The sequence below is a fragment of the Anopheles nili genome, chromosome 2 (assembly GCF_943737925.1).
Source record: "Anopheles nili chromosome 2, idAnoNiliSN_F5_01, whole genome shotgun sequence".
NCBI classification, from domain to species: Eukaryota; Metazoa; Arthropoda; class Insecta; order Diptera; family Culicidae; genus Anopheles; species Anopheles nili.
The window spans coordinates 27,248,685-27,352,717 of NC_071291.1; the positions used below are offsets into that span (position 1 = coordinate 27,248,685).

At 50.1% G+C, this 104,033-nt stretch overlaps 2 protein-coding genes across 4 annotated transcripts; one reads left to right on the forward strand and one right to left on the reverse strand.

Moving 5' to 3' along the window:
- The first annotated feature begins 12,436 nt into the window (after positions 1-12,436).
- LOC128720615 (uncharacterized) lies at positions 12,437-14,960 on the forward strand. The gene is made up of 4 exons (XM_053814297.1): positions 12,437-12,578; positions 12,658-13,497; positions 13,588-14,433; positions 14,620-14,960. Exons 1-4 carry the CDS (start codon positions 12,437-12,439, stop codon positions 14,958-14,960), a joined length of 2,169 nt encoding a protein of 722 aa, XP_053670272.1.
- Positions 14,961-16,386: 1,426 nt separating this feature from the next.
- On the reverse strand, positions 16,387-101,033 carry LOC128721813 (glutamate-gated chloride channel). 3 transcript variants are annotated; one of them, XM_053815607.1, is made up of 13 exons: positions 100,989-101,033; positions 98,568-99,590; positions 66,319-66,407; positions 65,942-66,054; positions 49,346-49,413; positions 29,244-29,313; positions 25,320-25,556; positions 25,025-25,159; positions 24,569-24,886; positions 22,748-22,869; positions 22,121-22,245; positions 21,124-21,156; positions 16,387-19,759 (listed from the first exon to the last, which is right to left on the reverse strand). In XM_053815607.1, the coding sequence occupies exons 3-13, from the start codon at positions 66,378-66,380 to the stop codon at positions 19,639-19,641; spliced, it is 1,404 nt and encodes a 467-aa protein (XP_053671582.1). In that variant the 5' UTR covers positions 66,381-66,407; positions 98,568-99,590; positions 100,989-101,033; the 3' UTR covers positions 16,387-19,638. The 3 variants fall into 3 exon arrangements, with proteins under 3 accessions (XP_053671582.1, XP_053671581.1, XP_053671580.1); XM_053815606.1 differs by lacking the exons at positions 21,124-21,156; positions 49,346-49,413 and adding an exon at positions 59,969-60,036 and having other exon boundaries at positions 22,748-22,854; XM_053815605.1 differs by lacking the exons at positions 21,124-21,156; positions 49,346-49,413 and adding an exon at positions 59,969-60,036.
- Between the last annotated feature and the right edge of the window lie 3,000 nt (positions 101,034-104,033).

A 104,033-nucleotide genomic window follows, 5' to 3' on the forward strand; every position in this document is an offset into this window, starting at 1 on the left:
AAGCAAAAAGAGGTTGCTTAGCGTGTGCGTGCGTGTGTGTGTGTAGTTTTGGTGTGTGCGCATTTTTTGCGTGTGTGTTGCGATCTCCGTTCCACTGGGTTTGCCCCTAGTGCAGTGGTGTATTATTATTTAGGCGTGAAATCAACTTAAACGGCGCGATCGCGAATCATCTCGACAAAAGCGAAAGAGTAACGCATCGTCACACCTTCAGTGCTACCAAATCAGTGCCAACAAAGCCTCGAAGGAACCGACGGAGCGGGCATTCGGAGGGTTCTTCTTTTTTTTTTTTAATCTCCCCCTCGTTCGTTTCGGTACCCGTTGTTTTGCAGGACCCCAAACCGCACCGGTTTCCGTTGGTGACTTGTGCAATAAATTTCATTGCGTACAACAAATAAAAAAAAAAAAAGAAGTGTCCACGCGGGTTCGCGTTCCGGTTTCGAGTTGTCGCGTTCGCGTGCATGGCGTGGAGGTACTACGAGGGCACCAAGAGCCTTACGTAAGGGCGCCGGTTTGGGGTCCGTACTGCAGCTCGTTAAGCTCGTTCGTACATCCGTGTACGCGCGTTTGCTGCTTCCGGCAGGCGCTTCCCGGCAGTGACCTGGGAGTGGAAGCGAAAAACGGTGCACGAGTGAGCGGATCTTGAGCCCGGGAAAGCGGGGAAAAGTAAATAAAAAAAAGAGAAGCAAAAGCAGCAAAAAAAAAAAAAAACAAACAAACCACCAAACAGGTCGTTCCGGGGAGGCTTGAAGGCCAGCGAAGGAACGCTTTCCCGACGCACGAACCGCACGAACAAGCACATCCTGTCCAGGGTCCAGGGAGGAGCATACCGGGACGGAATGGGGCCAAGGCGGACGTACGAGCCCGCCGCAGCAGGTAGGTTGGAAAGGTGGGGAAAGGCACACGAGTTGGAGATTTAAATGCGTACGGTTTTCGAATTTTTGCAAGCGTGAAACTCGAATTCCGGGCGCGTTCTCGGTTTAAGGGTTGGCCGGTTTTATCGTCCATTGCCAAGGGGTGTGATTGGTTGGTTCCGGGGTTTTGTGGCAGCGTAGCGAAAAATCGACGAGCCTTTATCGCTGGACGGAAACGGCGGACTGGCAAAGGGCAATAATAAAAATGAGATATGCCTCGGTGCTTTTATCCCGTTATGTGACATTGCGCGCTGAATTATGTTTTTTGGGGTCTCAATTTTTCCGGGGATGGGTAGAATCGAAACCGTTCGAAGCATGCTTACGACCCATAAATGGGCTTATGAGGCGGAATGCAAAATAACGCGAATCGCAGCCAATAAGTGCCGAGAATAATCATTAATTATTGCGAGCTGATGATCCTGCAGGGTTCAAGGGCTGAATCGAAGCGCTAGAGGTCGTTTAAAGGTGATCGCTTTTTAAGCACACGATCGTTGGCCATTAATACCATCGATCACTTGCAGATTGGCGTTTGCATGTGTGTGGGCATTAAACATCACCTAATTTACTTCCCCAATCGGGCCAACCGGTTCACCCGAATGGACCCACAACTAAAACCAAACCCCGGATATCGTGCCGTGTGGCGTCGTAATGTGATCTTGCGAGATCCGGTCTGAAGCTGGCGGTTCGCGGAAATCCGTTTGGGGATTGCAAAAATTCGATACCACAGCTGCAGGAAGGTGCAACCATCACACCGGAAAAGGGAGCTGATTCGTGGGGAACGAGAGTAAAAGTGGCTTTGGCAGCAGGGTGAGTTGCAATTCGCCATTGCAGCCGCTCGATTCGCACGCTTATTTTTTCGCATTTGCGGGATCAGCTTCCTTCAAAAGGTCTCGTAATTGTGCATTGTTTTTGATCCGAAGCCAGCCGGGGGTGGGATAAATGTTTTCCTGCAGCTGGAGGAAAATGGCGCACGCGTGCAAGAAAGCACGAAACTCGCAGCGATGCCTCACAAGATGGCACATTTATGAGACAAAGCGTCGATCGATGGTACGGAGGCCCAGCCAGATTGGTGTGATTAATCCCGATGCTGGGTGTTAAATGCGCCAGGTTGGATTTATATGAAAGGCCTGCAATTGTTGCAGACGGTTGTGCGAAATTATGCTATCTGATTTGCAAGGCTTGTCACGCTTAAAAATGGTTTACTTTCCAAACAATCTTGAGATGAAGTGAGCGATTTGACAACCGGGCAAATTTTTGCATCGTTCCGAAAATTCAGCCTACTGTGAGAAACTTAATGCATGATTTTAGATGAGAAAGGTACCACTATACTACGATATATTGTGATTCAAAAACATAGTAGGCTTTACTCTACTGTTTTAGGGACCTTTGAATGCTTCTAACAATTTTTTTAAGCAAATAAAGGTGCGAAGCATTCGCCCATCTTTGACTATGGTCCACAAATGTGTCATAACACCGAGCGAGCATCCAAATCCGTACCGTTGTTACGAACATTTACCACCACCACCCTCCCAAAGTATTTCGAAGGTGTCTCCGAAATGGATCCATCGTGAAAGTGACAGCTTTTCGGGGGGATCGCACTAATGAAGCCACGCAAATGAAGCACCCATTTTACTTTTCGCTAAAACGGCTCGCAGTTCCTCTCTTTGCGGGGTATTTTCTTGCATTAAAACCTCTCACTGTGACACACATGTCGGATGCCGTACGTCTTCGAGTTGCAAAATAGCGCTTGGGATGAATAATTAAACCCCACGCTGATCGGTTTGGGTGCTTGGCGTTGGTTTGCGACATAAAACACGCGCTTAATATTCAAGGGTTAACTCGCGCACCCGCGGGTCGTAATAATTGTCTCTTTCTTTCTCTCTCTCTCCATTGTCACTTTTCTTTGCGGGTTGCGGCTTTCGCTCAACACCACGTCGGTCGGTTACAACATCCTCCCGCCAGCCGAGCGGTATCTGAATGCCATGTAATCACACCCAAAAAAAACCCCTTTCTGCGAGCGCTCGCATTTCGCGATCGAACGGTGTCCGGGAGGATCGTGTATGTCCTGCACCGGACCCGGACGTGAATCACCCCGTTGGTGGTGAAAAAAGGGAAAAGAAGTTGCCAATGGTGGCGTGTCAGCGTGCTGCAGTTGCGAGTGGATGGTTGCGTAACGCCACGAACCAGGCGACGCAACGTTTGGACGTTCCGTTGGCTGACGAAATCGACGTACGCTGGAAGTGGGTCATCCGCCAACCATCTGGTCCGAGGACGGGCTCTCGCTCACCTTCAGGGCTTTTCCCCGTGTCCGGGTGTGAGTGTGTGTGTGTGTGTGGGGGTGCATTTCTTAAACGCGATGGGGCGTGAAATGGGTCCGACACACGAGTCAGAAGGACGGGGTTGATGTTGGAAATTCCCGTCAAGAAGGACGAAGGTGATCAGCGAAGATTTGATGGCGCTCGTCAAGGCTTCGGGCAGTTGGGATGATGAATTTCGCCCGCCCATATTCGTAAACCATCTTCAGTGGGGTCTGTTGTTTCCGTTACCGAATGCGTTGGGAAAGCGCGCATAAAAAGCATTTAACTGGCACGGTTTGGTGAATATTCATGAGCTTTCGCATCGTTGGTAAAGAAAACACGGTTAATTGGTTCGCTACCGCCAGAAGGACTCACAAAATACGGATCCTTTCCTAGCAGGATGGCTTCTGTGACTTATAATTCGTGAATGTTTTAACAAACCCCCTGTTTGGCAGGGATTAATAAATCATATTGGTAAAGCGATTTCTGGAAGCACACGGATGTAGGCAAATGTTTGTAGGTTGCTGTTTAAATTAATTAACAACGCTCAACGTTTGTCCGCAATCCCTGCTGACAGATTGTGAAGGTTTACGAAAACGACCACGAACCGGCTTTTTACGCCGTCTGGCCACTGCAATCTTCAGTGAAACTGGGAAATGTCAGTGAGAAATGAGAAGCCTACTTGGATGGGATGGTCTTGCTGGGCAGCCACTCAATGCACTCGTCCCAATTTCGGACCACGGTAGGTCAACGTACGGCCACAGCAAGAATCCCCAGCCAAGGGCCAAGGGTTCGGTGTGTTCCGGAAAAGCGTGAGGGCACGATTCCGGTACCAGTTCTATATGACCTGGTTTCGAAACCTGGTGTCTGTTGTGCCGCTCAACCGTTGCCGTAAGCCGTCATCAGAATGCGGGTCGTAACATTGTCATAATTTCTCGATCGGTGCCAGCGAAGTCCGCTGAGAATGAGGCGATCTCTACTGCTGGTGTAAGCCGTTTTGGGGACGTTTTACTGCGAGCTGCCACCCGGTTCCAGCTGGAGTGCGACATGCCGGAAAGGGGAGAATTTTTCATATCCCGCTCAGCCAAAAACACAATTTTGGGAACATAATTTTTGGGAAAACTCGGAAACACCAGCCGCGGCGAGTCGCAGCTGGGTTCGCGTGGGAACCACATCACCTGCGAGGTAAAGTGTTATATTTTATTTGAACCGCATTAGCATCTCATGTTAGGCAGATTTTGGCGCGCCTGTGGTGGCCATAAAAGAAAACTGTTCATTGTGACCCGCTTGCACCGCGAAACGTGTTGATAATAAATCTATCATGCCGCAATCTTGCGCAGAACGAGAAAGAACCGGAATAATCAACACGACAAGGTGTTTTACAGCGGCGTACCTCGGTGTGATGGCACGGTGTGAGGAATAACTTGGCACTAACGCCGGATGGATGGTTTTTGACAGCTGTCAAGTAGGGGTTGGGGTTTTTATGTGACAACACTTTTTTTTTTAAATCCCCCTGGATTTGAATTGAAATTCCACGAGATCTTCCCGTTAGTTGCACCCCCTAACAAAAAGTCCGTCCCGTTGCAGGAATGTATAAATCCCCTTGATATCGTAAAGCCCTTAAATGGTTGCTCCGGAACGCATTCAAATGGGGGTCTATTTTCCGTCACATTCCTTCGAAATCGTCCACTCAAACGGCTAAGTAAGGGCTTTCAATTACACGCCTTGATTGAGCGTGGCGCAGATTAGGGCCCGGTGGGATCTGCCAGGGCAAAAGCATCTGGTTTTGATGGGGTAGGATTTTGCGAACCCTCAGCAGCAGCAACAGCAGCAACAACCAGGATCTGGTACGGTCAATCGGAACCAGCCCTTATTGGTGCCTAATAAAGCGATAAACTTTAACCGTCGGAAAATGAAACTGCTCTTCACTGATGGGGAGAGCCGACGGTTGGGCGTGAGAGGAAGTAAGAATGGAAGGCAACAAAAATGACAAAAGAAAAAAGGGAGAAAAGAAAACACACATCGTAGGAAGCCGTGTAAAGTCTACCCATCGCTGGGCATCAAGCCACCTTCGGGAGGGTTTTGTGTGCTCATGAAATATTCATCAGGTTCCCAGCAGGTTCGCAGTACGGCCGTTTTTTAATGCCGGTGTTGGTAAGGGCGCCGGCTAGCAGTGTCCCGGCGCCTCATCACATCCCCACGGTGGCCACGGTGGCCACGGTTTGACCTCATTCTTCACGATCGCATAACCGGACGATACCGGACGTCCCGTTTCCATGGCGCCGGTGAAAAGAAATCGCTTCCTCGCGCTATCGTCAGTTGTTCATGGGTTGATGGGACACTCGCACACCCACACACACACCCTGGTGGTCGACGTGTGAAAACCTGGCGACAGCTTCCGCGCCAACGAACGAGCGCGTGTTGCTCATGTAACATCATTAACCGGCAGCAGGGCCACCGATGTCGCTAATGTGGTAGGTGAAAGGCACGGTTAGGTGGGTTTGGTGGCGCGTGTGAAAGATTGACTCTTTTGCAGCAGCAGTAGCAACAGGTACAATAACTCATCGTGCTTTTTGTGGCGCTCACAAATGAGACTAAACATGTTTCCCTGCTCAAAAGTGTGTACACAACGTGGTTAACAACACGCAACATCTGTTAGTCTCTGCATTTGATCCTTAGGTTGTCGCTTATGTTCTTGCTTTAATTGTGTCCAACTCTCACCGACCGTGTTCCGAGTTATTGATATTTATTTGAGAACGGCCTGGCCGTTTTTGGAAACCGTGTTCCGAGAACGTGCGTCACATTCCCAAGGACGTCCAGCTGCGATAGTGCATCATCTGTTTCGGGCGCATCCGAGCGACCGAATTAATTTTCGCAACAAACACAGCAACCGGTTTTTCGTTGGTGTGTTAATTTCTCTACCCCCCCAAAATGGCTTTCTTTGCCCGTTACCAAGGGCAACCGCCCCTCGTTTTAGTGCCGCGATTGGGATCACTTTTCTCTCGCGTAATTTATTCAAACCACTTCTGTTGGTGGTGCGGTTTGTGGCACATGGGAGCGGATAAATGGCCGCCAGCTGGGAGCTGATAAATTAAATTAAAAAATAGAAAAAGGTAAAAAAAACACACACACGCACACACAAACCCCACAACAACAACAACTACAAATAAACCTCCGGCGATGAAATCCCAAACGGTGGCTGCCCGGTTCGTGGTGCGTCGCCCATTTTAATTAATGATTTTCCGATGTCGCCCTGAGCTCTCGATTTCGAATTCACGCCGGACCATTTTCACTATCGACCGGCTGATAGAGCCATCTCCATATCCGGTCTTTGGGGCCGGTTTCCCGAATGGGGCAGTTCGTTTGAAACCAGTTCGCTGGAAAAGCGAGAACGAGGGAACCCGTGGGGGGTCGTTGGAGGTGAGGGATGGTATGGAACAAAAATAGTCCCCCGCCCATCTCCTGCAGGGGGGTAGATATTCCACCAATTGATCGATTAGATAAATACGCGCGTGTGTTTGTGTGCCGCGACCGATGGTGAGATTTTTTTAATGCCCCTTTTTTTGTAGCCCCCGTTGGAGCACATCGAGGAGTCATTTTTTTCTGTGAGCATTAGGGCGCTTTTTTTTTCGCTTTCCGTTCTCCGCCTCCATCAGTAGGGCTCGAGGGCTCGATCGATCGATTAAGCAGCCACCGGGCGGGCCAGGATTGGGTGGCGATCCTCAAATGGCTGTGCGCCCGTGCTGAGGGATGTTAAATAACGAAGAACGGAAGAGCGAACGAGAGGGGAGAGAGAGAGAGAGAGAGAGAGAGAGAAAAACAAACCCCAAGAAACACGAAAGCGAGAGTGGGGGCTGGTGAAGGAAAATGAGGCTCCCCGGTGGAGGTTTTCACTTTCGTTTCGCCTATCGTAACCTTAACGCAAAGGCGCACCAGGGCCAGGGCCAGACCGTTAGTGTGTGTGTGTGTGTGTGTGTGTGTGAGGGTGCGCTTTTATGGCCATTTTCACGAGGGGCCACACTGCCCCCCCCGAGCCGGAAGCGTCTGCACTTCGCTTCCGCCATCGCGCCTTCGCAGGTGCATAATTGTGGCGAAATGGTGTAATAAATATTGACAGCCCCCGACGAGGGGTGGGCTTAAAAGTGACCGTGATTGACGGCTGCTGGAAAGGCGGTTGGAAAGGTGGCCGGCTGACGAGAAGGGTACCGTTTGGCGCCACATCCGACGATCGTTGAGTGGCGCCAGCAGCAAGTGGAGTCTTTCTTGCTTTAGCTTGCTCCCTTTCGCAGCCCCGCAGGGAATCGCCTTTCGCTCGCTTTTGTCTCGCTCTTTCACACGCACTGCGCATTGGCGATGTGAGGCTGGATATGGTGCGATCGGTGGGCAGGCGCGTGCGAACGATTTTCCGCCCACCGGCCCATCGATCGGTTCGTGATTAAGGAGTCATCTTGACGAGTGGCAGGTCTTGTCTTTTTTTTTGCTCCCTGGCAACGGTGGAAAGTGCGTGCGCGATCGGAAAGGCGGAAGTGATCGGGCCGGTGGAAAGGAAAAGCTTATCGCGCCTGCGTCCATGTTTTTGCGGTGTGCTTTAAAGCACTAATGGGGGGGGTCTTTTGCCATTTGGTTGACGGTTTTAAGATGAAACGTTAGCAATGAAAATGTAATGAATACTTTGATCGATGGCGGCTCAAGCTGGTTGCCGGAAAATGTCATTTTCATGCCGCAAGATTCCATTAGAGAAAAAAAAATACTTAAAAGCATGCTAAAAGAAGCCGTTTAGAGACCTGGTTGAACGTTTGTCATTCGAAAGCTTTTAAAGAGAGTCCCCGCAAACCGCCAAAGAAGCGTGTTGTAGAGCATTTCCATGCATTGGCAGTAAAGCTGCTTCATTTAATCACGCTTTACCGCAGATTAAAGGCCACCTCAAGGCTTTCCCAGGGCGCTTTTCAGCTTCCTCACACAAAGCTACCATCCCTGCCTTCCAGGCACGACACGCCAGTTAAACTAATTGAAAACTGATCCCCACACACCGGCCAAACAGCCCTTCCCAGCGAGCTAAAGCGGGTTTCGTTACAACATAATTCCGTACCGAATCCTCGCACACTAATCGATCGCATCTGCCACCGGCCATCGACGGAACCCTGCGCAGGGCGTTGACGAAGCGAACCCGGAGGTTGATGATCCGCTGTTGGCCATGCCCTCTCCCTCCCCCTCCACCCCCCCCCCCCACACACGTCCTTCCTCTTCGTCTCCTTGCCACGTGTGTGTGCGCGCACAATCAACCTCACCGAGTGTGCCGATTACGAAGGCCGGTGTTCCGGCACGTTGCTCTCGATGGTGCGCTTTTCTTTCCACTTTTCCACCCAGCTGCACCCTGCGCGGTTCTTCCCCTTGCCCAAATGAAATGAAAGGAGAGAGAGAGAGAGAGAAGGAAAAAAAAACGTCATGCTACATAATTCCGTACCGTATCATTATCAGTGCCGTTTCGTATCTCGGTGGTTGAGTTGTGCAATCGTACGGCCACGGATTGTTCCATGTGGTATCATTATAGCGAGGTGGGTGGGTGGGTGGGTGGCGTATGGGTTGCTGCCGAATTGAAAGGGAAATGAAATGTGGCTTCTGCGGAGCGCCACGTGTAATGGGATGGCGGTGGAGCTGATTACGGTCGCCGTGGACTAATGGCCGAAAGGAGAGAAAAAAAAAAGGCAACAAAGTCCTCCGCCCTGGCGCTGGTGAGGTGTTTTGGGGGGCGTTTGGCGAAATGCACCCCCTGCCCCCGTCCCACCAAAAAACCACCCTCATTGTTCCATTCAACGAAACAGTAAAAGGCCTCGCCTAGGGTGATGAGGGTAAGAGAGAGAGAGGCTGGTCATGGGGGAAGGGCATCGCAAGAAAATGATAAACGGCGAAACAATGCGCATGTTTTGTTTGTTTTCCTTGGCCGGAGTGGCCGGATGTAAGTGGCGAGCGGGGGGAAGCAGGTGAGCGAGCGAGCGAGAGGCACGGGTAAAAGCTGCCTTAAAAGCAAATGTAAATATGCAAATGCAAGCTAGCGAAATGGAACGAGACGGAGACCCCGGGGTTCGAGCCAGTGTGCGAGAGAGAAAGAGAGAGAACGCCACGGAACAATAACAATTGCAAAATTGGTCCCGCGCCCGCGAAGAAACCACGGAAAGCGATATTACCGAGGGACCTGAGGGCCTGGGTTGAGCACGGCGGGGTGAGAGGGAGTAAGCGATGTAAATATTGCACAAAGCCGAACGAAAGTGAAGCTGGGAAAATGACTCACGCAGTCGCGTTTGTCGCGAAGTCAAACGTGCGCACGAACCACGTGTCGCGTGTCACGCAAGCGTTGATCGCGTGTTTGCGCAAGCGCAACCCATTTTATTGTGTCGGTGTGATTTGTTTGCGTTTGCTTTCGGAAGTGTGATTCGAGACAGGGAGATATAGAGAGATAGAGATAGATCGAGCAGGTTGAGTTAAACGTCCTGTCATGTCCTCTTTCGAATATCCTCGTTTCGAGGAATACATGTTAAGAATATTGACAGACAGGTCTTCGCCAGCACCGACTTCAAAGATGATCGCCATGACCTATTTAATGCTTTTTTGCATCCAAAGCGCTGCTTTCTTCGGACTGAAACCTGTCCCAAATGTGAAAGATGCCAGTCATTCCTAAATCACGGACGGAATGACGACTCGGGTCGGTTCCATTCTGGGTGCCTTTCCTGGATATATATAGCGCGAGAGGATGTAAATGGCTAGCCTTTAGTGTTGTCCGAAAATAGAATGAACGTTGGGGCACGTGTGGGCATAAGCTGGCATTTCTTCCCGTTTAAGGGGCATGCATTCTTTCAACCCTGTGTTTAATTTGAGCCATAAAGCTTTCAGGAACAGCCGAGCGCGTGCTATTTTCCATTGCCTTGGGCCCTAAATAAGCTTTACTTTTGATTTCTTCTTCCGCGGTGTGCGTCACGAATGATGATTTAGTTGAACGGTTCAAATTCTACGGCATGGAACTAATATTACGCCCAAGTGTGTTAAAATTCGAAAATAAATTGCAAAATAAAAGGATCTCATATTACCTTGTGGGCTGAGCGACAATAACGAGGAAAAAGCATACATCAGAATGTACAAAAAAAAGCGCTAAACTTATTGCCATCTCCACGAAAACCATATAAAGCTGCTAATTCCATAGCTGCTTCTGATCATAAAGAGGTCACTGACCTAATGCGGAACGGGGTGCCACATCAATCACTCTCGATTTTTCCTCGCATTTCCCTAACCATTCTGACACTTCCTAGGCTGGCTTTTTTTTCTCTCTCTCTCTCTTTTAACAATTCTAATCGCTTGGATGCTGCATCGTGCTAACCTGACACACTCGGAACCGGTTTGTGGCTGATGACCTAACGGAAGTTTTGAATCGGATGCGAGCGCACGAGAGTTTTCGGGAGCTCAGCGTCAGCTTCTGCTGATGCACTGAAGCCCGTGGAATGCGTGCTTCAGGTTGAAACAAATTCGATTCCCTTTTCTCTCCATCGAGCCGTAATTCATTACCGTTGCTAATGATAACTCCGGCGCGATGGCAGGTTTTTCTGTCGCGATGTTTTTTTTTTCTCCTAATTTTCCGCATCCACCCGAATCGATTACGTTGGGCTGACGGGCGTAATCTTTGCCCCCCCCCCCCCCCTAAAGGGGGTAAAGTAAGAGAATCTCTCTCTCTCTCTTTCTGCTCCATGGAGGTGCGTTTGATCGTTAGACTGACGGTACCACGACCTCGGTTGCATTGGCTTGAACTTCGAAACACTGAATCGAAACCCCCAGCGGGCCACGGATCGGGGATAAATGGCGGTCTGGTGTGGGCCACAATTCGGTTGCATCCGCCGTGGTTTGGTGAAAAACATGCCGTGGAAGAAACAATACAAATGAATCCCTATCTGGCGGACTGCGGACGCAAAAGCCGCTCCCAACGAGACCGCGAAGCGAAACGAAATCCGTAACGCAGCCACGGAACCGAATTCGAGCACAAAATGAATCATAATTCACTTTCACTCCGCTTCGGGTCGGCGTGTGGGGGGGTTTCGGGCGCGTCATTTGACGTTTGTTTGCTGTGGTTTTTTTGCCCCCTCTCCTCCCACCTTCCGACCAGCTGTCATACACCACCACCACCACCCACTCAATGAGCCCCCATTCGAATGCAAACCGTCGATGTCAGGTTCAAGTTGACTGGGTACTGAGTTTAGTTGTCTTTTGGAGCGCCTTCGAAAGGACGCACTCGTCAGGAACGCGAGCTCGGATCCTTGATCATGCGCAACAGAATCTCCCTTCTGCGTCCTTGGAGCACATAATGTCCTGGGCCACCTTTAAGAGAAGCTTCTCTGATGGTTTTTCTCGGCCCCTGCGGAACATTCCGCACAGTTCGTTTGCGCTTTCCCAGCTCGTTCGGTGTTGCTGCTTTCTCCGGGTCGCAACAACCCGTACCTAGTACGCGGGGATTAGGGCGGAATATAATAATAGCCTTTTACACGTTGATCCGCCTGAGCAACGCGTCATGTTTGCGTTGGCTTCCGCGGGACCACGCGGCACCAATAAAACAGCGCCCTTTTGCGTGCCCTTCCGGCAGTGGGTTTTTTTTGCGCGTGCGATGTTGCAATTTTTCAGCGATATCGCTCGGAACGACTCCGACCTGCCTGTTCACGGGCGTGTTGGCACATTGCACGCATGGTGAGCGAAAGCGCTACGAGGTTCGAGTTTTTCACGCTCACGCATTAAGCACATTTCCGCGTTTCTTTCGCGTGTAGGATACGCGCACGGTGACATGCTGGCGTGAGTGATGTAATGCGTACCGGGTGATGTACGTACGAGAGCACGGCCTACTTGACAGGCACGTTTTAGTTGAAGTTGTCTGTTTTGAAGGTCCACCATTGGGCACGCATTGAGCTTTGTTTCTGAATGTCAATCGAACGTAATGGAAATGTAGATATGGATTACACGTAACTAGCCGGATGCCGAAGTCGACCTTCCGATTGCTATTGAGGGTTGTTATTACGTGCACGGTAGACAGGGAATTACGCAAGAAAGGACATCAGTTTCCTGCCCACAAAGCCTGACATCACCCCTCTGGGTATCAAGGAATGTAATCTCTAGAGAATCAATTTTTGTCGGGGAAGAATGTGTGGCCGAAATTCGTGGACCGGGATTACCCAGGGCAATCGGCATCTTTACCAACGAATGTTCATCCTTTCTGTTTATTTTCCACCCATTACAGTGTTGCTAGTGGTGGCGTTGCTCCTATCGTATGCCCTCGTGTCGAGGGCGGATTCTTCGGGAAGCGAACGTAGATCACCCGCCTTGATCGATTCCGGCGTGCGAGGTACGTGAGCTTTTTTTCTGTCCTTTAGGTGTGCGTGCCGTTGCCATTGTCTTACCATTTCTATCGTTCACCCTGGCAGCTGGGTCACGGTTACCGGTTGTTCCGACGGTGGCACCCAAGGTGACCAAGCTACGTCCGGTTGGGAAGCAGCGCCCGGCCGAGGAAGAGGACGACGACGATGACGACGATGATGATGATGATGATGATGAGGATTACTTTGACTTCGGGCTGGACGACGATGATGACGATGATGATGAGGACGAAGACGACGAGGAGGAAGCAGAGGAGGAGCTGGAGCAAGAACCACCTACACCCGTAAAACCGACGATTGAGACGAGCACGGTGCGAGCTCGATTGCTCTCGGATGCAGCCTTCAACAAGCTGTCTGAGACGCTGGGTGCGCTTAATACGGTCGGACGGTACATCGTGAACATCACCAAGGGTCAGGAGGCGAGTGCCATCACTCAGGTTGACCCCGGGACGAAGGAAACCGTCCCGGAAGCGCTGCTGACGCTCACAAAAACGATGCTTGGTCAGAACATTACCAAATCGATTGAACCACTGATCAAGCGCGTTGGTGCAGGTGATCAGAACACCTCCATTTCCGTAGCTCCACCGGTGGGTGGTGTGTCCTTGAGTTCCACTCCAGGACCAGCCCTTGTGACGTCGCCATCGATCTTGATTGGGGACGTCGAATCGCAGGTCGTAGCTCAACGGAAGGAAGACAACGAGCTCACGCTTGCGGGGGTCTCGAACGGGTCGGCTGATGGGCCGGGCGCGGGTGGAGCCGTGTCTGAGCAGAAGAAGAAGAAGAAAAAGAAGAAGAAGAACAAGGTGAAGCGAAAGGATCCGGCCCACCAGGAGACACGTCTAACGACGACGACGACAACAACCCGACGACCGGAACCAGCCCCTAGCAGTAAGTAATGACACCCACGTGGGAAGAAGCGTTGACTTCAGCGTGTCATTGGTTTTTTTTTTGCTCTTTTTTCTTCTTGATCCTTGACAGATAAAATCGTCGAGTCGACGAAGGACGTCGAGAATCGTTGCCGCACACCGGACGGACGACCTGGTAGATGTGAGGATCTCAGTACCTGCCCAGGACTTCTGCTGGACCTGAGCCATCTGCGTGAGTCACTGTGCTTCAAAAGCCTGTTCGTGCCCGGAGTATGTTGTCCTATTAGCACGTCCACGAGCAGCAGTACGGTGTTAACGACTACACGGCCACGACCACCACCAACACTACAGTCGGTTTCGAGTCTGGTCCTGAGTCCGGTCGTGAAACCCACCACCACGACCACAACAACGACAGTCGCTCCAAGCAAACGACCTCTAGTTCCGGTTTACACGGTGGGCCCGGCCGAATCGGAAGGTGTCCTGTCGGCGACCCTCAAGCCGATCGACAACATTGTCGATCCGGATGACTGCGGTCAGCAGGAGTACTCTTCAGGGCGGATTGTGGGTGGTATTGAGGCACCCACCGGTCAGTGGCCCTGGATGGCGGCCATCTTCCTGCACGGCACGAAACGCACCGAATTCTGGTGTGGTGGATCGCTGATCGGCACGCGGTACATCCTGACAGCGGCTCACTGCACGAGGGATTCCCGGCAACGTCCGTTCGCAGCTCGTCAGTTCACGGTTCGGTTGGGTGACATCGATCTGTCTACGGATGGGGAACCTTCGGCACCGGTCACGTACAAGGTGACGGAGGTGCGTGCCCATCCGCGGTTCTCGCGGGTTGGGTTTTACAACGACATAGCGCTGCTTGTGCTTGACAAGCCGGTCCGGAAGTCGAAGTACGTCATACCGGTGTGCCTGCCGGGGCCGAATTTGCCTTCGAAGGATCGGCTAGCAGGTGAGTGTGTGTGAGTGGATGTTATTCCTATCGCAGGGATCTGAGAGATCTTTGGAGGGATCTTGGAAGAGATGTTTGGAGAGATCTTCAATGAAATTTTCGCTTAAATAAGATCTTAGAAAAGATGATCAGAGCGAATAATAGAGGCGTTGGCTGACCAGTTGTTCTCTTTTGTTCTTCTCGTAGGTCGTCGGGCTACAGTCGTTGGCTGGGGCACGACTTATTACGGTGGAAAGGAGTCAACGAAGCAGCAACAGGCGACACTACCGGTTTGGCGTAACGAGGACTGCAACCGGGCGTACTTCCAGCCCATCACGGACAACTTCGTGTGCGCCGGGTTCTCTGAGGGTGGCGTCGATGCCTGCCAGGGTGATTCGGGCGGTCCGCTCATGATGCTGGTTGAAGCCCGCTGGACCCAGCTAGGGGTCGTGTCGTTCGGCAACAAGTGCGGAGAACCGGGATATCCTGGAGTTTACACCCGCATTAGCGAGTACATGGAGTGGATACGCGAGAACACGAAGAAATGAGACCTGGGTGACAAATAGCAATCGAAAGGAAGGGAACCGACCAGCAGCAGAGTAGAAAACGTCCAGAGTCGCAGTGTCCCGCAGCTACAGTGACCGTCAACTAAGTTGATAGCCCCGTAGTGATCGGACTGAGTGATGTTTCGGACTTTAAGTTTCTCGCCTCCGTCCCAGAGAAAAATGCCCGCAATGGGCTGCATTTTTGTTTTCTTCTTCGTTTTTTGTATATAATTTATTTCTGCTTATCCTTTTCCGACACTATCCAAATTGTCGCGTTCCGCGTTCGGTAATCAATTAGTGTTAGTTTTATCCTAATTTATGAACTAACTTATACGAGCCTATGCATCGCTTGCAGAGCGCCTTTCCTGATCGTGTCTAATTGATAACGATGATGGAACGAGCGGTAGCAATCATAAGGACGATGAATAGTAGCAATACAGTGATCAACAATTACGAAAAGGGAACCATCGTCCGATGGGTTTATCGGTCCGGAGTTGGTTTAAAACGAAAAGAAAAGGATTAAAGGAGCTAACACGAACGGAGTAGGGTGAAAATTGACCAACAGCAGAGGCAATTTTCCTCTCGCTCGCTCGATCTGCCGATCCGCAGTAGGCGTGGATGAAATATTTCAACGAAAAATAAAGTTCAAACGCAACGTTTGCAACGTAGATTTAAACGTAACTCGCTCATTTCTTTATGCTTTTTTTACATGTACTTTCCATGTTAAATGTTTTCTCGTTTTCTTTCGCTAGAAAACAACTCGCTCTCATCGTTCCTGCAGATTTCCCATCCGTATCTATCGCGTAGCCCTCATGGGGCGGTTTCTCTGTTCGAGTTTAGTGAAATGATCCGAACTACGAACCAACCAAACGAAAAACCTTCGATTTCATTTTCCCTAGCACTGCTGCCGTTGCATTTCCACGCAAAGAGTCGTGCGGTTTTAGGGGAGGACTACTCTTATCGATAGACATAATATCAGAGCCTCTGCGGGCGGATGTGGAGCGTCTCACAGGCGTGCAGGTGGCAGAATAATGGTTGTTTTTTTTTGGTTTTTTGTTTTGTTTGCTTTCTCTGTGGGTTTCTTTCGAGACTTTGCCTGGGAGCCGAGAGCTGCAATCGGCAGACTGTAACATGAAAAACGTTCAAAGATTCGACACTAGTATTTTACACAGTTACATTACGGTAGCTACACTTTCTCCTGGCGCTGATAATCCTTCCCTAAACTTCGGTAACGTGGATTACGGTGTAAGTGTGAGTGTTTTGTTTTCTCATTAGAATTTTCCGACATGATGTGTATGTGAGTGTGGCTCAGTGTGTGTTAGTGGGTGTCTATAATTAGTTGATTCTAGCGATGGACAACATCTTGCTTGATGGTATTTCAGTTATTCTGCATATCCTGCAGCACGCGTTGGGATAGGACGCAGATAGCTTGCGACCGCCAATGGCAAAACCATGGAAGATGCCAATTTATTTGCTACATTGAGTTTCGGCAACACTCCTCTGTTCACCGAACCATACGAATAACATGTCTGTTAAAATCTTTTTTATGCACAGCACCACAGTTACAGTTTTTACTTCAACTTATTCATCTCCAGTACGCTTAACATCAGCCTAACGTAGGAAAATCTACAGTTCTTGCTTATAGACAGATTGATTTACACATTTGCGCGTATTTATGTAGTGGTTTGCAACCGTTTCTCTTACGCCCGTTCGGTTTTCTCCGCTGATTGTTGTTTTTCATTCCAGTCACCGGTGCGTATTCGTATTCTGACTCAGAGATTCGTGCATTTCGTTTTGCTATCATAAGTTTGGTTTGAAATGAGAATTTAACGGCTAACCAAGCCTTCCGCATCGCGAGCGCTAGGAACAAATGTCTAAGCATTGTTTCTGGTTATCCTTCGGTAGAAAAGAAACATCGTAAACATTACGAAACAAACCCCTCAAACGTGGCGAATTATCATAGATCCTAGGTAAATTTCAAGCGTCGATTGCAACGAATAAAACGATCTCATGAAATGTTTCACCTACGAAATGGAAATATTTCCTCGCGGCGAGCACGGAACCTTACAACGGGTTCCGTTTGCCATGCTGGAAATATTTCAAAACCCGAATTCGAACGAACGCCTTTCGCAATTATGACACAAATCTAACGGACGTTGAAACTGGGTAGATACATCATTGATCTTCCAACCGATCCTCCAGGTCACCTTGGCATCGAAAAGAGACACTGGCCGGCGTACTTTGGGGCGCGGTAGTCTTTGTTTGTTTTTCTTGTTATTTTTTTGTTCACCCTAGAGTTTTGATCTAGAAAATACGTTAAAATTTCATATAAAAAACGTGCAACCACATAACGCAGCTCTTTCTCTCTCTTTCTTTTTCTTGTTATCTTCTCCTGTTCGATCGACTGGGATATTTAACTATGCTTTTTTTAACATTAGTTTGTTTTTTTTCTTTGTGTTGCTGTTGTTGTTTACTTGTGTACTTACTTTGAAAAACACTACAGAGAACAGTTTTCATTTTGATTCGGTAAAGTGTTGTTGTTTTTCTTTGCTTCTTCTAACGTTTTGCTTTACATACCGCTTTCAGTTTCTTCTACTGATGAGCTTATCATCATAGCTAGCCTTTCGGTTCGATTCTTTCCTCCCTATTTTTCGATTCGATTCATTTATGCTTTGTGGTTTATCTAATCTTTCTTTCTTACTTTTTTCTTTCTCTCTTTCATCTCTAACATGCATATCGCACACAGCACAATAAAGTAGTACTACCATTTATAACATCTAAAATAATCTTCGTTCGATTTCTTTGACATGTCTTTCGCTTATCGTATTAAAGTTTATGCGTTTTGTTGCTTCAATGTAAGAGCATGTTTGAGTGTGTTTGACTTATCCGTGTTGGTGACTGTGTGTATGTGTGAGAGAGATTTTGTAATTCGTAGAATTTGCCATTAATTTTCTGTCCTTATGTTACACGAGATGCAGCGTCGTCATTTATAATCTGTTAGCAGTATTGCTAGATGCGAAATGGTTTGCCACCGCATCTGCAATAGCTATGACCCTGTAATTTTTTTTAGAGTTTTTCATCTCTACGCTGCGGCTTTTTCTCCTGCCTGCCGCACCGTCAGCTCACAACGTTCTTTTACGCCTAGTTGGGTTATATTTAAGAAAATAGCGAACTATTTATGTCCTGCACGAGAATAGTTTGTGTTAATACGATTGATTTGCATGTGTGTGAATGCGTGTTCGTGGGTTGATGTGTGACATATGTGTGTTTTTGCTTTACGAGCTACTGCAGTATACGGTGTGTGCGTTTGTATTTGCTTCGAATGTTTGCTCATGACATAGCCTAGGGAAAGCTAGGTTTCCGAATTCTAATTTTGTGCACATACTCACGGTTGTTTAAATTTTCTTCTTTTGGTTGATTTTTGGTTTACTTTGTGCAAAATTTTAGCAATAACATAATAACAAAAAAATCACCGAAAAAGTACCCATCTCCGCACCGATTGCGAGTGGAGGTCCATCTGCTTTTGACTTAGGTTTTAAGCTTTATATATGTTCAAGGACCGAAAATTCAGCTAGAAAAGAGAGCAACGTCTCACAGTAGAACATAGCTCAACGAAATCCCCTCATTTGATTTTGAACCTTCTTTTTTCCCCGTCGCGTACCTGCGTGTTGCTGTTGGATCAACAGGATCTCTAATGGCGAATGAGAACGCGAGAGCATGCCACGTGCGGGCGAAGGAAGCCCCAACGAATCCTTGAGCCGAAGATGTCGTAGCTTAACATGCTATCGATGGGTGTGTGTATGTGTGTTTTGTAAATTTGTGTATGTGTGTCCCGGTCCGATATTCACAACCGCAAAATGTTTACAACTATGGCACTCGCTAGAGCTCTAGTGAGACAGGGACGTGGTGAGCTATGAGCGGTGTAAAAAAGGGGCTCGGCTACTTCCTTCACCCGCAAAGCGTCAACACAAACGGCAACGAGAGAATGCAGGCTCAAGCACGGCTCATTCCAGGCCTGGGCAACGGAACGCGGGAGCACTAGCTCAGCTAAAGGCACTGACGTCCCAGCTAGCGTAGAAACCTAGTCGGCCGGTAGGAAACGGAGGCGGCCATTGCTGATGAGCGGATCGTACATGACTTTGGCGAAACGAAAAAGCGCGAAAATTTCGCGTTGTCAGACGTGGGCCGTGGTTTAGTGTAGAAATTGTGAAAGTGGCAGAGATTGAAGTCCTTCTGAGGGTGATGACGCGACTCGTCCAGTACCGCCAGTAACTCTGGAACTAACCTACACATAGGCGTCTCCCGTTTGAGTCGCGTTCCTTCGGGTTGTTATTAAGTTGGTTATTTTTCTTGTGGTTCTTGCTGATGCAGGTTCTTGAGTATGTACGTGAGTACGAGTGTATTTGTATGCGTGTGTGGGTGTGTGTACTTAATCCTTTTTTTTGCCTCTTGACCCAACGCGAGCCAGAAGTTTGGCCTAGCGATCGCCACAACTGCTGGTTTGCCACGGATTTCTGGAATCGAGCACCTGCTGTCCGTGACCGTAGATAACACTGATTTTTCTGCGGCTTCTTCGCAACCGTGCAGCGCTCTATCGCTAAACGCCTATTACTGGTAATATTTATGTGTTTGCTGGCGTTTGTTGGCGGTGGCGTGCAGACGTCCGTTGTCCCGCTGGCGTTTAGTCCTCCTCCTCTTCGCGGAAGAGATAGGTGCTCCAGTAGACCAGGTTGAACAGGGCGAACACGAGCGGGAACGTTATCCGGGAGATGACGTCGATGCGCTTCGAGCGGGAGCATTGCCTGCGTTGTTGTGGACACCCCAGAATGCGTGAAAAAGGGCCAAAAAGATAGAGAGAGAGAGAGAGAAAACCAGGTATTAGAGACTCTGCTTCTGGAACCTGCAAGGATACCGCGAGCTACGTGACGCTGGCGATCGACCGAACTAAGTGCGGACTAAGATCGATCGTCGACGCCACAACGAACGTATGCAGACAAGACAAGAGGTTGAGTAGCTAGAGATATATGTCTGAGCTATTGAATGGATGGATGAAGTTAATTCGGTACATTCCAAACTAAAAACCAATAACAAATAAAACTAAGAGAGCGGTAAGATAAACAGAGCGATGGATTAGAGAAAGAGAAAGCGGTACGATCCTGCCGTGGTTCGCAATGACAGGCAACCAGGACCCGGCAAATGGCTAGGATTCTAAGGTCCGAAGTACGGAAGATCAAAATTAGAGCGCATTGAACGAAACGAAAATGAACGCGTGTGCTGGTGTGTTGGTGTCGGTGTGCGTGTCAGGGTTGTACGGTTACTCGGTGGTCCTTGATCTTGACGTCTGATATCCAGGACGTCCGCAGTTGAACCGAAACGTCAAACGGTTCGTACGGTGAGCAGCTTTGTTGAGCGTGAAGGCGTGTTGGTATGACAAGATGGCGCATAAAAGTCGCAGAAATGGACAAAATCAAGCCGCGATACCGTACAGCTCGAGTACGGGGAGATGTCGCGGTGAGACCGTGAAAGATGGGATGATTATTTACAGCCGTGACACGGAAGCTGGCTGATCGCGCGTATGATTCTAGCATGAGTGCACTTCGGGAGGGGACGATAAAAATAAACGCAATCTCTACAGTTGGCTAAGGTCTTTTTGTAATTCGCAATTCGAGCCCAACTTCACCAAGGGCCAACTATAGCTAGGAAAGCGATTGCAAGGTTCTAAAGTACTGCCTGCTTCTGGCAGCACTTGTACCGCTTGTACTGCGCAATCGGTGCAATGGATGCTCTATGGATGGTTCAGCTAGTGAGGCAAATGGCGGCCAGGAACGACTACTGACTGGGTTTCGATGGTTGGCTGGGTATTAGGTTCTTGGTAGGTTCTTTAGAGTGACGACTCCTGGCGTATCGGGAAATCGGCGAATGAATGATGCGGAGCAATACGGCCCCTACGGGAGGATGATGGTAGAACAACTCTAATCATAAGGAGCATTAACATAACACGTGCCATTCGCTAGCGATCGTAATAGAAGGAGAGAAAGAGAAGACAGAGGTCGAAACGAAAGCGTTTAACAATAGAAAAACAAAGTAACGCAAGAAAGCAAAAAAACGGGTTTGCAACTGTGGCGGAAGCATTCCAAAATAGTGGTTAGTAGAAAACGGTAATTACCCTCGTCCCAGACATGGCACGTTTTTGAAGGGGCTTTTGTGGTGAGCCGGGGGGAGGCGGTCGTGGAGAATGGGGTGTGGAAGGAGGAGAAGTGTATTCGATTAATTGTTAGTGAGTACGCGGTTTCCTTTATTGTTCGTTTTGTGCTTATTTTGACAGCAATTTGTAGCGATCAAAGTTTTCGTCAACCGGAAAAATAAGCATACGGAAAATAATACACATTTTGGTAGGATAGAGTGACTGCGAATCGATCGCTAACCGGTCTCGATGGCGACAACCTGCGAAGCTAGGACGCGTAAAGTTTAGTGTCTGACACTTGGTTTTGTGAGTTTCGATCCTCAGGTCTTCGAATTTGATCACCTCTTACGTCTAACTAGAGACATGGTTTGAGTTTCACTGATTAAAGCCATGGGGTTCGAAGGAAGTCCAATAGAACGCGACAGTTGCGGGATTTTGCTGATCGATTACATGGCAACAGTTTAAAAGGACGTTTTCATACGAAATCCGACATAGTCCTTATAGGTTGCAAGAAGCAGGACACGCTCTGGCTGTGGTGTACCCGGTGATCGGTGTTGTAGTCGGTGTGTTGTGTGCCGTAGTTTCGACCGAAACGAAACCGAAGCGGTGAATGTGGCTGGTGTTGTGGTAGTTGTTGTTTTATTTTTTTCTGACGCGTGTGAGGCTGTGGTAACCGAAAATGAGAGACACACAAAAACCAATCCGAGAAATGTCGAACGACGCGTGGCCTAAGAGGTACGCACGCCCGCAAACATAGACCGAAACGAAACGAAACGAAACAAGGTTTAAGCGCATACGCATATAAAGGAAAAACGGAAGTCAACGGAATATGCTGGGAAAACGGCACAACCGTGAAACGTCCCTGCGCCAGTGACCTCTGACACCTGCAGTACGGCGGTTGAACCCTTCCATCGAGGCTGGAAGGCAGCCCATATCCTCTTCGAGGTGGACGCAGGAACAAGGACCTAGTTTCGCTTACCTGGTCGGGAGCTTCGACATCCAGCTGCGGCAGCAGTTCGGCCGCTTCGGGGCCTGCATGTGCACCTCGCACTGACGAAGCTTTTCCAGCGCCAACGGATCTCCCGGATGGCGCACGAGCGGTTTCTGTAAAAAGTGGGGTTAGAAACCGTTACTTCGGAGAGTTGAGACAAAATGGCTGGCTGCCGATCGAAGGAGCGGATCTGCTCAAATGTTAGCTTTCTCCTTCTCGCTGGGTGGAAAAATTGCACCGGTGTCCAACTTTTGATCGATCTCACCACCGGGAAAAGGGTTGGAAAATTGAGTGAAATGTGGGAAATTTTAGATGGAGCAGAAAACGAGCCTCCTGTGGCTGACCCGAAGGGGGTGAAACTGATGGTGAGACGATCCTGTGCCGGTTGAACTGGTGCTAGCTACGACTACGAAACAAAAAAGGAAAATAAAAAAAGAGGGTGCCCACACTTTGACACCATCGCAAAAAAAAAAAGGATGCTGGCCCAGCGTGAACCCATGTTCCGTGACCTGCGGTGTGGATGCCTTCCACACATGGGCAGGCGCACAATGTTGGTTAGTCCCAGGCTTTTTGCGAGAAAAACACCCCGAAAAAATCCCCCAGCTCGATACGAACCATCGCGAAGGTGGCGTTACTGTCGGTGTCCAGCAGATCCGAGGCCGCGTCCAGACTGGCCTGCTCCATTTCACGGCGCTTTTTCTTCATATTCTCTCGGTGCATGTCTGCTGCCCTATCCGCTTGGTGAGCATGAATGGATTGATATAGAAGCGCAAAAGAATTTATGTGTTCCAAAATGGGGGGGATGAGGGAGCGAAACCATAAAAAAAACCATGATTGGTGCAGTTGAGTGTTGAGTATAGTGGGGTGGTTGTTGGTGATGGCGATGAATGGGGGCGTGATTTTTGGGGTAGCAATGACCATGGTGGGACGTAGGTTGGAGTGTGACACGGTGGTACGTAAAAAGTGAAAGAATACCGACAACACATCAATAAAACGATGCATGGAGGATGCAGATGGCAAACAAGTACCATAGTTTGTTCAAAACGATATCGGGCAAATATAAAGAGAGCGAGAGATAAAGTGCATATATTCGATCGGTATTAGCAGATGTGGGAATATTTATTGTTTAAATTTGTAGCAATTAAATATTAGTTAAATAGAAAACCATCACCGTACGGTGTATGGCGATTTGGAATGGATGGGTAGTTATTGCCATTTCATGACAAATAAGGAATCATGGCGGGAGGAGTACACATGGGAGGAAAGCACATGGCGAGCGCGAGTTTGAAATGGCCAGTGGTATTGTGTGTGTGTGGGTGAGCGTGAAAATGCAGGTGCGAATGGGAGAGATGGACAAGAACGAAGGTGGAGTTTGAAAAAAAAAACGAGAAAGAAAACGAAAACGAACACGAAAAAGGAAACAACGCAAGATGGCGAACGAAAATGGCAGTTTTGCAACCGAACACGTAATGAGAGCACGAAACGAAAATGCAATGAAAGCGTCGCGCGATCGGAATCACGCATGAAACGGGCGAAAATGTCGATGCAGCGGATCGCGTAACAGGTAACCGAACGTAACGTGTGTGACGTGAGCAGCAGGAGGAGAGGAAAAAAGAAACGAAAAAAGAAATGCGGGTGACATCATTATAACCGGTTCGAACTACGGCTGTTTCATATTTAGGTAACGAAATAGCAGAAGAAGAAGAAGAACAAGAAAAAGTAGTAGACGAAGAGAACAGAACAAAAGAAACAACAACGAGCCCAAGAGGCTAAGGACACAAATTCGATCCAACAGGGCGGTGCTGGAAAGGGACGGTTGGCAGGAAAGGTCATGGGGGGTGGGGAGGGGGGGGGGGGGAGATTTCTTTCACTTTACGAAAGGCATACGGACAGAGCGAAGTAAATTACGCAAGCAACAAACAACACACACACACACGTACAACAAAAACGTAAGCAAAAACGCTGATAAAACACACTGTACAGAAACAGTGATGGCGAACGATGGCGAATGGCTACCGGCGCAAGTGGCGAAGGTGTGGGTGGTGGTGAATGCGGGCTCCAACCCGTCCGGGCACGTGCCTGCAGTAAGCTGAGCGAACGAAGCAAGCACCGTTCTGGGCGATCTGACAGCTGCCTTGCAGGCTAGTCGACATCCACGAGCTGTCAGTTGCGCCAAGAACCGCTGAGCTGTCAAGTGCTCAGCGCGAGGTAAACACCGTGTGTGAGTCCGCGGCTCGCAAGGACCTAGAAATGGTGGGGTTGGGACGTGGGGACAGGCGGTTGGGCTCGCAAACATAAAAACAAAAAGAAAAACAAAAAAGACAACAAAAATAAAAACAGGAATCCGAAATCGGAAGAAAAAAGAAAAGAAAAACGAAACACATCGACGACGACACCGAAGTACAACGGGAACACGAACAATGAAAATTAGCAAACCTGAACGGGACGCGTAGTTGACGAGGGCGAACTCGAGCAGGGCACCGAACACAAACGTCAGACAGACGCCGGTCCACACGTCGATGGCTTTGGTGTAGGACACGGGCGGCAGTGACGCGTTGATGCCGGACGTTTGCGTGGCCATCGTGAGCAGGGTGGTGACGCCGAGCGAGACGCGCGCCGGTACCGCACCCTGATCGAGCCAGAAAGAGACCCAGGACACGATCACCAGCATGCAGCAGGGGATGTAGATCTGGATCAGATAGTACGAGAACTCGCGCTTGAACAGCAGATCCACCTTCAGGCAGCTGTATTCACCTGCAAATGCGCCATTTAGATAGAGAGAAACGAACGAGAGAGAGAGCGCGATCAGGATGCTGCGTGTGCTGCGAGACCGCGAAGGGGTTTTTTTCTTTTCCTTTCGTTCGCGAACTCGGGACAGTTGCGAAAATTTACCGGTGTTGGTCTTGCTGTTACAGTAATCGGTCAAGAACTTCTCCAGCGTGAACCGGGGCAGGTGCAGGTTCTTCACCACCTGCACGGGATCGCCCTCCTTCCACAGAAACACGAGATCGGCCGTCGTCCAACCATCTGCGGGAGTAGGAGTTTGGAAAAGCGACCGTCGGTTAGTCCGGGCTCTGGCACGTCCGGGAGGGGTTCGCAGTTTTGCGTGCGGAATCGAGCGGAGTCAAGCGCGGCGCACCACGCGGATGGGATGGTGGATTGTGAAATGTAGTGTACTTTTACTTACAACTTGCCATACGCAGCGAGCACACCTGACGATCCAGTGGGTACAGCTTGAGATTCATCGGGCAGGCCAACGTGAGTGAAATACGTATGCTATATAGTACCGATCCGTACGGGAAGATACGGATGTAGACGTTCGGCATAATGATGTTGTGGAAGTGACCTTCCTTCTCGTTCGAGAAGAACAAGTCAGGCATCCACACACGGTTTGCTTCGGTCAGTGTAAGGTACTTTAAGCGGCCTGCGTGAAGTGAAAGTGAAAGAAGAGTGGAACTTGATGAAGCGAGGTGGTGTTGCGGTTTCGTTTTTGCCATGCCCTTTTCCCCGGTGGGTTTTTCCCTTTCTCTCTCTTTCTCTCTCGTTTGTGTGGCGCCACCTAGCGGCCGTGTGTGTAATGGATGGGTAAAGTTTAAGGAGCGCATTTTTGTGTGTGTGTGTGTATCTGCTGTTTTCGTGGAATGGGGCGATTTTTTATTTAGCTCACAAGCCTCGTCCATTTCGTCCAGGCACAATTTCTAACCACTCCCAGCGGCTTCTTAGAAGCGTTCCTGCGCTCGTCGTTCGTCCTGTCGTGTCTACCCGTGCCTATCCTTTCTCCCTAGCGGCTCGATAAAACGAAGCATTCTCTTATCGGTGCCGAATCTTCGCTCCAGGGCGCACGCCTTCTAATGGCGATGGCAACTTTTCACATTTATCTTCCGATTAATTATCTGTCGCCCTGTAGTTCGTTCTCGGCACACGCACACACACTAACCAAAAAAAAAACGAAAAAAAGAAGGAGCTTTCAAAAAACGGCCCCAAATAAGCCGACGGGGGAAATCGAATGTCTGATTAAGGCGTGGCGAGGTGCAGCGGAAGCAATAAATCTTCCACTTTTTTCGCGATTTTCCTTCGATTCCATTCATTTACCGCTACGCTTCGCTACCGGAATGGGTCATTGGGGAGTAGTTTAAAGAAAAATTAAGCGCATTTGAAGCGCAAGCCCCGGGGTCGGAACCAAAAAAGACGAGCACCCGAGTGCTCACTCTCGAGACACCGGCAGGCATCGCGAAGCTCGGCAGGTTCTGTGTTCTTGGGATCGATTCCGGTCCTAAACGCAACGTCTGAGACACGCTAGCGCGAGCCTCCGTTGTTTGCGTAGGACAACGTTTGTTCGCGATCGTCTGGAACGGTTTTGGAGACCTTTGGATCCCCGCGTACCCGTCCTTGGGATTTGGCGTGAAAATTCCCCACCCGGTCGTTAAGATTACGAAGTATCAATTTTGATTCGCGTGGGGTTCTGGGTTTCTTCTATCTGTCTTCTTCTTTTCATCACTCTGCTGCTATCTTGTCCTGAGAACTCGACTCGACTCATAAACATAAACAAGCCAGCGAAGGAGGCTGTGACGGTCGAACCACCGTGTGTGTGTGTGTGCATTTCATCTTTTCGTCTATTTTAATATCTCATTCTCACTCTCTCGCTCTCTTGATCTTTCTCTCTCTCTCGCTCTGTCTGTCTCTCTGCGCTATCTCTCGACAACGAATCCCACCCGTAGCATTGCTTCCTCCCGTGTGCTGGGTATTTGGAGATGAGGCAAGGAGGCCTTTATGGTGATGATGGTGGTGTTGCTGGCATTGGCGCGTCCCTTCTCCCTCTTCCTTTCGCAACCTCGAGGGGTGTGGGTGGTGGGTAAGTTATGATTGATGTGTAAACTTTACAGCCCTTGTTAGACATACACTGACCGAAGACCGAACGAGGCGTAGAGTGATCGAGACCAGAGTCGATGATAGATCCGTGTTTCATGGCCCCCGTCGACCAGCCCATACGTAGCTCTGTGTGCGTGTGTGTGCTTGTCGTGCGCGCGCGCGTGTGTGCATGCGTCGTCCTTGGCGTCCGGGTGCGAAGGGCCGCTCAGAGGGCATCTCCATCTTTTTGGTGAAGCTTTCCACCGACGTTCGGTTGGTACGTCACCGGTGACGTACCACGGTGACCACGGTGGGTGGAGGACAGTAGGTGGTGGTGTGGGTGGTGGCTGTAATGGTTATTTTTTTAAAGCCTCTCCCAGGGCCCAGGGACGACAGATCTACGACTCAAGCGCGTGGGAATGAAAAACTTCGCGCGCGTCCTAACGAGCCCCGGTGGAGCTCAAATTGATTTCCTCTCGGCGTGTTTGGCAGCTAGCTTGCAGAAGTTGGACAGAGCTTGTGGGGGGGGGGGGGGGTACCACTCCATCTACTCCCTACTCCCTCCCAAACATCCGTCTTCATCCTCCACCCGAAAAGGACGCGCCGAAATCAGACCACGGGAACATGTGTTTACAGTTTGCGCCCGTGCCCGGGGACTCATTTTTATCAACATTATTGCGTTTTTGGGGATGCGTCCTTCGGGGGTTGCTCGCGCTCTCGTCCTCCAGGCTCCTCCTGTCTGACATGGGAGACGGCTAAGGGCTCAACGAGCTCGAAGCGAGCTACATATGTTTCCGCGGTGGGTTGGGCTCCGATGTGCGTGCGGGGGAAGTCTGTCAACGTATTTCTTTCTTTCCTTTTTCTGCTTTTCGCATCCCCAACAAGCCCACGCCGAACGGAAACGAACCCCCGAGAGGTCGGGGGTGGTTATTTTTTTCTAGACAAGCGGAACTAACGCAGGAAGGAAGGAAGGGAATCAATATTTCGCAAGAGTTCGCGATTTTTCTTCACTGATTGCACCCTCCCATAGGCTTCTGGCCACCCACCCCGGGGGTGGGGATGGTTTGAGAATGGTGCTAAGACGTTTCGCGTCACTTCGCGCCCTGCGGGGGAGGGATGGCGTGGGGGGTTGGATCGCTAAAAGATGGCTCCCTCGCAAGGCCCCGACCGGAAACCCCTTGATTGGCACGTTCTTAGGGGACGGTGGCCCTTCTAGCGGAGGCCGTATTCTTCCATCGGCAGCCGGATCGGGTCCGTAATCGAATTTCGCCAAGTCCTGGGGCGGGAGGTTCCCCAGAATCGTGGCGTTTCGGTGCGAGTCTTCGGTCGAGTTTGTTCCGGTTAATCGATGATGCTGGGCGGTGGGTGGGCGTCATGACGTCGCTTCCGCCGTGATGAGTGACGGAAAGGGGAGCGAGGAGGGAGGGGGGGGGGGGCGATGGGGCAAGAAGAAGCGGTAAAGAACGACCTGATTGGATCGCCCTTCTCCCTCCCTCCCCCTATCTCACGCGCGCCTCTCCACCGGCTCGCGATGGATGGATGTGGTTTGTGGAGATGGCGCTACGCCTAAAGGTAGGCAACCGGGAAGACACTCGCGCGATGGAATCAAGCGCTGGGTGGAAAATATTACGTCGAGCTCACCCCAAACCCACCGAGACGGGACAACCCGAGTGTAACATATCGAATTTACGAGCGGGCGAGAGGGCGATGAAAATGATTTTCGTCCGCTTTTCGGCGTCCTTTGGCGCCCGAGGGCTGGCTGCCCGCTGCGATGGAGGCGCCCAGATGGAGACGCCCGGTTGCCGACGGGCGGCCTACGCCTAATTTCGGTGCGCCAGCCCCGGCCGGCGTGGGGAGGAGAAGGTGATTGAAATGCTTATGACGTTTAGCGAAAATTTAATCCACCTCTCGATCCGGCGCGCTCGCCTCCGGCAAGCACAGCTTCGTCGCAGAAAAGATGCTCTCGTTCAGCTTCAGGGGGTGTTTGGCGGCAGCGGACAATGGAGGAACGAAACCGGGGGAGAACAGCGACAGGCCACACAGGCTGCCATAGTGAAGGAAAAGCGGAAAAACACGGCACGATAGCAAACTGCTACCAAAATCACAGATCCGCTGCGGTACCTGCCTGGAGAGAATACGAGTGAAGAATCTTCGGGCTGTGTGTGTGCGTATGTGTGCGGGTGTGTGGGTGAGTGTTTAAAGATTAATTCGGTCCTTCGAGATAATGTGTTTTTACGTTCCCCGCTTGCAGGCCCACACTTACCTCCGATGTCATCGAACTTTAATCGTTCGTCCAGCCACTGTTCTCGGAACGTGAGCTGCACACTGTACTCCTACGGGTTCGTCATTTCGGTTTTTGATTGTTGCGATGGTTCAGTTTTCCCGTGCACGTGTACAACGGTGTGTGCGTGTGTGTGTGTGTGTGTGTTGTGGTGTTCATTTTGCACGTTATTGGTTGGACCCCACGAAAGGTTGAGGGCCGATCGGTGTTCGGTGGCGATCGGGGTAGCAGCAGGTCACATGTGGAAAGCGTGGAAAAACGGGGAAAAACGTTAGTGACATCTTGCGCGCCATCGCCAAAACGACCATGAATGTATATTGGTATCTTTCTACATATATATTTTTTTGCATTTTTTTTTTTGTATCTTGTTTTGTTTGCTTCGGGGCGGGGAGGTTGGTTGTTGGTTGGGTTGTTAATCGGTATGATTATAGTTTTGCAAAAACAAAACGAGACGCCATAACGTCACTGGGAGGCAGAGCAACGGGTTCTGGGCGAGCAGGCGAGGTGGGTTTGGGAAGGGGTTTCTTCTGAAAGGAGGTGGCTTTCGATTTGGGTCAATCATCTTCGTGCTACGAGGGATCTTTTTGCCAGGCGTTAGAGCATCGGATCAGGAGCAAAGTCGGGTGGCGTGAGTGTGAAAAACAGGGCGTGGTTGGTTGGTTGATGCAGGTTTTGGGAGGGGAGCTAGAGGGCTAGAGGTGGCGGGATGGGGCGGTATTCTGTCCCGAACGATCTATTCTACCTCGCGCGAATGGAGTTTTCTAATCACATTTGGGGGGGGGGGGCCTTTTTGGGTTTTGGTTTTTCCTTTTTGACTGACGAGTGGACCGAATTGTTGCAATTATTTTTTCCATTCCTTTTCTTCTCTCTGGGTGGCACTTGGGGGGGAGTAAGGGGGTGGGTAGGCATGTGCTACGTGTTGCGCCTAACACACACTCTCTCACATGCACGCACGCACACACACACGCTGACATTCGCACACACGCACACACAGATGTAATCTATACGTATCTAAACGCACATGCAAACCGGAAACGACGCAAACCCGGAAAGGGCAGGGCTGGGATTGGATGTGTGGGCGACTAGCTGTTCTTCAATTTCGACACATATCCTCACCGACGACAGGACAGGTGAGCGGGATAGCGGTGTGCGAACGGAGGGAAAGGGGGGTGGGGGCAGGCAGCAGGACGAGACGGATTCTGGGGCGGAATGGTTTAATTGAGCAATATTTGTGTTTATGGAACGAACTTTCCCTAGTTGGGCGTTCCTGGCGAGACTGGAGGTTACCCTCTCCCATGACGCACATCCGGTGACGGAGGGCGGAGGGGTGAGGGGTGGGGGTCTTCCTTTCCTTTTTTTTTTTCCTCAGTCCCGTACCAAACCGGGGCGCTCTCCGGAAGCGCTTTTGGAGACGAAGGACCAAATATGGCAGAAGCCATTGTTTGCATGGGTAGGTGGAAAGGCGTAATAAAAACAAGATCACATACATCGGGGGAAGACGGTGGGAGGAGAAGGAGGAACTGGCGGGCGTTACTATTTACATATAAAGGTACGTTGACGATTTGGCTCGAGCGTTGGGAACGCTCGTTTCAGGAATGTCAATATTGAGCTCGGGCTCCAGGAAGCTAGGATAAACCCAAAACAGTGCATCCAAAATACGGATCCGTTCGACAAGTCGAGACGGTGGTGAAGGAAGGAGCAGCCAAGGGGGGTGGGGGGGTTGAGGATGGGTGAGTGGGTGGTGTTTTGGTTTTGGGAATAGTTTCCATCGTTGGTCACAGTGAGCCACCACCCTTGGGATGAGTCGTGATGGCTTGTGAGTCGGAATTCGTTATTATTAGCAGGAAGAGAAAGAGACCGAGAGAGTGTAGAAATCGACAAAAAATACGACTTGAAAGGATGAAAAGTAACATAATATAAGTCCACTGTGCGTATGAGACAGAGAGAGAGAGAGAGAGAGATAGAAAAGTAAGAAGGAGAGAGAGACACGAGAAAAAAAAACGAAATGAGATAGAACGAGCACGAGAACGAGAAGAAGAGAGCTCGATAGAGAGAGAGAGAGAGAGCGAAGAAGTTGAGAAGAGGTGGTAATTACCAAAGTGTAAGTTCCCGAAAGAAGTTAAAAAGATTATAAGGTGAACCTAAAACAAAAGCAAGAGAGACAGAGAAAGAGAGAGAGAGAGAGAGAGCGAAAGATAGGAACTGAAAAATAGATTTGAAAAAGAAAGGACTATGATACGAAAGTATCCGAGGAATGGCCAAACAATGTACCTTAGGTCGAACTTCTTACGGTACGGGCACGGGCAGAATGTACGGAATGTTAATCGAATCGACCGAACAGCCGAACGAAAGGAGCGAAAAACCGAAAGAGGAAGAAGAAGAATAAGAAGCAACGCTTTCCCGTGTTGCGGGGTGGGAAACCGCGAAAATTGCTCAAGGGGGTGGGCCTTGAACGGGATCAGGCAACAGGACCGGGAGCTCAGGTGGGCAAGTCCGCGGGAATCGGATTTCCGATAAGAGGACACAGGGTACAGGGAACGATTGAGCGGGGGGGGGGGGAGGACAAAGGCAGAGCAGGCGGACGGTACATTAATTGTAGGTGTTGTAGGTGGGCGGACAAAAGCGGTTAAAAGTATGTAAATTAAAGCCGTAAACCTGGTGAACGAATGGGAATGCTGGTGGTGGAGAAGGATCGAGAGGGGTAGAGGGAAATTGAGGAGGAAAGAAGGCGGGGGGGGGGGGGGAGGGGGATTACACCGGAGTATCATGAAACGGAAATGCACAGTCCTGCGCGGTCAAATACGGACGGCAGCCAGGGAAGGACGAAGGCCACGCGGCGTGAAACGGTTTCTGCCAGAGAAAGTTCTCTGTTTGTGTGTGTGTGTGTGCGCGCGCGCGTATGTGTGCGCTTTGCCGTATATTTCGTTCGGCATCCCGGGGTCGCATCTGCAAAGATGCCTCGCAGGAGATGCCTCGTGTAGAGCGAGCTGGCAGGATCTACCTGCACGTAGGGCCTTGTCCGCCCCTTGGTTCTGCACATCGGAAGTAGGTTGAGGAACCGAAGGGTGCGAGGGAAGGTGCATGCACACAGCATTAAAAGGGGTTGCCGATTCCGGTCTCGAGGAGTGGAGGCGAAACCCGGGGGGGAAGCTAGGGAACGAGTGGACGCGACAGAAAAACGGCACTGGTCGCGAATTGGCAGTTCGCTCGCAGGTTTTACTTTTTTCTGGCTCTCTGGTGTGCTTGTTGTTCGCTTGCTTGTTTGTTCGTGTGTCCGTGGGGGGTGGAGTAGGATCAAATGTGTGTATGTGTGTGTGTGTGCTGAGTGGCATTATTTTGCTTCGGCAAAAGGGTCCGGGAGCTGGTTCCACTCATTTCATCTAACATTCCGAACATGGCCTGTGCAGGCAAGGGAAACGCCCGAGAAGGGGTGGAATAGGAGTGAAGGTAAAGTGGGGCAGTTAGGAGTTCCTTGGGGGGGTCAAAAAAGGGAGGTCCGTGCAAGAGCCAGCACGTATACAAACTGACAAACAAAACGAGGCGGAAAGGAGAGAGAAAAAAAAATGGTCGGTCGGGGTGGGAGATTTGGAAATGAAATTCAACATGCAAGGCCACCCCGCCCCCTTTTGCCAACATGCAATGGCCAGGGGAAGGGGGAGGGGGTGGGCGCAAGGATAGAGAGATGGGGAGAGAGGGGGGATGAGAGGAGGTCGAGCCCCATGCCCATGCCGGCGTGGCGTGTCAGAAGCCCATGCAGCATGCAGCATGCAACTGGCTGACTGTCTCCAGGACAGCCAGGGATGCAGAACGAGTCAGACAAAAAAAGGGGGGAGAGGGTGGGGTTGTGTGTGTGAGAGAAAGAGACAGAGAGAGCTTGAACATGAAGAAAAGTAGGGTGGGTAGGGATGCACCATGCGGATGCTTTTATCGAACACATGCACAACAAAGTAAGACCGAGGCAAAGGTGAGTCTACGTCCTACGATCTACTTTCGTTTCCGTTCTTGCATGCAGGGCAGGCAGCGGCAGGCAGGCAGGCAGGCAGGCAGGCGGACTGCGTCCTTCGAGCGGCACTCGTTGGGCATGCACGGGTGTGGAAGGAGCGACAGATGCACTACAATGGTGGCAATAAAAATCCTAAAACCCGCTTAAATGCGCCCCACTCATGCGATATGGCGCGAACGATCGCGGGTCCTTCGAGGACGAAAGCGAAGGAGCTACGGGAGGGAAGCGGCAGGATCTAACATGCAGCATGCAAGCGGGCAGGCAGGATCGAGGGTTCGTGGGGTGGTAGCGATCGACATGCATCGACATGCAACAACCGCCTCATGCACAATGCACATGCACATGCCAGCTAACTACATTCGTTACGTGGTTCGTGCCATGCGAGTTCATGCGCCCATGCGGTTCGATGGTATACGGCTACGAGAAAGAAAGAAACGAACAAAAGAGAAAGGAAGTAAACGAAACTGGCCGTGAAAAGAAAAGAGCAAGAGAAAGAGAGAGAAAGAGAGAGAGAGCAGACAGTAGAAATTGTAAACGGTGATGAACGGGATGCGCATGCCAGCCTAGAATGAAAAATAGAACCGAAAAAGAGAACGAAAGAAAAAAGGACTAAAACGAAAAACCCCAAAAAGGAGCAAAAAGTCGAATCCGCGAGCGTGCGATCGTGGTTCGTGGTTTCGCTTTCCGCGAGGTTGTATAAATCTAATCTAGCAGTTTGTTAGTTTCGTATTCGTTTTTTTTTTCATCAATCTGTTGTTGCTGTTTTTGTTCGCCGGATGGATGGATGGACGCTAGTCCGCAGATCCGTACGCAGATCCCGGAGCGAAGGGAGATAAGGTGGAATCCTTTTTCATTGGGAGGCTTTGTTATTTTCCCCCTAGAAACGGAAAGAAAACCAAAAACGTTCACGGTAAACGAAACGCAAGAGATAGATAAAAGAAAGAGAGAGAGAGAGAGATAGAGAGAGAGAGGTAATGTGTGTGATCGAGAGAGATAGAGAGAGAGATCGGAGCAACCATCCTGGGATGCCTCGTTTCGAGCAGTTTCCGATCGAGCTAGATTCGAGCAGGCTGGTTGCGTCCTGGGAAACGGCCTCCCAGTGTGCGTGGGGAGGGGGTGGTGGTTTCCAGGCGACCGGAGGGTTGAAGGGGTGGAAAGAGAAAAGGGGTAGTTGGTTGGTAGTCGTGTGGTTGGTGTCTTGGTGCTAGTGGTGGAGACGTTCGTTGCCAAATGACAGATGGAAGTAGTAGTTGTCCGTTGCAGACATTCTTCGCTGCTTCTCGCTTCTGCACCCGGTAGCGAACCGGAAGTAACACCGCGACAATACGTCCACGGCTTCAGGGCGGATGTCACAAGGTACCGCTAGCCGCCGGACGTCCTGTCGGTGCTGAGACCGTTGGGGCAATTATGCCGTCCGGCTTCGAGGTTCGTCTACGTTCGGTTGCGTTCCGCACTTGGCGCTGCCGCTGGTAGAGGTCCTAGTGTTGCTGTGTGGACCACTTGACAGCTGCTGTCACCTGGGCACCTTGACAGCTACCGAGAGGCCGAGAGTAGCGAGTTGCTTGAACGTACGGTGAACATCCGGCTGCGAGGGATGGGACGTGGACCTTTTGTCGCAGTACACGTGTACCCTTCCGGGACCGGAAGTTCTGGTAGGGCTTTTTGCAGGGCCTACCGCACGCACGCACACAAGCACAAAGTTCCTGCAATGTTTCGTGCGCTGTTTCGCTGTTCCACGTCACGGAGATCAGCGCCTTTGCAGCGCCAGCCGGAACCCGGCACGTTTCCTACCATAAGTTTATACACACACTTACATTCACACGCACACGCACACCGCACACTTACACACCGATGCGCACATAGAACGATATACTAATTGGGCGCGTGCATACGCCCACGGGCATACCACATTCACATTCCGTATGAGTAAAATGAGAGACAAAGACGAACGCATGGAAAATGAACAAATCAGGAAACGTGAACAAAACACAAAGAAAGTATACATAAAGCCTGGATGCGAAACCATACAATTGAACAGATTTGAAATTCGATTACAACGTCGGGGTCTGGTGGGACGAATCGCTGATAAGGGGGAGGTGGGCTTTCGAATCGAAACGTTTCTTCGAAATCGCGCGCTCTAACGACAGCTGCTTGTGATGTAAATTTTCTCTCTCTTTTTTATCTGTGGTAGGTCTAGTTGTTTTTTTTTCTACTGTGATTTTTTTTTGAGTGGCTGCCGTCCGGATCAGGTGCTCCTGTGCAGCGCCTCCTAGCGGTCGATGCCAGCTGCACCGAGCCGGAAGTGGGCTAGTGTGTGTTTGTTCTATCCGCCCGTAGGCGATTGTGACAGAATTGCATGCATCCGGATGGTTACAAGCAACACCGCTGACGTGCCGCAAAACTGGGTTAGCTTCGTGAATAGGGAGAAGGGGGGAGTTTTCAACCGCACTTTTGTTCGACGACGGTGCCATCCTGGCGTGTATTGTGTATCCTTACACTATCCCGGTACGGAAGCTTCGATTCGTTGCTGGTTGCACGCGTCAGAAAACAGCTTCTCTACACTCGTTTCGTAGGTACGCTTTTGTGTCCATGAGTGTGTGTGTGTGTGTATGTGGGTGTTGTGATCGCGAAAGAGGGTAAGATGATGAAGGGATGGGTTGCGATAAGAGCTGACAGTGATACAGACGCAAGCAGCAATGACGGGGTGGTAATGCGTTTCGAGCGAGAGAACTAATGAAGGTGTTGTGGGAAATAAACGAATAGTGATGCATAAAAACTTAAAATGTCTTTACCGAAGAGAAGCGTAGCGTTCGCTTCGTATTTTAGCTACAATTTATCTGCGTTAACTCATTTGATGGAAGGAAACTTGGCTTAAGCATTATTGCTCCTCTTTGAACGACGGTTTCTCCCAGCGGTGTGATAACCCATGTCGGGAAACTTCCCGTAAGCATAACGGTACGGTGGGCATTTGGAATAGTTTAATTAGTCGCTGAATAAATCAACAACCGTCACGTTCGTGGCATGTTGCGTTCGACAATAAAACCAGGTCGTCCCAAAGCATAGTTGTCCAGCGTGTTGCCTACATACAGGGGTAGAATGGAAATGTGCGCTGCCAGCGACAGGGATGTCGGATCAATTTCCCGACTGGCCGTGCGTCGAGGTTGCAAAATTGATGAAGCAGCTGATTAACAACCGGACAGTTTCACTTTTGATAAGGGTCGCATCATGCAGAGCTAGCCAAATTGCGCGTTTGTTCGGTTTGTTGGCACGTGAAATCGGCCACCAGTCCATCGAAACGGTTTCGGTGGTGAATTTACGCGAACAAAAATTGCTTGAGCTAGCATCCCGAACCCGGTGATCCCGCCCGCATGTGTGTTTACGCTTCGGGGGATGAAAAATTGTACTATTTTCTAGTGAAAAACTAGCCCCCACACCAGAAGCAGTTGCAACGTTGTGAATTAGTACCGTGGTTCGGTTGCATCGCGCCACGCGGGCACACCACAAACAGTGTTGTTGGTGTGCACACTTTATGCTTGTTAAAATAGAAAGCAAATGAAGAAAAAAAAAATACATAAAGTGAAACAAACCGAATGCGCACAGCAATAGACACACAAAAGAAGCGCACCTAAAAGATATGCTGCAAGGCGTGTGCACCATTTTACGATGATGACGATGATGAAGATGAAGATGCGGAACGATGCAGGCGCCATAATTTATTCTCACAGTTGCGGCCGACCGGCGGAACCCCTCGGGGCCCTCGGGTGGACGGAATGGCCACACCAGAGGGGGGAAAGGTTGTGGGTGGAAGGTGAAAGGGCGAGTGAAGCGGTTTGTCTTTGGGGATTTATTTGCATTCATTTTTTATTCCACCACGAGCTGCAAGACGCGGCTCGGCGGCCGACGGCCACCGCGAGTTATTGCATAATTCAACAACTCGAACAATGCGGTTCACAATCGTGTTCCAAGGGGCGTTTCGAGAGAGAGAGAGAGAAAGAGCCTGCAATGTAGTGTGTGTGCGTGAGAGAGAGACAGGGAGGCGAGTTCGCAGTTACCATATTTTATTCGCCCCGGCTGATACCATTCGCTGGTTCCCGCTTTTGGGCAGAAAGGGATTTACTGCCCGTTCCCGACCGAACCGAGGCAACCGACCGGCTGGCCCCAGCTCCAATGGCTCCATCGCTGGCTCCGAAGCCGGGCTCGTACCGTGCAAATGAATGGTAATTTATGCGCAGAAATTGCAGCAAAGAAGCGAACAAACCGCCATCTTAATGTTTACAGAAATCAGGCTTGTTATCATTGCACCGGTGGCGCTCGTGTCTTTGGTAGCCGCAGCCACAGCGGTCCATTAGGGGCTCGAGTTTGCCGGGGTTTCGCTATATTTCTCACCTCTTTTGGGGCTGGCGCACAGGTGCGCACAGGTGGCACTAACCGAGGCGTGGCACTTTCCAGTGTTTCTATGGTTTTTTTTTCTTCTTTTTTTGCTGTCGAGCCCGAGCTACCCCACACACTCACACAGATTGACAACGTTCGATGCGCTTTATCTACGAGTGCGCCAGGTTTGGACCGTGCGAGTTCCGAGCAATCGCACCGGGCACCGGTGAACGGATTGCAATCGTAAACTAACGTCAATGAAATAACGAAAACCGAGCTCGAAGCACCACTCGTCCTGCACCGAGGACGAGTGGGTAGCGATGAAGGATGGAGTTGCCTAACGGGCGCTTTCGGGCTCCGGCCGCTGCTCGATCGTGCACTCGAGATGCGCAGCCCGATGGAATGGACGAGCAGATAGAGCGAACGGAAAACATTTTGGGATGGTTTTAAAGTTAATTGGAAAAGTTTTTCCGAAGCGATCATACGCCCGGGCTTCGCACGACGTTCTTCCTTCTGCGACGGTGCCAGGACGCGACCTGGGACGGGGCTTTCAAATTTGTGGCCAATGCATTGGGACCGTCCGGTAAGATTTTCCCGGGCGCTCCAGCTTCACCGAAGTAGGCTGACTTATGGCGGCCGATAACCGTAAAATGCACTTTACTGGGGCCAACTTTTGGGCCAATAAATGTGAACGGACTGGCCCGGTGAAGCCATTTTTTTCTTCACCATTTTCCCGGGCCCGCTCGACCGCGAGTTGCAGGAGTTGGCGTCTTCCCGAGCGCGAGTGCGCTGCAAACCGGAGCTGACCAGGCGCTCGGTTGGTGCAAATTTAATAGCTTATTAATTTTACAGCCCCGAGTTTTAGGGCCCCCGGTTGAAGAGTCGAGTCCGGGCGCCTCGTGCTAGGGTGAGATAATTCTACGGCGAGTGGCACCCTGCAAGAGGATGGACTCTGGTTGTACTTTACTTTTTTTTTGACTTCATTGGCTCGCTCACTTGCGGCACCATGACATTGGGGATTTTTAGCGGTTGCTCGGGGCTCGGAAAGTAGGTCGGGAGTTGTTTAAATTCTAATCTCTCTAACCTCGGCCAAGATTCAAGGTTTGGCGCTGTAACGAGCTCGTTCCGGAAACTTAAATGCCTATGAAAAATGTTGAAGCGCCCGTTTGGGTCAGCACGGAGCGCAGTGGAAGGCAGGAGCTCTGAAATTCTTAGTAAATTATTCAACCAGTTAATGGAGACGCCTGGTGCCTTTTAAAGTACCAGGCGTCTCCATCGTGATTTCGCTACCAACTGCACCGAGTGCCTGGTCGCGTGGGGCGTTGCGAAATAACGCGCATCTTAAAGATACCTTTAAATTGACTAGTGGTTGAAAGCCCTTTTTTGAAGCTTTTTTGGGATTGTGTCTTCTGTGCACTGTGATGGAGGCGCCTGGTGATTTGTAAAATTTGTTGCGAAACCAATCATGTTCGCTTCTGTTTCTGCGCCGCTTCTGGGGAAGCCATAACGGTTTGGCCTAATGAGATGTAAATCTTCACCCATTTACGAAGAAGGGACCCATCCGCTGGCGAATCCAAGGTAGGGTGAGTTTGTGTATATATATATTGTATCATTCTCTTTGTCTCTCTCTGTCTCTCTACCTTTTAACTTTCCTTTTCTTTTACTCTACCTCTAAGCTCTCTCTCATTCTCTCTCTCTTTTTCTTTCTCTCAATCTCCATGCTTCAGTGCTGCTGTTGCACAGATTCGCAGAAGGTCACCCTAACGTCGAAGGTCAGCTCAACTGACCCGGGAATGCCCCGTTTCGGGTGCGCTAATGATGTCATTCGTAGGCGGAAGCAGCAAACAGTGCTTGACAATCGTGTCAAGTGGTCGAGGCCACATGCACACGGTTCGGTGTGAGCCTCGGTCCCAGTAATCCTTTAGCTCTCACACACAAGCACACGAACGCCACCGGTCCCGGGGGCTGTCGAAATGTGTGCGGTACGCTTTCCCCTGGAGAATGTTGTTCGAAACGGATGCGGAAATGGTGATGAAGATGATGAGGATGTTTTTGAATTATTTTGCCAGGGGTTATTCGTATGCGAAAACGAAGCGCTTGCTGAACGGGACGAGCAAAAATGTAAATGTGCTCATCAAATCAGGGCGTTGGATTTGATTAGCATTTTTTTTCTCTCGCAACTTTACTCCGCTTAGCGCTCTCAAGCATCTTGCTGGTCGGCCAAAGCAAAGGAGCACCTGGTTTTCCGTACTGGGGTTTCCAATTTGCCATAGGTAGATGATAATTAATTCTAGCGAAAATTTTGCATTCCTAATGTCTCGCTTTCGGGGTTGATTTGATTAAGCTGCAAAGCAAACCGGGGGCGAAAATTTGATGCTCGGTCGCCAGGTGAATTTTAAGCAACTTTTGCCAACCCGTACTGATAGAGCAGCTTATTTCGAAACGTTTTTTTTCTAGACGATCGGTTTTGGGAGCCTTAAGCCTTTTTGTACTTTTGATTTAACACAATGAAAATTAAAATCAAAAGTTATACTCGTATGAAACACTTAAGATTTGATGGTTCAACAAAACTGCACAATTAATACTGAAATAGTTAAACTAACCATTGTTTGATAGTAACTGCGAGAAGAAAAAATAAAGGCAACGATACGAAACAAGAAAAAGACAGAGAGATATAGAGATACAGAAAAAGAAAGATAGAGATAGGAGAGAGAGAGTAAAATAACAAACACGATAGTAAGATCGAAGTAACGTGGGTGTTGGAAAGGTGATACACGTTGAAACGCAACAGCACGTTAAGAACGAGTTTACATACGTACATCAATCAAATACTGCAATAAATTATGGATTATGCGCCGATCAGCACGGCGGCGATAACGACGACCAGTGATGAGGACGATAAACGGCTAGTATAAACGTATAGAAAAACGATTGCTCACTCGTTACATATTACGCACACGAGGTAGGGAAGTATTGAAGCTAGACGGTACACGTGAACGTGATGTTTGAATAAGTACAAAGTTATACGATACGGATTGTTAAGATGGTCGTGTTGAGGAATGTTGTTGGGTAGTACAGGACGAACTTAGCTAAGATACGGGCAACGAAAAATAAAACACACATACCGTGGGTGAAGGAATGGTTGGATGGATGGATCTAATGCGAGATGAACGGTGCCACGAATGATGCTCGGAAAATGGATTAATGCGACGAATTTCGATCAAATCCTTAACAGGTACGACAACCAAAACGAAACGAATGAATGATCTATGATATAGACAAACAAACGGCGGTAAACAGAATTGTAAACAGCCGGAAAATGAGACTATCTGGAGCCGTTGTGTATCGCAATCCCTAACTTTGCGTGTTGCCGACGAATCGATTCAATGGCTTAGGGAAATATGCCCAAGTAATAGCAATAACGTGAAACTGGTAAAACGATAGATAATATAGAAGAAAACAGATACAAAAGAACGGATCATAACAAAACAATCGATATTAAGAAACAAAGGGGAAAATAAAATAAAAAACGCTTAAATCATCCTAGTTCCTTCCAAACTGTAACAGACGCACTTCGCTTTGAACAATAAAACCGAGTGCGAATGCTGTGATGTGTGGGCAGCTTCAGGGGTGTGTGCGTATGGCTTATTGTTCTATTTTCTGTATCCGGTTCGGTCGTTTCACTGATAAAGAACCTAAGCAAAACACCGAGCGTAGGCGTTCGAGGTTGGAGGATTCGAATACGAGTGGCGCCTTTGCATGTCATAACAATGCTGTTCATGCGTACGGCAGGACGCTGCTTCGCACCGGAAGCAGCAGTACGAAGCGACACCGTATAATAGAAACCGTTCAAGCAGTGAAAGCAGCGAATAACAACGAGCAGAAGAATGCGAACAGGAAGTAGAGATAGAAAACACTCCAAACAAAGAAACGCGAGATAACGGAGAAGGGGTGTGTCCTTTTGAGGGTGCATGGGTTTTTTGTTCTCCTTCCGGTCGTTGCAGCGGCCACGGTCGTCTGGACCGCCTGTGTGTGGGGATGCAATCGCGTCTGGCATGAATGATGTGTGTTTTCCTTCGAGCGTGTCCTGGTGATCGAAAGTCCCGTCTACCTCATCCTCGTGTCTGGTGTGCGTTTGCAGATGTGTTCGTGTGTGCATACGAGTGTTGCTGGGCGTGAATGTATTGATGGGAAAACTCACGTAAGTGTGTGTGTGTGTGTGTGTGTACCAAAACGAATAAAACATAGTCAATGTAAGCTTTCGCGAATTCGAGGACCTATCCTTTCGTAGGGTAAGGATCAGTTAGTGCACGGTGGGTGAACGGTTTGCAGACAGTTAAGAGTGTTACAGACATGAAACACAAACACACGGGCAGACATTGACACGAATGCAAACATCCAAGAACCATACACGCACACGCACGCACACTCGCACACATACACACGGATGAACGGTGCTGCATACACGGTTAGTTAAGTACACTCAGCGTGTACATGTACAGAGACCTGCCAGTTCAATGGCGACTAGGCGCGTTAGCGTTTATGGCACTCGATCGAGAGATCGAACGATGGGTGCGTTAGTAGTATACACTGCCTGGTCGGTGCCATATCGCAGGCACACCAGACTCACAGTGGCACACTCGAGCACGCGCGCACGCGCTTCCAAACACACACATACACACGGTTAATGTGCCAGAACGGCTATAGTTAAGTAGCTTAGTACACGAAAAACGAACAGAAAAACTCAAATCGAAAACCCAAAATCGAACAACATACAACGGAAGAAGAACGATGAATGAACGGGTAACTCTGTGAGATCGTATTCGTGTGGAGCGAGACGGGCGAATTAGGTCGGCGTGTGAATGTCCTGTACTGGCAATCGAAATAATGAGGGAAAGAAACTAGCTGTCGATGGAAGGAAACCGTATGAGAGTTTGGAGTTTGGCGGGGAAAGGAAGGTGGGAGGCATTGGGCATAAACTAGTGATGGAAAACTATTGCTGGAAAGATCGGTTGTGTAGAAACGGCGGTAGGGAATGTAGATGAGTGTTGGGCGATGCGTTAGGGACTCCGTCGGCGTGAAGGTACTGCTCGAAGATGCTGACTTAATTGGGCGCAATAAACATAGCTCTGTGTGAATGGAGTTCGCTTTACAAAGATGGCTGCATTTTTCTTACACTTTAACTGACATCAACGGACGTTTATCGGGAGAGTGAAAGAGAGACAAGACATGTATGCGTACATAAGGGGATAAGGGTACGAACTAAGATAGAGAGATAGAGAGAGAAACAGAGAGTCACGGCAACATTGTGGCACCGGTAGAATGTATGTATTTTTTTGGTCTGATTATTTTTGTACAATTTGAGCATACGCTGCTCTCGCATGCGCCAGTTACGACAGGAGTTTAGACATAAAACTTGTATTAGCTATCATGAAGATGGACGTTCGACACGAGAGAACACTGTACAATGGCTAGATAGATTAATTATCGGTCTGTCGGAGGGGACTGTTACAAATTCACACTAACTCACCATTTTGTAATCGTCGATTTTCGAGATCGATCTTAGGAACATGTTGACGTACACTTGTGTGGCCTTATCGTCTACGGGGTTGTTTATTGGTTTTGATACCGTTTTTGGTATGTTTCGATTCACGAATTATGTTTACCGCGGTACGGCAATGCCGTTGGGGTTTCAGGTTTTCGAGCAGTTGGTGGTTTATTTTGTTTCATTTTTTATATTTGATTTGTATTTTTTTAGTAGGTATGTATGTGATGTTTGTTGAAGTAGCAGATTTTTTGGTTGGTTCGATTGTGAGTTCGTCGGGGGCGAGACGTTTGCGTGATGCATGATCAGGTGTCACGATCGCGCCGGCATCGTTTTTTTTTATATTTTGGCCATCGCCCCACCCAAAAGGCAAGGGCGAGAGACGAATTGAGTACGACAAACGGGCGGATTGGATCGATTTGGTGTTCGGTTCGTCGCGAATCGGAATCAGTTCAGGATTATTTGTTGTTGTAGTATTGTATTTCACATCGGTTTGTTTTTTAGTTTCATATTTTTTTTTGGTTTGCAGAGCAGGGAGGTTCGAGATGTGTTCGAGGATTGTATCGGAATTGAAAAGCAGAATGCGAACGGGTACGAGTGTAATAAAAAAACAGAGAGAAAATTAATTAGCACTGCTTATCGATCGGTAGTAGTAGATGAAGTTGGTGGCACTGGTGGATGGGTTTAGCTTTTGAATACACTTACAAACTAATACCAACAGAGAAAATGAGCATAATTATTCGTAACAATAAACGAAAGTCAAAATCACTTCGAAAAAATGAAACGTAAAACAAAACGCAAAATCGGCAAATGAATGCATGAATGCATCGAGTACTAGAGTACGGTTAGAGTTAGAGTGATGCTCAGATACAACAAACATATACCCAGTAGCAATAGTTCAAACACGTTTCGGTGGTGAACGGTTCTAAGCGATCATTAAGAATGATGAGATCAAATAAATCGGTATTATATGTATGTGGCAGGATCGGTACAATATCTGATGCAATATCGCGCTTGCTCTAGATTGTACTACGGCTGGGTATGAGTTGGATGACGGATGAATAGTTTGCTAGCATGTCATGACTTGCTATATACTACGCCCATATCATTCGCCATTTGTTTGCTACAGTACTAATATGGCGGAGAGTAAATAACCGGCGTGACGCGGACCGCCGGCTGCTGATGATGCTACGATTATGTAAGGGATTCGGTCCCATTTCAGATACAACGAAAAATGAAACGAGGAAGAAGAAGAAGAAGAAGAGAAGAAGTAAAGCAAATACGGCTCCATCGTACGATCAACGTCCTAGCACAATGGTACACCCATTTCTAATATTTACTCTTCCGCCGGTCGTGCCTTATCAGGCGCTAAAGATACTAAGTGGAGAGAGAGAAAGATATATATTTATGTATACGGATACAGAGCACGATAGAGAAGGCTGTCGCGTTCACCTAGGAGGAGTTGAAACGTACGCAGGCTAAGAGAACAACAAATTTGACGATGATGTACAAATGTTAAAAAAAAGTACAAATTGGACAGCATTGCTCGGAACCAATGTCCATCTATAGAGAGATGCCAAACTAATGCCAAGCTTGGTATAGCAAGAAAAAGTGTGTGAGAGAGTGTTTGTGTGTGTGTGAGAGAGAGAGAGAAAGAGAGAATGTGAGAGAGAATAAAGGAAAATTCGCATAATAATACAGCGCACGAGGAAAAGAGGCGAAAGAAAAACCGTCGAACCAAGGTCGCGGAGTTCATTGGTTAGGCGAACAAACGTAGCAAAATGAAAATGTAGAAAAGAAGAATGAAAGTCTTTGTGTATGAGAGATAGAGAGAAAGAGCGAGAGATAGAGAGAGAGAGAGAGAGAGAGAGAGAGAGACAGTCAGAAAGGATATAAAGCGAAGAAGAGAAAAAAACGAGTATCTAAACATCGGATGCGTAAGAATGCAAATAGAGAAAGCATAATAAAAAAGTGGCTATGATTGCAGGAAATAATAGTAATCGAACGCTAAAGAGCCTAAAAAACGGTCCAATTATGCATAACCTACTGTGACATTCAGTGAACTATTGATGGTTTAACATTTTTTCGAAATCGTTAATATTTGCTCTTGTTTTCACTTTTGTTCTATAGAAAGCAATTTTGAAGCTGCTTTCGAGGCTGGCACTAGGCTAGATTGCGGAGGCAGCTGATAAACACAACAGATACACAAACATAGTTCCACATCTAGTAGTGCTGGGTAAGTACGCCAAAAAGGCTGCACGATGGCACGAAGGGCACACAAGCTTGAGTCATTTGAGGTGGTGGTGCAATCGAGGTTCAGAGTGTCCTGTAAATCTTCAGTTTAGACGAGCGATCTTAGTCGTTAGTATGCAGGAGAATACGATGTACCGAGTACATGTTTGTTCGCCTTTGCCACAGACCGTAAAGGTTCAAAATCGAAGCTCGGAAAAGGGGGAAAAATTTTGTACACCGACGCGTATTTGTAGTATGTGTGTATGTATTGTATTGTTTAAATTTACTATCAAGATGTTACGTACTCTAGAAAGAAGTCTACACATATTTAAATACGTACATAACTGGCACTAAAACGATACCACACAACGGAAACATTAAGGTGCTGTACAGAAACACGGAGGCAATAAGATACAGTCAATTGGATGACAAAAACCACACATTCGGAGCTTGAGCTATACAGCCGTGAAAACCACGGTCAATATTTGCATGCCGTAGATGTGTGATGACCACTGATGATAACGAAACGGACAATTTCAAAGATGAGACGAAGAAACATCTACTCACAGCTAGAATTGTTTCCGTAAAGGATAAAAAACTCAGGGAAGATGACAGCAGTTATGCAATGGGAAAGACGGATACTTGACGTTTAGCATGACTATTCTGCTAGGCGTAACACTCAGTGATAGCGAGAGGACAGGACAGGTAGCGTATCTAGTTCGCTTCTAGGGAGAATGGTGGTTTTCGGTTCGAGTATGTTCGGCGGTCAGAATCCTGCGTTCGTCTGTCCTGGTGTCCAATTGGAGTAACGTTATCGAGCAAATGCTTATGCTCGATGAATAACTGTTCGGTTTTGCAAGAAGAAGAAAAACAAAACGGAAACGAAAACACTCAGCAACAAAATGGTTCTAAAGGCGAGCATGAGCGGTTATAATGAGATACTTTTAAAGGGTTCAAAAAAAAAACCAACAGTTCAAAATATGGCTGCGGCTAAACGGGCGCATTTGAAAACGTTTGAAATCGAAATACCAAACACAGTTGTACACATGTATAGTTGGAGAGCGATGGAGCGTCTTTGATAAAAGCGAACATCATTACGACAAACACATTCACAACCAAGACAAAAAAGAAATGAAGAAAATGGTGGCAAAATGAGGAACGTAATTCAACACCAATCGAAAATGGGTACACCGAAAACGGAAACCATTGGATCGTTTGATTCCATGAACACCGAAACTGAAAATAGAAGCTTGGCTGCAAGAAGAATTAAATGAGCAGTAACGGAATGGAAGGACTAATAAATACCAAACAGCAGAACAACAAACAATTCACGCTTTGATCGGAATAGAAAGAAAACGAAATAATAAGGAGTGCGAAACAGGACAACCGAGGGATGCAGTAAAACTGTAAGATCAATTGTCAACGTGGCAGCTACGTAGGTCTTCCGGGATAAGTCACACACACACACGGGGTCTGATCGTATAGTTTTTTGTTTGTAACGCTACGCTACGGGATCGGATATGGAACATAAAAAAAGGGGGTGACCTCTCGATATTGGGGAGATTTGTTTGTAATTGCTTTTTGGGGTATTTTAGCTACGGGTCAAGGTCGGGTGTGTGGAACTATAAAACAATCAAAAGAATAGATTTTAAATCAGCGCATCGTGCCTCATCGTGAAAGCAAGGTGCAAAATATATGAACCGCGCGGGCATGTAAGATACGTCCTGCAAGAAAGCCAACGATTAGTTCACTGAATGTATCACAATGCACGCGGAAATAGCGTTATACAAGTTGGAAGAGAAGTTACCGGTAAGCAGTTAGTTAGAATCTAAACAGGAAACAAAAAAAATCGCAAACGATTGTTTGTGTTAGCTGAAAGAAAGGGAAAACCAAAAAAAAGGGTTTGTAAAGCTTATAAAGTACTGCAACGCAAAGCAAACGTAAAACAAAAAACGGAAGCAAACCCAGTCGAAAGCAACTGTATAGCAGACACAACAAAAAAACGTATAGAAGAGTGCATCGAAACCAAAATGCAAATGCCGGAGCGATTCAACGCAAAACCGAATGCTGCAGAGGTACAGTAGGCACTTTAGTATCGTGAAAGAATTTAAAAAAGTAAACTCCACGAATGCACCATGTTGAGATAAAAACCGTCGCTACTCGAAGGTACGCCACAGCACTAGAAGGGAAAGAAAATCGCTACACGATTGACGGGCAGGGGGAAGGTAGGCGAGCGGGGGGGCGAGAGACGGTCGCAAAATGGCGAATGTTACTGAGTGCGCGTCGAATGGGAGTTGCATCGTCTTCCCGGGAGACAACATCGGCATTACAATTCAGGACGAGCTAATCGTTGACTTCGGGACACTACCACAAGCCTTGGTGTTTATGTTTCGAGCTAGCATTGTTTGTATTCGCTGCGGCATCACTCCCAAACGGGCCGCAGCGGATTATATTTTACGCGAATTTATCACACTCGATGCCGTTCATATATTTTCGCGCCTGGTAGGGCGAGCGTGCAAATATAAGACGTGATGATGGGTACAAAATATTGTTAGCGATGTGCGGATGCCTAGCCCCGCAACAAGGATCCATGCTACCAAATCGCGCTAATACACCCCCAAGTTTCGGAGGGTGAGCCCTTATTATACGCGGGCCCACCCTCCCGCGATAGGCGTTACCCTTTCCGTTGGGGGCGGGTGGGTGGGTGGTTGTGGAGGTGTGGGTTGGATGGGTGTGGTTGCGATGCGCATAACAACGGAAACAGAAACCAAGACGATGCCGGATGCCAAATGCCGAATGCTAAAGAAATGTACCGCACTCGGTGACGAGAATCTTCGCGGCAAAAAGATGTCTAATGCAGGAAAAGAAAAAAAAAACACGGAACAATTGGCTGTTAGTGGAAAAAACAAAATGCAAGAGTGAACACGAGTGGTGGTATCGGGGCATAGAAACAAAAATGGACGGCTCGCAAAACCACCATTACGGTGCCGTTTGCAATCGAAAGATGGGTGCCAGGATGTTTTGGCAAGAAGGTACAGGAAAGGATGCTGGAGGGTAAAAATGCTTACAAACGAAAAATCGGGAACTCTGGCCGATGAAAAGCGAACGTACGTATCGGGAAACTCGCAAAATACCGCGGGCATGGAAATGAAAACATGTGACCAAAATCAAAACAAAACCCAACGAAACGCTTCCGCTTTAAGGACGCGCAAGGATGCGAAACGGAAACCCGTGGGCGACAAGGTGGGATCGCAAAACCAGAAACAAAAACAAAACAAACAGACAAAACAAAAACGTGAACAAAACCGTGTTGCAACGTCTTAGTTTACGGTACTTGCAGAGAGTTATGGATGATCTTTTTTTAAAACTTTTTTGTTTGCTATTGTTTCTACGGCAAATAACGAACACGGGGAGCGAACGTACGTGAGTGAAGGCACAAACCAAAGCAAAACAAACGGGATACAGAGAGAAAAAGGAACCCCCAAAATGGTTAGGACACCCAAAAGGGGTAAGGACGCAGGCATCGGCTTGATTCTTCGTGTTCTCTGTCACCGTTTTTGGGGCGGCTTGAAAGATGGCGAGCGGGTTTTACAAGTAATTTTAGACGTTACTTAGTGTGAAGGCTTCGATTGCTCTCGCTGTGTGTGTGTGTTTTTGTGTTCGGTTTGGTTTCAGAGAAAAGGATATGTCCTCTCTGTTAGATACTTGCATTCAAAACGAGCAAAAACGGGGAGAGTGGCGGGAAATAATCGTGAGATGTGAGATGTGGGGTGTGGGTGAGATTTTTGAGAAAGTTTTACGGGATTGTTGATTTGTTTTTGTTTTTTTTTAATATAAATTCATTCCGACTGTTCGGGGGAAGTTGTTTAACGATACTGTGCTATGGTTTCGTACGCTTTTCGCGAGTTGATACCGTCGCACTTCTACACTTACCATAGTCACGTCATCGATTTTTGATATACTTCTTACATAAATGTTGACGCGAACAACGGCCGGACCGTCTGTGTGCGAGCGAACGCGAGTTTTGCGTTTGGTTATGGCATAGTATCGGAGTGATTGGTTATTGGTTTGATATGGAGTTTCGTTTTTTTCGATTTATATTTCATTTTTTTTTTCGTCATTTGCAGTCGATTGCAGTCGACGTTTGGTTTTGACGTTTCGGTCGTCCCGGAACCGACGATCGAACGAAGTGAACGATCCGAACGAAGTTGTTTCGTGATGATAGATTAGTTTGGTTGTTTTTTTTTAAACAATTATCACGTAATAAAGTTATTCGCAGAATATCGTGAACATTTGTTTGACAATTGGTTTTGTTTTTTTTTTGTATGCGAGAACATTCGTGAGAAAAACGGTTGCAACAGATGACGACGAAGCCCGTAATGAAAAGAGAGAAGAGATGTTGGCGGTTGAGTTGGTAGACAAAAAAATGCTTGATGCTATTGTGTGAAGTAAGATTAGTAGCTGTAGGCTTTCGGTTTGCTTAAAAAAAATAATAGTAAAATATATTGTCGTCGATCGCAGCTCAAAAATTGATGCTCGATTCAAGCACCAAACACAAATATCGTTGTAATTTATATCGCTGCACGCTTTAAAAAACAAAAACGAAATACCTTTCTAAAACACAAACAGGACGTCAAAAAGAGGGTGCACCATACACAATAAACCATCACGAAAATGATACTATATACTATGGCGTCGATCACGTGTCGAAGTGGAGGACGACACTGCCGCATAGCTGTCACAACAAATTCTTGACAAACCGATGACAGCCGTAACGCGTGGTACCATAGTCAACAATAGTAGCCGGTGCGCAAGACGATACTTATCGTTTCTTTTTTGTCTCGTAGTTTTATCGGAATAAAATGGGGTTTAAACCACCTGTGAGAAAATCGGTTGGTGAAATTGATCGTATGTACAACGGTGTGAATGTGTTTGTGTATGATATCCCGTGAAGAAATCAGATCCCGTGAATGAGTAGAATCCTGTGAGGATCAGATCAGTGTACAAATGTGTGTTTCTTTCGTGTGCGGTGTTGCTAGTGGAAAAGTGTACGATGATCGGTAAACATTCGCTAAGTACGTTGTTTTTGTGATCCAGTACAGCTTGACGAGGTGGAAAGTCAGTAAAAATCGTTCAACGAACCGGTTTCGACCAGCCGGTCCGTACCCTGAAAGCATTCGGACGAAACGGCCTACTATGGGTTGCGCAAAGGGATACAAGCAAATCGGTGCAATTATCGCTAGTTTCAGTGAACGGATTAGAATATTACACGCAATCGATCAGGAAGCCGGGAAACTATATGGCAAGCAATGTGCTAAACACGCAAGCAAATGTTTCGAACTACAGTTACATCCTCGCACAGAAACCGTAAATGAAGCGTCGGCGGTGATCTACTGCGCTCGTGGACGTACTAGCGGTCCCGGCAAGACGATATCTTCATCCTGGAAGGTAAGTTTGCTCAATACGCCCAAGATTTAAGCACGCTGCAATAATAGCTTAGTCGGGTGTTTTCTGGTACGGAATCGCATGCTAGAGTAAGTGACAGTGCAATCAACTTGATGCGTACTTTCGAGGCAAGCTGAATCGCATTTGCGGTCCACTCGAAGCGATTTGGGAGCTCTTGGGAGCTGGGAGCGAACTCTTTCCCACCGACTCTTTCCCAGAGATGGCTGCTGTAGTGCAATTCCAACTATTTTCCCATCCAGCCCCATGGGAAGCGGTTCCATTAGCGTTTATTGGGAGTGCTTTTAAAAGCTGCATGCCGAACCGAAATGCGCCCCGCCCTGGAGTAGGAAAAAGGGATCCCAATTTAGCTGGAGAGTGCTGAAATTCTGCCCTGACAGCAACCGTACGTGAACTTTTGACCTTCCCTTTGTTGCTCCCCAGTTTTCCACGCCGGGTCCATCGCGTGGCGGTTCGGTTTTCTGCGGGAAAATCCGTATGAACTACGTACAACTACGAGCTAGGCATCAGCGCCGGACGAGCCGGTTTCAGCTGGTCCGGCAGGTTTTTTGGAAAGGCTGATGTTTTAGTTACTGGTTTTATTAGTTTCGAGGGATGTTTTAATTGGCATCAACGCTCCTTTTTTAGCAAAAAAAACGCTATTTAAAGCGATGTTAGCTTTCCCGGATGAACGAGCGGGCTGCGGCAGTGGTGCGAAGTTTTAAGCGGAAAGGATAGGACCGTATCCGGGAAAATATGTTCCGCACGTCAAAACTTTTTGGTAAACGCACCCACACACCCACCCATCCAAAACCGTTGTGGCAGCATTAATCTTTTATTTTGCTCTCCTCTCTACGAAACGTCACAGGAAGGAAAGGTCCTTCTGCGGGTTGTTCCGGCCACTGCGTCCCTTCATCGAGCGAATAATTGACGAGCTCTGGCGACCGGCGGTTAGCGAGCGAACCGAAATTCAATGAGAAACCGGAAGGTATCGGTCCTTCAAGTGTGCTCATCGCCGAAAGCTTCGGCAAGCAATTACTTTGCCACCACTCGTGTAACCCGCACAACGCGTGCTCGGACATGGTTCGAGTCGATTATTGTGTTATTTTTATCGCCGAACTCGCCGGCCAGTGTCGAGGACACTGTGAACGGTCCGAACCGGCCCGAAGGGATATTGGAGGGCTTGGGATTATTTCGCCATATTGTTGTGCCGGAGGAGCGCTCGGAAATAATTTGGCAATGCCGGGAAATTGGACACGACTTAGACTTGGTTGTTGTTTCACCGGGCGAAGGCGCCCATCGCCACCCGGGAGCGTTCCCGCAAAAGGACGACGACTCAAGTGGACAGAAGGAAGAGCGGGCTCCCCCGTAGGGCAGCGGGAAAATGTAGCAATTTCAACGATGTAATTGATATGGTGCCGGAAGCGTGCAGTGATGTGCGTTGTTCTTTCATTATTCCTTCAACCGGAGTGCCCTTCACTGGGGCGTGTTTGTACACTTTACCGTACTCTTTCTCGGGTTTCGTTCAAGGGCGGCAGGCGGCTGGTTTCCGTGCGGTTGCCCTTTTTTGGCTCATTTGCTGGCGTTCGGTTGTCCGCTGGCTAGTTTCAATTTCACTGCGGCAGACTCGCACGTGCCGGGCCTGGGTTGCAGCGATCGTCACCAGGCAAGCGAACGATTTACTTTAATATTGATCAACATGTCACTCTGGGATTGAGTTGCAAAGCCACCCAGCACGCCCGTTTTTGCCCCTCCAAACCCCGATCGGGGTGACAAAACTTTTACCCGGTCCCAAAACTCTGTGCGAATAGTTTTGTCAGGCCGGCAAAGCGGAAGAATCGTGTTTCCTGGCCTCCCCCGGGGGAATCATATCCTTTACCGTACGCCGCACGTCGGCTTTCCCGGAACGTGAAACGGCCTAAAAACGGGACCACCACATGCACCATCACGTCTCGAAGAATTTTCCGTACGTGCCGGTGCATTACCGGACGGATTTTCGAGAACACGGCTTTCCACGCTGCCATTTGCACCTCGTCCGGTACCGCGCTGCCGTTTTTTCGGGCAGCATCCCAGGCGCCGTCGAGTTGGGACGGCCAAAAAGTGAAAATTTCTTGTCCCAACCGTACGAACCAGCAGCACTATGCTCTACGATGCGGTAGGCGCACAAGGACGTGCCGTGCCGTTCGAGAAGGTTTCTGGGCCACTAGGGTGGCGTGTCTCATTCGTCCTCCCCGTTTTGGTCTATCCGGCTCGTGTCTTGAGGCCTGTTCTGTCTACTTTTGGCCCGTCCGTCTGCAGGGAGTACAACTCCCCGATCGCAGTGCCTGGCGAGTGCCTTAATGGAGCTTTCTTTCTGCTAGCTCCCGAAAATAGGGCGAGCAAAAGTGGTTCGCATCCATTTTCGGCAGCTGACGACAAAATGCGAACGCTCGTTTGGGGCCTGCCTTCCCATTCGGGGCGGGTGTGCAAGCTTCCTCCGGAAAAAGGATAGCCCACTAAGCCCGTCTCGACGATTGCGAAGGATTTCCCCGAGAGCTGCCTCGGGAGCCGTTTCCATCAGCGGTTTTGGGGATGCCTTTTTCGCACGTCTTTTCACCGCCATCGAAATGCAAAAGAACAGACAATTAACAGGATCGAACGAGCAACGGGACGAGAGAGCGAGCCAGCATGAAAAAGTGGATGATCTGGAAGGGTTGCGCCGTTTGGGCGGGAAATTAGTTTCTTCTAGCCCTTGCCGTTTGGGCTCACGTACCACAAAACAGAGCGACATCGGCAGCTGGTCCTGGCGAATCATTGTCGACCAAATGCGATCTCGCCTTTCGCTGTAGCAGAAGTTTTCTTGCACTGTCACTGGCAAACGGTGAACTAACAATCGATTACATCTCATGACCGTCATCTCCATCGCACAAGCACTTGGAAAATAACAACAATGAAATAAAGTTTGACGCTCATTCCGACGCCCGGCGGCCCCTTATCGACGGAGGAGCCGCTCGGGTGGATGGTGCAGAGGATAAGCATACCGAAACATTGAGAAAAAACCTTCAAGAACCACGGATGCAGCGAGCCAGAACGCTAGCGGGCTCGGTTTGATATGGGTGGCATGCGAGTGCCCGGGAATCGGGCGGAAAAAGTGTAATGAATAAGCGATGAAAACAGTAAACTAGCCATGGAAGCGTATTATCAGCTTTAGCGCATTAGCAGCGAATGCAACTTGTGTGGAGGAAAAAAACAGGGAATCTAATTTAATCACCGATGGTGGTGTATTTTTTTTTTCTCTCTCGCATGGAAACTTGCACGACGGCGAAAGCCGAATCTGCTGGGGGTGTGGAAAATGCGCGCTACAAGATGCCGCTACGAACTACGCGCGGATATTGCTGTACGCTCGATAAGCGCATGAAGTGGCGTTGCAAGATAAATCTTAAAATTAAGACTCGTTTTGCGAAAGCATCTCATTAATTTGGCACATGTGCGATGCGTTACGTTTGCAAATTTTCCGATGAATATATTTCGAATTCCAGCCGCAACGAACGCTGAATGATAGTGAATTTGGCAGCAGAGCGCAAAAACCACGTCATTTTATACCGAGCGGTGAGCAATCCAAGGAAAATGTTAATGGCATCTCAACGAGAGCTGAAAAATTAATGCCCTAGTTACCAGCTGATAGCTATAGCGAGGGATGTGAACTATTTTTTGGAATTTTCTGAATATTCTTATGAGTTTCAATGCTACTTTTTGAAGGTGACGGATAGAAAAAAAAATACTTTAGTAAATAGAACGAACGAAAACGGAATGGCTTTCTTAGCGTGTCATAGCAACTCTGTAGAAAGAGAATAAAAGAGATAGAAAAAACGAGAGAGAATGGAAGAAAAATAAACATAGGAAAGTATGGAAACATACCTCTCTCTAGCAGCTAGCGGCGGTATAATTAAGGAATGCCTTCAAGGAACGCACACACACAGACCAACAAAGTGAAATAATTTTTATCTAATAGAAAACAATACCAAAAAAACGTTCCCAACCTACGCTTGCATGTGTGGGAACAATTCGTTGGCAGATGCATAGAAAAACATATGAAAACGAACAAGAATCAACCAAAAAACCACCTCGTGCCAACTCCCGGGGAGGCTTCGAAGAGAGGCACGAAAAGCAATCGCATTTATGTTCCTATTATGGCGTGACCTTTCAGCAAACGCCACAGTAGTACGTGAATTGAATTTAGATAGGCCTGGGCACGTGGTGGAAAATGCAAACCCTTCATGGTTCACATTTTCACTCCAATGCGCATTGCGTTCGAGCATGTGTCTCGGTACGAAAAAAAGGGCGTCGGACCGGCTCGCAAAGAGAGCTCGAGCTCGGTTTGTTACGGTTGATTCTTGCGACTAACTACCACTAGTAACGGTGTCGTATCACAAATTAGAAGCAGAACAAGGAAAGGCGAAAGAAAACTGGAAGGAAAGAAAAGAATCGTACAAGGGAATTGAAATGTAAAATGGTAGCTAAAAAGTGGGCTATTAAAATGCACAATCAAAAGCCGCTGTGCGTGGGAGAGGGCGCGTTCCTAAAAAAAAATGGCGTGTCTCATAAACGTTAGCATAAGCGGCTCACGGAGGCGGTGTGTGAGCGGGAAGGTGAAGAAAAATAAGAAGAAGAAAAAAAAACAGAAAACATCGTTTAACATAAATTCTACACCGAAACTTGTTCGGTCCTGGCCGCCAGATGCCAGGGGTTGCGCATGAAACCAAAGGCATGAAGGATGCGATAAGTATGACTGAACACCATGGTCAAGTGTGCGTTTTTTGTTTTTTTTTTTCAAACATATTTTTTATTATTCGCCTCCCGAACCAACCGTAGGCAGGTGTAAGCGTCTAATTGGCTTTTCCGTTTACCGGTATTGCAGGAAGCAAAGGGCCGTTTGTCGGTGCCTTTTTTTCCTTTAGCTCCCTTTTCTCTTCGCACTACATTTTCCGCCGCCCGTATTGCAGTACATTGCGCCGGCCGCGGACATTGAAACGCGGAAACGAGCGAACACCAGGCAAGTAATCCAGTTGGTAAACTTTTTCATCGTTTCGAAATGGGCAAATCATGCAGCGCGCTGGGGCATGAACGGGACGAATGAAAAATGTAAAAATAAAAAAATTAAAAACTGGGCGACCCCCTATACCACCCGGCCAACCGTTCGAATGCGACCCTGCGGCCAGCTGTTGCACGTTTTACGATCATAACTCGCCGCCACGGCACAGGGTGATTGTAATGAAAATGTGAACCAAGCGTGGTAATCGCCATCGTGAACGGCTTCTTAGCCCTTTGGTCGCAGCCCGCCAGCAGTGGTGCATTCGTGGTACCAGCGAGCAAAGGTGCAAAGCAGGTGCATAAGCACGGTACAACATATGTTTGCGTGATTTGTTTATTTGTTCTCTGGATTTGCACTTTGCACCGGGGAAAACGGGACCGGATGTCGCCTGTTAGTGCTCACCGGCTTAGTGCTTAGTGTGCTGGTTGGGGCACCAAATGCAGCCGTACCGACGGTACCAGGCGTAACACTTGTTGTCCGGGGCTAACTTTTTAAAACATGGTCCTGCAGACTGGGTAAGTTCGCTGGTAAAGCGAACAAAGTTGACGGAGGCAACACCTTCATTGGGGTGGCACGGTTGCGAAGTGGCTGCGTACATGCTGCAAGCAAGCGCATAAATCATTTCTTTCAGACGTTTATTGTGTTACGGGGGGACAAAAAATACAAGGCATAAAATCGTGACTTCTGTTAAAGCCCAGCACTGTTTATTGGGTAAAGCTGTCAAACTAGCGCCGGGTGGATCTAGAGGAAAAGGTTTCCTTAACGACGCTTTCAGTGTTCTTAAAGACCAACCGGAAGCAATACCCCAAAAGTGGTGCATTTTCGGTGCCCTAATTGAAATCGGTTTTCAAAATAAATAACGCAGAAAAATAAAACCACACACACGTCTGCCGGAGAAGCATTCGGGGGTTATTAACGGATTGACTCCCGCTCGGGAACCAACCACGAAAAAGGAAGGCTTAAAAGCGAAATTTAATTTATGGCTGCCAGCCGGACCAAATAACGCCACCGACGACGATGACGACCGGGCTGCTCGCAGACCTTGGTCAACCGTCAACCGGTGTGGCCACACACTCGCATCTGAGTGTGTGTGTGTGCCGGTTGTGACAACCGGGTTGTCATCAGAGACGGAGGCTGAATGTTTCATTAAAACTCGTGCATTTCGTGCAGCGCTCCCGTGCAGGAAGAACCTGACCGAGGTTCAGCCAACGGCGACGATGATGATCGTAATAAGTGGAGCATTATTTTGCGGTTTCCCATCCTGCCCAAAAAGCTGTCCGGGTGGGGAAAGTTCCCCCCCCCCCACACAATGCTCCACACCCCGCACGTGGGTGAGGAAGCACCCACGGCATTGAAACTGCCTTCATTTGCGAGATTTGGGTATGGGCCGGATGAACACACGACCCCATTCGAGTGGCCCGGGGTCACAGGTCAGGTAGGGGTGGCAGGATGTTTAATATGCAAGCGCTTTTCTTTTCACCCACTGTGGTGGGGTCATGAAGCGGGGGTTGCAAGGGCGTGAACGTGGGGGAGAAAATAATAATGCCAGATCGTGGGAATAAACGGCAGCAAAAGAAGAGATGGGTGTGCTATACGATGTCCCTTTTGCGCCCCACCAACGAGGGGTGGATTAAGGAAGCGCATCGTGTGGCTTGTGCCAGAGCCGGCTCGCGGGGATGCCTTATTTATTTATAGGATTCGACTGCAGCAGCCCCCAAAACCGGTTGCCGGCCGCAGCAATTTGAGGCTTCGAGCTGAAATGAAATGAATAAATGAACGCCGGCAGATCTCCCGGTTTTCCGCACCCCGACAGGAGATTGCATTCTGTGGTTGCGTCCTGACGGTGTCATGTGTGTGTGTGTGGTATGGCTGGCTGGACCAACACGGGTAGGGCAGGACCCCTCACTTGAACCGGTGCAGGAGCTTGGGTGCCGAAAAATGTACACAATAAAAACGCGCTGCTAATCCTGCTGAGTGCCGTCACCCGACAGGGTGATAGGACGGGGAAGGTGAAGATGATGTGAAGCCTGGTGTCATAAGCCGGTGGTGAAGGTGTGCTTTTAATAACACACACACACCCGCGCTCACGCACGCTCTCTTGAGCTTTAATCGATGCAGCAAAAAGGAAGGCGAAACCAGCCGGGAAAGGATTTTCCGTAATGCGGATTCCCCGGCCCCGGAAAAAGGTGTCCCTTTGGGAGGGAGCGGTTTGTTTTTCGGTTTTCTTTGTCGACCTGCGCTGTTTCTTTGCCCAGTTGTAGTTTGACCATGGTGTTGCAGACATTCAGGCGCAAGGATTGTCGTGCGGATGTATTCTAGTGGCGAGAGCGAGAGTACGCAATTATCGCTCGGGAATGGCGTAAAATGGTTGATTGTTCACAATATCGCGAGAACGTTTGGTTTAATGGATTTTGCACATTCGAAAAAAAAACCTTCAATTATGTTCTCAATTAATTTCATTTATTTTTGCCGTGAAGAACAACGCTACCAAAGCCCGAATTGCGAACAATCTTATCCTATCGGCTACGATGGTGAAAGATAAAGGCTAAGGAAGGAAAGCAAATGGAATAAAGAAAATGGTAAAGTAAAATCGCACGCGTTATGCTAAAGGGTATGGTAAAGAGAATAATAACGTTCACGCACACAACTCTAATCAAAACGCAATCCAAGCGCGGGCGGGAACGAAAGGATGCTCTCTTGCCGAGTAGTCTGGCAGTTTGGCGAAAGAGAACCAAAAAAGAGTTAAAATTTAAAACCTAAACCAAAACATCCGTAAAACCAAACTAAAAACCGGAAGCAAACGGAACGCATCAGGCAGAGCAGGCCGGAACGGAATGGAACGAAACGCTCAACCGAATTTAAAATTTAAAAACACACACCTAAAACGCTATCGAATCTCCGAGAAGCCGCGTGATTCACAAACAAGGATGCTCTGCTAGTCGCGGTCTCGATCGCCGATCGGGCACGCGATAAATTATTCCATCCCTCGATGTCGAGAGCACAGCAAAACCGCAAGCGTGGGGATACCCAGGGCCAATTCGATATGCGCAGGACATGCCGACCTCGTACTATGCCGACCGGGCGAGGAATACATTTCGTGTCCCTTTTTTGCTGCCCTTTTTCGAGATCGTAGGAATGGAAAAAGCGTGGGCACGCGGGATAGCGTGGGAAGAAAATTTCCCGATCGCGAGGAAGATAGCTTTCAAAACGGGGTGAGCAGCAGCTAAATGACAAAACATGGGAAATGGTAGCGTTTGACCGCGCGTATACGTGTGCGTGCGTGACTGCGTGAATTGGTGCTAAACGGGCGTAAAAGAAAATCGAAGGAAAATGGAAAACGACACAATAAGAGCTACAGCGAATGTTCGGCTCGAGCTTTTGAAGTTGAGCTTTTTTGCTCAAGCGTTTTGGTGGGTGAAAAATTATTGAAATATTCAAGAAATATCAGTTTTTTCTCCTGAAATAGAGCTTTCAGGACCTTTGATCCGCGTAGGATATAGACCTGTGCTACACACACATAGGCACACGTATACGTACGGCAGAACAACTCGATAAAGAAACACTACCGCAATGCAATCAAATCGAACGTAACGAATAAAACCAGCACGAAAAAGAAAACAGCAGTATTATTCAAACTCGGTAGCTACGGCGCAAGGCGGGCGAGCAAGGACTCGGCAAATGCAAGAACGGCAACTAGAAGAACGAACTTTTTGTTTTTATTGGAGGAATATAATAGAAAACAAACACAACCGGAAAACGGATGCCGGGCGGTGGAGGCGCTCGGGGAAAAAAAATTGGCTACAAACTAGTGTGTGTGTGGCATTAGCGAGAGATGGCGGAACTAGAGAGCGCTCGGTGGGCAATGGGTTGTAGTTTTTACGCTAATTTTTCGTATTTTTTTTTCATTTGTTTAACGGTGGGGGATTTAATGGGCGGTGGTGTTTTTGTAGCTTACAGGCGAAAGAATGGCTGAAGAATGCAATCGGTGTATTTTTTTTTTGTAGAAGTTTGTTGAGGCTGACAGAAGACAAACGGACACTTACCATCTTAATGTCACTGATGGTCATAATGCTTCGAACGAACAGATTGATACGAACGATCGCCGGACCATCTGGTGAATGTTTTGGTGGCGGTGGTTTACATTTTGGGGACATTTTTTTGTTTCGACCCCAACGTTGGTGGATTTTGTATATGCGTGTGTGTGTTTTTGTTTGTGGTTTTTATCAGTGGCAGTGATGAGGGAAAAGTGTGAGATGTTTTCGTTCGTTTGTTTTTGGGTTCATTTCATTCGATGGCCCCAATTATCGGTCGTCGGTATGCGGCGTGAATCGAACGATTTGGTTAGTTGTTAACGCAGCAGTGAACGATAGATCGACAATTATGCGCGGGCGTGTAAAGTTTTGTTTGTGTGAGAGTGTGTATGTTTTTTTTTTGTAGATTTTGCGAGTTTGTTTCCAACACCATAATTAGAGAAAGAGAAAATTGAAAGAGAGAAAAACGGTCAAAAAGTGGTTTTTGTTGCTGTTGCAAAATGTAGAAAATGTCGTTTTCTGTAACCAAAAAGAAACGCTGGTGCTGTTTATATACGTCAGTTCCCTTGCGCACCGTAATGATGGTTGACGAAAGCGTGTGCACGTTGGTGAGAAGAATGAACTTCCCTGATGCCGATGAGATTGACATTTGACGGCTAGGAGGCCGCTCGAATATTAGCTCTTGTTCTGAAGCAGCCCATGTTCGGTGTTCCTCGCTCGATCACACCCATGATCGCTCGCGATAAAAAGGACCATCGCAACATCGCCACGTGTCCCATAAATATGCATTCTACATCTCCGGCATGAAACAGTAACCATCTCGGCATGTATCGCATCAAGATGGATTTAGCAGGGGCTTAAGCGCGTGCGAAAATGGATGGGAGCGCGTGCTGTGCGTTCGTCCCTATCGGCAGCTTGTACACCTCAAGCGCAAGCAGTACTGTGCGGTAGTCGGCTGTCGGCTGTACTACCCACGCCATCACCGATTGTGCTCCGACGGGAGTATCAGCACGTGACAGCTGTCAGGTCGGGTAAGTGTGACGTCTCGACGTGCAAGATGTGACGTTACAAGTGTCGGTGGAGGCGCGCACTAAGCTACTACCGCTCGTTGTAGAGCTTTCGAGCGGGTTGACTATTTACACCGCGCGTAGCCTCCCACCACGTGTGTGTGTGTCAGTCAGTCAGCATGTGTGTGTGTGTGTGTGTGCAGGAGGTGTCAAGCTATGCGAGAGCTCATTTTGTGCTGGATAGGTAGAAGAGTACGTTGAAAGACAGTTGCCTCAGTAGCATGGCGGTGGCGCAGATGTTTTACGAGAAGCTTATTTACATCGGAAGCAGAAGCCTTTTGCTTAATGTACATCACTAGCGCACAGCCGGCTCTTTTGACCGCCGGCAGATTAGCATCGGAAAAGTGGGAAAGGTACAGGGTGCTTTTATTTGACTGCGAAAGCTCCTAAAGCTATGTACATATACGACACACCCTGCTGGTGCATCGGTTGCATCTTTGAACATCGCTTGTGGTACCCATCCCGGGGGATGATTTTTTTTTTGTTTTTTACATCATTTTCCACGCCCTTAGTCGACCACCCCTGGGGATCCCTTTCGTGGTACGGCACGTTCGTGGTACACCGGTGCTACAAACCACCCTAGCCGATCGTCGCTACCTTTCTCGACTTGCCCGAGAAAACGCCCATTCCAGGACTCATCAAGGATGTTTTATGTCCACCCACCCGGCATTAAGGCTCCACCACCGCTGAGTGGGGGCATTTCGTTCGTCGCTCACTTTTACGAGCCGCCTCGTAGTAAAACTATCCAATTGGGCAAACGCTATCCCGGGAGCCGTCCGGTGTGTACCTACCGTACCTCGTAGCCTCGTGAGAAAAAGCGCGCTCGTGGAGAAAGTTTTACGATCGGCCGTGTATTTGTGTGTGGCACAAGTGGTGCACACATATTGCCGTCGATTTGTATTCCCGGCCCTCGTCCGTGCTTGATGGGAGCCGATTTAAGTCAAATGTTTGTCTGAGAGTGCAATAATATCATCGTTTATGGCTCGGGTTCCTCGGGTAAGCGAAGGGCCTAGCTCATGTATGTGTGTTTGTGTGTGAATGTTGACGAACCGTTTAAAGATTAATGCCCAGCCATCCATACCGATTACGGTGGCGCGCAAAGAGGGCGAACACCGGTTTGAGTGGCTCGAAGAAAATGTCCAAATTGCACGAATGCGTCCCACCCGGTGTGGCCAGCTCGGCGATGGTGCCATGCTCGCGATGGAGGGTTTATTCGCGAGACGCGAGCGAGCAAAGAAAAGCAAACAACGCCCGAAAAAATAAACACGAGCTTTTGGAAAGGCAGGCTAGAAGGACTCCGTCCCTGTAAGTCAGGGCGCGGCAATCGCCCAACCACGGAGCACAAAAACCTCACGCCAGTTCGGACTCGGCACCCCGGACCGCTCGTTTCGCAAAATTTCATTCCCGAATATTCGCGCAAAACTTTCCGTCCACTTTCCGAGAGCGGCCAAAAAATGGCCCGCGGCAAACAAAACGGGTCGGACCAGACAATTTGTGCCTAAACTCACTAATAGCCGGGCAAAACTTTTACTTGCGCTAACTGGGAACGAGCGCCGCGGAACTCTTTATGTTATTTTGTGCTTTTTTCGCTTCTTTTCTTCTATTTAAACTCACCGCTGCTTCGCCAACCCCGTGGTCGCGAGGGTGGTATCAATTTAAAGGCGGCAACTTGAGCCACCGGGGCGGTGTAATTTTCATTTCTCTTTCACCGGGGATGGATGTATTTATTTCTTGTCCCTCGTATCCCGCGGCGCACGAAACGACTCGCCAGAATTTGAGGGGAGAGCGAAACAAATCAAGCACCAGAGCAGGGGATGGCCACCCTTGAGCCACCCAAAGGCACTAAACGCTTGTTCCGAAACAGAACAAGGGCTTGACTTTGGGCGAGTGAAACACACATTTTTTTTCTGGGGAAGGGCGTTGAAAAGACACGACACCCTCTGAAACGATGCTGCTCATCCTTGAACGACGAGCTTAGGTAAATTATGGCACCCAAAAACCCGGGCATCGGACGCTCGTGGAAACCCAAATACCTCTGCCACGTGCGGGTGAAAGTTTTCCATCAATTCGGCCGGGGTGGGGTAGATTTCCCATCAGCCATTCGAAATGAACGAGCCCTCATCAGGAGTCGATTTGCTTCGGCGAAATTCAAAGAGCCGATTTACATGACCACGGCGCTGGGATTGCTTACCACGCCAACGCCAGCGGGAGCGCATTATCGGATCACCCAAACCAGTGAGCTGGGTCCGTTTTCATGGCCCACCCATCCACAAACACACACACAGATTCGAGGTAACAATAAGCAAAGCGTCCTCCCGAGAAGCGAGAAACAAAATGTCGCCCGCAGTCAGATTCCGTGCGGTAGGCATTTTCCGGAAGCCATTTTGCGAGGTACGCGCCTCGAAGGGTGGTACGAGTTTGAAGATGGGCGGTTTACAGGTCGCAAAGGGGTTCGTGAAACGAGGGGGAAACAGGGGGGAGGACCCTCGGTCGCTACCTGCGCACGAAAAGAGGGCGATGGTCCGACGCAACCCCGCGGAGTTTGGTGAAGTTTTTTGCCTAATTTGGCAATTTGTATGATTGAAGGACGAACGGCTCACTTTCGGCGGATGGATGGTGGAGCGCCCGCACGCAAGGATACCGGGTGAATGTGATTTCTTGTGCTCCATTTTTGCTTTTCTAGGACGCGCGCGGGCGCGCTTAGGACCCTTTCTGGTTCGCTACGTTCGGAGGACGAAATGCCTGGGTTTTTTTTCTGGCCGTCACACTGCGGCTGCAAGGCATTGAGAGGGTCGAAGGAAGAAAAAAAAATGAAACCCCAAAAGCCACCCCTCGAACATGGGAAACTGTAAATGTGTTGTTTTAGCTGGAAACCTTCCATCCGCGTGACCGGATCGAGGGGTTTGACCAACGGCTCCAGGGCCACCGGAGATGGAACCGCCAGTGCCTGCACGAGGGCAATTTGTCCGGCCATTTCCTCGGCCATGTTCGGAGAAAAACGGAGAGAAGAAAGGGGTCCTTTACTCCTTTCTCGATTCTCCCTGCTACTAGCTACTCACTCCACGTGTTTTGAAACGGCATCCTTCTGTCGATGGCAGCCACTTTAGGCCGTTGCCAAATTCTTTTTCAGCTCCCAGCAGGGGTGGCTTTTTTTTTCGATTTTCATCTCCCGTCCGGAGCTTTTTTTTTATTTCCTCACTTTTGATTCTTCTACGGTCCGTCTTGGGCTCTCATTTGCATGCGATTAAAATGCACACCATCGTAGCCGGAGGCCAGAGGGTCCTCGCTAAACGGCAGGAAAAGCGCGCCTACATACACACACACACATACATTTTGAAAGGACGCCCAGGAAACTTTTCAAATTGACTGCTTGTGGGTGATTTGTTTTCGGTGATTTTTTTTTTGCTGTTGCTTTTGTCTTTCCTTGCCGTTGTCCTTTCTCAACCCGCCGTTGTGTGTGAGTGGGGGGAGGTCAAGAACGAGTAGGCTTTTCGCTTTCTTCTAGCAACCCCGATTGGTTCGGTGGAAAATGTGTTATTTTTTGCACAAAAAAAAAAAATTAAACACAAAAATATTTCGCAACATTCGTGTTTTAAGGACAACGAAGGGGCGCAGAATTTCACCGTCAAGGGACAGCCCGGGTGCGAAATCTCGGCCCATCCCGGTGGGCCGACGGGGATATTTCCAACCACGGTGGCAAGCTAAATGGGGGTCTCTCTTCCCCCTCCAACACCCCCCGTACCACTCGGAGAACAAAAGGGGCGCGCAAGACAAGCAACGGCAACAACAACACCAGGCGCTTGGGAAAGTCTTTCGCGGGCGACCTCCGTCAAAAGTTCAGCATCCTTTGAGATTTTTCCACTCTCCCCCGGTGGAACCGAAGGAAGGGGACCGCCCCCGACCCGAGTGAACCGGAATGGGAGTCACTTGTTGGTGTTAAGCAAAATACTCCCGGGAGAAAGAATAACAAAAGTTCGCGCGAGTAGATTTCGCTCGGCTCGTTTTCTTGTTGCAGCACGGCACCCTGGGGAGGCAGTTCCCGCTTCTCCCCTTCCTCCCCCCCCCTGCCCCCACCACCCCGCTAGATTCCAGGAACCGAGGTATCGGTGATTAAATGGTAACGTAAAAATGAGGAGCAATTTTCGTTGTCCTTCCCACTCGCTTGTTGATGCGTTGCTCGCAGCGAACGATCACGGTTGTGGCTCGCGGGGAGTTTTCACTGTTTCTGCATAGCTGGGGTCGTGGAAAAGCGTCTATTGAAATGATTCGTTTCGAGCCGAAGAGGGTGGCAAATAAAGCGCGCAGATCCGTAAACCCGTCCGCGGGGATGTTGGTTGAGCTCGAGTAGAAAATCGAAGAAACAAAACAAAAAATCGAAACAACGACGTAAAACCGAAACATAAAAGCACCCGACGACGACGGTACATCGGTGGAGCTGCTGAAACGATAATGCCGCACTAATCACATACGTTATCTCCAGCACACACTAGATGTTGCTGGTGGTAATGGCGGCGTTTTTTTTTGTTTAGCTGTATCCAAAATAAAACTGTTGACTGATCACGTGCTTGCACGTGGGCTAGTTTTTGGCGGTTTATACTGTCTTTTTTTTCGCTGTTTGTTATTGTTGATCTATCAAATGCGATCAAATGTTACAAATTAGCCAAAAACGGAAGAGAGCGTACTCGAAACGGAAAAACGGAAAACGAAATACGGTACCGAAACGGATAAACGGAAAATTGAAGCCATTCTTTTTTTTTTTTTTTAACTATTTTTGGATCGGCTTTTGCTCTTGAGAAACGTTAAACGAGAAAACTAAAGATAACAAACATTTTTCGTTCGAACGAACGCGGGGATGCGTGAGTTCGCGCTCTTCTTAAGGAAAAGGGCGAAGGTTTCGCTGGTTCGAGGATTGCCTTACCGGTTCCGTTGATGCCCGACGGTCGGATGCGGGCGTCGTACTTGCCGGCGCCCAGGATTTGATCTAGAATTTTCTTCTCCTTCTCGCGGAAGTTAACTTTGGCATTGTTGGCGCTGTGAACGGGATAGAAAATGCCGGCGCGCGTTGCGGGCGAAAACGAGAAACTCGGTGTGATTTGAGTTGAGCGATAATCGGACGCAGCGGGCAACGGAGGAGGAAAACAAAACGGCACCCCCTTTCCTAAAAGGGGTTGTGAGCCGCCCAGGCCGATTCGCCGGGAGCCGTTTGGTCATTAATTTTAAGATGCTCCCACTAACAGAGTGGCTGCCCACTGGCCTAAAAAGGGGATGATATCGGTATCAACGGGTAATACTCACAGCGATGCACTGCAGAGGCAAGCGAAGTAAAATATGGCCCAAAAGAAATGGCCCGAGGCCATGCTGGATCCGTTCCCGTAGGGTTGATGCTGCAAACGAGAGAAAGAAAGAGAGAGAGAGTGAGAGAGTGGTGAAAAATGTGCAGAAATTCACAGCAATAGAGCAGCTGTTAAACTAAAACGACGGTTTATAAAGAACGAGCGAGGAGGGCTCATTATTAGATCATAAGACTGCCATCGTCGCGCGGGCGCTTCGTCCTGCGGGCGGCATAAGTTGACACTAACTCAGTTTTATATCAGTCACTTCGGTCCCATCAACCGGCTTCCGGTCCTAGATAAAACGCGGCGATATATCTAAACGAGCTTTTTAATGCTCCCCTGTTGGGAAGGTTCGTCTGGTTGCGCGCGCTTCGTCCGGTTCGTTGTTTTATTGCATGTTCCGGTGGTGCTTCCGGCACGGGTTAGCCCAGTTTCCCATAAAGCTGCTGCCTGGCTCATCTTCGTTTCTGGCGCGGAGTCATTCTACAGCACGTTCCGTTCGACAGGCGGCCACAACAAGCAGCAGCCAGCGGTTTTTCGTTCCACTGTCACAGGGCGGTTGATGGCGCAACCGTTTCCGCTCAGCTGTGGCCAGCAATAAATATGTCATTTACGGTGCGATTCTTCGGAGTTGATCACATTTTGTACTTGTCGAAAATTGGCCGGTAACGATGAGAAGCCAATGGGGTTGCCGATTCTTGTGCTTGCGGTGACTGGAAGGAAGCAATAGCTCTAAAGCAGTCGTTCGTTGTGGCACACTGGACAATTTACGTGTAAGAGCCACTTCTGGGTGGGTTTCAAGCACCACCGTACCTTGAATTGTTGCCCTTCGAGCTGAACTGAGGCGTTCGCAAGGACGAGAAGGTGCTTTAGCACACGAACGCGAATAAATGTACGATCCCGAATTTCGCGCGGACGTATGTACAGAGATGACTCTTAAAAACAAACTGGGCACGGTTAGTAACTTGAAGATGGAATAATTCCCACCGGGGATGGAATATGCAATTTATCTCCGCTCCCGGAAAACCCGATGGAGGCGCATGGTGGCGCTTAACGGGAGCATAATGTACGGCCACATCGTTATTGTCGCTCATGAATATTTGAGAAACCTCAAAATATGGTTCCAAACTGGTTTTTCAGCCCTCCTTCCATCGCCGTACCATGCTTTCTCTCCACCGTTTCGTACCTCACGTGGTGGGAGGGATTTTCTCTCCTGAAACATCGGTGCGTTCGGGAGTGGGACAGTTTTATTGGCCAATACTAATCGCCGGAAGCCCGATCACGCTCGAGGCACGCCAATACCACACACACACACGCACACGCACACCACAAGCTCTGCCCTGCCCGGGAAGGGCACAACCTTTTTCCCGGAATTCCAGCCGAACCCGAGCCCCCTTCCAAAACCCGCCTAGTTGCCAGGGAGTAAAGTAAAAGCCACATCAAATCTCTAAGCTAGCGTGCGCGCGTCCGGTCCTCCAGCCAAGGACCTCTTGTTCCCGTGTGTGTGTGTGTGTGTTTTATGTTGCTGTATGTGCTACTGCTGCTGCTGCCAGGTTTGAGCGAGGCCTAGGTTCCCTCGGGGAGAATAGATTGAATCCACCGTCCGCGCAACCATTGGCGCACCGGAAACAAACTTCCTCTGGAGCACCTCTGGTGGTTCTCGAGCCGCCAACTCGTTAATCTACGGCCCACCGAACGGGCCGTCAGGTGGGTGGGAGTGCCGTTGCGTAACAGCGATTGATGAACGACGGGTTTTTTCCCTTCTGCAACGGGAACCGCAGAACCACCGGTCCCGGGGTTCCGGTTGACCTTTTTTTTTCTCCCTCCTCGAACTCACCTCCATCAGGCCCTGGGGGGAAGGGGTGGTGCTCGACGATTGATCGACATGTGCGGGTGCGTGTGTATGTGTGTGTGTGGCAATCCTTTGAGCTTACGGGCGGCCGGTGGGGGTGTGTGAAGGCGAAGGTGTGCGCTCGGGAAAAGTTTTCCACACGTGGACCTTTTTTTTGTTACACTTTTTTTTGGAGGGAGCGGTTGTACTTTACGAATTCTTTGTGCTTTTTTTTCTCCTATGAGTGCGTGTGGTTTTTTTTTCTTTCCTACTTGTTTCACCCGTGTTAGTTTGTTTCGCATCGCTGTATGGTGCACATGGTGTGTGTGTGTGTGCGTGTGTGGGTGTGTGTGTGTGTGCTCTGCTGCCCATGTAACCCTCAGTGGAACCGACCAAAACGGGAAAGTTTTTCACCAACTTGCGGTAAATCGGCAATGATTAAAGAGCGCTAACGTTCCCTCCGTGGTGGGGACTGGGAAATGGGAGCACCGGTGGGAGGAAACAATAGAACTTTTCGCCGGTGACCGGGACGAGGCTCGCAGTGCTCGAAAGGACCGAATGAAGGGTGCTTTAGAGGTAGAGGGGCGATATATATATATATATCGCTCGAACTTGTTCCGGTTAACCAACAATCTTTACCCTTGGCTCACCGCGCGCCCACGTACCACCCTGCCCAAAGGACCCCCGTGAAGGTCCCATGGTCGGTGGGTTTTATTTCCTACACTCGTACATTTTCCCACCCACCGCGGTTGGGCGTCCTTTTTACTGCGTACTGGGCGGTTTTTCTCCGCCCTCGGCGTGGCAAATGGTGGGAAAATTCATCCACACATGGTTGGTTGATATTCAGTTGAACATTCGATGCGAGGTTCTCCCCGCATTGCATGTGCACGGGGGGATATAATTTTTCACCTCACGGAAAAAAAACATAAACGGCCGGGCCTGGGAAAGGTGTGCCACGGGTGAATAAAAGTGCTTACAAGCGAAATAAAACACGCAGACGACATCGAATGCGCGGGCTCGATTGCAACCACCACCACCCCCGGCCGACAACGCCCTCAACCCACCCAAATCCCCGTCCTCTTTCAAAGAAGACTAATGGCACGGGGAAGTAAATTACGCTGTAGCATGAATTTCGCTCGCGCTCGTTTCTCCCTGCGTGTGCACTAATGGCCAGTGACAGCCGCCGTAATGCTGCTGGAACTCGCGTCCTGGCGATTCTTCCTGTGCCTTTTTTTTCCTTTCTTATTTTTCTTCCAACTCTGTGTTGTTTTGCTGCTGCTGCTGGCTGGTTGTTGTTATTGTGCTTCTCGTGCCCGCACACGGCTTGCTTTTAATGCTTTCGAAGAAAATCGTTTCCCCGTTGCGCGTGGCGCGACGCCGCCTCCGCGTGGAAACACGGGAAAGCTTTCTGCCGCGGGTGCGTCATTAGCCGGTGCGGCCTCCATTTCGGGAAGAGAAATCATGCCGATTTGATTCACTTTGTTCTGCACCCAGGCTCACCTTCTAACCTTCTCCCGCCCACTGGTGGATGATGAACTGGATGGGCACGCAAATTGCAATGGCCGCCGCGCTGGTGGGACGCGCAGTGTGGGGTGTGATTTATGCGCGGAAAAGATAAATGATGGCATTTTTCGGGAGGCATTTTTTTTTCCGGCACATTTTCAATACCGCGTGGGATGTGTGGCGCGGTTAAATGCTTTCTTTGTGCTTCACTTTTTGTGTCAAATGCCTCAAGTGTGTATGTGTGTGTGTGTGTGGTCGCACGTGTGTGTGAAAAAAGAAGCCCTCTTGCAGGGCGGGTCTTCCGAGTTTTCCCAAATCGTAATCCCGCGCAATATGTCAAGAAATCTCGACCTCCGAGTGAAACCGGACGTCGTCAATGACACTTCAGGATGAGGCACTTTCGTGCGAGTATGCGTCCCATTCAGAGTCTTCTCTTTTTGCCAAAAACTAATCCTTTTTCGACCGCCCTTCACTGCAAGGTCCTCTGTCCATCCCACCAGCCCACAATCAACACCCTCGCACAAGGATGTGCTGTTTCGGCTGGTGGCTTGATTGATTCGACATTCAACAACAGTGTCCAAGTTCGTCGATAAACAAACCATTCGATTTCTCATTTGCTTGATCCTTCCGCAACACGATGCCGTGCGCCCCTTACTTTTCATCGCTCCCTTTTCGACCTTTTCGAAACTCCACCGTGCTCTGAGGGACCTCAGGAGGATGATGGTTTGGGTGCTTTCTCGAGAGGCTCGCTTTCCTTGTGTCCGGCAGCTGGCAGCCTTCCTTTTTCGACCGGGATATATCTGTGGGGTTTCTGTTTTTTTTTCGCTCTCACTTGCGCTCATTCCGCTTTATGGATGTGTCGCTTTCTTTCGCTCGCTCGCTCACTCGTTCGTTCGCTTTCCGGTTTTATTTGCCGATTCCGGTCGCTGCACGTGCCAGTGAACCGGTCGGTAGCGAATCGATGCGTAAAGTATGTGTCCCTCCGGGGCAGGAGATGAAAAAGAGCTCTCTCTCTCTCTCTCTCCTGCTCGTTTCCATTCCGGCCGGACGCATCCCGGAAAAAGGAAACTGAACCGAAAGGGCCCCCTTTCGGCTCGATGAACCGTGGAAACTGTGTGTTCGCATGTCCGAACGGGAGGGGTGTACATATTTCATGTTTATGTTTCCGTTTTCTCTCTTTCGGGCATTTTCTCTTCCTCCTCCCCCCCCCCTCTCCCCACGATGCTAACCCGCCCGAAGCGCACAACCCGCCAGAAGTTGTATTCTCAAGTGTCAAACTTTTACCCGGTGACCGCTCCCGAGGCCGAACCCGAGTGTCCTTATCTCTAACGGCATTGTGCACAGGACATTGAGCTTATGTACCGTGATGAGGTGAAGCTTTCGATGTCAACCGGCCGGACGGGCTAGCTCCGGCCGGGGGCGGGGGACGGTGTGATGCCCGTTCTGAAAGATGTTCTGACGAGCGTTTCCCAAGGAGCGGTTGTTTGGAAGGCAGGGCAGAGTGGTTGAACGGGAGGGTGGAAAGGAAAGGGCACCCTCGCCTTGAGGTTCATCTTTTCCGATCCCTTCGCAGCGAAACAAGCGAAGCGAAATTCGGTTGACTTTCGGGGATCCATCCCACCGGTCACTTTTTGCAGCTTCCTTGCGTATCCTTTCTTATCGTCGGAATCTTCGGTGTTGGGAGGTTGAAAGAAGAGCAGAAAAAACAAACTGTCCTTCGATGCGAAGGTCTCCCTTTGGTGCTTCCGTGCACGTTGCCAGCCTTCGGAAAGGGCAGCTAGTGGTCGAAAGAAAAAGGTAGCCGAGCCGCGCATCCGGTGGGCCATTTGCGTCGCAACAAGCGTCCAAAAAAAAAAGGTAACCTTTCCAACCCGGCACGCCTAGCTCACTGGAATGCAGAATGAGAGAGAGAGAGAGAGAGAGAGAGAGAGAGCGAGGAGAAAAAAATCTCACGCAAAAAAGCTCCTTCCGCCCGGTGGCCGTCGTCCTTCGAGAAGGTCGTGTGAAGGATTTATCCTCACGATTTGATTTGCGTGCTGAATGAAGTGCGCCAAATAGGGGGCGCCCTGGGAGAAGATGCCAAGGAGTGAGAAAGAGACAAGGGGACAGGTCCGAAAGAGATGCGAACCGAACGAAGGGTCCCCGTTAATTGGGTGTCGTTCCGTTCCCGGATTTTCGGTGGTGCTTCGGACTTATTTTCATGCTGAAATTCCACCACCCCCGAAATGGGGCTCCGGCTCGTTCGGAAAGAAAAGCGATCCTAAAAGTTTATCCGCGTGTACGCTTGGGCGCTGGGGGGGGGGGGGGTGGTCCTCAAGAGGCACGCAAGACGGGGGGCCCTTGCGCTCTGTTCTTCCGACCCTTCGCCGCCCCGGGGCAACTCGTCGTTCTCGCGTGTTCACGATGCTGGAGAAAATTGATACTTATGGTAATTAGGTTTTTTTTTTCATTTCCTTTTACTTTCCCCCCCTCCCACCTCCCCTCCCCTACTGCCTACTGGCCACATTGCCGCTCGCTCGACCGTTTAAAAGCGATGGCGCTCATGTAGGCGATTAACGAACCCGGCCCGAGCGCCTCCCGCAGGCAGCGGTGTGGCAGACAAGGTATGCCAACTTTCGGTTAAGTCCCATTTTATGCCTCAAGGGAGATTTGTTAGCGGAAACAATGCAGCGCTCCAAAAGAGGCGGGAAAAAAAGTAATATTAGCGAAAGCGCACGAAACTGTCACGGCGTGAACGAAATTAATGAAGAACAACAAAAAGGGGTTTTTTCGCACCCGTCTGGCCAAAACCTTTTGTCGATTCGTTTTGCCCATCGTGCGCGTGTTTTGGGAGCGCTTTTTTTCGTGCTAATTAAGCATTCTTTACAGCGGGCCTCACTTGCCGTGTTGTGTGTATTGGTGAGAAAGTCTTCACCGATGGTCGTATGGTAATTTTGTTGGGATATTTCCGCCACGCTGGTGTATTATTTCTTGCAACGTATACAACATCCCTCGGAGGTGGGTGTTTTTTTTTTGCAAAAAAAAACTGGTTTTATTAAAAAGGAGTTGAAACAAAAAAATAATAACACAAATCAAGATGCTTCCTGGTTCACCATGAATTTAGTGCCGCTTCGTGTACGAGTACCATCTGCAAACGGAAGCATGTTCCGTGTTATGGAAAATCGCCCTATTCATCCTCCAAACACACCCGGGAAAATCTTTTAAAAAATCGCAAAAGCATGTCGTTACCCAGAACCAGGCAACCGTGTTTGCGTAAGGGATCTTACCACGCGCCCGCAATTTACATCCGAACGTGCCGCTGCGTTACTTGCGCACCGCACCGCTCCAAAGAAAACCCATCTCGTTATCTCGCGCGGCGGGTGAAAGGTGCGGGAAAAACATTTCCAATGTAGCCATTTCCATTAACCGACGCCATTCGTATATACCGCGCTTTCGAAAGTCATACGCGGCGGGGGTCGAGCGGTTCCAAGAGCCGCTTGGAATGTGTCCCGCGCGACCCAGCTCTCCTGCGTTCCTGCGACCCCACGGAAGTCAGATAAAGTCATCCATTCACCTCATGGCGATCCTATCGTGGAGGGGTGAACACCGACCCCACGACCATTGCGGAAAGGGAACAGAGCAGCCAACGAAGACCCCATCGTGCCGTGGTTGTTTCGCGCCATGCTGTGCAATGTCGCGCTTAAATTATCCAATTAAATTAGAATGATAATAAAAGTTTAACTTAATTAAAGCGACCCACACTGGGGGTTTTTCGCGTGACGCGACGGTATGCGGCGGAACGAGGGCGAATCCTCCCGTCCTTCTCGTTGGGTGGGGGTAGGTGCGTGTAAATCGTGCAATCAATTCTGGCCGCGACGTGTCACATGCCAGTAAGGGATGCCCTTCTATTCTCTCCCCAAACGCGGGAAGGATCGTTGATAATCTAATTTCCCCTTTGGCGCACAAGTTTCGATGGGTTCTTTCGCGTTTGCGTTTACCCGCGTGCGCACACGCGGCTCCTTATCTGCGGCGCCCAGATGTTTTAATTCAATCCCATCCCGTTAAAGCTAATAAAACCTTATTTTTCGCATTCCGCATCGCTGGATTCGGTGGTCCCTTCCGAGCGGGCCGTAAGTGATGATTACGGATAATTTAAACCATTGCACTCAATCCAGCCAATAGATCGCTCATCACACGCGGTTGCAATGATCACAAAATTGCACAATTGCAACGAACCGGTAGCAGTTTCGCGGCCAACGTTCATGCGAGTGCCGTCCGTCACGTTGACCGACTTTGTTGGCCATTGGTCGCGTTGGCTATTGTTAGGTGTAAGTGGATGGGAAGCGAGAATGCGACAGGACAGCATCTGAAACGAGTGGTTCGAAGATGAAGAAAACAACACAACTCGCTCGCTGTCATCGAAGCTGACGAAGCGTACAAGGCGTGGGTTAGAAATAGCGTAAGGATGCGCTCAGCTTACTGCGACGTGGCAGACACAACCGGCTGGGAGGCGATGACAACGCCGGACAGCTGCGCGACCGATCCCCGCGTACCGCAAAATGTTGAATTTAATTAAATAATTAAATACAAAGCGGATGGGAGCATTTTTTTGTGTCTGCTCTCTTTCTCGTTTTTCCCCGCATGTCCGGGATGGTTGTTTTATCTGCGCTACCCCATCGCGTTCGTGTGCGCTATTGGCAACGGACCGGATGATGGGTCAGGTCGCATTATGTGGATTTTTTTTTAGCGAGTGCCTCTGCTCGTCCATTGCATGATTCCGTTCGCGTAAGTTCCGTTGCGTAAGTAACCGACAGCCGGATCCGATCCCAACGTGACACTAGGACATTGCTTAGTATCCCGCCAGCGGAAGGGGCACAGAAAAAAGGAACATAAAAAAAAGCCGAACCAGAAATAGACCAGAGAAAAATCCTGCCTTCAACTCCGGACGGTCGAAATGATATGGTCCGTCGCCAAAAGGAACCATCCATGCATATTTTTAGCAGGCATTTGCGAGCTTCCCGTTTTTTTGTCGCTATGGACCTGCCGCCCCGTTCCATTTGTGTGATGATTTCATAACGGACCCATTACGCAGTGTGGTGCGCACATTTGATTAATTTTTATGAACCATTGTTTTGTGTTTGGGAATGGGAATTATCATCATCGCGGTCTGAATTGAATCGCGCTTCTCGCAGCATACATTTTGTGCACGTTGCAGCACCAATGTTCGAGCAGCTGTTTGTTCAGAAATTGCTTCTGTTGCGGAGAGACTTCTTGGTGGGTAAGGGCTGCAGATTATCCTGCCCGTCAGGTTCGTTGTAATGTGAGCTAGTTTTTCACAACCCACCCGCCAAACTCCTGAAGATATGCAACCCGCTAAGCACCGCACGATTTAATCAGTTTTGTTCCACAAATTCTATTTCTGCCACGGTTTGTGTTTCAATTTTGCTTTTAATTTTTACCGCGACCTACGCGAACAATCTAGTGGCGAGTGGCACCTGGCGATATATTTTCGTCGCACGCGTAGATAAATAATACCGGGCGTGATAATACTGCGGCCCGGTGTGCGACCTCGCCCTACATAATCCGATGAATCATTTCGCAGTTCGCAAACGTGCCTTGTGCTAATGCGTGAGGCTGAGCGCCGTGTGCTTAGACGTGTGTGTGTGTGCGTGTGTATGTAGGATTGTGACAGTTGAAAATCGTTCGCTAATACTTCCCCCGGTCGGATTTGAAGGACAGAAAATCACACCGACACAACACGATGTATTTCCGCCGCAAAAGCCGACCAGCTGGTGTCGTGCTTTGTTATGGTTTAAATTTCCGATGTCACTAACAACACCACCGTTGTTCGTTTTAAGCTCCACTGACCCACTTGTGTGTGGGTGTGTATGTTTGTGTGCATCACAAAAGCCACGCCATCACCCAAGTAAAGAATAATTCTATTAAACCACGCTCATAAATATTGCAGGATAATCACATCGGCCCAAGAGCCTATCGATTCGGGGCGCCCGCTTGCCGGGGAAGCTATTCCGAAAACCAATAATCACCTGCTGCGTTATTCATGCGGTGTGGCAAACCGTAAAAAGAACGATGCCACCCTGCGAGAACCCCCACACCAATGGGCCGCTCCGCTGCTGAGCGTCATTAATATACTAAAATTATAATTTCATTTCACACCGCGGGACCGGAGCGAGGCGATTCGCGCGGTGGGCGCCCGGATGGCTTAACATTAAAGATCATGAATATCAAATCAAATGCACTATGTCGCACCGCTGCCACCTCAAGGTGCGTGCCACGTGTTCGGTGCGATTGTGTCTCGTTGTTGTGCTTCTTTTTTTTTTCTTCTCCCTTTGTACGCTCCTTTCTGCCGACAGTTTTTGGCTTTTCCTTTCGCGACATGGCGTGAAAGTGCCACAAAAAAACGAGAAGGAACATACGCAGCGAGTTAAACAAAATCCAAGCCGCTACACAAAATCCGTACCAGCCCTCGGTTGGTGGTGGAAAAAATGTCACGCGCTCGAAACAAAACAAAAAAAAAACGGAAAAACGAGCGTTACTACCACGGGCAGGCGGGCTGTGCGAACGGAACGGCGACGCCTAATCGGGGCAGGCGATTAGCATTTTGATAAGCGGGGTTCTTTCGCGCGTAAAAAGGCAACCGTCCCGAAGGCAAACGCTCCCGAACACGCGCGGGTGATGGGCTTTGTTTTTTTTTGTCTACAGCAACCCACGGTGCCTTTCCGATGCCTTTTCTTTTTCACTTTCTTTCCAGCGCTTTTCCTCCCAGCGTAGCAAGAAAATCGTGCTCGCGTGCGGCTAGGGTCGCGCCAAAGTTCAAACCGAGTGTGCTCGGAAAAGTGTAGCAAAGTCGCGATCAGCAGTCACTTTTGCTGTCGTTTTATGATATTATCAGACATGACCTTCTCCCCTTGCGCCACCCGGGCTTCCCCCCGGGCACGCCGTTCTAAGATGGGTTTTGAGTGCGCGTCTTTTTTTGTCTTTTTTCCCCTGTTTTTAGCCGCGTTTATGTGTGTATGGGGGCGTTTTTTTTTTCATCTTCTTCCACTTTTCATCGTGTCTCTGCACTCGCCGATCTCTCCTATGATCCCGGCACCGGTAGAGGTTAAACGATGGAGCTCTATTTTATTTACCGGTTGTCTTAAGGACACTTCGGCACACCTGGTGCACGCACCGGATGTTAGGATGGAGTGGGGGGAAAAAAAAGCATACAATGGCTCGTGCTGGCGTAACAAAAAAACCAGCCGGGCATCATCCCCACCAGGACCGGGTGGGTGTGCGTTTCGCGTTTCCATTTCCGGGACACCCCCCCCCCCCCCCCCCCCCCGGTGAGGGGAAGGAAACGGATCCGCTTTTCTCCGGGCTACCCAACACTCCGTCAGCTTGGCCCGGTCACAAACGCATCCTCGCGTGTGATCGAAGCGAATGGTACGCTCCTCGCTTGGTTTTACATTCGACCTCCCCCCCTTTGCCACGGAAATGTGTGGAAAAGTTAAATTTTCCATCTAACGAACCGGAAGGAGCCAGAAAGGACTGCGATGGAAAGTACCGTGATGGCATTCACTCTTCCTTCGATTCGACACTCTGTGTGTGTGTGTGTGTGTGTGTGTGTGTGTGTGTGTGTGTGTGTGCGTGTGGCGCCCGTTTGCCGGCCCTCTCCTTTCCGGGGAGGGGAAAAGGACACCCTTCGAAAGTCGGAGCAATAAAATCGGAGAACCTTACCCGACGGGGGTTTTTTCTTCTTCTTCTTATTTTTTGTTCAGGAGGACCCGAACCGGAAAGATGTGTCTCGCCTGCACGGAGGCGAGCGATGTTTTATGGAACGCGACATGTGTGAAACCGGTTCCCCGGGCTCGATCCTTATCGCCCCCGACAGGAGCCGCCCACACACCTAGACCCTGGGTTGTGGAAGTGTTTGTAATCAAAAAATTGTTTGATTATTCCTGCGAGGATCGGAAGGTCATAAATTGTGCGGTCCCCCCGTTCGCTGGCGCTGGTTGTCGCCCGTGGGATGGAGGGAGGGATTTTTGGTCGTTTTTTTATTTTTTAATTTTGAGAAAGTGAAAGCCCGAGTAGAAGGCTCAAGTGCGTGCTGAAAAGTCGTTCCAACCTCCCTTTCATCCCAACGCAAGCCATGTTTTAATCCCTCCTGCGCTTTGGGCGCATAAATCGCACAAATTGTGCCAAGATTAAAATGACAAACCGTGCGAAGCGCGTCGTTGACTGAGATGAAGGCACACGTGCAAGTGGGTGGGTGATTTGGGTGGATGCAAAACTCACCCCCAAAGGTGAGTGGCCAAAAAAGGCGCCTTCGCTGCTTATCCTTCCCTCGCGGGAACAACGCCACCAAAAGTGTTGACAAAAAGGGCTCCATCTTGAAGGGGATCACCTCGAAAGGACGCAGCACACGGAAGAAAGTGTGAAAAAGCCGTAAAAAAAGGGGGCAGCACAGTCGGCAAGGTGCAGGTAGCAGGCGGACATTATGAGCTGTGGATTTTTTTACGGCTTTTCGGTAGCGATTAACGATCGAACCCCGGGGGCGGTGTTCGCGCGCGCGGCAGTGAAAAGCCGCATTCGGCGCCGTGTTGGCTGTAAATTTGTAAAACGGACACCGGTTTAACATGTCAACCGCCTTGGGGGAGATGTCCTCGGTAGGGAGGGGCGAGTGCAAAAGGGAAAAGGGTCGTCACTGACGGGAGGCCATTTTTGTGTTTTGTTTGTTTGCATTTTTATGAACCATCTCCTCTCCATCGCATCTCGCTTGCATTGTAAACTTTTTCGCTTTCGCTCGCTCATTCTATCTCTCTCTCACTCACTCTCTTGCGCGCAAGAGGTCGCGTGCTCGTTGGTGTTTTACGGTTTTTACAAGATGTTTATGTCGGCCCTCGGGAGGGAGTTAATTTGGACGAGATAGTTACGGCAAGCAAGCGGAATGGACGCCCTGCACGGTTCCCTCGAAATTCCGGTTTTCCTCCCACTGATTGTTTATGATGGATCGGATCGGATTTACGTGAATGATGTAGCTTGATGAGCGCATTAAAATTCCTCGGATTATTCGGTTTGTGCAAATGTTTGCATGCCGTCTGCTGTCCTGCATCCATCCGCGTGATGTGTATTTCATTCCATCGGCTCCAGTGGTGTGCCATTCCCGCGGATTGTTCGCAAAAAAGCGACAGGAAAGCGAGCGAAACGGAAAAGCGCTCTCTAATGAATTGAACAAATCGTTATGACGATACGCCATCGCAGTTCGCCTTGCCGACGTGCCCAGGGTGCGATCATTTAAACATTTTTCATCATCATCCTCCGCAGCTCCATCGAGCGCTTGTTTCCCGATCCGATTACATGTAACTGCCATGTAAATCGGCCAACCCGGCTTGTTTGTTTTGCGCTTCGGAACCGTGCACTGGACGCACGGTCGGGTGGAGAATAAATGAACTTCGGTTACCGAGTGGTTGGTTTTTTTTGTCTTCATTTATTCAACCACTCCCAGGAACGGGACATGAAGCCGGGTTGATGCCGCAAACCGGGCTGGTGGTTGCTTTATTTTTAGCGCTCCCACCAGAACCATGGTGCGATCGTCATTTTGCTGCCAGTGTGGTGCCATGTGAAGATGCAACCGTTCCGAATGTGGGCCGAGACCAAATCGGGTGGAATTGAAGCATCGGCGCAGGGTTTCCGTTGGGTAGGGGGTTTGCAAGCAGCGCAGCCTGGCACGTGCTAATGATGATTATGGCCCCGATAATAATACCCACGCCAATCGAGCCGTGCATGGTCGACGGGCGAATGGGCCAATTCTCACCCAACAAATGTACTTAACCGTGCGCACGTGAACGCTTGCTGTGCTTGGGGGGGAGTTTTAAGCGGGGGCTGACAGCAAGAACAGCAACATCCGATGATGATTGATGATCGGGTGATTTGTTTGCGTGATTTTAAAGTGCCCAATGGGGGTCGCGCCACTAATGGACGGTGGCACGTGTGTTTACGGTTTGAAAAGCATTTTCAAAAAATTTCCTCACCAGCGCACTGGAAAGCGCGAAAACGCGCAACAAAGACCACACCCCATTCGGTGGGGTGATCAACGCGAAACCAAAATCCAAGCGAGCTTTGCGTAATTAAATGATAAATTTCATGCCTCCTTGACCACGGCCAAGGGGTGATCGAATGGACGAGGGAAAAACGATACCTCTCGCCCGATGGTGGCGCTAGAGAATGCAATCGTTTGCTCGCTCCAGCCACGCCCGGCCAGCCTCCAAAGATGGCCCATTAAAATTCCGCTCACGTCCGAATGGCTGGCTGGCGTTTCATTGCGTTTCCAGCTCACGTTGCACGTAATGCGACTTGCTTCTTGCGCTTGTCATCGAGGAAGGAGCGGCCTAGATTAGGGGAGCGGTTCGGTCCGGTATCGCTGGAGCAACGATTGCGAACTAGCCAATGCCTCCCCCCAAATGGGCCTGATGGTGGCCTTCGGATGCGAAGAGGATGCGCTCGCGTCGGGTGCCACCGCGCGCGCTGCACCAGTTGCTACTTATGCATTCTGCTCAGTAATCTTTTGGCTCGGGAATATGCTCCGGCACACTTACACTCACACGTGCGCGTTGGAGATAGGCACGTAGCACGGGACGCACGTTGTCACGTTGCCTGACCGTTATCGGTTCGGTGCTCGCGCCGCAATGGAGGCGCCCAGTGCCTGGTAGTAGGGCTCATGGAGGCGCCCAGTACTTGGTATCCGGCCCTCCCGGAATAGCCTCCACGCGCTAGCAAACGGCAAAACGGAAGCATCCTCCTCCCCAAAAGGGCCTGGCCTGCTAATCTTATTGCATCATCCGGTGCCCACCACAGATCGGCAGTGAAGCCTGTAATGACCGTCCCGGCTCTTCCATCGGGCGGCGCATTCTGGGCGCGTCAGGCGAACCGAGTTAAGACACATTTCAAAAATTCCACCCCGAACATCCCAAGGACGAGAAGCGTGCGCTGTCGGCCGAACGATGACATAAAAACTTGCCGCAGCAGCAGCAGCAGTAACGCTTTGACAGCAGTGTCGCTGTCGCTCGAGCGGCCAAGAATATGATTGTGATAAATTACAAAACCAACGGAACGCGGGTTCGTGTGTGTGTGTATGTGCGCTCTTTCTCGCACCGCATCCGTGCGCTGTACTTTGCGCTTTCGTAGCTTCTCTCTCTCTCTCTCTCTCTCTCTCGGTCGCGTGTGCGCGCGTGTGCTCCTGCCTTCCTGCCAAAGAGGACAGTGTCACGCGCGGGACAACGTCGAACGAGTGGCGACGGGCATGAAATTCATGACCAAGCGCTGGAAAATGAATGGTGCCTCCCCGGGAGTTTGCAAAAGGGGGATTTTTCTCGAGCGCGCGCGCACGCTTATCCCCCAACCTCCCACCGTGGATCCTTCTCGCCAACGAGCGAACGAAAACCACCGGGGACGGCACGTCGTTAAAGCATTCGGTGCTGGATAAAAAGAAAAAGGAAAAAAAAGAAAAGCCAAAGCACCGAAGGAGGACTTTTTCTTTTGCTCCTCTGCCCTCGCTCCAGCGCACTCCGCCCGTGTGCTTTTCTATATCTCTTTTAACTTTTATTTGGGTCGCTGTCTTCCAACCTAATGACAGTCCCAGTTGACGGTGCACTCTCGGCAGGTGGTGAAAACGTTGAATGATTTTCTTCTTCTGCTTCTTCTTCTTCTCGCTTTTCATCCTCGGCTGGCGCCTGAACCCCTGAACGGTCTCGTGGCTTGATTTGCGCTCGAATGCACCGTGTTCTTCGCCATTGTGGTGTAATGGGATGGCCGATCTTCTCTCGTTGTCGCTGTGGGATGCCGGTGTGTTTTTCTTGCACGCTTCTTCTTTGTGTCAAAGCCTGCTCTGGCCCTCATTTCTCGCCTTCCCGATGTCCGTTATTTTCTTGCGATTTTTCTGCTTTCGTTCGTTACACCAACGCGCCAGCCAGCCCCAGCAGAGCGCTATCGTTGCGGTGCGCTCTGCAGAATACATAAATCATGAAAGTTTTCCCGCCGCCCAACCGAGTAAGGTCCTTCGCTAGCGTGTGATGAGTGTGGTGGAAGCTTCAATGCGCCGAGAAATATGCGTGCGCCGTGTGGAATGTGCTTCGTTTGTTTTTTTTTTGTAATGCATTGCCACAAACAGAAGCGAAGAAGAAGGTGTGGAAGGTGCGGGAGCCATTAGCCACGTAGCTGGCGCTAATTTATACCAATGACAGTGCGATCTAGCTTCCCGAAAGCACCGAAGGGGGGTGGGAAACCGTTCGCAAAACCCAAGCGCCCTGATCGATCGATCCAGCGGGCATAAAACCAACTATTAGGCTGGAGAGTATTTTTCCACGGTGCCGGTGGAAAGGCGGCGGCTGATTCGGTTGTATGTTTGTGGATTTTATTTTACTTCTCAGTCAAAAGAAAGCAACCTCCCCACCGTTTGCAATCGATCAAACACTATCCACCAGAATGCGCGCGAATGGTTTTTATGTTTTAATTCATCTCGCACGCGGGTGGTACTCGACACTCTCGAGAGGTGCGAAGGAAAGTAGAAGCGAAAAAAAAAAACAAGACACCACGGCCCGCAGATGGTGATGGGTGAAGATTCCAAACAAGATACGGGCGCTTTTGTGCGACGGATGGAGAGCCAAGTGAAAGAAATGGCGCTAAAAAAAAAAGTCCCACGCAAAGCCGAACATACCGCGCCTCTCCAAACGAGCGAAAGAGGCAGCAGCTTGGAAAATGGAAGTGCAAAAAAAAAGCAAAAACATACCCCCGACACCCGTTTCGCCTCACTCGTTCGCGCACGAAATCATTTGCTTATGCAAACAGTGCAAAACTCCAATTACGGGCAGCTTCAAATTGCGGCTTAGAAAAGCGAGCGAAAGTGTCTTTTCATTTTCTACCGACGCGCACACACGCACACACGCACACACCTCCGGCCGCTCGCCGGGGTTCCGTATAATTCGTTCCAATGGTGCCAAGGATTAAGGAATAAACAACCTGCCGCCCGGAGCCCACTTCCAACCCCGAAGCGGGGATTATCTTTCGTGTTTCGGATGGAAATCGTCCGCTTGCTACGGTACCACCTTCCGCATCCTTCGCACGTCCTTTTTCGTCCTGCGACCGTGGTCGGTGGTTCGGGCAAAAATGTAGGCTACGATGAAGACGTCATCACTGGTCGGTCGGTTGGCCGGGGTTTGGACGGCGTCGGGAACCGGGAACCAGGACGAGGCGTGAACCTCGGACAAAAGGAATTCGTTCGCCTGTGTGCGGTGTTGTTGCGTTCGAAGCGGCTTACGAGTTGCGGATGGATTTGGTGCACCCCAGACCGCCACCACCGCCATCGTGATGATGTTTCGTTCGGTTTCATTATTTTGCCTTTCGCTTTTCCTATTTCCCCACGAGTCGCGCGCTCGTGTTGGAGTAGCGCCCTCCTGTCGACGGCGTCCTGGCAGCATGGCAAAGGGGTTCGTGAGGGTGGGCAGGATTTTCCAGCACCACTCCCACTCGCCCACCCCGACATGTTCGCTCAAGTGTTCGATATTTATAAATCCTTATCGATTCAGCTTGCTAAACAAATATCCATGAAACGAGCGTACGATCCAAAACCGATCCGAGCGACCGTCGGGAAGACAAATCGAGTCGTCGGATTTCCGAGGGGGAGGGGGGGGGGGGGGCGTGTGAAAGCCTCCCCTTTTTGGAGGCCACAAAACCCACCCATCCCCCGCCCACCCCCCCCCCCCCCCCACACGGGCCATTAGCGCGCACAATTTACGCCGATGTGATGGCGATCGGCCCTCGCGAAGGGCTGTAAAAATATTCGTCTTTCCGGCAGTGGGCGCTAGGAAATGTGCGCCAACCCTCCTTCGCCTCATAAACATGCCCAACAGGATGATGGGAGGAGGAGAAGGAGAAGGAAAGGAAGGGGGAGAGGGCTTCCGGATTTCTCGCGCATAAATCGGGGCCCGCTCGTCGATCCAACACGCGTTAGCGCTACACCCGTTCGGTCCCGAGACCATGTTTTCGAGCGGCTTAAATTCGCCCCCGGAACGCGCGCAAAATATTTGCGACCACGTGTGGGTGGGTGGGTGGAGAGGGGCGAAGGGGAGTGGAGGGATAAGGGTGGCTTACGACGAACGACGTGCGTCCCGAAGCTTCGCCGTACTGACGTATCGAATCGCTGGCAGTGAGATGGCGGTAAAAATATATATATATCGAACATTGGCCACACCGCACGGTGCTTTCCCTTTAGTCGTATATTATGGTCCCCCGTTTCGTACGGGAAGGGAGCCGTGGGTGGCTAGAAAGGGTCGTGTGGGTGGGTAAAAAGCCACCGGAAAGGCAAAACAATCGCGAACGGAATGGAGAAGGGGGGCAACAATCAGTAAAAGAATCAACATAAAAATAAGGGAAATTGAGGAAGCAGCGAACAAGGGACGGCAGGCCTCCCTATTGGCCGAAGGGTGAGGATTTACGAGTTGAAAAGGAGATGAGGATCTTAATCCAAACGCGGCCACGCGGCCAAAAGGTGCCGAGGAAAATCACTTTCCAAGCCGAGGGTTTGGGTTTCGGCAGGGGGGGGGGGGACATAAAATGTGTCCGCTTTTCCTTTTGCGAGCGATGACCATCGAACCCTTGGCGACAGTCCTGGGGGTGTGTTTGGGTGCGAGCTTTTTGCTATTCAATCTCTCTTTCTCTCGCTCTCTCACACTCTCTCTCTCTCTCTCTCTCTCGCTTTCGCTCTACTTAGAGCAAAATAGCAAAATGCCCTTCCGGCGGGTAGAAAGCGAAGCGCGATCCGGAAAATAGAAAGTCCTGGCAAGCGCGCACAGATCAATTGTTGAACCGCAAGCTGCCCCGTCGGGACACGGCGATTGACCCGACCCCCAATGACCCGACGCAACGGGACGTAGGGTGGGCTTGGGTGAGGGTAGGACGCTCGCAAGGACTAAAACAGCTGAGGGGTATTATTTTGCCCCGTGCGAAATGAGCCCGGAAGTAGTAAGCTAGCGGAATAGGAAACGATCGTCGGCAAGGGCAGTAAAATGGCGTTTTATGACATTGTTTTCTTGCTCCTGCCTGCCTTCACTTTCCCACTCTCGTCTCGTTTATCCCGTGAACGAAAACGCATCCCGCTGGACACAGATCGGGAAAAAGGCTTCCAATGGATGAGGACAATGCCTCACGAAAAAGGGCTGCTTGGTTTTTTTTCTAATTTTTCAAAACAAAAAAACCAGGGTTTTCGTTTATCCGCGCGGTAAGTGAATGGTTTATCGGAGGCGTGAGGCGGGTCACCGGGTGCGCGGGGAAAACTATTCATGAAAACCATAAGTTTGTTGCTTTTCTTCCACGCGCATTCCATTTCGTTCTCGGGTTCTATTTCTATTTATATGACCCCATGGCACAGATTGGTCGAAGCAAGGGAAAGGGCCACCGGCTTTATGCGTTCTTGCTCGTTTCGATTGGCGACAATTTGAGGTTACGCACCGGCCAGATGGAACCATCCGCGTGTGTGTGTGTGCATGTGCCCTCCATTCCCCCCTACCCCTCTTCGAATACGCGTACATTTCCATCTTCCCCTCAGCCGGGGCCCATTTTGCTGCGGCCATAATAGAGACGGTAACGCCTTCGAGGTAAACCAATCGTCGCCTCTGCAAGAAGCGCACGGGCAGGTGAAGCGATGGGGCGGCAGGGGGAGAGAAAAGAAAGCAAGAAAGTGGCCTCGAAACGCGCCGCATAACAAAAAAAAAAGAAATCTAAAAGGATAGCTACACCACCCTTGAGCCCGTTGGGGGTCGGAGATTCGGCCGCATAAATTGGAACAAATGCCGTACCACCGGCGTATGCGTCTTGCAGCACTTTGCTGGGCAGAGGGGGTAGGAGAAGCCACGAGAAGGGAGGTGCGGGGGGGGGGGGGTGTTTGCGCCCGTGACGGGAAAACAAACCCTCCCGGGTGCGCCACCGTATCGCAATGGCGGCAGCCAAAACTGAATCAAACCGTTTACGATCGTCTCGTGATGGTGATGGGCGTTGTGCGTTGTGTGGTCGGCTGAGTGAGGCTGGGGCGTCTTTTCGGTAGCGTAAATTCCTTCGGCACCTTTCCCCCCCCCTTCACCCATGCACCCCCCGCCAGCCACCCCTCCGCCACCGCCAAGGTCGTTCCCACGGGCCACCAGGAAACGGTCGAGTAGGTTCGATTATTTTATTCATGAGCACGCGGCAGCCGCGAGTACAACAACGGCGGGCCCTTTGGCCCTCTGCCAAACGGGGCGAGGCGCACAACAACAGCACACACACCCCTGGCCGGGTGACACCCCCCTGCCCCCTTGATGATGGGTGGGTGGGTTGGTGAAGGGCAACGATGATGCCGCGATGATGACGGCGATGATGATCCGTTCGCGAGCGCGTGTTTCTGCTGCCGGTTGTGCTGCGTTTTCCGGGCTTTTCGAAGGGAAGCATTTTGATCCAGCCACCCGCGAAGGGCATTCAGCTTTTGGGTCGCTTTGTATGTGCCAGTAATTGAGTGACGGGGGCTTTCGATGCTTTGGCTGTATGTGCGCCGCGCCCCTATTTTTCGAAGGGCTTTGGGAGACCGATTTTCCAGCACCCTATCGGTGATCTGATCGCGTAGAGGGTTGCGTTCATTTGCGTACGCTTGCGTATGGATTTGCGTGGTTCGATTTGCGTGCTTTGGGGGGTATTTTTTTGCTGGGATTTGCAGCAACCCAGCCCTAGAAAATCCCTGAGCCACGCAGAAGAACCATTGTTCTTCGATTTTCCACGGACCCAAAGGCGCATTAGCCACGCGGTGGTGCATTCCGTGCTGGCGTCCCTTTTTCGAAAATTTCATAAATCATTAGCTCATCGTTAGGCCGCTTGGGTTGGGTCCCTTTTTTCCCGTGGCCAGGTCAGCTTGGCAGCGACGACCCGTACGGCCGTAATGTCTTTATCGGATTACGGCATCGTGCCAAACTCGAAGGGAGCAGGTCCTTTTTCGATGGCCTGCTAGTCCTGCCTAGTCCTGCCACATATCCCTCCGACTCTCGATCGGAAGAGGGATCCGCGCATCATCATCTCGATTGTTATTACTTTCTTCCCGAGTCCGTGAACCACGACCGAGTCATGCACGGAGCTGGCATGGTTGATGCAGGAGAAAAAATCTATGAGCCATCACCATAAATCACATTCGCAATCCGTGAGAGTTTTCGAAACTCACAGCACCCCACCGTAAATGTGGCCTCCCTTTTGCTGGCGTTTTCCCAAGCCCCCCGGATAACCCAGGGTGGTTATCCTTTTTCGATAATAAAATAATAAAAAAAAAGCAACCACTTCCTCTCGGTAAGGCCGGTTGCATGCTCGACCGGTTTTCCGGGAGGTGATTCGGGTTTCGTGCACGAGATCCATCCGTCTTGGGGTTGTTATCCCTGGGCTCGGTTAAAGCCCGCCCATCTGGCAGTCCTGCTGAAGCTGCTGCCGGGGTGTGCGGTGAAAATAGGCCACAATTCGGGCCACAGCAAGGATGCAGTATTTTTAGCGAGCCTCATAAGCAGCCCCATTCACCGGGGCGAAATATTGAATGAAAATGGAGCCTGCGAGTCGGGAAAAGCGAATGCCCGCCCGAGTGACCGACGGTCGGTCGCTGCCGGGATGAAGCCGGGAAGCAGAAGAAAATCAGAGGCCCCGTACGTCAAAACAGCACACGATGAAACACGCCCGAGCACGGGAAAGAAGACAACAACAAAAGCTAGAGGAAAAGACCGGTCCGAGTCAAGCCACTAAAAGGACACACCCCGCCCCGGCAAATGGCGTCCATTTAGAGTTGAGCGTGAAATTGATGCTTCATAAATGGAGATGCTGCCCCGTGGTGAATGGACCGCGTCACGAAACGCCGAGCCACCGGGCAGAAGGCTTTTAGGTGAGCGTTTCGTTCTGGTGGTGGAGCCTCTTTTTTTGATTTTTGCTTTTTTTTTTTCGTTTTTTTTTCTTGCTTCGCTTCGTTTGTCCGGTTTCCGCTCTTTGCCGTTTGGTTGGCGTCGTCGGTCGGCGTCGAAGGGCGTTGGTTTTTCCATCCCATTCCGGGACCAGTGGCAGTGGCTTTTGTGCTTCCGCGCCACACGAATCCTTGGTCCTGGCCACGCGAGAGCCACCGTTATTGCTTCATCACGGCGCACGGCAGCGAAAGGCAAGAGTTGGCAAGATTTAACGGCCGGCGCGAGACCCAAATTGGTGGGTCCGGCAGCCGGTTACGGTTCGTAAAAGTAGATCAAGGCTTCCGACACTCCCAGGCTCTCGACGCCCGGGTGTGGGGAGAAAATTACCGCATAAAATTAAATAAAAACGTTATCTCCCGAAGTGGCACGGGGTGGGTTGAGTGATTTTTTTTTTGCTTTGTTTCACATCGCGCTTTCTTTGTCTCACTTTCTCTCGCTCTTGCTCTCTTTCCCTCGCGGTTTGAAACCCTCCGGGAGGCTCTTCGTTTGGCTGTGGCCGTGAGGCTTGACTTTTCTCACCACTGCAACACCACCGGGAAGAAAACAGCACCCCGGGAACCGTATTGTAGTTTACTTTACTGTCCACCTCCGGTCTTTGGGCCGGAAATGGTGCGGTTTCGGAAACCGACTATGGATGCTATCAACGGTCAAACTATTTGGGGGGCGTTTTTTTTATCCCGCCCGCGGGGTTCACTGGGGCATCTGGAATGCTTTTAATAACAGTAAGTGGCACCGTTAGGGTGCCGCTGAATGCAGTATTTCAGCCATCCAAAAGCCGCGTTTCATGCCGCGCTCCTGACAACAACTGGCCCCAATTGTCCCCGGATCGAAAGGGCTCCTTTAAGGGTATGGGTGGTTTGTGCGCGGGTAGTACTACTTTCGGTATGCATATTTATGCCACAATGAAAGAAAGAAAGAGAGAGAGAGCAAGGAACAATTAATTCCCGACCCTGCGCTTATAAGCCCAGCGTCTTAGACGAGCTTCATCGGCCTACTTCCACTGATTAACAATCCAAATTTTATGTTTTCATTATTTCCACCTCGTTTTGCTCGCCTCGGTGGTTTTGTTCGGTTCCTCGCGCACTCACTCTCGCTTAGTGTGATGCATTTTTAATGAAACAACACGCACGCACGATTTGGTAAGATTTGGGCGTCCACCAAACCAGCAGCAGCGCGTTCGTACGCAAAGGCTACAAACCACCAGGCGCCTCCATCAAGCGGACGCATTTATCGAAACCCACCCCCATGTTTCCACGGGTAGCCGCATTTCCGATGACGATCGAGCAGTCATCGCCATCGCGTCTTGCGGTGCCTTAAGGGTGGTGGATAACGCAAAAGGAACCCAACGTGTGGGAGGAACCCGACGAGCTGGCGGAATGATTGAAATGTAAACATTAGGGCCAAATCTTGCCATCCATTAGCGCCGGGTTCGTGGTGCTTGGGAAGCGAAATGATGTTACGATGCGGTCCGGGAATCGTGCGGTCTAATGCGGAACCCGAACGTCACCTGCCACCTTACCATTCCCCCCCCCCCTAGCCTGGGCCCCGGAAAAACTGAAGACTGCCAGAAAAGGCGAACGAACGGGGGTGGCCGATGAAAATTGGTGTGACTAATTTATGAGGTGCGTGGTGATGGTGGTGGTAGCGATGGTGGTGGCGCGAACGCGCGTCTCGTCTTTCGCCGGGTTGGAAGCCACCTGGTGCCCTTCTGCCTCGCCTTTCCCAACCCCAACCACGTGCCCCTTAATAGGCGAGGCAAATTAGCGATCATTTTCCAACCCGGCGAGTGTATATCCTGGCATTCTGGCGGGAGCACGCACACACACACACACACACACCCAACCCCATCTAACCGTTTTGTGCTATCGCACGCGCTATCGGTGAGTCAATTTGTACACCTTTTCGGTGTGCCTTCCGTGGTTTGCGCGTTTTTCCGCCCATACGCGCGGCGAAAGGACACAAACGGGTGGCACAACGCAACCGACGCAAGATCCCCTCTCAGCCAAATCGTCCTCCTATCGTTGCCTGGCACGGTGGCAACTAAACGAAAGCGTTGGGTGGGCGTAAAAGGGCGACCGTAAGATAAACTGCCTTCCGCGGTCGGCACGAAACGGTTTGCTCGCTTTACATCGCGCAGGCCGTTAATAAATCAAATAAATTGCTCAACCGATGGTGGAACAATTATGAAGCACATTATGAAGGATTGTGGGCATATCGGGTTGCGATTGTTTGCGCCCAACAGCACAACAGCTCGAGCGGCAGCAGCAGCCAGCGAGTGAACCGAGCCGATAATGTTTCGCTTTGAGGACGTGCCGCGGAACCTGCCGACGGGTTGATAAGGTGCGCTGTTAATTAGGCTGTGGTTTTGCGCCCTTTTGCGCGGGTGCGCTGCGTTAAGTGCCTTAAAAAATATTGCTCCCGGTGCTGTTAATGATGCCGCCGACGATGCTTCCCGGCGAGCAGGCGGGTCCGGTTCGCGAAACTCCACCACCGAATGATGAATGCGTGCCCATAAATGTACGATAACGTGTTTGAGGTTTGCGACGCCGCCCAAAGCAGGTTGTGCACGCCAAGAAAGGTGGCAGGGCTGGATGGGGTTCATGCTTTTCACGAGCTTGATGGGGTGTGAATCTTGTAAGAAAAAAAAAACAATAACCAAGGAGCAACAGCAACTGTTTTGCTCGCGAGATTACGCGCTCCTTGCGCTGTTGTTTTTATACACTTTTTTTTATACACTCTTACCGTCTTGGAGGGTGCGTGCTCTGTATTGGGGCGCGTTAAGGCGTGTCGAGGGATTTCCGGTCGTGGGATGGGGATGGTGATTCTTATTTTCTTTTGCCGAAAATCGAAAGCCCACATCAACCGGATCTCATCGCGAAAAGAACGCACATTCACGTCCCCGGTTTGGTGCCTCTCTTCCTTTTTTTTTTGCTTCGCGTGTCCGCAGGAAGTTTGGCCATTAAACCGCGGTACCGCGAATGCGTGCATTAGCGCACGCGAAACTTACCTAAACTAAGGGGGCTGAAACAAAGGCGAAAAAAACCACCCCTCGCGAAGCATATAACGTCATTAGCCGGTGGATTGATTACGCTTTCACCGTTTTCGTTTCGACAAAATGAATCGGGGGTGGGTGCTATTCGCTTTGAGAGCGTAATAAAACCCACTGAAGGCAAGTTTGATTTACGTCCTGTGGGGGGTAAATTTGCAACATTAACTGTGCAATGTCTGCACGGCTATATGCGTGTGTGTGTGTGGGCCGCAAACAGATAGCTTGGGAACGAAATGGTGCGCTCGCTAAGCAACGACGTTGAGCTGCTTTCTTTTCGGCGCCTTGACGTGCTGTGCCTTTTTCCCTTCGTAGAAATCTATTTAATGATGTTTTAAATATCGCACGCAGCCGGGGAAACCATTTTTTTGTTGCTCCTTTCATCCCTGGCGCCGTCACTCCGACAACCGGGAAACAAACGGAGGAGAGAAAAAAAAAGAAGAAGCATTTCCTCCTGTCGTCTTAAATTAAGTGAATCGTAAATTTTTGCCGTGAAATTACGACTTTTCACGGCACCATCCCCACGCATATTCTATAATTCGCGTTATTCTCTCGCTCGCGCGGTCTGTGCCCTGTGCCGGCTTCTTTTCGATCTAATTTCCGTTTCCCTCCTACTTAATTGTGCCCGAAAGAAGCGAAGGAGGAGTGATTTTCGTATGAAATGCGTCGCATTGTTGCTTGCAAGTCCACCTCCGAGTATGATTGGTATGCGGGGTGAAAATGTATTCGTTTGAATATTTGTTATAATCACTAAATTCGAAAACCCGGCGCCCGAAGCTGTCTAAACATCTTCCTATTCGTAGATCGCGAGGTTGCCGTTGTTCGTCTTTTTCCCCTAAATTTAACGCAGCACATTCGCTGGGCTTAAGCCACCTTCGATTTAGATTAACGCGTGCGAGATCAAAGTTGAATTTTTCTCTTGAATTCCACTTTGATGATATGCTACTAACGTAATCAACATGTTTCGTAACACAAAGGCCCTTTCTCAGCGTATTGGAAATGGGCGCTTAAATAAACAAATTGACTACCCGACACCGAAACACTTGCAGTGTGTGTCGGCGGCCACATTAGAGACCGTTGTTCTTTTTGCCGTGGTTTGCTACGGATAAATAAATAGACTCACTCAGCCGCGGCAAAAAAAACGCCAATTTGCGTGTATTTGCCATATCCAAATCGAACGAAAACAAACTCCCTGTTCCGTTGGTTGAACGACGTGTAATACTATCGTCAGCCCGTTACCGTCACCTGGTAAGAGAAACGGGTTCGTCCTGTTTTGTTTTACTTTTTTGCCTTAGACGAATGGACAACAGCTCGACCGCTAAGCAAACAGTGCATAATATTTGCGAGCGTTCCATTATGTGCCAGGATGGCCGGTTTTCGGTTTCGACGACATGCGATCGTTTCAAACGCGCGGTTCGCAACATTATCGCATCTGATCCAACCGAAAGTGAAAACATACACCCTCCAGTGTGGGTGCGCATTTGTTTATTCAATCGCTCCCGCTCGTGTTGCGTGTGTGTGTGTGTGTATTATTTCACTGCTATTCGTGGAAATCGTCTCCTTGCGGGCATTGTGTGTTTGCGCGAAACCCTGAGACAGATATCGAGTGCGGCAAGGACAAACGAGCCCTAATCCGTAATGGAATCGGTTTACCCGCGCTTTGCCTGAAGCATGAGCTCACCTACGCCACCGCCGGCATTCACTCAATCCGCGCCCGCGTGTCTGTGTCGGTGGTTTTTTGGGGGAAAACTATTTTTAAAAAAAATCCGCTCACTAGCGCATAAACCGACCGCCCGACCGGTTTGTTGATCTTTGGCGATGACGATTCGCTGTTGATCCGCCCGGTAATGTGTGGTTCATATTTTTAGCACACACACGCCGCACGGGTGCGGTGAAAATGTGACAGTGCAAATGTCGCGTCGGTGTCGGTGTCGTTCGGTGAAAGTGCGTGTACACGTGCCATGCCAGCTTCCAGTAGCTCGGGGGTGCAGTAGCTCGTGAACAACTTTTCCGCCATTTGGATCGATGGTTATTAATTAGCGGAGAGAGGTCACGCGTTGAAAAAAGCGCCTCCCATTTCAATCGCCAGGCTTATCCAGGCTTATCGAATCGGCTCAATTTGAGCGTCAAGGCATCGCAAGAAACGGTAGCCAGGCGCGGCAGACGTACACACTCACCAAAATGCATCGCATGCGTGCGGCTCTTCTTCGCGCGGATTAATTAAAATACAGCCGCCATCCAGCGCGAAGCCTCTAATCCGCGTCCAGCTGCGGACACACTTCCGCTAAGTGCTCTAAAATAGTGCTTATTAATAGCCCCATCAGTGCGTTCTCGCACGGGAAAGGGTCCCTCTCCCCGGAGGTAATGAGCCCTTTTCCGCAAATGGGTCCATCACGCACCCCGGAGTGCGTGGTTTTTGTTTCCCGACTCGCTGAGATTCCGGCCGTCGCACGATGTTTGCAATGTAGGTTAACACATGGACGGGTGGACGCAAGTGCGCCCTTCGCAAGAGTGTGCAATTTTACAGCCTGTCTCAACGGCTCGCAGACACCTTGGCGTCGGGCCAATCGCTCTGGTCCTCTGGTCTTCTCATGTGGGGTGGCTTTGGCGACGAATCGATCGCTGAAGTGTCGGTCACCCTGTCGATGCAACATGGGGGAGGAAAAAAAAAACGTCGGGGTGGGCATCTCGAGCGGCACTCGGGGAGGGCGAGAGAAAGTGTAAAAATTGTCGGTTTCGAGTATTCGAGCTCCAGACGACGCGCGGGTGGTGGCCGATTTTCGTCATGGTGGTGGTGTTAGTGGTGCGATTTGGTGTGATTCGCCTTCTGACACCTGTCACTTAGCGTGCTTTTACATTCGATCGTGCTTCGGCGTGGGGAAAGGGGTTCGTAGGCGTGTGTCGGGAAGGGCCTCACTTTTCAGCGCTCTCCAACATTCACACCGCTTGAGCGTCCGCAATATTCGTCACTTTCGCGGAGCGGCAGTGTTGTGAATGCCTTGTACGGGGGAGTTCTAATTTTGAAAGAAAATGACTGCTCATCGAACATTTATCAATACAAAAGGGAACGTGTTTTTTTTTTGTTCCTGAAACATGTATCCTCTAGAAGGAAGTGATGCACGTTGATGAAAAATGCGAAGATGACGAAATATTCGCGGGCTCCGTTAAAGAGTATAGTCTTTTTATATTCCTTAATTAATGGTATATGATTATAATGTGCATTATGCAAATTGTGCTGGTAAGTTTGCAAGGATAATTTATTTCAATTAAAAGTGTAATGAAAACACTTCGCAAAAGCGAGCGGTACTGAAGCTAAGCTTCTTTTCATAAATAACAGAAATAAATGAAATTTTCCGTACTTCTAGGTTCGAATCAATTATTTTTGATTAGAAAACGGATTTTGTTTCACCAATAGCTGCACTCTATTTTTCAGCCATTTTCTTTAAAAGAATACCGCAGGATTTCCCGCGCAGTGTTCTGTTAATCACACGGAATAATTTATCGGACGCCGGCATTTTGAATCTGTTGTTCATAAATTCGCGCGAGTGTTGCGAAAATTTGCAAGTGAAATTCTATCCACCTGAAATATTCATTCGTAAGCACTGCTTCTGCAATCGATACCATTTGCTACCGGACGTGCCGTTCGTACCGACGCATATTTTCACAGTTGCTCTTGTTTTTGAATAAATGCGTTATTTTTTTGTCAAAGTTAAATGTTTCATCTATTGATTCAACATTCCTCGATCGCCGCAAATCACTCGGAGTGCATTTTCGATCGGTCGTTGGTGTGTTTCTACTGCTAATGGGAACTTTAACGTATTGTTTCCCTAGGGATTTGCTTGAAATGATAATTTAATGGCTCGATTCAGCCCGTTCGCTTGTTCAACGCCTCCCCAAGGAAAAGCTCGTCCACATGAAGAAACTGTCCACTCATTCGTGGGCTCTAATTAGTGACGTGCTGGTTTACGTCCGTTCTCTCTCTCTCTTTCTCTCCGAGCTCCAGCATCCCGCCCGTAGCTTCCGAGCAGTGGTAAGGAAAACTCTTCATCGTATCGATTCCTACTCAACGGGCGCATCCGAACCGGAATCCAGCGCTTAACGCTCGGGTGTCCCTTCACTCGCGCTTCCGGTTGCCGTCGCTTCCACGATGACCTCCACATTCCCCCCCCCCCCCCCCACTCCCCTACAATCCATTCTGCGCTGGAATCCGTGCACTAATCCTTATGCGAAAACATCAACAGAGATTTGTTTGCGCCCGTCGTCGCACCCGGCCCTGCTCGACCCGGACACACCCAAGCGATCGCTTTTTGATGACAAATTGACGATTGATCGGGGTTGTGCGCTAGGGTAGCGGCCGAGGGAGCAGGGGGGGGGGAGGGATAGGATGGGAGAACCCACCGACAGGACATTCATTGGCTTGGCAAGCAAATCGACAACAACGTGAGCGCTGTGGGGAGTCCCGGGCCTAAGTGTACCGGAAGCCAACCCACTGCCGGTGGGGTGGGTGGGTTGGAGCTGGAGCAGGGGGGGGGGCACAACATTATTACCCATCACTAGGCGCATCCTCATCAGCTAGCACACACCCACACACAACACCAGCACAGAAGCAACAGCATTCCTACCCATCCCAGCGGGGCCTATACATACTTTTCTGCCTTTTTTTTTCCTTTTTTATTTTGCTGCACCATCGACACGACAGAGTGCGGCAGAGAGGAGGAAGAGGAGGGAGGGTTGCCAGGGTGGGGGGCCGTGATTTTTCGCTCTTCAGCGCCGCCCGTTCGTTTGCTTTCCTCCAGCCACCGAAAGCCCTTCAAGCCCGTGCCCAAGCGCACCGTGAGCAGGCAGCCATTTTCTAGCCTCCCCCGCTGCTTTCCCTCACCCTTCCCCAATATGGATCGTTCGTCCAGCAGTGGGTGGGCTTCCCAGCCTCCCACTCATTCCCTTTCCCTCCCACTCATCCCTAGGGCAGGCAGAGCTCCGTTATGCTTATGATGGATTTCGCTATCAATCGCCCGAACGAACGAACGAACGAACAGCGCGAGCCCGAGAGCGTGCCTTCGCGTGGGTGTGTGTGTGTGTGTGTGAGTGCTCCCCGTGAGATAGTATTTATTTATTGCGATTGCTCGCCCCCACATTGTCGCCCGGTGGTGGTAACTGAAGTCATGGGAGTGTGGGGTCGGACAGTTAACGGAAGGGGGGGGGGGGGGGGTGAGGAGTGCGATGGAAAGGAAAAAAAGGGCACAAAATTGAGCCCCTCTCCCGGCGCACCCACGCACACGGAACCGTACAAATACATTCGCACAAACACGCACGCTCTCGCTCGGCGCTCTCTCTCGCTCTCTCTCTCTCTCGCTTTCCCGAGAGCGGTTTCTTATCAGCTCGGTAGGGGATTTTCATTCCGTCGCGCTCTCACACACCGCCGTCCTTGCCGTCCTTATCTGCCTGTGTCCGCCCTTTCCTCCCACCAACCCGAGCATCTGTGGACACGTTCGAGAACGTCAGCTCGAGAGCCACCCAGCGCTGCCGACGGATGCGAAGGATGGACGAAGGATTTGCTGCTCGGTTACGGTTCGGGTGCCCCAAGTCGCTGGATGCTGGGTTGGGAGAGGCTGCTGAATCCCGGCGATGGATGGAAAATTGATTTTTAATTACTCCACCCTTCGGTGTCCCCTTTGCGCACGCCAGACGCCACCGGACGGAGTTTTCCTTTCTTCGCATACACGCGCACCGAACGTGTGACGTGGGTGGGATGGGTGCACACAAACACACACACACACACCCGCACAGGTACAAAAACAAGTGTCCCAACACACCCCCTCCCGCCCCCTGTCTGTGGGAGGTCCTTGCACGACACGACGGCGGAGGTGCTCCATCAAACGCGTCGTTGGCGCTTGCGACCGTCGTTACGGCTGGCAGATTATCGAGAGACATTTCTTTGATTTGATTGCTTCTCTTGCGAGAGGAGGGGTCGGGGAGGGGCTGTGGCTCCCTTTTCCCTTCATTTCACCCACGCTCGGTATTTGACCGCAAGGCAGCAGGAAGCCACGCCACGGTTCACCGCCAGTTGACTAGTTCACTTTGCATAACTACTCTAATTTGCTCGCTTCCTCTGTGAGCTGCCTGCGGTTCGGTGTGCGAAACAGAAAGAAGAAAACATAATCAAGGAGTCTGCGTCCGTCCCTGCGTCCCTGCTTCGGCTTCGTCCGTCCCTGGCTTCAAGACGTCACCATGGCAAAGGCGCTCGGGGTGAACGGTGTCCCGGAGAAACAGAGAGAGAGAGAGAGAGAGAGAGAGAAACCACCGGAGTGAGCTGAAGCCAGGACGACGGGCGACGACTGGTCCGTTACTAGCGTAACGTTCGTGTACGCCTCGCCCCGTTGTACATTCGCACCCACACACCCACATACACACCTACACACAGACAACCGCTCAAAGCCTGGCGGCAGGAGCTCGGTTGGCAGGATCCGCGTCCATCCATCCGTCAGATGGAAAAATGGGAAAGAGATTTGCGCGCGCTCACAGATGATAGCGAAGCGTGGCCTCGCCTCACTCGCCTGGTGGCCGCCCGAAGGAAGCGGTGTTGGTGAGCGGTGGTGGAATGGGGAGGATCACCAGCACACAAACAAAACTCGCTCGCTTGCTCGCTTACTCGCTCACCCAGGACCCTGTTTGTTGGCGCACACACGTTGCAACAATACCATCAACCCCCGGTGAGCGCACGAGCGCGAGAAAGATGCCGAGCTTTCGAGCAGCTGGTGAGCAGGCGAGTCCTTGCTGCTGAGAGCGGATGCTGCTGCGTGCGTGCGTGAGTGTGCGAAGGCAGGGAGGTCCCTTTTTTTTGGGGGAGACCCTCGAGCGGCTTCCCTCTGTAGTCGTGTGCCGCTGTTGTTGATAACGGCCGCGCTTTGTCGTGGTGTTGGTTTGGCGTTCGTTTTTCCACCGTTGCTACGTGCTTCGGGTGCCACCGCTACTTGCGTGCGTGTGTGTGTGCGTGTGTGTGTGTATGTGCGCGCGTGTCGCCCGTTTTTTTTTTATTTTGCTCTCCTTTCTTTCATTTCACTTTATTGCTACGCGACCCTCTAATAGGGCACATCCTGGCTCTTGGCTTTTGCATACCCACCCACAAGGGTGTGCGCGCGCTCGTCTGCGTGTGTGTGTGTGTGCGTGTGGGTGGGAGCATCCTTTACCTGCCACTCGGCGTTGTTTTATGTTTTGTTTGGTTTTTGCTCGGTCGCTCGCCATCGAGAACCCCTTATTTTCTTGCATTCGCCGTTTCGGCTCCACACAAACCGCAGCAAAAACACACGGCAGCGCGGGACACTGGGCAGGTGAGATGTTTAAACTTTTATATCGTGGCACCTTTTCATGCGAGTAGGTGTGCCGCGGTACGGTATGAAAGCAACGGCCCGCCGGCAGTCGCGCGATAAATGGAACAAAACTCGTCGATGTCGTCCTGCGGGAGCGACGTCGGGACTGTCAACACAGCGTTCCCTAGAGGGAGTGGGAAGAAAGGGTTACACACCCACACACAGACACACACACACACCCACTGTAGCACAACTGGCAGTCATTAAATAACGCACCTAACACATACATACAGCGGGGCCAATTGTTTTCATCTGGCTTTCAGTTGCGAAAGCCACTCGAAAGCCGCTCACTGTCGTGAGTTTGGTTCAGTGCCACCGAAGCCTGTGTGTAGGGCACGGCCCTGCGATCTCGCAAGGAACGGGGTTTCCCGCACCCTAGCTCCCCTTTTCTTGGCCCTGTTCGCCCGTACCCGCGAATAGCCCGACAATGGAGGCGCCCAGTCGCCCACGTTGAAGGTGCAGATTGATCTCGCTTACCTGGAAGATGTAATTTCTGGCTGCGCTTCGAGGTTTCCGAGGCCCTGAGCGTTTGCTTCTTTTCGTGTGCTCCCGTTCCGGTGTGCCGTCTCACTCGCACACCGCTGCGTCTCGCTTTCGCGTAGCTTCGTGGCAGTTGTGTGTATCGATAAAATGCGACGTCTCGCGGCTGGCTCGCGTTGGTAACCGGCTCCTTCACTTGACGACACTCCGACCCCTTTTTTTAAGGCCAAACGGCGAACGCACACATTCACCGTACGCACGCACGCACGCACGCACTCTCACCCACCGAAACACACACGCACGCAACGCACAGGCACACGCGTGCAAAAGGGAAAGCTTCCTTCGCGAAACCGTGAAAACCCACCCGTGGGGCGTTTCGTGGGAAAAGGCAGGTCCTTGCACCACCGCCTACCCACTGTCAACGCCGCGTTGCCGTTGCTTTTTTCGTCGGTCCTTTCTTCTTTGCTTGGGTCTTTTTTTTTTGTTGCCCCCCACCCGTCTGTTGTTACCTTTCCAGGGGTTGTTTGTAATATTAGACCGTCGACGACAACGAGGACGACGTTTTCCGCGACTTTTACGTCACCGCCAAAAACCCGAGCTCCCGCTGGCTCCTGCTCACCTAGGCTTCCTCACCGCCTCTCACTGTGCCCCGTGGCACCCTTGGGGAGGGTTGCTTTTTCGCATGTTTTTATGCCTAGCCCGGGTCACGCGTCCGGTTCGCGCGCGTGAAAGCGCCACTGCACACACAACCGACCTCAGGCACTTCCGGGGGGCGTTTGGAGCTTCACCCGAGCGCGCTTTCCTTGCTGCTGTAACGTGTTTGTTTCACTCCGTCGGTGAGGGACCAGCAAGGATGCTAGCTGGCCATTGCGAACTGCGGGAGTGGATGCTAAACACACGCGCACGTTGGGCCTCTCTCCGTCTGTCGGTGCAATCGAACGCGGCCGTCGGTTTTTTGTTTTGGATGTCGCCCGATAACCGTGACACTCGGCTTGAGCTATCGCACTAAAACACTCTGCACTGAAGAAAAAAAAAGGACGGTTTTAGGGAGGATGACAATGGAGGCACGATCTCGAAAGGATTTAGGGGGGGGAGGAAGAAAGCGAATTGGGAAATTAATTTCCCAACCGCGCCTATTCTGGCTCCCTTTTGCAGCATCCTCAATCATCCTGGGGGATGAGCAGCCCATCAAGGGTAAAAAGTACCGGAATAAAAAGGGAAAACGGGGACACGTAAAAAGAAAAGGGACGAACTCACGGCCGGGTTGATCCGGAGTTTTCGTCACCTTTTCATCAAACGCGCTTTTCGTGCGCTGGCTGGGAAAATCGGGCCAGCGAAAATAAATAGCCATCAAACCGACCGTAACCACCAAAGCCAGCGGAATGTAATGAAAATGATGGACCAGGGCCAAACTTTCGCCCAACAAATAAGCGTACGAAAAACCTTCCCGAACGCGGGTCGCTGGGATGGCCCTTACGCGACCCACAAACACACAGACAGACGCACAGACCCTTCAAAGAGGCGCGTGTTGTGGCTTTGATCTTTGATCGGGCGAAGAAAATGGGCTCGCAAATCGGCCGCACCTCGCCGCCGCTGGAAGGACTCGGATCTGGACCTCCGGGTTTTCACTGTTTTTTTTTTGTTTTTCGGGGTAACGGGATTTTCGTCCTTTTTTTTCTCTCTCTCCTCCCGCACGATGTTGTTTTTGCCCAGCCTGAAAGGAAGACAGGGGCACTCCTACACACAGGAGGTCACCACTCTTCAACGCAAACAACATGCTTCTCGGTTTTGATTGCTCCCTCTCGCTCACACAACCCGCACGGACACGCTCTCGCTCGCTCGCTCGCTCACTCTTTCTCTTATCGCTGGCCCTGATTTGCTTTTTGCGGGGCTATTTCTCGACGCCGTTTGTTGCTGTTTTTTTTTTCTTATTTCTCACTGCTACTCCCTCCTGCAGGTCCTTTTGGGTTTCTCCCTCCCTATTCCAACCCCCTCCCCCTCACTCCTTCCACCCCCTTTTTGCTGTTCGCTCGTCACCACACGTCCTACAATACCGTAGCTAATCGTGCGAAAAAGGGCGATTCGCGTCTCTCCGCCTCGAACGATCGAACACAGCGTGTCCGTGGTTCGGTTGCACTAAGCACCAAGGGTTCGCGTAACACCAGATACCAACCAGCTCCAACGTTGCTCCAGCTGGTTGAGGGGTGTGCTTTTCCATCCACAACGGTACCAAACCTCGATAACAGCCCTACTACTTTGCTCGCGATTGCTACGAGATGGCTCGCTGACTGGCTGGGCGATTGACGAATTCACCACCCGCGGAATCTAGAGTGGCTGCCCATCCCAGTCTACCCCCTCCCTCCCCCTCCCCCCACCCCTCTCACTCTCCTCCCCAGCCCGTGGGAAGGACCCTCTCACCGAGAACAGTAGGCTCGCACCGGAGCGACAGACACTTCCGACCAGTTCGCAACGCAGACTACACCTGACTGAAATCGATGGTGACCAATTTTTGCCCTGGATGCTGCTGCTGCTGCTGCTGGCGCTTTGGTGCTCCTGTGCGAGTCCTGTGCGAATTCGGTCTCACCCGCTATGATTGGCGGGTCGGCTCAACTGTTCTCTGCGAGCGAACCACGGTCGCGTGTGCGAATAGGATGAAACGATGGGCACGCCCGTCAGCCAAACCGAGCGAAGGATAAAGCAGCGAGAGCTCTTGAGCCAGTTGTGCTGAGAGATTTCCCTGTTTCGTTTGTTTGCGTGTGTGTGTGTGTGTGAATGTGTAGTGTGTTTTTTTGCTTTCTCGTTCGGCTCTGATTTTGCTCGCACCTTTGCATCTTCGGCCCGATCCGTGCGCCGTGTGGGAACTATCTGCTCACTCAATCTGTTGACACTCTCACGCACTTTTGTGCTCTTTGCTGCCGGTGGAGCTCTCGCTCTGGGGGTTGTTTTTTTGGCTTGTCTCCCCGCGAGTTGCCGAGTTGTGGAGACCGCACGACTCACACTGTGAAGGAAACTATTTGCGCTAGGGCTCTGAGCCGGTGTATTCAACGGAATTTGGGTCCTTGGGTATGCTGATCCAGTTTGAATAGGATTATGGGGCAAAGAAATTTTTCTTATTTTGTTTTGTATTACTTTTTTAAATACCATAATATTTATAAATTGAATTAAAAAAGAACTTAATAGCTTGTTTATTATCCGTACAAGAGCCTACACCTGTTAGCCATTATGTTTTAGGTAATTTGGTTTGAAAAAAAGCTCATTTTAAACATTTATCGATATGCTGCGCTTTTCTTTTGTATTCTCTAAATGTTAATTTGTTTACCAATTTACTTATATATTTAAAAACCCATATTTAAACATCATTTATTGGAGTATCTGTTGCATCGCTACGTTTTGCTCACTTCATTTCTCCAGTCTGCCCTACGATAAATCGCAATAAAATAAATCCTTTATGAACATCATCCGGTTCAATATATTGTTCATGTTATGTCTAGCTTAAAGCATGGAATTTCCAGCACATTGACGTCCATCAAATTACATCGTAACTAAGACAGGTTTTTCAAAAACAGACGAAGATAAAATCACTCTCAAAGCATATTTCCAGCCTGCTCCTTCGACCATGCCAAACTTCGTTACCTTTGGCCACCTTATAGCGATTTTTTCACCCCCCGTGGGTGGCTTCCAAGCCATTTCCAATGGCTTCATAGACGATTACAGCGTTCGGGCACGTTGTTCCCTCTTATCTTCCGGGCCAGCTTCGAGGGCTGTTTATTTTCAAGTACATTTCTCTCCTTATTTGCACGGTGCGATAGCGCAAGCACAGTAATCGTCGCCTTTATTATAAACAACGCCAATCGACTTCGATTATCTTTCCAAACGGCCCGACAAAAGATGTGCTGATAAGGCAGATGCAAATTTGAACCGCCATTTGAATGCCAAAACCGCACTCCCACACGCGCACGAGGCACTCACAGCTCCACGTGTTCTTTGGGACGCTCACGATCTGAAGTTGGGACACAAGTGAGCTCCCACCGAGGGTTCTCATCCGTTTGTTTACCACACCACCACGGGCGCAGGAAAACAAATGGTGGGAAAGGTTCGGAAGAAAGCCTTTGAAATCAGTGCTGCAATCGCTCCCGTGGGCCCCGGCTCTCTCTCTCTCTCTCTCTCTCTCTCTCGCGTTCGCTCTCTCACTCTCACACACGCCGGAATGCACTGGTTTTGTGACGTAATAGCGTGGGAAACGCTCGCCCGGCTGCTCACGCGTGAGCACATAGTGAGCTACCGCTCACTCACGGTGTGAGCTGAGATGAAACCGATGAACCGGTGGAGGCGCCTGGTTAGCCGTTCGTGTACGCCAGTTCCCGGCCACCTAATTTCGACCCACACTCCATCGCTCCCTTCCCGAAATTGTACGAAATGGTCGCCCGGGCTCTTGCCGGGAAAAGGTGTCGCAGCGGGAACGAGAGGGCACGAACGAGCGGGAAACGAGCGCGCTCTCGCCCCGGGGGGAAAGTTATGGACCGAGGGGAACCGAGGGCCGGTGGACTGTGGCGCGGGCCGGAAACGGCAGGACATCAATTCTGTTACGTTTATTACCATTTACTTCAGCAGCAAATCCCGTGCTTATGGCTTTATTTTTCCGCGCCGCAAGAGGGTCACACACCGGACCGGGCTTCCGGCTGGAAGAAGGCACCGGAGCGGATGATGCTGCTGACAGGCGACCGGCGAACCGGCCGGGCATCGCCTCGTTTGCGACCAATTTGTGCCGACCGTGAGCAGAAGAATGAGCCATTCCAACGAATTGATACGATTATGTGATGGCGTCGGTCGAGGTAGGGAAGCAAAACCAGCCAAACCGCCCATTTTTTGGGCTCTGTTTCGGTACTCGCGCGTTTCAGTGTTCTTAAGCCACTGTCTACGTCGGGGGCTCTCTTTTCGCTCTTCTTACACCCTCCCCAGGCATCAGGGTACGTGTTCGCGGCAGATCCAGCGCTAAATTGAGAGATTTAAATGCAGTAGCTAAGCGATCACGCTCCCGCGGGCGAGAAAATGGACCCGGCGTTCCTTTAATGGGATCTTACCGTTCCGCTTCCCTCCTGCATCGAGCGTATGCTCTCTTTGCACACGCACGTGTGTGCGTGTGTGTGTGCACGCGCCAGTTTGCATCCGCTTTCCATGCAACCAATACCCCAGTGAGGGGAAAATTATTGGAAGCTCCGCCAGATGGTGATGTTGAGTTATGGCGTTAAATAAACGCACCATCGTGCGCTTTTCCGGCCGAAAGAAAACATCCTCTGTTTCGGGCTGCATGGGAGCGGAGGGAGGGGTGGTGGGAGGGGGGGGGTGTCGGAGGAGAAGCGAAACTTTCCCAAACCTCGCGTGGCTCACAAATTGCGTGTGCGTGCGTGTGTGTGTTTGTGTGTTTGGTTGGCCCCTTGGGCGATGCTTGGCACGAGCTTGGCA

Coding starts and splice junctions, on each gene's coding strand:
- LOC128720615 (XM_053814297.1), top strand. CDS start 12,437: ATGTTCATCCTTTCTGTTTATTTTCCACCCATTACAGTGTTGCTAGTG. Junction 13,498..13,587: donor ACCGGAACCAGCCCCTAGCA/GTAAGTAATGAC, acceptor GATCCTTGACAG/ATAAAATCGTCGAGTCGACG. Junction 14,434..14,619: donor TTCGAAGGATCGGCTAGCAG/GTGAGTGTGTGT, acceptor TTCTTCTCGTAG/GTCGTCGGGCTACAGTCGTT.
- LOC128721813 (XM_053815607.1), bottom strand. CDS start 66,380: ATGGCCTCGGGCCATTTCTTTTGGGCCATATTTTACTTCGCTTGCCTC. Junction 24,887..25,024: donor TAACAGCAAGACCAACACCG/GTAAATTTTCGC, acceptor GCGCATTTGCAG/GTGAATACAGCTGCCTGAAG. Junction 22,246..22,747: donor GTAACGCCACCTTCGCGATG/GTTCGTATCGAG, acceptor CACTTTTTACAG/AAACCGCTCGTGCGCCATCC.